General features: G+C 43.5%; 2 protein-coding genes across 3 annotated transcripts in view; one reads left to right on the plus strand and one right to left on the minus strand.

Moving 5' to 3' along the window:
• Mmd (monocyte to macrophage differentiation associated) overlaps positions 1 to 18,451 on the plus strand; it is a 25,052-nt gene extending 6,601 nt beyond the window's left edge. Inside the window, exons 2-7 of the mRNA XM_051195124.1 lie at positions 427 to 508; positions 2,634 to 2,794; positions 6,381 to 6,455; positions 7,936 to 8,037; positions 9,326 to 9,395; positions 16,549 to 18,451. Coding sequence (XP_051051081.1) covers positions 427 to 508; positions 2,634 to 2,794; positions 6,381 to 6,455; positions 7,936 to 8,037; positions 9,326 to 9,395; positions 16,549 to 16,749 — 691 coding nt within the window. The 3' untranslated portion in view covers positions 16,750 to 18,451. The remainder of the gene's footprint in view (positions 1 to 426; positions 509 to 2,633; positions 2,795 to 6,380; positions 6,456 to 7,935; positions 8,038 to 9,325; positions 9,396 to 16,548) is intronic.
• A 46,962-nt stretch (positions 18,452 to 65,413) lies between these two features.
• On the minus strand, positions 65,414 to 120,513 carry Hlf (HLF transcription factor, PAR bZIP family member). Of its 2 annotated transcripts, none has more exons than XM_051195508.1 (4): positions 120,265 to 120,513; positions 117,776 to 118,111; positions 74,587 to 74,807; positions 65,414 to 69,838 (listed from the first exon to the last, which is right to left on the minus strand). In XM_051195508.1, the coding sequence occupies exons 1-4, from the start codon at positions 120,377 to 120,379 to the stop codon at positions 69,620 to 69,622; spliced, it is 891 nt and encodes a 296-aa protein (XP_051051465.1). In that variant the 5' UTR covers positions 120,380 to 120,513; the 3' UTR covers positions 65,414 to 69,619. The 2 variants fall into 2 exon arrangements, with proteins under 2 accessions (XP_051051465.1, XP_051051541.1); XM_051195584.1 differs by having other exon boundaries at positions 65,414 to 69,835; positions 120,265 to 120,509.
• Between the last annotated feature and the right edge of the window lie 1,383 nt (positions 120,514 to 121,896).

Here is a 121,896-nt window from a genome sequence, read left to right on the forward strand (position 1 = left end):
AAAGCTTTGCATGTCCTGAGTGAGAAAGCAGAAACCTTTCAAATGCAGTGTGCACCCTTTTGTTTAATGACAATAACCAAAAGTGGGGGGGGTAGGGGCATAAATCTTTCCTTTAAGATTGAAAACTTGGTTATGCAGCACCCCTTTGATTTGGGGATGCACAGCTGAGTTTGATATGGTTTCTGTTTGCTTTTGCTTGGCACGAGGTTTATCTATTGAGCAAACTCAAGGGCTGTTTCAATCAAATAAACTAGATGTTTACTTTAGATTCAGTTCTGTGGGCCAAGTTGACACCTCTTTACTGGCTTTGGTTTTCTTGTTGATAACAGCAACCTTTCCATTTAGAGGAGGCTGAATGACCACTGCAGGCTTCCAGCATGGTCAGATCCTAATGTGTCTCACATGATGGCTTCTCTGTTTCCATAGTTTCATGAACCATCGGGCCCCAGCCAATGGCCGCTACAAACCAACTTGCTACGAACATGCTGCTAATTGCTACACACATGCAGTGAGTATAACTTCTCTGTCGTTGTCCTTTACACGGGGCTCTGGTGGGACAAAAGGCTCCTCTAGTAACTTCAACACAAGTGACTGGAACTACTCAGCCTTGTGACCTTGAGTACCTGAATGGCAATGCTGGGTTATGCCACCAGAATCTACAAGTTGTGAGCATGGAGAGTGCTCTGGACACTCACCTGGAGCCCATGTTCTCCTGGGCTGTGTGCCTCAATACATCTTCAAAGGAATAGGAGGAAGTTAAGTGCCCTAGTGAGGGGACAACAGAGAAGCTTGCTTATGGATGCTGTGGCACCTTGAACGAAATTAGCTCTGGGCTGATTTGGCAAGGGCAAGTCATTGTTGAAAAAGGAGAGGGTTTGTTATTGTTGGGTTGTAGTTTTCTTTGTTTTTCAAGACAGGGTTTCTTGTAGTTTTGGAGCCTGTGCTGGAACTCACTCTGTAGACCAGGCTGGCCTCAAACCCAGATATCCACCTGCCTCTGCCTCCCTGGGATTAAAGGTGTGCACTGCCACCTCTCAACCGTTGTTTGTGTTTTTTGTTTTGTTTCACCAAATGATTCTCTGAGACAGGGACAGGCTAAATCTTTCCACTTTCCTAGTGGCCGTATTTTCCTGTCAGTATACATTTCCTTTACCTTTGGTTTTACTGTTCTCTTTGGAATCTTCTTTCTGTGAGAACTTGAAAAATCATGACTGAGCTATTTTGAAAGCAAGAAGTAGGGAAGGTGATAAACGTGCTCCTTCGGTGATGAGTATTTAGACGAGGCTTAAGTTACAGATGGGGTTGGGCCAGTGCGGTGGTGTGGATGTTCAGGTGCACAGCCTACTTCAGAAATAACATTTGTGTAGGATGGGTCTGAATTCTCCTTACCTCTCCTCCACAAGTTGCAGAAGAAACGGTGCTTAAAGGGCAGTTTAGTAAAAACCAATAGAAACTCCATGCTAATATTTTACAACAGTGATCTAGATAAGTATATACATATTCAGGAGTATTATAGACCCATGATATTTCTAAAGACAGAAAGTACCTATGGCCACCATTTCTTAAGGGTGTGGATACATGCTAGCAATTTGAAGACCTAGTAAGTACTCTGCCAGTCTGTATCAAAGCACAACAATACAACAAACAAATATAAACAGAGAAGATACCTTCGCACAACACGACTAAATGAGGTGTAATCTCTAAGGATTTTTTTTTTCAGATAAGTTTTTCTTTATGAAAAAAATACTATTACTGTCCCTGCTCTTGTCTTGTACTGGACCACTGAAAACTGTCATCTGATGCTGAAATTGGGGTCTAGGGTATAAATATAACACAGAAGCTGACCGTTGTGACATCACTTAGGAGGTAGAGAAGGCAGAGCTCAAATTAGTCCTTACCTTCTTAGTGCTTGGAAAGGAAAAAGGGAGGATGAGAGGGGGAGGGAGAAAGGGAGGGAGGGAGGGCCCGTCAGAATGCTGAGATTATGGTTTCCTCAAACTTTGGGCTTCAGGGATGGATTATTCATCATGCACTATGTAAAACGATGAAAGCCCCCCAACCCTTTTGTTCTGCAGGCACTCTCAAATAGATAAAATGAACAAGTTCAAAGTAAAATCCAGGACATTTTAATTCAACAGTTGATTTGGGTGTGTGTGTGTGTGTGTGGTGTTTTATGTAATACAATATAGACTTAATTCACTCATGTATCCTTTACTTAAATAGTGGGATTGCAGACAGGGTGGAAAGTTTGGAAATCAGGACCTCTCTGGGGATTCCAGATTATACTTGATATTTGGATACTTTAAATACCTACTCTGTATCAGATTAGAGAGGAGAATGAAATATGCTCTTGTTTAATGAAATTAGGATAAAGAACAGCTATTTTGCAACAGTTGGGCAGTGTTGTGTCTTGTTTGTGCACCCATTGGTTGGCCCAGTTCCCTGAAGTAGGAACACCTGCTTCCAGCTCAACAACTACATCTACCTCTCCTTTTGATTATCCAAGGGAGACAAATGTTTCCTTAAAACTTAAGAGTTGGCAAACCTCTGTACTTTTTTTTTTTTTTTTTTTAAAGTGGAAGTCTTGTTTCTGTAGACACCAAGGTATTCATTTCTCTTTCCCTTCCTCCCAGTTCCTCATTGTTCCAGCCATTGTGGGCAGTGCCCTCCTCCATCGGCTGTCTGATGACTGCTGGGAAAAGATAACAGCATGGATTTACGGGGTGGGCCTCTGTGCCCTCTTCATCGTTTCCACAGTGTTTCACATAGTATCATGGAAAAAGAGCCACTTAAGGTACATGGGACAGTGCACTTGTGGTGTATATCAACGCAGTTGACTGAGCATGTTCTCAATTCCCAGGCTACTACAGTTTAGTCAGGAGGGTGAAGTGCAGACCTTTTCCTATCCTGTAAGATTTGGGCTGTCCCTTAACTCTAGACATTATCTTTGGGTTGGACAGAGTTTTGGACATCCAGCTGCCTTGTTTGTATCTAAGAAAGCAATAGCCTAGCTGGCTTTCTAGGTCTCTGCAGCTAAAATCCTAAGAGTTAGTTTCTAGTTCATGCATACCAGAAATGCAGGGCAGCCATAGCTGTGGCCTGACAAGGACATTGAACTTTGCACTCCAGTCCTCCTGGATTTAACCTTGAGTAAGTAATTCTACCTCACCCAAAGAGTCCCAGTTTCTTCATTATGAAACTGAAGATTATTATGCTGCCTCGTAAGGTTGTTGTGATACAATAAAGTGAATAAGGTAATAAATATGAAAGTAATTTGATAAATATAGAATGTAGGACAAGGTGACCAGGAGATACATGGTAGTGAAGATTAACTGCAGGGTACTTTCCAAGCCACATCATGGTCCTTGGGCTACCAATGAGAAGATGAGAGTATTCGTATCTGTCACTATTAGCCTGGAGGCCAGCACATGTGAAAGTGGGCGGCGCTTACCAAATAAAACAGTCAATGCTTGAGTAGTCAAACCCCAAAGAGGAAAACAATTTTCAGAAGAACACAAGGCTTGGAGCAGGTGACAGGTGATTCAGAGGAGCATGAAACTGAGCTGGGCACGGTGGCACATGCCTGTAGTCACTGTAGTCACAGCAAGAAGTGGGAAGATGAGAAGCCCAGGGCCAGCTTGAGCTATGTAAATGAGACTGGGCTTCAAATCAGAAATGTAAAAAAAAAAAAAAGACCGTCTCCCCTGACACAAACAATGGCACTCATACTTACAATTCCAGGACTTTCAGTGCATGAGGAATGCCATGAGCTTGCAGCCAGCCTGGAGTACATAGTGAGTTCCAATGAGCTACAGAGTGGGACTCTTGTCTCGACAAAACAAAGCAAACAACAAAACCCATTACTAGTCGGGAGGCAGGTTTGGGGAGAGGACTCTCACCCAGCCTTGTCCCTTTTTCAGCATGTCCTGTAAAATACTGCATGAAGCTTGCTCTCTACTACTGTTTCCTATAACGGGACAGTTCCCTAGGATTAAAAGCAAGCCACAGCGTTGAACCCCAAAGGCGCTGTGGGACAGACTCATAGAAGAGCCACAAAAGTACCTGTGCTGGCTTCCCAGGACACAGTCCCAGGACCCAGAGGCCTGTCTGCAGGCAGGGCACTTCATTATCTCCTTGGCACGGTCTCATGCTTGTGGTTGCCTCAGCTCACTTGGCTCTGATGTCTAGATTTCTGAATCAATAAAGAGTTGTAGATGCCTGCTTCAGTATTCGGGGCCTCCCTGGCAGAGGCTAGAGAAGAAGGTATAATAGAAACAAGACTCTCTTAAACCTTGAAAGAGCATTGCTAGAATCACAAACCACAAGTAGATTTTTGTTTTTGTTTTTTTTGCTCAGCATTCAATCACTCATTTTTAAATGCCCAACAAAGTCAGAATTAGGAGAGAGAAGGAAAGTGCCAACGTCCAAGTTTGTGCTGGGTACTCTACTGAGAACATAGCCTATATTTACCACATTGAGCGTTCTGTGTGCTCAGGCGCTCCCCTTGTGAGATAGCGTGAGTCAGAATGATGGCCAGTGGAGCTTTTCTGTCTCATGGAGAAGTGGTGTTGGGACTGACCCTAGGATCTCATGTATGCTAGGAAGTCCCGGCACATCCCCAGCCCTCTTTCTACTTTTTATTTTGAGAACACATCACATTTGAGACTCAGGATAGTCTTGAAATCTCCATGTATCCCAGATAGACCTTGACCTTAATATCATCCCGCTTCAGCCCTATGGTAGCTGAGGTCACAGACCTGTGTCACAAGGACTAGCTGCTGCTTTGAATATCTGCCCTAAGCATGTCTGGAAAGCAGAATTCGAAAGTCCTCAAGCCTTGCTAGGAATCAAAATCATCTCAGGAGTTCAAAACAAGAATGAAAATTCTTCACTTTCCTTCTCTACCCTATCTTCCCAGCCCTTTCAGAGTAGAATGTTGCATCCAATAGTCCATGACTACTTTTAGTACCGGGTGAGTCTTAGAGTTTGTAAAGTTTGATTGGACGTTTGCTTCATTAGCCCTGCAACTCGATTATCAGGCAGTAAACTGCAGCTTCCGTACCATGCTTCTTCACAAATAACAGTTTTTACTTACTCACTAACACATCCTTATCAATCTACTTTGCCCAACAGTGTATATAGTGAGGCTCTGCTGAGTGCTGAGTACCACAAAATGGTAGCTTTTACATCCTAGACACCACAAACAGACTCGAAGCAATGTTGTAGGGCCAGGCATGATAGCACAGGCCTGTAATCCCAGAACTTTGAGAGGGATAGGCAAGACGATCAAGAGTTCAGGCTCAGCCTTAGCTATATAAAAAGTTCCAGGCCAGCCTGGGCTACATGAGACCTTGTCTCAAAACAAAATAATACAAGACCATCCTCTGTATTTATATTTTTATTTATTAATTCAAATTTTAAAAGATTAATTGTATGTATGTGTGTGTCCATGTGTTAATGTATGCCGTGTGCGTGTGTGCTGACAGAGGCCATGTGAGGACATCAGAGTCCCTGAAGCTGGGGTTATAGGTGGCTGTGAGCTGCCTGACATGAGTGCTGGGAACCGAATGCAGGTCATTTGGAAGAGCAGATCCTGTGGAAGAGCAGTATGCACCCTTAACTGCTGAACCATCCCTCCAGCCCCCTGCATTTATCATTTTAAATGACCTCAGCAAAATATTGGGTCTTCATGACGTTTTATGAGTCGATCTCGGGGAGTCAGGTCTTTATATATACACTTCCTGGTTTTGACTCGGGGCTAATCTAGAAATGTGATGGCTACCCTTCCACAGCAAATCACCATATTTACGGTTGTTATTGCTGGCCCTAAATTACTGATTTTTCCCTTATTACCACTTACTGTCTACCCTGGCATGCTTGAAGTTAAAGATGTTGGGGGAAAAAAAAAACAAGAATGTGAAGCTACCAAAAACAAAAGACTTGAAAATGGGATAGGGACCTAGTAGAAGGAAGGGAGGGAAGTTGGGGCCCGTAAAAGATGGAGAAATGAGTATGACAGAGTGTGGTACATGTGTATGTGAAATTGTCAAAAAAAAAAAAAAAAAAAAAAAAAAACAAGTTTAGGGAAAGGATATGCCCTCACAGAATTTTCATCTTCCAAAAGAAGAGGAAAACGTCGGCAAAGACTCCTGTCACATGAGTGTCATGGGGCTGCGCTGTCTCATGCCTGTTGCATGTACAGCCTAAAAGTGTAAAGCTTTTACTGTGGCTCCCTGTCATTAAAAGGGAGAGCCATAGCTTTGAAGGGCGAGTTACGAGTGCCATGAAAAAAAGGAGCATGGAGATGGTGGCCTTGTAAGGTGATAGCCCTGTGTAAAAGCCTTGACAGATTTGCCTGACCTGTTGACTTCCCCCCACAGGACAGTGGAGCATTGTTTCCACATGTGCGATCGGATGGTCATCTATTTTTTCATTGCTGCTTCCTACACTCCATGGTGAGACAGACTCCGCGGGCTCTGGAAGAGCATCCTAAAGATTAGAAGTCCGCCTCCTTTCCTCGCTTCCTCCCCATCCTGCCCCGCAGCCCTCCTGCATGTACTCTGCCCCTCCCACCGTGCACACACACACTTGCACCCCCCACCGCCACCCAATTTGATTCACTTGGTTGCATCATTTGGGAGGACTGTCTGGCACAGAATCATTTCAGAGGTGCTGGGGACTGGCGTGTAGCTAGCAGCCTCTTGTTCCCCCTCCATCTTCTTTCCATCTACCTCTGCTGCTTTTCGGAATATTTGAAAATGAAGTTTGGCAAGTGGAAATGCTGTAAATACATACGAGGAAAAAAAGCAAGCTTCCTTTTGTAACTTATACTGTTTGTTTCTGCTCACCCAGTAGCTGGTGTATATCTGTACATTTCTCATTTCTTTTGCTAAGTAACTAACCAAACTAGTTGACCGCTTAAAATATCTAGTCTCCTGTGCAGTCCTCTTGACCTTACTGCCCCTCAGACACAGGTCAAATGCAGCCTCTTGTTGCTTTAAAAGCCAAAATTAGAGAAACTTTTACTTTCCCTCTATTAAGACCTGGCCCAGTTTTAAACATCCTGTTGAGCCGGCCACTGCTGTAGTCAGTAGAAGCAGCAGGCCTCTAGAATCTGGCTCATGCAGGCTCAGTCACTCAAAAGAAATATAATTATCTGTTAGAATAAAAAAGAAGTGCAAGGCCTCCCCGGTACCTTTCACTAAATTATAGGTCTGATTCATATAAGAGCAAGCATGCTTAAAAGCTTTTGTGCTGCAATTTAAGTAAATACATAACAAGAATTCAGTGTGAACTGAACTGTCACACGCAGAGTAGGGAATTTGTTCCCATATAGTCCTAGGTATGTCTGTAGTTAATTTTCCATTTGGGAATATTAACTTTATAGTTATAGCTAAACTGAACTCTTTTTTTTTTTTTCTTATTTATCCTTAATACACCAGGGCACATGATATTCTGGTATAATGAACTGTGACAAGACTCGTCCCATAGCACATGCTAGAGTTCTCCTCATGCTCTGTCTTGGCAGAGGTTGCTAAAGATGTGTGTATTAGGTTTCTACTGTGGGTATGTAATCCTGGTTCAGGGTTTTATTCTGGGTTCTCAATAAGCTTGGTAAGCATTCCAGAAGCTTGGTCAGAAATAAAACAGCTAGCAGCCTTTGCTTCAGTGGGCCCATCTAGGGAAAGTCAGGCTCAACAGGCATACTGGCATGACTGTTTTCAGCTGGTACTATTTTTAAATTGTGCTTTATTCCTAGTACTAAAAGTTGACCAACAGTCTTACCTTTGGATGATTAATTTCACCCAGACTTCCCAAATGCCTCTTTGCTGTGCTGCGGGGCTGTTATCCCATTGTTTACTGTTTGCTGTGACTAGGAGAGCATGGGCTCTGGATTCCTGTCATTTACCCCTTTGTTGTGATTTACATTTGTAGGTTAAATCTCCGTGAACTTGGACCCCTGGCATCTCATATGCGTTGGTTTATCTGGCTCATGGCAGCTGGAGGAACCATTTATGTATTTCTCTACCATGAAAAGTAAGAGAAAAATCACTTCCATTTGATTGCTTAACAGTTAACTGCCTAAATTATTCCTGTGTTACAATTCAGGTCCCTTTGTGCTTGTACCTCAAAATAGTAGAAATACATAAATAAATAGAAAATATATTGCTTTTAGTAAATCTTTACCTCCATTTGGTATTCACTATTGCTGATGAGTTGAAAGACAACACAACCAGTCATTTTAGAGCCATTGGGCTCATTTCTTTCTCATCCTGAGGCAAGCTACCCCATCCCATCTGTTTCATAGACATCTCACATGGAAAATAACCTTCTTCCAGTTTCCATGGAGATCAAGGATAACAGATTTTATGTGTCACAGAACAAAACGTACCTAGATAGAAATCTGGAGAATACTTAAGAAAAGAAGCTAACACTGGACACAGTCCCCCCCCCCCAACCAACCACTTACAGCTGTTGTCAAAAGTATGAGTGATATAAACAAAGGCATATTGAAATGTACCATTTGGGACGTTCTTAGTAAGAGCCAAAAGAAAGTGAACTTGGACTTGGCTGTGAGATTGTGTCTCCTGGAATGTCAGAAGCCATACCCACGAAGTTTACAAACACAGCCACCTAAACCATATCCAAATAAAGAATACCAAATAGACATATTGATGCTGAGCTTGTGGTAGTCACCTGACTCCAAGTACCCTTTAAATGTAATGAATGCTTAATGTATTACGTAGTGCATATCAATCCAAGGGGACATGTGCTTCTTGGGTTCCCACTCCCAGATGATGCCCTCCAGACAGCATAGCAAGTAAAGACAGCCCATTCATTCTTCCTTCACTGGAGTTAGAGATCTCAGATGGCCTGCAGCCTGATGGGGTGAGACTGGAAATATACCAGCAAAAGGAAGAGAAACAGAAAACACATCCTTTACTGTGGCTGCTACTCCAACCCTGAAGAAAGCTGTGTTTCTGCCCATTCTCACCATTTCTCGAAGGAACTGGTGGTGGGCCAACCCCAGCTGGGAAAGGGAAAAATAGTGTACTGGAGTAGATTACAACTAGCTTTGACGGTGTACCTGTTCTAGGCGGCCTGTGTCAGTTTCTTTCCTTTTCATCCTGGAAGAAATGTTCCCTCATTGTTACCTAGTTTGGTATGTTAGGGAGAAGCTCAGTGGTATCCTACTGGGAACTGAATTCTTTGAGTTAGTTTCAAAGCTTCTATTTTTCTTTCAAAGTGAAGAAAGGGGAGGCTGGCATGTGCATGATCTAAGCATCCCTGGAATGTGTATCGAACTCCTCTTGTGTCCCTGCAGGTATAAAGTGGTTGAACTTTTCTTCTATCTCACAATGGGATTTTCTCCAGCCTTGGTGGTGACATCAATGGTGAGACACAGCTTTATGATTTTAGTTACTTCCTTCTAAATTCCTGATAGGCTGAAGCAATGATGGATAGTTTTGTCTTTCAGATCTATGATGTGTCCATTAACTATAGAGAAACCTATGTGGATAATGCAGCTTGCCACCAGGTTGCACTAGGTACTACCCAAGGCTTAGCGAAGCTGTTTATGTTAGGCTTATTCTGTATTTGTTTGTTTTAGATGATGGGTCTAATTCCCCCAACCCCAACTAATTCATCACCCTTCTACCAGAGAAGAGTCTAGTCAAACTAGTTGACTATAAAGAAGTGGCTATTTCAGGTTACATAATGTAGGTTTTTGAGCCTGAATCTCTGGAAGAGGCTATTGGAGAGTTGTTATAGGAAAGAAAACCTGAATTCCCAACTCATAAAATCTGAAGATTTAGGATTGTGGTGGCCTACAGCTCTGGTCCCTACCCAGCTGAGGAAGAAAGATCACAAGTTTGAGATCAGAAAGTTCTTATTTCCAAATTTAAAATAGAAAAGAAAATGTGCACGATTTGCTTTAGCATCCTATTGGATGATTTTCAGTTCCCTTCACTCTTTCATTTAAGTAATATTCTCTCTCTCTCTAAGAAAGGAAAGTGGCCTTTGTTTCTGTTTGTTTACTTTTAACTTTAAAATAACTTGGGGGGGACTTAAAAGTATTATGTTATCTTTAGTGGACTCTTGCATGTAGTGTAGTTTAAAATGTCTTTTGAGTTGAATTACTGTTTAGAAATCTATGCACATCTCTCACCTTGAATCAAAAGTATACAATGCAATCTGATCTAGTGCTCCTGGATAGGGTGGTTGCTTCTGATAGCTGGTTCCTGTGTTCAACACCTGCCACTAGCCACTGTGTTAATTAGAGAAGGCCAGCTTGTTTGGTTTGAGCTCTTTTTTTTCTCTGTTGCTCTGAGTTAGGATTGTACTTAAGATGCCAATACTAAGTTTTTACATACAGTGTGAGAACATAATTCCACTCCCCAATGCCTGTCCTCCTCGGAAAAAATGCCTCTCAGAGCTGAAACCTGGTCCTGAATATTCCAGAAATAGGGCTTGTGAAAATGTCAAAAATTATATATAGGCTTGAGATGTGAGCTTGGTGATGTACCTGGCACCATTGCATCTATAAATACATATATCGATGTATATGTGTGCTGTGTGTGTATACATAGGTGTATGTAGTTCAGTCGGTAAAGGCACCAGAGAATAAAGAGAAGAGGGAATCAGCTGACTGAAATGAGAAAATGGGCCATGGCTGTTTTATCGTTAGAGGGTAATTCAGGACAGCCAGAGCCATATAAGCAAAGTGTATGTGGATTGGTTACTAATTATTAGAACAGAATTTCAAGTCAGTTCCCTCTGGCAGTCATAAAAGCAGGTTTATCCGGTATTTTTACCAGCCCAAATCTTTAATCAGCCCTTTCATAGGTGGTATAATAGCAAGTGACTAATGTTTATGAAAATGAAGCAGGATAATTCACACACTGCTGTCACAGAACTTGGGGTCCAACAGGCAGATACAGTTTCTGTTCAATAGGAGACCAATAAAATTTTATAATGTTCTTGATGGTGTGTTCAGGGGACGACTCAGGTTACTATGGGAACGTAAGAGCGAAGTACTAAAATAAGTGATAGGTACGCTGATTCAGAAAGACAAGTAGGATCCAGGAAGTGGTTGGAATGAGGCAGGTGTTACTAATAGAGGATACAGCACGCCTTGGGGAGAGTGCCACTGTCTTTAGAGACTTGGTAATTAGATAATTATCTAGACAGAGTCCAGATCAAAGGGTTATGTAAGAATGAACACTCCGAGCTGGTGAGTCGTGGATTTCAGATTTACTCCTTCTGCCATTGAGAGCTAGGTAGTGAATTAAAGCCACTGTTTTTTTTTAGCATCAAGCACAGACAATGTGGGACTGTGATGCTTGAAGGAAGACTGAGCTTTGTGTTCTACCCACCCCCCATTGTTTTCCTGTAGACTCCCAATAGCAACTAAAGGAGAGCCCAGAGAGCAGCAGTCTGCCCAGAAATCAGCTGTGAGACAGTTCATGGTGCAGGGACCTAGGGGGGAGAGCTGCTGAGAGACACCTTCAGAAATCTGCAAAGGAGTATGCTTGGCCAAGCATCAAGCTGGATTTGTGCAGGGCAGAATTCTGCCAGCCCTCACTGGGGATAGGCATTGGAAGGCAATGAGCAAAATGGTGATTCCAGAAGCACCCATTTCAGGAAGAGTCGCATCCCTACCATTCCAAGTGTTGAAACCACACTAGACATCAGACGTCTCCAGTTTTTGGGTGATCAGAGTCACTTTAGAGCCAGAGTTTCTGTGCACCCATGTCTTAATTGTTTTTTTTTATTTTAATCACTGACAAAGCAAAAAAACAAAAACAAACAAACAAACCAAAAAGCCACACCAAAAAATGAAGGGAGGGGGGATTTCTGGTTCATAATTTCAGAGGCTTTAGTCACTTGACTGTTGGTTGTGGGCAGGTGCATGGCCAGGCACGTTGTGCAGGGAACATGTGGTGAGTAGGGTGGCTCACCTCATGGCAGACAGAGACATGGCTAAGAAGGAGCCAGGGACAGTCTAAACCCTTAAGAGGCATTACCCCCAACCCCACCCCCAGCAACCTGCTTCCTCCAAGAAGGGCTTCACATTCTAATAGGTGAGTATCCAAATTCTTTTGATCACAATAGACGGCTAACATGCTAGACTATAAAATAATCTTTGATGCTAAAGAACTGAAACTGCCTCCCCCCCACACACACACATATATACACACACAAAAGACAGAGGACTCCCACATATTTAAAGACTGAACAACAAACTTCTATATAAACTCGAGGGTCTTTGAATTGACTCGTAATGAAAATGCAACCTGACAGTGTGTAGGCTGCAGCCCAAGCGGTGATGGGAAGGCGTGTGGTGCTTCAGATGCCTCTGTGAGTGTGCAGGTTAATTGACTTCACTTGACCGGGCCCAGGTACCTAGATGTTTGTCAGACATATACATGTCTTACTGATTCTTCACCTGGTCCTGCACAGAGTCGTTCTGGAAGCCTGGCTAGGATGATGAGGGAATGAAGAAAGAAGAGATACACATACAGAAAAGTCCAGATCAGGTGGGCTGTGTTTTTCCAATTCCCTAGCCTAAAAACCTCAGAGAGTTTATTATGTAGTTCGTGAGAAGGAGGACTTAGCTAGCCTCGGTAGGAGGTCTCAGTAGGGGAGCAGTCTCTGCAGTTATTTGTAAGGAAGAGGCCACAGTTGCTAGTTCTCGAGCATCCTATAGGGCATTCCTTGGTAAACACTAGTATTTGGACCAAAGTGATGCTTTGTCATCCCTCTGAGCTTCACCCAGAGAAAGGTTCTGCCAGTTGTCATGAGTCTGGGGCATTGGTGTCCACTACATGTCTGTGCTCATGTTAATAACACACACTCAGAGCTTCCTCAGCTCTCCATAGTTCTATTTCTTGGAAGAGCTCTGGGTAATAGTATTAAAAAAAGAAGAAAGTTTTAAATTAGTAGTGTAAGTATCTACCTTTAGATGGGAAGGGTCAGACAAGCCTACGGTAACTAACAGTGAAGAAATAATTGGAGAGCTGTGAACAGGGCTTGCTGGTATAAAGCTTACTTGGCATGTAGGAGGCCCCGGGTCGGTTCAATCCCTAGAGAGATCAACAACTGGAGAGAAAAATCAATGAAACCAAAAGCTCTTTCTCTGAAAGGGTTACAATCAGCAAGACTTAGGTAGAATGAACCAGAAGTAGAGTAAGCAGAAAATACCATTATGATGCATGAAATACAGAATATTACCATGGAACCTGCAGCTGCGAGAGGATGATGAGGGGGATATTGTGAGCAACTTGATATTAATAAATATTGCAACTTGGATGAATTGAACACATTTCTTGAATAGTTTTGCCAACAAGAGACTGAAGAAGAACCAAAGATCTGACTTACTACTTATAATAATATGTAAGGAAACCAAATGCATAGCTAGAAGCATCCTGCAAATAATAAATGAATAAACTTCCAAAGCCTGGTGGCTTTATTCATACATCCTAGCAAATTTTATACTTAGAACCAGAATAATAACACCTCTACACAAACATTCACAAATGGAGTTGAGCTCAGTAAGGGGGAATGTTTTTGTATTTTCAGTACCTGGGAGGTAAAAGAAAAAGATCAAAAGTTCAGGGCCAGCCAGAGGTATCAAACAAACAAAACTGGAATGGAGGGGACACTCCTAGTCCATTTTTAAGGCCAATCAAATCAAATGCATATTATAGGAACCCTGCTAACCAGTATTCAGGACACAGAAAAGCCTCCAGCAGAATTATCAGCAAATCTAGTTTCATGAGAATGTAGAAAGAATCATGACCAGGTTAGATCTCCTGTAGGAATGCAGTGTTGGTAGAAATCAACCATTGAAATTTGCCACATTGAGAGAATCAAGGAGAAAGATCAGTTAGCTCAACAGATGGAGGGAAAGTGTTTGACAAGTACTTAACCATAATTCTAAAAGTCTTCACAAACTTAGAAACGTCACATATCTGACAAAGGACACTAATGAAAATGCCACCAGCAGCAGATACTTTTTTTTTTTTTTTTTTTTTTTTGGTAAAAGACACTGATGGATAAGAAGGCAATAACCCTCACTACTTGTAGTCAGTTTGTAACGGATGCCCTGGTTATGCAGTAAGAGATGAGAGAGACAGAAGCATGCCAATGGCAAAGGACAGGAAACAGACTTATCTCTAAATGGCCATCATTGTATAGAATTAGGTATTTGCAGAAAAGTCCTAGATGTGAAGAATGTGTTTAGCAATGCAGTTGGATACAAGGTTACAAGAAACAATGGCATCTTCCTCCGGAAGCCTCACACCTGTTTGTGCCACTGCCATAGTGGTAGTGATCCCTGAGAAATTTTGGCACATTTTGTGAGTACTCAACACTTAAGGTCAATGAGATGCAGAAAATAGCCACCACTGCCCTTAAGGGTGTGGTGAGGAGGTAATGTTTTTGTGGTGATGAAGAAAGCAGACACTGGAGAGCTCAGTGAGGATGGAGTGGGACACATGATCACCATTCTCCAGAATCCAGGTCAGTACAAGATCCTAGGCAGGTTCCTGACTGACAGAAGGGTGGTAAGGATGGAAAGTACATTGAGGTTCTGACCAGTGGTCTACGCGAGTTCTGTGAGGACCTAGGACAGTTGAAGAAGATTGGAGCCCACAGAGGGCTGTGCCACATCTGTGGTATTCAGTTATCTGTAGTCAGCACACAAGACCGTGGCTTTGTCCAGGAAGAAAAGAGTATAGACCTTTTCCATGGATTTAGGAAGTAGTAGTATTTACATATGAACACAACTCTGGAAGAAGGGAAATGTTTTTAAGAAAAGTTGTAGAACATTTTGAGTGTCCATTTCAGGTCCTGCACAAACTGAATTTGAAGTATAGGCTTAGCTACTAAGCAGGAAGCATAAGGTTTCTTGGAAACAGAAGCTTCAAGAAACCTGGAACATCTTGTCATCCGTTTTAGATCAGGCACAAATTTTGTGAGCCACAGAAGACAACACTTGGCGGGCTCTAGAATTAGGTCTGCTCTGGTCTTTGAGTGTCTGATGAGGTAAATGTGTTTCAAGGAACTGTCTCTTAGCAGAATGTGTTAAAAACAACTTATTGGTATATTTGGTTTGGTCTCTAGCTTATCTGGACAAAGAGGACTGGAGTGTGTTAAAACCAGGCCAAACTCAGATCATGGTGTCTCTGAGAACAGAGTCGAGTGGTGACCGGTCTTTGTCAGGTTACTCTCTTATCTTAGTCTCCTTCCCTCCAATAACGGGGTGGTATTACATGAGTGGCACTTCCACTTGGGGTTCCTGCTCCCCTAGGAATCTGTGGCAGCCTTTATCATTCTAGATCAGTGCTCCTAATGTACATACAAAGACGGGTGTTAGTAGCTCTATAACCTGTATGAATTAATACATGTGTGTGGTAAATTGGCTTGGGGTTTTTTGTTGTTTTTTTTGTTTTGCTTTGTGGTTTTGGTGTTTTTGTTGTTGTTGTTGTTATTGTCATTGTTGTTTTGTTATTTTTGTTTTTAACATCTGGTTGAGGTCTCTTCTTACCCAACAGTAAAGAAAAGCTGGGCCTCCCCAATCTTTTAATCCTACAAAACCCAGAGGTTCAAGTGAACAGCTCATCATCACACCTGGCCTATGTCCTACCACCAGGCACTTAGCTCCCTCTAGGCTATTGTCATTGCTCCTGCCTAGGCCCACGTGCCTAGCAAGTGGCTAAACTGGAATTTCCTCTTGCTTTTGCCTGACTTGGCCCCTAGGACCTTGGGGTCACATGGATTTGTCCCAAAGCTGCTGCCATTAGCACCCAACTGTTTTAGGGCATCTACATTCTTACTCTGGTTTGGGTTTGGCTTTCTACTCCCCCTTCAGGGCCTCCTGCATTAACAATGCCTTTATCACCTCATCCATCCAAGTCAGTGGGCCTGGGTCTTTGAATCTCTCAAGAGAGCCTTTACAATTCTTGTTTTTGACCTCAAATACACAGGACTTTTCTTAAATACACCTGGAAGCACAAGGCAAATTAGGAAATTCCTCAGGCTGTGTGACATGTCCCATGTCAGGAGTACAGATGCCCTAAATTCATACATGCTGCAAAGATCTAAAACAGCAATCATTGTGGATGATACTAGAGAGGTCAAAGGCGTGCAACGAGCCTGGCTGAGATAAAAATTATAAACTAGCTTCTTGGGCCTGTGGCATATGGAAGGAAGCTTTCAAAGGGCAGTCTGGGAAGTGAGGATTATGCAGCCTTTGGAGGCACTTTATGGCCAGCTGTGATTACAATCTGCTTAGATATACAGTTAAATGAGCAGAATTGCTACTTTGTCCTGTGGAGCCTATAATGTGTCCAATGGTCAAATCCTGCCTGCAGCTCCAAAGGGTATTACAGGTCAGGTGAGGTGAGGCATTTTAGGGTTTCTGTATGTTTCCATATTAGGGTGTTGTTCATAGCATACTTCTTACTCCTTTGGGAGAATGAAGGTATCTCTTAGCCTTGTCTTATGGGACTAATATCAAACCTTTCCCTTTCCCTCTGTTGACAGAATAACACAGACGGACTTCAAGAGCTTGCCTGCGGGGGTTTGATTTACTGCTTGGGAGTTGTGTTCTTCAAGAGCGATGGCATCATTCCATTTGCCCATGCCATCTGGCACCTGTTTGTGGCCATAGCAGCTGCAGTACACTACTATGCCATTTGGAAGTACCTTTACCGAAGTCCCACGGACTTTATTCGGCATTTATGACCGATCTGTGCTATGTCTTCAAATCAGTATTATCTCAGTTGAGGCACTTGAGTGGGGGTAAGAGCTGAGTGTTGCACAGGGAAGAAGAATGAGCAACTTGCACTGACTTCCTTTAATTTTTTAAAATCTAATTACTGTGAAAGTATAAAAGCTGTGCCCTGGAGTTTTCCTCCTCACAACCAACAAATAAGGTAGTGAATTAATTCTTCATTCCATTCCATTATCATGAAGGACTCTGGGTAGACTTGGCCAACTGATGTTTACAAACCAGAATTTTGTATTTTTGTTTTACAGATTTTACTAGGTGATTTTTTCTAAATTACTAGGCCAGGCTTTCAAAGTCAGTGCAGTAACACAACTTCCTTTTTAAGAAAAACAAAAGTTGTTTCTATCGCTTTTCCCGTTCATTGTGTAAAGAATCATGGAAATGTAACACTACTTTTTACCATGTTTCATCTTGACATAACATGGTTATTTTTTAAAAAGAGGCTTTAGTTGTTTTGTAAATTTTTAAAAAGCTATTCCATTGATATGCACCCACACAGTTCCTCGGTCATGTGAAGTTTTGCAACAAGCAGTCAACATTCCACAAACAAACATACCTCTTCTGATGGTTTTATTAAGTATGGAAAATTTGCCAATTAAACAAACAAACAAACAAAAACCCTGCAGTTTTCCAAACCTTTCTGCCAATCTCTGACCCTGAATTCAGTGCTGCTGTGAGGTTGTAATACTTGACCTGGTGTGGTCCACCAGGGATGAGAAAGTATTTTGATACCATCAACTTTTTCAGATGATGTCACTTTCCTCTTGCCTTCACCATGTCTTCTCCAGGATCTCTTTCCACAGCGGAGGAGGATCCTGTGCATATTATAATAGTATTGTTGGGCTGGCTATCTGCCAGACACTTCTCATGAGCATTCTGAATTATGGTGAATTGTTGTACTGTCACTTTGGTGGCCAACAGTTCAGTCATCATGGTTAAGTCATTGAACTTTATTGTATCAGTTTGATAATTCATTTTAAATTATGGGACTAGATGCATAAATTCACATTTCTGCCTTTTCCTCTGCATTTCTCAATATACTTTTTCATACCATATATAAAACTTTGATTGACAGGTAGAAGCTTATATCAGTAGTCCATGGTTTTATGATGACTCAATGGAGTGGTATTTATATATTTAGTTTTCTCTCAATGTCTTATATTAAGATTGATGTATTACTTGCTTTGTTGTGTATCTTTCTTGGTGTTTAAAAGAAATGAAATCACCTTGCCTTTAGACCAGACATTAATATTACCTGTTTGTCTAGAAATAGGCTTGCTCAATGGAGCTGTCAGATTGAAGATACACTTTATTAATTGTAATTCTGTACCATTGTAATTTTAAAAGAAAGTTTATTTTGTGTGTATATTCAGGCTCTGGTTTTGGGTAAATTGTTGAGGGAGACAGAAGAATGGGATACTTGCTGGTGATTTCTTCAGTAAGCAAGGGTAACCAAGGATAATACCAGCCAGGCCACTCTATATGCATGATCCTGAACATTTAGCTGCCTGTTGTTTTACTGTGTATATTTTACTTTAAATGTATTAACTTTTGTGGATTCATTTAAAGTCTGCCCATAAGCAACACTGTCAAAACCACTAAAATGTATGTAAAAACTTGTGCTGTAGATTAGAATAAAGTTGTTACTTGGGTTGACTCCATTGTCTAGAGCATATGGTTGAAAGTCATGCTGGTATTTGAGAGCTGGAGCGTATCACACATTTGTAATTTGTGTAGTCGTCTTCCAAAACTCAGAATGTAGAGGAAAACAAAGTGGCTCGTTCATTTTTAACTTTCTAATCTGCCTGCTAAATACTGACTTGCCAGAGCTAACTCAAGCACCAATCAACGTGTTATCAGTTTGCCTGCTTGCCTGGTATGCTCATGCTCACATGAAAACTCAGCATTTAGGAAACTGAGCCAGGAGGATTTGAGGCCAGTTCCAGCTACATAGTGAGAGATCGTATCATATTACATACACACACACACTGTGTGTGTGTCCAAGATGACAATGGTCACTTGTAAAAGGCCAAGCCCCATGGCTTGATAACATCATCCCATACCTTACTGCAGGTCTCTCCATTATGATGCTATCTGTGCTATGGTCTAACTAGTCCCTGATTTATGCTCCTAACCCCCACCTAGCTCTGCTGAGCTCTTTGTCACTGAACTAAATCACTTGATGTGAAACTGCCCCTAATAGGTTGTATAAAGTTCAATTTCTCCTTTGTTGGGGTTTGGTCTGGAGACTTCATTGGGGATTTGTTCAAGGAGTTCTGAAAGAAAACTTCTCTGAAGAGGTCCTTCCAGCCTTCTCCCATCAACCATCTTAAGGCAGAGTACTGGAGTACTTGCTTTCTGTCTCTCCTTCCCCTCATTTTCAGGCTTAAATGAAACTCCCCTCCGGGTCTATAGGGAAGCCTTTCCTTTAAAGCTGCTGTCACTGTTCCCTCTTCAGTATATGTAACATCTCCTGTGTCATATTCTTCCTCCTACCTTAAGTCCTGAATGTTACGTTTGTAGGTATGACTTTGCCTAGGGCAACTTTTGCTTAGCTTATGTCATGCATTGTATGATCCAGATTAAAAGCTTTCAGGTGACCAGGGGCTAGGTTAGACAACACTAAACTATAACCCTAAGCACAACTCAAGTGTTAGGTACAATTCTTGACTTTTGTTTCTGGTGCTGGGGATCAAACTGAATACCTACATGTTAGACAAGTGTTTTATCACTGAGCTACTATACCCCCCTAGCCCCTCTCTGTATTTCAGGCAGTAAGAGAGGGTGATGACTTGGTTCTGACTGCTCCATCCTCTGTGGAGGAAAGGCTGGGGGTCAGCCCAGCTCCAAAACCTTGCTTTTGCCATGTACCACTGCCTTGCTAAAGTCAGGCAGAAATCAAAGAACTTGACCTGAACATTCACCAAGCATGGACATGGGAAAGAAAATAATTTCCATACAGTTGAGAGACTCAGTAAGCACCTGATGACCCTTCAATGGCACTTTGAAGTCATTTCCAGGAACTCTGTTCTTTAGCCCCAGGGTGCTATCACCCATGCCCATCTACCTGGTACTACCTCCTTAATGTCTCCTGTCTAAAGCTGTCCTGAAAGATTAGCTCTCTCTAATTCACCCATCTTTGATTTCTCTTCCCATCATTCCCTACAACCAGTCTTCACAGCAGCAATCTGTTCTTTCCTCACCCCTCCATTAAACATTCCCCACCAAGCCCCACAATGCTCTAGAAAACTCTAGTTAGCCCTCAGACTACTGCAGCCACACTTATTTGTTTCTCTGTCCCTGCTGAACCTTCTTGGAACAAGCAACCTCCACACTGCTACCAACATCATCTTCCTGAGAGAGGACCTGCACATGTCTACTGTGCTTCTGAACGGCTGCTGCTAGACTGTAGACTTCTATCCATTGCTTCTGCCTGAACCCTTCTCATCCAGACCCTGCCTCTCCCAATGAAGCCCTTGACACCAACCCTGCTGGTGATTTTCACAACCTCCCAACCCAACGCCTGTGTCTTCCTGCTTCAGCTAGGCATGAGTTGTGCTTACCTGGACCCCTTTTACCCTGCAACATGCTCGTTCCCAACTGCCAAAGGATGCTAAACTTGACCTTGCCATGGACACAGATACCTGGCATGGCTAAAAGGTCCTCCCATTTAACTCACCAACTTTGACATTCCTCTGACAGCCTATCATGTATTAATGGTGTTTGTTATCTCCTGGTCTGTCAGAACGAAGTCTTTCAGGAGAGAAGTGGGTCCCACCTACCTCTCTCTTCTCTGCCTCTAGTGTGGGCACTGGGCTCAAGGTGAAAGTGTGCTGGATGAAAGAGAAAGAAGAGTGGTTGGGGGAGACCAGGGGATTTACTGTTTTAGATCTCATCTCGGAGCTTGGCTTTTCTGGACCAGTTGGAACTGGACTTTTCTGCTTCAGAAAGCTCGTATAAGATACGAGGAAGTTGAGAAACTGGGGTGTACACACTAGACACTACCCTAGAGAGAGAAAAGTTCCACTTGCTTATTGAAGCGTTCATAAAACCCATCAACAGATTACAGATTAGAAAGTGGTCCTTGCCTACCTTATTTCCCTGTGGTCTCTCCTCCTTTTCTGACTTAATAAGAAAATGAACAGAATCAGCACTTGGTTCTGCAGCCCTGGAGCCTTAATGCAGATTATGCTAAAAAGCAATAACTTTAAAACACTGATATATATTTTATCCCCAAGTCATGCAAGTGTACAATTCTTGGAAAAATAAAAAAATGAAATCTCTGAGTTGACTCATCAGCATACACCTCCATATACTTCTTGTTAGTCTTGCCCCATGTTTACAGGACTTGGTTTTGGTTTCATGCAGCTGTCTGTCCCATACATGAAAACTGTAGGGCTGGAAAGATAATGCTTGGAGAGGCCTGTAACTCCGGCTTATGTGGAACCCAATGCCCTCAGCCTTCACGTGCATACAAACAGACAAGCAAATTAAAAATTGTAATAAAAACAAATCTTTTAAAATGCTTATATAGTTTTGCATTTTTCACACTTATCGTGTGCATTTAAAATTGTTATCTATCTCTCAGCTGGTGAGATAGGTCTAGCTATCTAGCTCAGCAGGTCAGGACATTTGCTGCCAACTTCAACTCCATTCCCAAGACCTGTGCGATGGAAGCAGAGAACCCAAAAGTTTTCCTTTGACTTCCATGTGTGTGCTGTGGCAGTTGTGCAACACACACACACACACACACACACACACACACACACACACACACACACTAACATTTCAAAGTATGTAAGATATATGTTGAAATACATCATTTTAATAGGCAGAATATTCATTTTGGTGTAATACCTGGCATTGAAGCTGAGATCTTATGCATGCTAAGCAAAAAACAGAATTTTCTGTGGCTCTACCATTTTCAAGAAATAAAAGTTTTGCTTAACCATGCAACTAGTTTTAGATTTTGTTTTTGTAGGGCTTGTTTTCAATATTTTATTATTACAAACAGTCCTGCAAGGAACCTAAAATTTGTTTTTGAGTTTAAAGGTAATAAGCAACTATGCTAATTTGATTATATGTTTAGATGCATGGCTGTGTAGTTAGTATGTATGTCTGTGTACCACAGGCATAGAGTGCCCAGGAAGCCAAAAGAGTGTTTAACAGTGAGCCTCTATGTGGGCACCAGGAATTGAACCTGGGTCCTCTGAAAGAGTAGACAGTGTTCTTAGCCACTGAGCCATCTCTCCAGCCTCTGTGTGATTCTTACAGGGAAATTGTTATTCTAGTTTTACCTAAGTTATATCATTCAACCAATTAAAAAATAGTATTAGATATTTTTTTCTTGTCCCCATTTTACACAGGTGGAAGTAACCACAGAGCATGAGTTTTTGCCCAGGGTAGGTGGTGATAGCCTGGGAGCCAAGAAGCCTAGAATCTGTTTTTGCCTGCTCAGCCTCTTGGTCAAAGTTATGCTGATAGGCTTATCCAGAGAAAGATAGTTCGCCCTACATCTCTCCATATTTTATGTTTGGTGTCTGAGTTACTGCCTCTGCTATATGCCAATTAAAGTGAGAATGGAAGAGGAAATGGCCCCGACCCCAAAGAAGCAACTTACCCCTCTTGATGAAACAAACTAAAGTTTCCCCATAGGATCTGGGCAGCATTTTTAGTTTAACCAGGCTAGGTTTACTGCTCTCAAGCCTCTCTGCTGCTCTTGCTGTTTTAAATAGATAGCACCAATATGTTCTTACATTCTGTGCTATTCCCACCTACATGCCTGCAGTGTCTCAGTGGTGGTATTTTCCAAGAAATGGTGCCACTGTGCACTCTAACTGCCTTGCATGGGGAGTGAAGCTATTCTCATCGGGGGCCTGCTTAGCCCAGCAAAATCCATTCTCGTTTTTCATAGCTCATGATCATAGCTCATGACTGACTTTCAGTATAGTCAAAAGGCTCTGAGTCGAAGTGGTCTGAGTAGGAAGGGGGCATTTGGGGAGCTCAGTTTTGGAACCTTGCTCCATGTCTAAACTCCATGTTGTTCTAGGTTGTTCTTAATATACCCAGTTGATGTCAGCCAATGAGAAGATCGGTCCCTATTTCCATCACATTCAGTTGGTTTTCTTAAAATTGCATTAGGATTTTCTGGATCCTGTAAGTGAATGACATAATCAGGTCAGCACAGCATCAGAGTGCCTGGAACAAATTGGCTGGATTATGCCAGGCAAATTTCACTGAGCCTCAGTTCCTATCTGTTAAAGGGGTCTATCTCCATCTCTCAGTTCAATCATGAGGAGGAAAACAGCTTCCTGGGATGTTGTTGGCACTAGATAAAATATTCAAGTGTTTTGCCATATGGTCAAGCTTTAGGAATGATGGCTATAATCTACCTGGGGAGAGTTTTTATGCACCAGCAGCCTTAAGGAACGCCTTTAAATGTTTATGTATTTTTTAACTCTTAAATATAACCATGGGGGCTGGAGTGATGGCTCATCGGTTAAGGGTAATAGCTGCACTTGCAGAGGGCCCAAGTTCAGGTCCCAGCACCCATGTCTGATGCCTCACAACTGCCTTTATCTCCACCTCCAGTGAATCTGACAGCCTCTTCTGGGCTCCATGGACACCCTCATGCATGCTTGTGCACACATAAAACTATTTTTTTAATGCCCTATCCTCTATAAAGATTCTGTGTGGCTTAAAAAAAATCAGTTCTTTAAATATTCAACATTTTTCCAGGCAAGAAATTGTGTGGAGGAACCTGGGTGAGCTATTTTGTACCCAGGTGATGGTGTGTGCTTAGTAACATATCAGGCCTTCAGTAAAATCTGTTGTTACTTAAGCCTGCCTCTTGGGACTCACAGATTAGTGATTTTTCTTTCTTGCCCTGCCCCTAGGAGTACCTTCCAACTACTGTACCATAGTGCCTTTACCTTGTTCTTTCCCAGTGACATGTCTCATTTTCACCACAAATGTTTATCAAGTTTCAACTATGTGCCAAAGGCTAGGATGCTAGAATAATAGTAAAAGCTGAAGCTCTAGCCTGATGCAAGCTACATCCTTCCTTACCTCACTCTGTAATCTTTATTGGGGGGGTCTTCATGAGCTTTTGCCCATCTGTTTGTTGACACCATATGAGTGGCCATTAGATGCAACAATATGTGTAGGCAGAGAGAAACGAAGGCTGATTTACCTAGATTTTCAGTGCAGGGACCTTACGTTTTGCTGTACATTTGTTTATCTACTAGGCTGAGTACAATTTCCAGTTTGCAAATAGCTCTGACTTTTGAGGGCACGCAAAACAGCCCACACTTTAAGGGAACCTGTGATGAACTCCACCTTCGAATGAGAAACCCTCACAAGCGAGCGAGTCACCCTCAACTTGAGCTGCACTTTGGCTTGGCAGGCTCATTGGAAGTAGGAGCTGATTTCCCAGGCAAGAGATGATGCCTGAGAAACACCTGCCTAGGAAGAGATCATGTCCTTGCTTCTGGAATGCCTATAGTCTCTCCATTATCCACACCAGTCCTTCTAAGTGTCATCCTTGTAGTCATGGCTGGGAATAGTGTACTAATTAAGGTGAATCTTTGCTATGTAAGAGTATGGTTTTTTCCGCCCGCCACCGCTGGTCTTGTCCTGCTGCTGCGCCGCCAGCCCCAAATAATACACAGAGACTCTGTATTTGATACAACACTGTTGGCCCGGTTACTTGTTTCTTATCGGCTAGCTCTGTCTTAAGTATTAACCCATTTCTGCTGATCTATGTATTTCTCTTACCGGGGAGTCGGCGGCATACTGCTTTCTTCAGACTCTCCATCTTGACTCCTCCTTCCTACTTCCTATTTCCTCCTTGTCTCCTAGTCCCTCCTATCTTCCTTTCCTATTGGCCAACAGTGCTTTATTATTAACCAGTATGAGAAACATATACAGAATGACATCTCCCATCATTGCTACATGGCTCATCCAGGGGAGGGCAGGAGAATGAATGAACAGCTATGATGCCATGTTTATATTGGGTATTATCGTCACAGGCTGTGATTAACTTGCCTAAGGAGTCAGAAGATTGCCCAGAAGAAACATCCTCTTAGCTGAGACTTGGAACGTGACTGAGGCATTGGCAAGGAGATGGGGGAGCAGTGTGAGTGTGCAGAGGCAGGGTAGGGGAGCAGCATGGGGTGCATTTGGGAGAGTGAACACTGCTGGGATGCCTGGAAGGGTGACAATAATAACAGCTAATATTGATTGAGCTCCCACTACGAGTCTGGCCTCTTCATGGTTTTTATCCACATTGATTCATCTGTTATGTTGAGGGCGAGGATGGTGATTTTGTAAGCATGTAAATTCTTTCCTAGCCAAGTAAATTTCTTTGTCTCAGTATTTCTGAGTCTCTTTACCTTTTATCTACCCCCTATGATCATGGACCTCTCTAAAACTATTATTAAAGGAAAACATGTTATGGTCCATCTGAGCTAATGCCTGTGTTAAAATTGTGACCAAAAAAAAAAAGGCATGGTAAAATACATTATGAATGGGTCATGGGTCCTTTGTCACTGGGAGTTATTGTGCTCTGCTCCTGACATGCATCACCAAGCTCTAAAGGTGTTTATGGAGGCTTCATCCAGGCATTGAATCCATTCAACTAAGAAAGCCCTCCCTATGTTACCACACATCTTTCCGGAGTATCGCATCACGTCTTTCCCGGGTATCGCTTCACAGGATAGCACTGTAGCCAAGAGGAAACAGTGTGGCAGATGGAGGTAACTTCTAGGAGTAATGCTGAGATGGGATGACAGAGGCACAGATTAGAGAAGGCCTGCTGGAGAAGAGGATTTGGGGCAAAAGGCCCTGGCCACCCTAAAGCTTGTTGGGAAATGCCTCCAGGCAGAGGCCACAGGAAGTACAAAAGGCTCAGCTGGGGACAGTGATTTGAGTACTGTGGAGGAGGGGGTGACAGAGCAATGACAAAGGCTCTGAACCAGGCATGGGTCAGGCTCTTCCTGACCGGTTCCTGACCTTCTGTGTCATTTTCATAAAAATTCCCTGCTGTGGAGGGCGGGTTGAACGCCTTGTCCCTCCTTGCCTGGCCTTGAGTGAGAATCTGCCTACCACTGAAGTTTCTTCTTAGTAATTTTCCATCTACCGAACCCCACCGCTCCTTCTGGGCTATAAATCTCCACTTGTCCTTGTTTTTAGAGTTCATCCTGAAAGCCTCACTGAAATGTCATGAATTATTTTTCCTTTAATGGTGGTTTTGGATGACAGGCTACATAGGACCGCATAAGGCCCAGTGGCATATGCATGGTATAATTGCTATTGGTGACATCTCTTGTATCATCTTCCACGTAGAAGGTAGTATAATTATCTCAGCATCTCTAATCAGAATACTAAATTGAGACCTGGCTACTAAATGGTGGAGGATATTTGGACAAAGACCTCAGGCTCAGCTCAGTTCCTGCTAAAATGCATGTGATTGACTAAGACCATCGACATCACAGAGCAGGAGAATAATATGAAGATAATAGTTGAAAAATGATCATCTTTTTTTAATTTGTGGGTGTGGTGTATGTGTGTGCACATGTTCATGAATGTACAAGTTCATATGCATTCCTGTGCAGAGGTCAGAGTTGACATCAGACATCTTCATCTATCATTCTGTACTTTGTTTTATTGAAACAGAACTAAACTCACTAAACTTGGACTTCATCAATTCAGCTAGACTGGCTGGCCAGTGACCCCCCAATAGACACTTGTCTCTACCTCCCAATGCTAAGGCTATAGTGGTATCCACCCGCACCTGGCATTTTATGAGGGTGCTGGGGAATCTGAACTCAAATCATCATGTTTGTGTAGCAAGTATTTCACAGTTTGAGGCATCTCCCCAGTCCCTGAAACTGATGATCTGAAAGATAAGTGTGAGCCAGTGTATTCCCAATAGCCACAAGAGTCTAATTTCTTGGGCGAGTGGGGAAAAGACTGGGGAAAGATTTGTCACACAGGAGGAGGAATCTGCGATGCCTGCTGAACTTCCTCCTTACTCTGCGCCTAGCTGCCCCACCCTACCTGTCCTCTGCTGCTCTGAATGACAGTATCTCTGTAGAGGGTGGTACCTCCCTGCTATAGGCTGATGTAGCTGCATTGCTGTGGGTGTCTCTCTGAGCGATAACATCCTACATCCAGCCATTCTTGTTTTTGCTTAGCGTTAAGGGCTTGAGTGTATCAGTGAGAGTGAAGAGGCTCCCTGAAGTCTTGCTTAGGTAATTGTAGTCTGGTGACCACTGAAGAGAAAACAGGGCCAGTAGCATGCTGAGGCTTGATTTCTTCCTGTCATGGGGAGAGGAGGTTATGCATCCAGCTTCAAGGTGGCTGCAGTGTAGTTATTTACAGAAAGTGACTAGCATAGGACCTGAAAATCAATATGTGCTACGTTCTATCACCACCTCCTTCTTACTTATTTATTTTCAATCAGGGATGCTCTGACAACTGTGAAATTGTCCTTGGCTAGGAATTAGAACAGACAGTGCAGATGGGTTGGTCACATATTTAGGTCCTTTTGTGGCATATTAGTGGCAGGCAGCCCTGGTCCTATATAGATGCTTCCTTAAGTGCATCAGTTGCTAGGACCTTACTGAGCCCCCAAGTCTCACCACCTCTACATTTGGAGACTTCTTTATACTTACCCTCTAAGAACCTATGTAAGGTCTGGGCATGGTGATGCATGCCTCAGCCCTGCTCTTCCTGGCATGACTACCTTTGTTTCTCATGTGCATTTCTGACCTCTCCTTCTGACTCTTCTTAACTGCTTCCTCCTGTTCTAAGAGCCCTTGAATCTTGTTTCCTGTGATCACCCACTATCCCTTGGTGATCTCATTGGCATCTGTGTAAATGGCTGAAGCCCCAAGCCAGCCCCTGATTTCCAAATCCCACAACCCTTTTATCTACTCTCTATTTCTATACAAATTTCCCAACACACCTACCTCAAAGTCAGTATTTTCAAGGTAAATAGATCATCTTTTCTCTTAAACTGGATTCTCCTGCTACATTTCCCATGCAAACCAACACTGTAAATATCTGTATAATGACCCAAGCCAGAGACTTGGAAATTATTCAGAACTTCTTCCTCTATTGTGTGTATGCTCTGCACTCCATGGTCTTGAGGCTCTGCTCAAACGTCTGCTTGGACTCTTACCTTCTCCCAGGCACTCCCTTGGCTATGGTCTCGCCCAACTCTTAGTTGGCATATTCTGATAGCTCCCACAGGTCTGCCGGCTAGCCGCTCTATTCCTTCAGTCTTATACCACTAACCCATTCTCTACCCTTTCCAGCCAAAATCTTCTTTCTAATGTGAGAATCTAATTCAGTCCTCTCAAGTGTTCTACTTCTCCTTAAAGATGAACCCGGGACAGGATCTGCCACTAGATTGCCTGCTAGGATTCATTTCTCTTTCCCCCTTTAAGCTGCTTGTTGTCTTTCCCATCCCAGCCTGTACACAGGATGGATCCTTTTCCCAGGATGCATTTCCTGCCCCCCCAACCTTACCTTTGTCCATCTCCATTGAAAATCCTTCAAGGCCAATTTCAAGGGTCACCCTTTTAAACATGATTGTCCCAGGATTGGAACCCACTCCTCCATCACAATCTCCTAGTATATTCTATTATGCCAGTCATGAATCACATTGTGTTTTACTTACCTGTCTCCATAATAAACCACAAGGTAAAGAAATTTCTCTGATCTTTGTAGTCCTGATCTCTGAGAAGTTCTTAGCATGTTAGAACTTGTTTCTAAAAAGAGTGAGTGAATGACTGGAAGAGGCCTAAACAAAGACTTACTGGTCAGCATATAAAAGGGAGCATTCACTGAAATTAATGCATGAAAATATCTGAAAAGACAAGAATCAAGGAGGCCAGACTGTCCTCTGAGCTATTAGCACATGTACTGATGTCTTCAATACTGACCGCAAATAAGGGAAAAGATCTTAATTCCAGGCGATCTTCGAACCACCACTACCTATGAAGAACATCCCTCCTTTTTTTTCCAGATTCAGCCTGAACAAAGCAAAATTAAGACTATAATAACCTTATTGCCTTTTAAAATTATCACAATGCTTAATTAGAAGGATTCATACTCTTTGCAATAAACGATAAACTGTTCTTTGAGTTGATTTTGTCTCCTTTAGCATGGATACGGAGAATTAGTTGTGTCCTCTGAGAACATTCTTCCATGATGCATCAGAGAAGATTGATAACACCTTACAAAAATGTGGTTAGAATTTCTTTCCCACCTCGTCCTGCAGCCATTTAGCCCCAAAATAAACACAGAGACATATTACGTATAAATTGTTTGGCCAATGGCTTATTTTTCTTACTGGATAGCTCTCTCTTAATTATTAACCCATTTCTACTAAACTATGTATTGCCCTGAAGCTGTGGCTTACCCATAATCTAGCATGTTACTCCTTCGGCAACATGGCATCCCTCTGGTTTCCTCTCCCAAGCCTTCTCCTGGCTGGTAGCCCCGCCTATACTTCCTGCCTGGCTACTGACCAATCAGTGTTTTATTCACCAACCAATAAGAGAAACACACACAGAAAGACATTCCTCTATCACCAGAGGACCGACCAGGGGACCAGAAAGAATGGGGACTCTAGAGAGCTAAGGTCTCTTGACAACCACGAAGGTCCTGTCATATTTAACGCCAGGGAAACTGAGATCTCTGAATTATAATAACCATGACCCAGGGGATTTTGGAAGGTGCAGTAAAGATAGTGTCTCCCAGCCTGCAACAACTCTCTTTGGAAATTTCTTGAGTACCTTCATGCCTGTCACCCTCGGCCCTCTTCAGTTTTTCTGGAGGCCACTGTCTGGCAAATGTCCTAAATCCTATGTTACAGCTGAGGGGGCAGAGCCTCTTAGGAGGCAATGACCCAACATCACACAGGGAGATGGAAAGCCAGCCCGGCCCCATGATCAGGCACGATAACTTTACAAAAGGCTGTTTTACCAAGTCCTCTATGAAGCATCCTGTGTTCTTTATTTAAGTCTGGGGTGAAATTAAATTTGGGTAAAAATAATAGAAATATAATTAAAGGATCTGGCAGGAGAATATAAAACCCTGGGGGAGAAAGTCATTCCATTGTGTCTTTCCCATTTCTTATTTTGTTAGCTGCTTGAATACGCATACAGTTTTCTTTCTTTCTCTCTCTCTACTTCTTTCTTTCTTTCTTTCTTTTTTAATTCCCAAATGTTCCCCTTCCTGTTCAAAGTTAACACCTAGAGCACTAAAGCCCAAACCTTTCAACACCTGGCTGCCTAGGGCCTGACCTCTCGTACAGAAGCTGACTAAGTTCACAACAACTCAGGTTTACACAGAAAATCTAGCCCAGAGAGATGATCACCCTATAACTATTTCAAGACACTCTCCCATGTCCAGCTGCATTGTGGCAGAGTAAACTCAAGACTTGAAGAATACTGTCTCCATCCAGCTTTCCCCACTCCGCCTGGGTGGTGTTGGGAAAGGCACTCAGAAGCATGTGTTGTCCGACCGCAGGTTAACCAACCTTTAGAAATGGTGACAATCAAATAATAAAGAGAAGTTGAAGACCGGGTTCAGTTATTTATACAGTGCTCTTAAATGTGAAGGATTACTACTGTTTCTCAGAATTCTTGGAGCCTAAACACGTAAGGCTGTTCAAGAACATAGGTAGTAGGTGTTGTGTAGTGCATGGCTTCTGAGACTGCCATACTGAACTCATCACCACCTACCATCCTGTATTTTATTCCTGCCTACTCCACTACCCACCTTGTTACCACCTTTGTTTTGCCTCTCTGTCTTTCCAACAAGCTTCTCTTCCAACTTCTATCCTGGGTTTGCTACTCAGACAATTCCAACTTATGCCATCTCTGGCTAGACTTTCTTCAGAAAACGGCTAGCATTTTCTTATTCTGGAATATTCCTAATTGTCAGCACCCTAGATCAGCAGTGAGAACCAAAGAAAGCAACAGCATAGGCACATGAAAGACAACAGAGAAGAAGGAGCCCCCGAGGCAGATGTAAGCTCTCTTGTGGACTGAGGAGAGACATGGTCTCTTTATGAGGAGGTTTGGAACTAGAGATGGCCAAGATGAAACACAAGACCTCATGGAAAGTTACAGTCCAAAGGGGGAGATTAGGAACAAGAAAAGATAAAATGGATAGTAAAGTAAATGATAAACAGTTTAGATGGAAGCAATGTAGGGTTAGGAACAGACAGAAGTCTTGGACTAGAGGGTAGTTAACTCAGATGGCGTGGTTAAGGTCAAGGAGTGTGGCTTGCATTCTGCAGGTAGCCATCCCATCAAATCTACTAGGGCCAAAGAAGCCCTGATAGCTGCTGGCAACCCTCCCAATAGTAAGGAAGTTAAAGGTAAAGCAAGATGTCAGTGACGATAACAAAATGCTATCGAGTTGGGTCCTTGAAGCTATGATTAAGACAATGACTTAATAAATCTTAAAGATCACCCACATTGAGACCTTCCCATTGGCTGAGTGAACAACTTTTTCAGGCCATTTTGATTGGGGTTTTTAGTCCCCAGCAGCCACAGACACTGTTGCTAAGTTAAGCCTCTCATGGGTTCCTCGGGTAGTTTACCAATCTCGTCACTTTCTGTTCTTGCTGCTAGAAGCTAAAAAGACCAAATTTGTCTTCTTACATTTCCAGGGATGCCATTAACAGTCTGAGGCACTTCTTAATGTACCTAGCATATCAATGACACTTGACAGATGTCTGACAGACTGAACTGAGTGAACAAGTCACAGGCCTGCTTAAAAAGGTGAAAAACTGAAGAAGGTCCTCATTTCCCCCAAGACATTCCAAAATAAGATTGCAAAGTCCTTTCTAGGTCACAGAAAGCTTTCGAATATCTTGTATAACTTAACCTTAACCTTGTACTACTCCAGGGAGCATCATTATCTTCACTTTGTAGATGAACTAACAGAATAAGAAAGGTTATGTTGGCAAGGTTAAGTCAACATGGCATTTAAGCAATGCTCAAAGATAGTCTGCCTCCCACACTTTGCCAGTCGCTGTAAATAAATGGGGTGGTGCAGTCGATATTTAAAGGCTCTAGATATGCCTTTAAAATGACCTATGTGCTTACTGACCTAGGGGAACAAGGCTGAGTGACTGGAAATGCATCTGGAATCTACAGAGCAGTGATGAGATTGCATATTTGTTTCCAGACACAGAGCCTGCTTCTCCTCTAGTCCCACCAATGCTGACTGCACACTCAACAAACTCATGGGACAGAAAGTTGTATAGTAGCCTGGGGGAATGACTCAGTGCTAGTCATGGAAGCAAGAGAATCTGCGTTCAGAGCCATAGAACCCCTGTAAAGCTGGATGCAGAGCTTATGTCTCTAGTATCAGTTCTCCTAAAGAGAGATGGGAGATGAAGACAAGAGATTCGAGCCAAGTTTGGGAGTCATTGTCCTGGCATTCTCAGCAACAAACAACAGACTCGTTCTCATCTCACATGAGCTGGAAGCTGAGGACCAACACTTCACCATGTTGTCCTCTGACCTCCACATTGGCATGCATGTGTCCACACTCACACACATGAACATGCACAAACATCATATATTAGGGCTCCCTAGAGGAATAGAACCAGTGGAATGAAGTTCATGTGTAACAATCGAATTGAGAACTGGGTGCCTGGTCATTGCTCACTCAGTTCCTAAGGCTGGGTAGTTTCTTAGCAGTCTCAACATGGTGCCAGAAGCCCAGAAGTTTCTGGAAGCCTATTGGCTTCCAAAGGAAGCTTGGAAATGCTGGTTCTATCAGCAAAGAGATAAACAGCAAGAGGACAGATTAACTCAGTAGTGAGGGATGGCCACCATAGGAAAAGGCAAGCTGTTCTTCCTTCTGTCATGCCCACATGCAGGTGGGTCATCTCCCATCAAACAGGGCAGTCAGGACACTCTAATATGTGACAAGTTGACAATAACACCAACCATAGTAATAAACACATATATAACACATACACACCACACACATGATTTTCAAAGAGGACCTCTACCCTCTAATACTAGCAAATTGCAAGTTTTTTTTTTTCATTTTGTAATTCACCTTTGTTTTTAAATTTTATTTTTATTTTTTTGGTATATTATAGATTTACTGTGATCATAATACAGAGTTCCCACATACCCCCATTCCCTGCTTGCCCTATTACTGATATCTTAGACATCAGGATGTATTTATTAATCATGGTTAATGCACCAAAATCAATAAACTGCTAGTAAGCAGAATTTATACCTTGTTCACATTTTCTTTTATTTTACATAATTGCCTTCATGTGATACCATGTTAGTCATCCTGTCTTATTTGACTTTTCTTGGCTCTAACAGTTTTTCAGTTTTGTTATTGTTGTTGCTGTTGCTGCTGCTGCTGGTGGTGGTGGTTGGTGATGGTGGTCCTGATGGTGGTGGTGGTGTGTTTGCGTGCACGCGCACGCACGCACGCGCGTGTGTGTGTGTGTGTGTGTGTGTGTGTGTGTGTGTGTCTGTTTTGGAAAGTGATGGTTGACTGTATTGTATAAGGTGTATTCATTTGGATTTGTTCAACATTTTTCTCACAGTCAACCAGTGGTTCTGGGTTTTTGATGGAGACTATAAAATTCCAACACAATATTTGTGTTCTGTGTTTTCAAGGGTACATTCTTCCCCTATAACCCATCACGGGTGAAGCTGACCTTCATCCCTGACTGAGGTAGTGTTTATCAGATGGCTTCTCTCTAAGTAGTCTCCCCCCCCCCCCGCCCTTTCCACATTAAGCCCTTAGGAAGGACATCACAGTGCTCAGCCCACAGTTAAGAAATAGGGAGATAGAATCCACATCCTTGAACATGGAATATGTTTTCCAGGCAGTTGGTTACTCTCCTTCATGTACTTGCTTCTATCATTTATTTCTATCCATATATAGCTGAGAGTTTTATTTTATTTTCTGAAATATGCTTCTTGATTTGCTCGGTTACTCAGAGTGCCCTGGCTTTGACCAGGGGCTCTTTGCTTTGACTGATTGAACTTTTAACCCACACAGATGTTCAGATGTCTCTGAGCAAAGCCAGGGCAGAAGAGGATTATTGTCACCTCAAACTCTTCCACATATTTTCCTGTCACTTTGGTCATGTTCCAGCCTATCTCTCCTGTCCTTTACCTGAGCAGTCAGGTTGACACTATCTGCTTATCTTCACTTCTGCTGTGACTGTGACACTACCCTGACATCCTAAACAAGAAAGGGCCCTAGGAAGTGAAACACACACAGAGGAACCCTAAGCACCTTTTAAAATCACTTCTGCTCCCCTCACATACATTGCTAAAGCGTCATAGTTCCAACTTAATAAGTAAGTGAGTTTTCAAATTCTCAGACTGAACTTGTGAATGAGTTAGGGAAGAATACAGCCTTGCTTCCTGGGCTATGGGAATGGTTTGAGTGTGTGGGAGTTGTGGGGCCACTGATAGACAGACATGACTACACAGCGTAGGTGTGTGTGTGTGTGTGTGTGTGTGTGTGTGTGTGTGCATGTGTGTGTACACCTGTGGGAGGCAGGGGCCTCATGAGAATAGCACACTAGTTGGGAATGATTACAGTAGTTCAGGTGTGAAACAGTGAATGTATATCTTAACAGCAGCTCCTGGGATGGGAAAAAATAGAGAGATATAAAGGAAGATGAATGTATAGAACACACAGAATCACCTGGAGTATTTATTAAAATATAAATCTCATGGTACTGTACCCAGAGATTTTAATTCAAGAGAACCAGCATGGGGCTCAAATGCTTTTATTTCTGATGCCTTTTCTTATGCTGCTGGGAGTGGCCATCAGGAGACTCTGGGGCTCTCCTTAATAGGACTTGGTGACCAATAGAATACATCAAGAGAAGCAGAGGGAAAAAAATCTATGAAGTTTCAGGCCCCTGCTCTTGACACCTAGGAAGATAAAGACAGCATAGAAGTTTGTTTGGGACAAAAGGACATGGACTGAGTTCAGGATATCCATAGCTTAAATTTCCTTTAGGACCCCTGGGAAATATATCTGTCGGGCAATTGGCTGTCTATGATCTTTAAACTCTGAAAAGAGACTGAAGTATAATTCATAACTCTAAAGTCACCAGGGTATCATTGGTCATCACAGGCAACTTGAGTGCAAGTGAAACTGCCCAGAGACACAGTGGCAAACAGGAAGAGAATGACTCTAAGGCCAGGCTCCCACAGTTAAAGAATCTTCACTTGTGCCTGGGAAGATGGCTCAGTGGGTAAAGGAGCTTGGTGTGCAAGTATAAGGATGGACAGTCTGAGGTCAATCCCCTGTATCCATGTAAGAGCCGAAGCACAGCCACACAGGCCTGGAACCTTAGTGTGGGAGGACGTAGACTGGTAGATCCTGGGAACTTGCTGGTCAGCCAGCCTTGCTATGTGGCAAGCTTTGGGTTCAGTGTCTCAAGAGAATAAGGCAGAGATCAATAGGGGAGGATACCCAGAGTCCTCCTCCATTCTCCACAGGAACCCACACACTACATACTTACACATGACACCTCCATTTTAATAAAGATCTTCAACATTCAAGAAAAATAAAATGTGTGAATTTATACTTGCTATTTTTAATGGGATGCCACTCATGTTTGATCATAGTGGCCCAGGATTAGTTAACCATTTTTCAGGGTTAGAAATCTAACCCACAGTTAACTATGCTTTGTCCATGACACCAAGTGAATTAAGCAAAACTTTTCTTTGTGATTTGGATCAGTAACAAAGGCATACACACCTCCCACCTCTCTCTCTCTCTCTCTCTCTCTCACACACACACACACACACACACACACATGCACACACACACACACATACATACACAGAGAGAGAGAGAAGAGAGAGAGAGATACACATCACATACATACATACCCGCACACCAATAAAGTAGAAAGTGAGTGAGGAAATTGAAGAAAACACTAGATGTCAAGTTCTAGCCTCCCATGAACTTGCACACATGCACAAATGTATACCCCCACGTGAACAACCACAAACATGCACATACACACATAAAAGCTAATCTGGGCTGTCACACATGGCATACAGTCCAGCAGATGGCTGGGCCTGGTTCTCACTCCACAGATGGTAGGCCCAACGCAGAGGGACAGACACAGCTCTTGTGTGTCCTCTTTTCTCTGTGGCCTTCTCCTACTCCAGTTTCCTTTGGGAGCCATGGCGCTTGCTCCCTTTGATTCACATACAATTATGCACCAAACAAAACTCTTTCCCACCTGAGTAAGAAGATCTCCCTGCTGTTGCTGTAATCTGAAGACACACCTAAGCATCTTACTTGCCTTATCTACTCCAGCGGCCTGGATCCCTAAGAGGTCTGGAAAAAGTCAAAATTAAATCAGTGAAGCTGGCCTGACATCCCTCCTCGTCATTCGTGTTTTCATTTCCCGAGATTTCTCATTTCTTCCCACACCCTGGTGCACTAATGAAATACATATTCTTTTTGGGTTGTTGCTGGGCACGCAGAGAAGCCCAAGTGCATTTCCTAATGGTTTATTTTCCAGCTGAGCTGAACAGAATCAAAGCCACAAACCACCAAGGAGGACCCAAGCTATCTAAAAGAACAAAGGAAGCCATTTAAAAGGGCTAAAAATAAAACCAAATCAGATACCACTGGGATTCTCTGCAGTGGTTTTATTAAAGGATGGGGAAGGATTGTTTCATATGCATATAAATGTATAGCCTCAACAAATTTTCTTATATTAAGTTGTATACCAAACAACCAGCTATTTTGGTACCATTGAAACAGTCTATACCTAAGGACAGAGGCGATGGTAAAGTGCTTGCTGTGCAAGCATGAGGAACTGAGTTTGGCACACACGTAAAAGCAGCAATGCATGTTCATAACCCCAGGTACAGAGGACAGAAACAAGTGGACCCCTAGAGCTCCCTGGCCAGCTAATTTAGTCCAATCTATGAGTTCTAGGCTTGATGAAAACCCTGTCTCAAAAGATAAGGTAGAGACTAGGAGCAAGTCGCTTAACATTGACCTCTAGTCTCCCCATATAACAAGCACCTGTGTGCATGCTCACATGTGTACACCACATACATGCATGCACACATAAGTGTACACATAGCACATACATATAAACAGTCCTAATTTTTGCCCTCCCTCCAGCCCCTATCACTCAGTCACCAAGAACCTACTAGGTGATTAACCAACTCACCTACATTCCTAGACATTCTTTGAGCATCTGCTGTACTTCTTTCCCTTGGTGAAACTCAAGATAACTGTGTCATCTGCTATGACCTAAATGTCTGTAGCCTGCCATTCATGTGTTAAACCCCTAGCCTTGATGATGATAGTGTTGAGAGGAAGGGGCCTCTTAAATCAGGAGTCCTTGTGAATGGGATTGAGACACCTACAGAAAGAAAGTGGAAAGAGATTGTCCTTCAGCTGACACCAAAGTCTTCCAGCACCGTGAGCTTCCATTTCCCAACCTCTAGACCTTGAGGGTTACATTTTTGTTGTTTATAAGTCACCTGGTTTATGGTATTTTGTGATAGCAGCCCAAGTGTTTCAACATGGCCCTCATCTCCCATGGTTCAAGATTAAATGGTGGGATTGGTATCTCCTTTGTCCCCAGCTGCTCCTTCCGGACAATCACTCCTGTTAAAAAACGAGTGAAACAATACCACATAGCCATTATATACACAACTTCTTCCAATCTGGGGCTGCCTTATGCCACCCCTTCCTTCCCCTCACTTGTCACTCTTTGGGTGAAGACTTTGGGACCTTAAGCATGATCTTTGTCTCCTGCAAGCACACACTCTGTTAGCTCCAAAAAAGGCCAGCTGCTTACCTAATTCCTGGGCATTCTGAACTCATGGACCTCCTCATTCCCACCCCAGCTCATCTGCTCACAATCATACCAGGTGTCACCCTCGTTGCAGATCCGCCATACCTTCCCAAACCATGGTTTTGCGGTTCTCATCTTCAGACCCTTCTTACCAGCAACCCCTCACCTTCAAAGAACCCTTCAGTCTGTTAGTTGAACTACCTGTTTATCCTTGGTCCACCACTCGTGAAGTTATCTGTATTTTATGCTGATCAGACAGGATGCAGCGGGACCAGCCTCCTCCTTGCCACTGTCTCTGTTTCGTCCTTCTCACTTTCATCACAAATTAACAGTCCCTCCTCTGCCCCGGTGCCTCTTTCTCTGAACTGGTTTCAACACAGACCCTAAGGATGTTGTTCTATTCACAGTGCAATGCACCCTCAATTAAGAGAGGACTGTGCTCTGAAGGTTTATAGGGATCTTGGAATTCCCAAAGCTTAATACTCCCCCGTCCCCAGAGAAATGCTGGCTCTGTCTTGACTTCCAGTCTAATTCACGAAGACTGCTGAAGGCACGCTGTTCTTGGAAACTTCCCGAGGGCCAAGAGCCTGTCTAATTCATCCCAAATATTTGGTTTTGTGGAGATAGGACTCAAACATCATACAATTCACCCACCACATCACAACTTTAAGGCATTTTCTTCCCCCTTCTAACAAATCGCCTGCCCTTCAGCAACCATTACCCCATCCTACACCACTCCATCATTAGGCAACCATTCATCTATTTTGATCTCTGTGGAGCTACCTATTCTGGACATGTTCTGAAATAGATTGGTATACTTTTTAAATACTTATTTTGTTGTGGGGGGGGTCACACACATGCCACAGAGCACTGTCAAAGTAAAAGTAGAGTTTGGCAGAGATGGTTCTCTCATTCTACCAAGTGGGTTCTGGGGATCAAATTCAGACTTGGCAATAGAAGCCTATCTCATAGATATTGAACTATCTCACTACCCAGAATAATTACTTTTGTTTGTTTTTTGTTTTCTCGTTTCTCCCATCCATGTTGTATCATGTACCTTCAGCAAAACTGAACCATGATTAAGGACATTTCAGTCAAGGTACTGTATGTAAATCAGTGGTCCCAGAAGATTACAATGGGATTGAAAAACCCCTGCCAACTACTGCATAATTTAGTGGTTCAACATGTTACTGGTGTGTTTGTAACAATACTGGTGTACATAGAGCTACTGTTACCATTTGTATGCAAGTACAACACATGCAATTAACAACCATACAATAATATTTGGTAGTGATGATTAAGTGTCCCTGTTCCTGTTTATGAACTTCTTGTGCTAAGCTTTTGTCATTGTTCTAGCGTGTACTCCTGCTCATTTGAAAAATGTTTGATGTTCTAGCGTGTACTCCTGCTCATTTGAAAAATGTTTGATGTAAAATAATATGCCCTGCTACACCAGCATGAGCCTTATACAGCTTGATAAGTCCCTTGATTACATAAAGGGGCCAGCACACCAGCTTCACCTGTACCGTGTAGGTTTGTTAAGTGCACTCTGTAATGTTTATGTAGTGATAAGATCACCCAACAATGCAGTGCTCTGAACACATCCCCAATGGCAACCCAAACACGACTTCATTCCTTTTTATTGCCAAATACTACTCTGTGTGTATGCTGTTTAGTCATTCACCCACTGGTGGACATTCACAGTGCTTCTGCTTTTTAGTTACATAAACCATCCTCCTCTGAACATTAGTATGTATGTTTTTCTGTAAGCTTAAATGTTCATTTCTCTGAGAGTGGACTTACTGGGTGATGTAGCAATCCTGTGTTCAGTTTTTGAATATGTGCCAAGTGGTTTTCCAAAATTATTATATCATTTTGTATTCTTGGTGGATTTGTCTTTGTGGTCTTTGAATGTGATTTCTTCCTATTTTCCAGCTTCTATTGTTTCCTATGAGAAGTTGATTTTTAGTATTTAGAGAGCCCTGCTTTCAGTGTTCTCTCTCATTTCTTTGATGCTTGACTAGGATGAGCCTGGGTGCAGGTCTTTGTGCATTTACATGTCTTGGTGCACACTGAGCTCCTGGATGTGTTGATTAATGCTTCTCATCAAATTCTGGGGCATTTTATCAATTACTTCTTCCAGTGTCTCCCATCCCTTCCTCTCCATCCTTCTGTTGTTCTCATTTCCTGTAGGTTGGTGTGTCTAATGGTTCCACATATGACTGGGGTTCTAGTTACTTTATTTGTTTCTTTTTATCTCACAGCATATTTAATCTCTGTAGGTCAGTCTATGGGTTCATTAATTCTTTCGTTTGCCAGCTCATATCCGCTATGGAGCCTCTCTCTGAAGTATTCATTTTGGTTCTCACTGTTTTCAGCAATAGATCTCATTTCTTTGTAAAATAAATTGTCTCTTTACTGAGATTATGCATTTGGTGAGATTTTCATCATGCCTTCACCTTCTCTGAGCAGGTTACCCTGCAGGCTTGGAACATCAAAGCAGCCACTTCAAATTTTTTGTATGTTAAGTGCAACATCTAGGCCCTCCCAAAGCAAATTTGGAGTGCCTACTTCTCATTGTTTTCCTTATGGGTAGGTCACATGTCTTTGCTTCTTTCAATGTCTCACAGCCATTTCTCGGAAAGTGGATACATTTGCTAATCCACTGTAGCAGCCCAGGTCCTTGGTTTCTCCAGAGTGATTGTTTCCTTGTCCATTGGTCTGTCTAGCAACTAGGCTAAAGCAATTCTGCAGGATGCGGGATATTTTATCTGCTGTGTGCAGACTTTAATATTGCTGCTTGGGTTTTGGGTTTTTTTTTTTCCACCTTCATTTTCTCTTTTAGCCAGGTGAAACTAACTAGCCAAATGCTATGTGTCCCATAACCCTTGGCCATATGATATAGAAGCTCTTACCACAAATCAGAGGGTCTTTTCTTCCACATGCAACCAAGAAGCCATTGTTTGGTGGGTGCCTCTAATTCCCTCTATGAGGGTATAACCTTGGACATGCACATGGTTTTCCAAGCTGTGAGGATGAATGACCACTTCTAAGTCTGGCTTTCTAGTACTATTCTTAACTCAGAGGAGCTTATTGTTTGGGCAGCCCTTTATAAGAAGGTGGCGTTAAGCCCTTGTGCCATCAAGTTTTTGTCCCATGTTGCTGAATCTATGGGTGCCAAGGAACATTTTAAACCTGTCTCATATCCTGGGCTGGCTGCTCCTAGTGGGTAAAACTTCTGTTTCTGACCCTTCAAGGTCACAGCTCATGAGTTTTACCAGTATTGGGGCTGTCCAGGAAGCCCCTGACCTGCCTATATAGACTAGGATTTCTACAGACTGAGGCTTTGTTTGGTTTTGGTGAGAAATGCACACTCTATCTCTCCAGGGGAGAAACCATAGCTTCAGACAGGGGAGAGGCTACACCTCATCAGCTTTGTAGTTCCAGGTTGCATGACTCAAATGCCACAGACTCTTACATTATTATTGAGATGTTATATGTTTCTAGAATGAATGTTCCACCTTTGCTGTATGGTATGGAGCAATGATTCTCAACCTTCCTAATGCTGTGATCCTTCAATATAGTTCCTCATGTTGTGCCGACCCCAACCATCAAACTGTAATTTTAATACTATTGTGGATCAGAATGCAAATACCTGATATGTGACCCCAAAGGGGTTGCAGCTCACAGGTTGAGAAACACTGCTTGTACACTTTCTGGATACTTTTAAGTAATGCATATGTTAAATAATTTTGTATATTTCCATTGTTCTTTTACTTTGGAGAACCTTTACCAACATCTATGTGGCTCATTCCAAAAGTACTGCTATTAATTCATTTTTATAAACAGACCACAGCATCTCTTCCTATACCATGAGAGTCAGGCACAGCTTCCAGTCTAACCTGTCTAGATTCAAGCCTCTCTTCTGCCACTTACTATCTATGCTGTCATGGATGAGCTATTAAGTGATTAGTAGTTACTTCACTTGTTACTGGATTGTTATGAGGATGAGTGAGCTAACCTATGAAAACAGTCTACCTTGGAGCTTAGAGTTAGGCTCTGCAGTATTGGCCATCTTGGAAACATCTGCATGGCTACAGATCACCACCAGGGGGCACCATGTGTAATGTTTAAGGACTCAAGGGTTTCTAAGCCATCTCAACAGCCACATTTGTAAAAGTCTTTCCAGACAACAGAAGGTAAACACTGAAATAATTTCCTAACTACCTATCAACATCTCTTTTCACACAAGAGATAGATGATCATGATCCTTCCCCAAATCACTGGGCAGATGCTCTCAAAATGGAAAGTTAGCATATGAACATGTTGTAAGGGGGCCTATCTTTTCAGTTCATGAGTTACTGTTCCCATGTACAAAGGTACTGTTGCCTGAACTGGGCAGAGTCAACAATTCCTTTAAGGAACAGTAACATACACTACATTGGTGTTCCCTTGGGTTTTTGGTTGTGGTGGTTGTTTTGGGTTTCTTTTCTTTCTTTTCTTTTTTTTTCAAAATAAACAGAAGCCAATCCTTAATCTTTCCCACCATTAATAATTTACTGAGTACTCGGAAATACATATTTCAGAAGGAGGAAACTGACAGGCTGTCCTCTGACGTACAGACACAAGGTCAGAAAGGGGTAAGATCCCTGCAGGCAGCCCCTGAGAGGGCAGGGTATCCAGATGTGAAGATGAAGGAAAAGATCAGTGAAGACTGTGAAGATGCCCATAAATGTGGGATGGCTGTTGAGGAAAAAGGCAAACAGCGGTATGCAAACATCGGCCAAAATAAATCATTTCTCTTTTATATCATTTTGTGAGGTGGGATGGACACACGACTCAGTAGCAGAGAACTAGTCTAGCATGGACACCACCCTCAAGCCAATCTCCAGTATGCCAAATAAAGGACACCATTAAAGTATTGCTTTCAGGTGTTTTTGTTGCAACAGTGAGATAAGTAACTACTATAGTAGTTCAGGCTGACCTAAAACATATCATCCTCCTGCCTCATCCACCTCAGTGCTGTGATTACAGGCATGTATCTTTGCATCCAGCTTGGGGTTTGCCTTTTAAAATTTGCCAAATTCCAGATGTTTGTTATCATATGTTCTACCACTGAGCCACACCTTTAGTCTTCCTTTACAAATCCTTCACATTTTCTTTTCACAACTCTCCTTTTAGATAGGTCATCACTCACATATATTAGCATGTTCTCTGCTTGCTTTAATTTATTTTCCTCACAGTTCTCTGACGATCCCTGTTTATCTTGATTAGTTTTTGTTTTTCTTTTCCCCAGATTTCATAAGCACAGTCGGTCTACTCTACAGCTCCCCTCTGCTGCAAGCTCATCAAGCGATCATGGTTATTGTATACTTTTCCACTCTACAACTTCTGTCTTGTTCTTTCCTTATGACTTCTGGCTCTGTGTTGATGGTCTAAGCTTCCTCCTGGGCAATTTCCACGGAACACCTCATTCTCTGAATACAGGTTGTACTCTTCATGCCTAACAAGTTTTGTTGTTATCTGGATAATTTACATGGTACAATATGATACCCAGGGAAGTCAGATGTGATCTCCTCTTGAGAGTTTGTTATTACTGCATAGTTGTTTGCTTATATAGTGATGATTCTGAATGAATTCTGGCTGGGTGGTGGCGGAGCATGCCTCTAATCCCAGCACTTGGGAGACAAAGGCAGGTGAATCTCTGTGAGTTTGAGGCCAGCCTGGTCTACAGAGAAAGTTCTAGAACAGCCAGGGCTGTTACACAGAAAAACCCTGCCTTGAAAAACAAAAAAAAAAAAAAAAAAAAAAAAAAAAAAGCAAACAAACAACAACAAAAATACATTAACAAAGCAAAACCAAATTCTGAGAATTCTCCATCCAAGCAGTTGGTGGTCAGCTAACTACTGAATAGAGACGATCTTAAGAGCTACTGGCTGGCTGCTTTGCTTTCCTAATCTTTAGCTTGAAACCTGATATCTGTCTCTGGGTTTTCATTATTCGTACTACAGACCACCCAAAACCTAACACAGAGAACTGTTGCTATTTGGCTATCTGAGAACTACCTGAAGATCTCTACCGCATAGTTTGTCTTTCAAATAAAAACTAGCACTAATTTTAGTGTCTAAAATGGATCTCACTATGACATTTTCATACACACACATATCATTGTACTTTGCTCATGTTCACCCTTCTAGTATCTTACCCTTCCCTCCTCCTCCACTCCCACTGATTGGTCTTCTTTTCCCTAAATAGCAGCATCTCTTCTGTTTCTATGTTAGATAGATGATAGATAAATGATAGATAGACAGATATATAGATAGATGTAGATAGAGATATGTGTATATATGTATATAGTTAAATCTAGATTTCGTATCTGAAAGAAAAACATATTTTGTCTTTCTGCCAGAGTAGAGAAAGCTCATCAAAAAGCTCACAGAGTGGTCCTTGGCAAATGCTTTCTTGGACTGCCAACCCCCAATTCATGACATAGAGACTTATTATTAATTATGAATGCTTGACTTTAGTTTAGGCTTATTTCTAGCTATTATTTTTAAGTTAAAATTAACCCATTTCTATTAATCTATGTGCTGGCCCACAGATCATTCACCTCATATATGTACTGTCCATACTGCTTTCCTGCTTCCTCTGTGGCTGGCTAGCCTCTGGCTAGCTGGCTAGCTACCTTTTTTTTTTCCTGCCAGCCCTGCCTATCCCTCCTCTGACTAGCTGTTGGTCATTCAGCATTTTATTAAACTAATCAGGTGCCTTAGGCAAACAAGATAAAACAGCAACACATCTTTACATAGTTAAACAAATTTAGCATAAAAAGTAACACATCTTTACATAATTAAACAATTATTCTGCAACACAAATACAACACATCTTTACATAGTTAAACAAATATTCTATTCCACAACACAGCTCCCTTTCTCTGTTCACACAGTTCAGGATCCCAGTCAGGAAATCATGCCACCTGGAGTAAGTAGGCCTTTCCACGTTCCACCTTACTTAACTCAACCAAGATAATCCCCCAACATGGGAGGGCCTAGGTTCTGCTCCAAATGATATGACAGACTTTGAAGGCTCCCCATGGAAAGCCTCACCCCCCCCCCCCGGAGCAGAAAGGGGATAGGATGGGGGTGGATGAGAACAGGGAAGGACAGGAGGGTTAGAGAACTGGGATTGACATGTGAAATAAACTTGTTTCAATTTTAAATTTAAAATATTATCAAAAAAAAAAAAAAACAAACAAAAACAAAAAGATAATCCCCAACAGGGATGCCTAGAGCCCTGTCTTAGGGTTTCTGTTGCTGTGAAGAGATGCCACGACTGTAGCAACTCTTACAAAGGAAAATATTTAATTGGGGCTGACTTACCGTTCAGAGGTTTAGTCCATTAGCATCACGGTGGGAAGTATGGGGGCATGCAGGCAGACAGGGTGCTGGAGAGGTAGCTGAGAGTTCTACATCCGGATCTGCAGGCAACAGGAAGTGAATTCCACAAGATTAGGCTTGAGCTTCTGAGACCTCTAGTGACTAATGACGCACTTCCTCTTACAAAGACACACCTACTCCAACAAGGCCACGCCTCCTAATAGTGCCATTCCCTGTGAGCCCATGGGGGCCATTTTTTTAATTAAACCACCATGAGGCCCATCTTCCAGGTGATTCTAAGTCCTGTCAAATTGACTGGTAATATAGCCATTAGAGTAAGTTAACATACCACAGAGCTCTCCGCAGCTCCTAACCTCATTCAGAGGGTTCTGATGTGCTCTGAGGCTGGCCAGTGTTTTTCATCACTACAGTCCCTAAATCAGTATAATAAGGATAAACAAGAGTGGGACAACACTGTGGGTGTGGAGAGTCCCAGCCTATGGACACCTACAGTTTATACATTTCCTGACAGTATCGTCATAGTTCCAATGGAGTACGGAGCATCTGCAATCACAAATGCAAGATGATGGAGAAATCACAGGCTACTGAGAAATACTACTTTTCAGAACTGATAACAGTATGGTGGGAATTAAGGTTCCAAGAGCACAGATTAGGGTCAAATTCTTTGGCAAGTTACTTGGTATCTCTAGGTTTCTGATTTTTAAGATAAAAGCACATCTCAGATTAGGATTTATAGGAGAGAAAAAGATGTGCAGGCAACACCTGACATCCAAGAGGTCCCCTGAGTTGCACATAGGAATTTTCATTTTCTTTCTCTGAGCCATTTCCAACATTTACTGCTAGGTGGCAGCAACGAACAGAACTGCTGTTTGCAAAGGCTTTTATTTTTCACCCTAGACGCTAGGTAATTCTTCCTCTCTGCCTGTGCTCAGGCTGGCATTTAAAGATCCAGCGCTGCACACAGACTTTGTGTGTCTTTTGATCCATCTGCTCCATGGAGAGCTGTGAAACTCAGAAATACCTATTCCTAGCCAGACATCCATAGGAGATTTTTAGATGATAAAACTTGGTGATAGCTAACCATGCAGCTGGGTATTCACAAGGAGCCAGACAACAGTTAATTAGTCATCTGTGTCTGTAAGCTTAACTCTGTTATACTCTGGGAAGGTTGCAAAGAGTCCAGAAATTCAAGTCCAGGTTGTGTGGGTTCAAGGGTCAGTACCAGCATTAGCTTGGACAAATGATTTGGTCTCTCCGAACCTCACTTTTGCAGCTTTGTTGTGACATGATAATTGTTTGGATAAACAAACAAACAAACCGAGACAATGTGAGGTACTTAGGAAGTGTTCGCTTCATACAAGTTCACTAGGTATTAGTGTCGATGCCTATTGGAGTGTGAGCTTTGGGGTCAGATGGATATTGACTTTTGACATCCTAGCTCTTTCACCTGGAAGCTGTGTGATCTAAAAATGTTAGGTTACCCCCTTTGTCTTCCTCGGGGCTTCTATTGCTGTGGTAATGGTGAAAAGCATCCTGGGAAGGAAAGGGTTTATTTCAGTTTACCGTTCCACATCACATTTCATCATGAAGGGAAGTCAGGACAGAAACTCAAACAGGGCAGAATCCTTAGAGGCAGGAACTGATGGAGAAGCCATGGAGGAGTGTTGCTTACTGGCTGGCTCTCTGTTGCTTGCTCAGCCTGCTTTCTTATACATCCTAGGATCACCTGCCCAGGGTGGCCCCACCCACATTGGGGTGGAACCTCCCACAGCAATCACTGATTAAGAAAAAGCTCAATAGACTTGCCTATACGCCAATCATATGAAAGCATTTTCTCAATTGAGTCCCTCTTCCCAGTTATGTATGGGTTTATGTTGAGCTGACAAATACCAACCAGCACACCCTCTGAGTGCCAATTTCCTTGTCAGTTGCAGAATATTGGGGAAATTACAGAGGTATATAGAATATATATTTTACTTGTTGTTTAATGTTGTTCTCCTTGACCCAGGATTTGAGCATACTTCTCCAAGGCTGAGGGGGGGGAGGGTCTATCTAAATATTAATTTCATTTATTGTCAGGATGAAAATGGAAGAAAAGCAGAGACAAAACAGGAAAAGAATAGAGGTAAGATTAGCATTTTATATTATATCACAGGATTCAGTAGATATGCTAGGGTTGGGTCACAAATTTCTTTCTTTTTTTATTTTGGTCTGGAGTATCTGAGCATCCAAGGCAAGAAAAGGAAATATGGTTGGTTAGATGACTCACAGTGCCAAGATACATGCAGAGGAGTTCTGGAGAAGAAATCTAGCTATTCCTAGTCCCGATACTTAAGACACAGTAGCAAATGGAGGATGCACAATGGTTGTCTAAAATGTTAGCTGTCCTCATCTTGGAGCACAGAGGGAAGAGTCAGCCTAAGAATAAAGGTGATAAAGAGGTAACTTTGGAGCTGAATTAGGCTGAGTATGATGTTTCTAGGAGCCTGGGGAGCCAGAAATGGGAAGGAGTCTTTCCATAGGACAAGTGCTGCAAGATCTGTATGATCCCCACACGTGAAGCATGGTAATTTAAAATACAGGGCCCATGCAGTGGAGATGTTTCCTTTCAGCCCAAAGGCACAGGAACTTGTGGTATGAGGACCTGGAGGGGAGGGAGGCCTGGGGAGCAGTGTCCAAACAGCTGCTTTGTTTTATAGGCTTTCCCGACTGGACATCTGGCATTTAATGGCAATCCTTAGTGGGAAGTTAGTTGTCTTTTTATTGTTTTGTAAAGTGTGTTTTCTTTTGTCCTGTTTTCCCCAGGACCCAGAACAGTCCCTCTTGAATGAAGAAAACAATGAGAGGAATTACAGAGGATGCTATCTTTCCATCCACAACTTTTAATCTGTTACAGACAATAGATACATAGTCACGTGGCAAAAGGAAGCTTGGAAATATGAGTGAAGAAGGGGGGATTCTGGCACTCAAATGGTTTTGGGGGAGGCACATCACCTTAACAGGACACCAACATCATTTTGTTCTTTGCTCTGTGGCATCTCAGAGAGGGGACTATCAGAGCTGGAATGACAACTTTTAGCTCCTCAGTTTATAGACGAAGACCAAAATCATGAGTGTCATAACATTCAGGTCACGTTGGCCACACAGGTAGCTTCTATTGGAGCAAGGACCAATGCCTCTGGACTCTCAGGCTTTGGAAGAACATGTTGTTCCAGAGCATGGGTTATGAGCAGTAGAAGAGATCTGAGGAAGAATTTTTGGTCTCATTCCCCAGGGCAATAAAGCACATATGAAATAACTGTAGGGAAACAGCCAGGGGCCTTTGCACAATGTAATGGCCATGTGTCTGCCTCCTGCTGTTGCACTGGCTCCAAGTCACTGGCTATAAACTCAATGGAGCCCTGACTGCTGCCCTGCTATGGGAGGTGTGCGTTATCTTAAGTAGACCAGTTGTCTACAAGTAAATGTGCAGTCACATTTTAACTATCCAGCAGATGGCAGGTGCTCTAGCAACACCTGTGACTCTGGCACCTCCTCCTGAGACTCCTGGTCTAATAAATAGGCAAGGGTAAGTGTAGCCATCATGATACAGGAGAACAATCTATTGGAACATGGGGGGAAAGTATTGGACCAGCCTGGAAAAGAGAGGGGATCATGAAAGTTCTGGTAAAGGAAAGCTATCTGAAAGCCTAAGGATGGAGTAGGCATTGAATTGGAGAAGGACCAGAGAATAGGAGATGCTGGTAATCACCAGATAAAGGTGTGGTGCATGGAACCAAAATACATGGAACCAAAATATGTGTTCAGAAAAATGAAAATAGTTTGTTTTCCCTGAGTGAGTAGTCTGTAGAGGGGATATTGACCACCAAGTCCCTAGGACTCATGTGATGAAATGTTTCAACTGGTACCTTAAAATAACCGAAGTTCATTCTCTTATAGTTCAAGGGACCAGAAATTCAAGATCCAAGTTCCAATGGGGGCTTCTTTACTCTCTGAAGTCTTTAGGAGAGAGAGGGTTCTTCCTGATCTCTTAGCTTCTGGTGGCTTTGAGCGAGCCTGGACAGCCACGGGTTGTCAATATGTCACTATCCCCTGTCTTCATCTTCTCATGATCAAGGCTGGACATTCCATGGACTGTCACTCTGTCACCAGCCTCTGTCTCCATCATCCCATGGATTCTCAAACCTGAACTCTTGAAACTTTGTCTGTAACCCTCCCCTCTTCCTATAGGGACAGCAGTCATTGGATTCTGGACTCACTCTAATTTAGTTTGACCTTCTCTTTAAAAGCTGCATATTCAGGACCTTATTTCTACATGAGATTAGATTCTGAGCTCCAGGGTAAATTCCAGAGGGAAAAACCATAGTTTTTATTCATTTTTAAAAGGGTCCCCAATGCAAAATATCTTCAATTATTGCCTAAAAATATTTGATCTGGGAAAGGAACAGGAATCATTGTTCATTTTAACCAGCACTCCATCACCAAGTTCTTAACCCCAAAGCCAATCTGAGCAAGGGCTGATAACACTTCCTAGAAGATGGTTGTCTGAGCCCCCTAGGACCCTTTGCCAAAATGTGCCCAGGAAACAGGTAGAGACAGGAAGCAAAAAATGGCTGGGGGATGTCTCTTTACTCCTCTCAAGGTCTCTCATCTGTAAAATTGGGCACAAATCATTTCCCAGCCCATCTTCAAAGATGCTGAAGGATAAAGTGCTCAGCATAAGCAACTGAGAATATGTTCCTCAGGCTGTAAAGACCTCACATTGAGGGGAAGGTATTTGTGTTGCTACTCGTCCCTGCATCATGGCTCTTTCTTCTTTTTCATTTTCCAATTTTAGTTCTTTGAACTCTCTCTCTCTCTCTCTCCATCATCTTCCCTTCTTCCTCTTCCTTCCCCTTCTTCTTTGTCTCTCGGAAGCAGAAAGAGTGTGGGATAAACTTCACAGCATCTGCTTCCTTCTACTATAGACAAGGGAGGCAGGGGTGAAGGGCCATTCAAGTGCTCCATCCCCTTGGGACTTTGCCCTAAACCAACTGGCTTCCAAGGATATGGAGGTGTTGCTTATAAGTGTTTGTGCCCAGGAGGTTGAAATGAGCTAATTAGTAATCTCAATTAGATTTGAATTCCTGAATACAACACTTGGAATTATTGCCTTGCTCCCAGGGACAGTGGAGTGAATAGTCACCCATTTCCTGGACTTTAGCACCCTTTGGGTTCTTCTGCCCAGGACAGACATAACCTGGTTACAATAGCCCAGGGTAGGAGCCTTATATCTTAGCTGTCATCTGTTCCCTAAGAACTGACTCTGGGACAAGTTCTTGGTACTGTTGTTCTCTTCCCTCTGCATCCTCAGTGGATGTGACATGTGCTGTCTAGCCAGGAATCACATCAGGGAGAAAGGATTTGAGGATCTGGATGTCTGAGTTCTGGGCATGAAAGAAAAGATATGGTGGCTTTGACCAAGTCACTTCTGGTTTGGGGTATTCAATTTTTACCAACTATAAAAAAATAAAAATATAATGTATTGGGTTGAGAAGATATCTCAGTTGGTAAAATGTTTGCTTTGCAAGTATGAGGACTTGCATTTGATCCACAGCACACATGCAAAAAAAATAAAAGTATGGCTGTGGTAGAATCCAGTGCTGGGAAGTGGAGGCAGGCAGGCTCAGGGGCTCACTGGCCAGCCAGCCTAACCTACATGGTGAGTTCAAGGCTAGTGAGAGGCCTTGTCTCAAAACAAGGCAAATAGCACTTAGGGAACAGCACCCAAGGTTCTCCTCTGCCCTCCACATGAACACATGTATATTTGTACTCCCACACACAGGAACGTGCACACATGGAAATCTTATGTTTATTTTTTGGCATTTTAATAATTTGACTTGATAGCAAAGAGAAATATCCTAACTATCATATTGTTCATGGGAGAACCTTGCCAATTTCCGTTACAAGACAATTTCAGTTACAAGACAATTTCAGTTATGTGACTCATGGTAACAACAATTTAGAAAGAACATGACCCAAGAAGGCAATTGAGCTCAATGATGTTGGGACAATAACTGTGAGTAAATAACCCATTTATGGGGAGATAGAGTCTTTATATACAAGATGGAATTATTTTTAAATAATATTTTTACTCACTCTTTGAGAATTTCATACAATGTATTTTGATCATATTCACCCCCAACTCCTCCCAGCTCCTACTTCTCCCTACCAACTTAACTTTTTGTCCTCTTCCTCTCTTTTCCTGTGCTTCCCTCTCCTCCCCTCCCCTCCCCTCCTCTCCTCCCCTCCCCTCTCTTCCACTCCCTCCTCTTCCCTCCCCTCCCCTCTCCTGTCCCCCCCCTTCCTCTCATCTTCCCTCATCTTTCTTTAAAATTCATCAGGTACAATTTGTGTTATCCAAATACTCAGGTATGAGGCCTTCCTTAAGGCATGGCTGACCTACCAGGGGTCACATCCTTTAAAGAAAACAGTCTCCCCCTCTCCTACCAGCTTTCAAATGCTAATAACTCCTCAGCCAGGGATGGGACTTGGTGACCACCTCCTCCAGGCTGGGTTTTTTTACTACCTTGAGGTTTCGTGCACTGCACTGTCTCAACCACTGTTGAGTTCCTATGTGCAATTGTCCTGTTGTGTCTGGAAGACATTCTTTTTTTGTAGTCATCTACCACCTCTGGTTCTTAAACCTTCCTGCCCCTTCTTTTGAGATAATCTCCAAGCCTTGGAGATGTGTGTCTAGATGTCTCATTCAGGGCTATGACTCCATATTCTCTTATTCTTTAGACCTTGGTCAATAGTGGGTCTCTGTGTTAGATGCCATCTACAGTGAGGAATATTCTTCCAATACAGCCTAGAATGACCTCAAATTTGACACCCCCTACCTCAGCCTTCTGAGAGATGGGGCCACAGGTATGCACCACCATGCCTGGAAGGAAATATTCTCTTATGTATGGGTTCTTCTGGAGGACAGGATCCATGGCCATCATCACTTTCCCTTAAAGTATCTGTGACCAACAGAGATTAATAACTAAGAACATTCCCTTGATTCTATGGGAATGTCATGCACCCAGCTGTCAAACAGCTTTTTATGGATTGCCTACTGCACATAAGGTCCTTGGGTATGGCCCAAGGCTGAAAAAGCAAATAAGACCCCTTTCAGACCTATAAAGAAAGGATTGCATAGGATGTAACATGTAATACAATGTGATGTAATAGTGATACCCTCGGTAGAGCAGCTATGACGCTCATGGGATGTCTGGAGAACATAGAACTCTTAGAAATGTTTGGAAAATCTATTCTTACCTCCAGAGGAGTTGTGAATTGTTAGAAAAAGGGGTCTGGGGGTTTTTGCTGCAGGGTCTCACTGCAGGAAGCCTACACCCTCAAGTTCATCTGTGGCCTTCTCGTGCCCAGCACTGTCTATCTGCTGGTCTGTCCACTGTCTCTTTCCTTCTGCTGCCTTCCACTGTTGATCTTTGATGGACATGGGCCACTTCTTTCCTTTCTGTCTGCATCTTCCTCAGACCTCTTCAGGGTCAGATGCTCCACAAGAAGGAGTTCAGGGTCTCTTGGCTCTTTTTTTTTTTTCCTGCCCCTTTCTGGTGGCCTCCCATGACCTATTCTGTGACCAGTATCCTAGGAATGTGGATGTCAGAGATGCTGGTACATGAGCATGTCTCACACCACATTACTCTAGTTCCTGTGGAGACATTAGCAGTCCCCACTGACCAGGTCATCCAGCAGAAAGCTCTGTTGTGGGGGAGGGGGTTCAGGCATATTTACACTGGCATATAGTAGGTCTGCAACAGAATGTACAGTAGGATTGAGCACCTATACTCTCACTGAACTCATTGGGTTCAGGCTTACCATCACCTCTGCCATGGACTGTTCCACTCAGCTTGCGTGCAAGCCTCCTTCTAATTCATTCACCATATGGCAGCCAGAGGGATCATTTTAAAATGTAAGCCAGAGCAAGTCTCCCCTCTGTTAAAGCTTTCCAAATATTTCCACTGCTTTTAGAATAAAACCCGAGGTAATACCATGCCCTGTAACCTCTCCCATGCATTGGCATCTGCCTTTTTCTCTGTCTCTGTGCTGGAATGCTCTACATCCCACCAAGCCCACCGATGTGTTCATCTCTGTATCAAGGTTCTTTACACTTGCTGCCTCTCCTCTTTCCTCAGATTTGGGCATGGTTTCTTCCTTTTATGAATCATGTATCAAATTTAAAAGTTTTTTTTTGTGAGAGTCTCTCCTGACTATCTTCCTCTTCCCCATCATCACAGCCCTTTAGCTCCTCTCTCTTTCTGTCTTTTCACAGTTTTCATTATAATCTGAAGCCATCCTGTTCATTCTCTTACCTGTTCTCCTTGCCATGGTCATTACCATTCACTGCTCCATCCCTGGCATCTAGAATACAGACTAACTGGCAAGAGATGATTAATAATACTTGTTGAATGGCTATGGTAAAAGACATGTGATACATCTGAGGCTCCCCAGTTCTTTAGCTGAAAATCAGAGAAAGGAGAAATGGCTGCATAGGTAATCATCTCTGACCTTTACAAAAGCCAAGCAGACACTGCAATTACAGTCACATGACTGTTAAAGAACTACAAAGTCAGGGGCTGGGGAGATGGTCCAGTTGGTAAAGTGCTTGTAACACAAACGTGAGGACCATATTCCAATTTAGAAGCACCCATTTAATGGTGGAAAGATGCTTATGGAAATGCTCAGCATCCTTAGTCATTAAGGCAATGCAAATCAAAGCCACTCTGAGATTCAATCTTACACTGATTAGAATGGCTAAGATCAAAAACACCAATGACAGCGTATGCTGGAGAGGATGTGGAGAAAAGGCAACACTCCTCCATTGCTATTGGGAGTGCAAATTTGTACAGCCTCTGTGGAAATCAGTATGGTGATTTCTCAGAAAATTAGGGATGAACATACCTCAAGACCCTGCAATACCACTTTTGGGCATATACCCAATGGAGGTGCACTCACACTACAAGGACATTTACTAAACTATGTTCATAGCAGCATTATTCCTAATAGCCAGAACTCGGAAACAATCCAGATGTTCCTCAACTGAAGAATGGATAAAGATGGTACATTTACTCAATGGAGTACTGTTCAGCAGTATGAAACAATGACATCCTAAAATTTGCAGACAAATGAACAGAACTAGAAAAAAAACATGCTGAATGAGGTAACCCAGAATGATAAAGACAAATATAATATGTACTCACTCTTAAGTGGATACCAGACATGAAGCAAATGCTCAGCCTACAATCCACAACCCCAGAGAAGCTAGAACTCTCAGAAACAGATGGAAGCAGATGCAGAAATCCACAACTAACCATTGGGCCAAGCTCCTGGAGTACAATCAAAGTGAGGGAGGAGCAATAATATGAACAAAGGAGTCAAGACCATGATGGGGAAACTCACAGAGTCAGCTCACCCAAGCTAATGAGAGATCACTGACTCTGGCCTGAAAAATGGAGAACCTGCATAGAGACTCCCTTAATATAGGTGACAATGGTGTGTCTGGGACAATAGATGAGGCCATTGCAGTGGGTCCAAGACCTAACTGTAATGCACAAACTGACTTAGTGGAACACATTCTATATGGAGATACCTTGTCCAGCCTAGACACAGGAGTGTGGGGGAATGGAGAGGTGCCTTGGTCCTGCCTCAACGAGATGTTGGGACAGACTTAGTAGACTTCCTAAGGGAAATCTTACCCTCTCTGAGGAACAGATGGGAGGTGAAGGAGGGAGGGTAAGTGGGGGGAGAGGAAGAAAAGAGGAAGGGGGAACTGGAATGTAAAAAATAAATTACTTAAAAAAAAAGGAAAAATCAAAACAAAAAAGCACCCATTTAAAAGCTGGGTGTGTGCCACACAGCTGAATTCTAGCCCCAGCAAACTGAGACTGGAAGATCCCTCAAACCTGCTGGCCAGCCAGTATAGCTACTTCAGCAAGCCCCAACTGGTTACTGAGAGACCTTATTTCAAAAAATAAAGTAGAGAGAAATTGAAGAAGATGTCCAGTGATGCCCTCTGGCCTCCACATATGTATGTACACACATGCACACGCGCGCGCGCACACACACACACACACACACACACACACACAAAGTCAGGTGGCTTAAGGATTGTGACTAAAATCATAGTTGTAGGCTGAATATGTATTTTTTGTCAAGATTTAGGAAAGAAAGTCAGGAGAAAGGAACTTTTAAAAATAGATAAGTCTCAGCAAAAGAATAGCCATTAATTGGTAAGTGGAATTTTTTACTACAAGGAGCTCAAAGGTGAAGTCTGTGGCTCAGACCTTGTTCCCACATGTATGTATATGTATATGTATATGTATATGTATATGTATATGTATATGTATATGTATATGTATATGTATATGTATATGTGTATACTTCTTATGCATCTGGTTCACTCTGAATATCTCCACCACACTCACAATTTATTTAATTACACATAGGCTCCATCCTATCTCTATTGTTAGTAGCCAGATAGTTCAACAGGTGAATAGTGACTGCAGGGACAAGTTCACTACTCATGCTAAGGGCATGTTCCCTGGTATCTCCTGAACTATTTAGTTCCCAATTAGATCAGTTGCTCAAACTCCCTCCTCTTTCTTAAGTAAGATTATGACTATGATGCCCATTACCCAGGATTTTGGAATGGGGTAGAAATTTTTCCCCTACCAGATCGATCCCATTAAAATATATGGTTCACATGACTCTTGTGGTCTTTTCTTAATCCACAATCTGTACAAGCAACTGAAAGTAATAAGCATAATTTAAGTGCTATGTCTTTCCTAATTAAAATCTACCCCAAAAGAGATTCCAGAGTTATTTTAGTCGATGTGACAGAGGAAGTTCCATTATACAAATCGAGGCTTCTAAGCCAAGTCCAAGGGGAGGTGTGCCATGCATGTGTGTATCACATGAATGAAGCATAAGTTTGGGGGTGCTACCAGGAATGCATAGTTGGCTCTGAGTGGGTCAAAGGATTTGAATTTCCAAAGGCAACTGCTGACAGAGCTAATGGAAGTTGCTTTTGAGGTTCCTGTGGCTGGTAAAGAGTTTTGGAGTCCGCCCTGGCCTTGTCTGGTGGTTCTGAAGAAACATACTTGAAAGGTTTTTCCATGAGGGAATGTTGTCTGAGCTCTCTCAGGAGAGGCCCCACATGCTTGGCGACCCTCCTTGGAAACACTGGTTGCCAGCGCAGCTGTATCAGTCTGGCTTCCCTAGAAAAGAAGGAAGGCAGTCAGCAAGCTCTCTGCTCACCCAAGGGCTTCCTTCCAGGGACAATCCACACAGGAAACCAATCGAGAGAGAAGGCAGATGACAGAGGAAGGAGGATAGAGAAAGGACAACTCAAAAAAGCAAGGGGTTTTTCAATGCTTAAGCTGCATTCTCTCTAAGGGTTTTGCTTTATCAAGGGCAACATATTATTTCCGTGTGGGAGGACAGTTGGCAGAAGTCTGAATATAATTTGGAGCATGCTTCTCATTTTCACAAAATTCTTCCCATCACCTGGCCATGAACCCTCACCATAACTCTGTGGACATCAATGTTTTAATAAATCTGCCGTCCCTTGAAGGCGAAAACAATGTTTCATAGATTAGTGTAGATAAATTGTTAAGGTGGTATTCTACTTAATTAGAGGTGTCAATTTGACATAGCCTATAGTCACCTAAGGCCAGAGTTTCAGCTGAGGGACTCTCCAGATCACATTGGCCTGTGGAGGATTCTGTTGATTGTTAATTGGTGTAGAAGAGCCCAGCCCACTATGGACATCACCATCTCCTAGGCATGTTGTCCTGGGCTGTATAAGAAAAGCTAATCAACAAGTGAGCCAGCAAGTAAATCTCCATGGTTTCTGCTATAAGTTCCTGCTTGAGTTCTGCCCTGACTTCCCTCAGTGATGGAGTGCAACCCAGAAGCATAAGCTAAATAAACCCTTTCTTCCCCTAAGTTCCTTTTGGCTAGAATTTTGTCACAACAATAGAAAGGAAACTAGAATAGTAAGAAAAAAAAAATGGTAGTGCATACTGTCATCTCCAGCATTTGAGAGGTGGAGGTAGGAATATCATGAATTCAAGGCTATCCAGGCCTTCATAGTGAAACCTTGTCTCAAAATGAAAAGATAAAAGGATTTCCTACTCAACAGGGAGAGGGTGGTGGTAGTGTGTTTGTAGTTCTGAGGAAGTTCAGAACAACTTAAGATTGTTTCTAGTGTAAAGAAAGAAAGGATGATGAGCAGGAAAACAAAGATGAAGAAATAGAAAAACCACTTACATCTGACTTAAAGAGAGTCCTTGGTCCACCAGCTCAGCCTCCAAGAAAGCTTCAAGTCAACAGGATAAGGGCTGGGAAGGGGTCCAGTTAAGTTGGCTTGAAGCCCTATATGCTAATATGTATAGATTTAGTTGATGTGTGTGTGTGTGGGGGGGAATCAAAGCTGAAAGAAATGAAAAACAACCGACTAAGTGATCAATAAGGTGACGTCAGGGTGCAGAGACCCCACTCCCAGAGGCCATGTCCAGGAAGAAACATGAATCTCCAGTGAACAAGATGAACCCTATGAACCCAGTCTCAAATATCCCAGAGATACAGACCTCAGGTCAACATGGAGACTGAAACTCTACCATTCGCTATCATTGGACTGATAAGCTACACCCGACTCCAATACACAACCTTTAGAAAGATGCTGAGGAGAGAAAAGTCATCAACATTTGTCCTTTGAATTTATCTTCAAAGATATTGTGTTGAGTGGAAGAGCCAGTTTAATTTAGAAAAGAAGAAGCTACCTTCAATTAGACAATTAAGTTTTGAGGGACTGAAATAAAGATGAAATCAATTATAGATATTTTGAAAAGATCTATTTACCTCCACAATTGAGTTGTTGCATCCAGTTCTTGACCTGTTTATCATAACTTTCTGGTGGCTGTACAAGCTATTTCCATGTGTGTTACCTTATATGAACTTTACATCAAATCAGAATAGATGTATTATTTTCACTTTCTAGGAGGAGGAGGAAGAGGAGGAGAGCATTGACAGTAGGAGCATTGACCAAGTTCAACAACATAAAGGAGCCATTTCAACAAAGTAGTGCTGGAACTCAGGCCCTTATAGTGGTTTCCAACTGGGTGGTTTCTGGTGAGAAATCCTGTTGTCACAATCAATAGTATTTAGTTGTTAAACATCAAGGATGTAGCTGAACATTCAATGATGCTCAAGGCAGTTCCCCCTAATAAACGTCAATAGTGTCAATGCCGAGAAACTGTCTACCATGTAACAAAAGGTTCTGAAGATGGAAAACGTCTCTGTCCTTCCACACTTATGAAAATAGACAAGGACCAGAAATTTAATACATTCCAAGCAATAACCTCCTTGCCAGAGACATCACCCTATTTGAGCTTTATTTCCAAAATTCTGTAGGCGTGTTTGAGGTCTTGCCAAAGAATGGATTTCTACAGCAGGGGAATGCCCCGCATTGTTTGGGAAGCAGCTAGCTTTTAACTTCCTCCCCTCTGTCTAGTGTAATTATTTTTAGTAATGATGCAACTTTTAAAAGGTAATGATATTGGCTAGAAGGCCATAATTTGGTACTTCTGACTGTCTTATTAAAAAATGGTAGTAAAATAAATATAAATCAGAAAAGAGAGTAGTTATAATGTTCTAAATTTTCATTAATTTTTGTTTATTGTTTTTAAGACAGTATCTCACTATTTATCAGAGGCTGGTTGGAGATTGTCATTATCCCTCTGCTTCAGACTCCAAGGGAGAAAAGATTATAGGCATGTACTACCAGATCTTCCTTATTAGTATAGTTTGTGTTTATGCAGTGTGTACATGTGTGTGTTAATATTTACATATGTGTGGTGCATATGCATGAACCTGTGTGTAGAAGCTAAAGGTCAACCTCCAGTACCATTCTTCAGGAACCATCTATCTTGTACCTGAGGCTTGCTGATTAGGCTGGCTAGCCATTGAGCCCCAGGGATCTTCCTGCCTGTTTTCCCAGTGCTGAGATTACAAATGCATATCTCCACACTTGCTTTTTATATGGGTACTGGGGAAGAACTTGGGTCCTAAAGCTTGAATGGCATGTACATTACTGACTTGGCATTCTCCCCAGCTTCTCATTGATATATTTTTAAAGGAAAAAAAAACTCACATGAGTATTGGCCTACTTCAAAAATATTTTTATTATAGATTTAATGTTTATGCCTTAACATAGGTAAATTTTTTACTGACTGATTGTCAAAATTTCACTTTTTCAGGGTAGCTTTTTTCACATCAAGTTTTGTGGAGTTTGTGTTTGTTTGTTGTTATTTTGGTTTTTTCCCCATATGTGGGCAATTCAACATTCAACAATCTAATTTCTATAATTTTCTTTCACATAAAGCAACAAGTTTACAAACAGGAATTTTCCAAAAAGAATTCAAATGTTCATGTGGGTCCAAGATCTGCAGTGATTCATTTAGAAAAATCCCATTTCCCAATAGATTCTTCCAAAGTACAACACTCCCAAAGTCTTTGTTTCCCTCTGGGGTCTAGTCTAGCAGTGTTCCAAATTCCTACAACTAAAATTTTCCACTAAAATACCTTCAGCGGAAATTTCATAGTCCTGATTGTATTTGGTAAATGTTTAGATAAATTTATTCTGAAAGAAGATAAAATAGTTGGACAATGAAGAATATTAACATTATTTCCTTCCAGAAATACTTCAAGCTAGGTATGGTGGCACACTCCTGTAATTCTAGCCTGTAGAGGCAGGGATATGAAGGGTTCAGTGTCATCCTGAGCTGCGTAAGTAGTTAAGAGCCAGTCTGGGATACATGAAATCTTATTTCAACAAGGCAGAACAAAACAAAATCACTTCTGAACAATTGACCTCTTACTACCTATACCTGGGCCTGACCCATCCTACCCCCAGTCTTTGGTGTGTACCTTGAGGAGGTGTTTCATTAGGGTTAGACTATCTGAGGCAAACAGACTTCAATAAATAACGGTGCTCCAAGATTCAAGTCTTCTCTATTTGTTGTATTTCTTGTGTGTGTATATGTTCATGTGGATACAGGTGTTCAAGTATGTATATGTCCATGGGTTTAGAGATCAGAGGCCAACTTCAGCTGTTGTTTCTTAATTGTAAACCGCTTTGTTTTGTTTTTGTTTTTGTTTGTTTGTTTTGTTTGTCTCATTGGCCTGGGACTTGTCAGGTAGGCTAGGCTGTCAGGACACCTGGGATTGCAAGTACACACCACCACATCCAGCTTTTTCCATTTCTATTTACTATTTATCTTATTTATTTTAAGTACATTCTAGGGGATTGAACTCAGGTCTTGCAAGGTAGACACTTTACTGACTAAACCATCCTCCCAATCTTTCATTGTGTTTCTCACTTAATCTTCATCAAAAGCCAAGAAGGGTTTGTTGTGTTTCCTTAAAAAATCTTTTCAAGTCAAATCTGTGAAAACACAGAAACACATTTGTAATAATATCACACAATGAGGTAGTTAGGGTCTGATTCACTCATAGCCCAGGCATCAAATCTTTGTCCTCAGAAAGGCTGGCATCTCTTGGGGAAGTGCCATACTATGGACCAATGTGCTTAATCCCTATTATAGGAGGTCAGTCATCACGAGAGAAGGACATAAGCAGCCTTTAGTGGAAATGGGTGGAATTCCAAGGAGGGGGCATCCATTGGCAGCATGGGAAACTAAGGGACATGTCCAACAAAGTGATTTCAATTTATAATGAAGAGTGAGCAGGATATAGATTGAGTGTATATATACTCCATCCTAAGAGAGAGTAGACAGAAGGGATAAAGGTCTTCCTGTGCTCATTTCTCCATCTGCAAAACAAGAATCAGGCCAACTTTGTACTTTGGGTCTAGTATGGGGAACCAACCAAAGGAAAGAGAGGGTACCGTATGAAACACTGTGGGCTAGAGAGCAGGGGCTGTTAGAAGGTGTGTTGTAACTGTGTGCAGCATTCTGCAAGTGCCTTTCTTCTCAAGAGCGTAGACTTCTCATTGAGAGAGTGAAGGGATTTGCTAAATGGAATATAGAAAGTGCGCCTTCAGATTCAAACTTTGTGTTGTGATACTAGGGAGTCAGTATTTGAAGATGGGAAATTATACTGACTTTTTCATGACTGGGTCTCAAAACCATGGTGTGTATATGAGGTCACTGTCACAGGGCCAGGAGGTCTTGACTGCCATCTGGCCTTTCCTCTTTGCCACCTTCTGCCTAGAGACATGAATGTCATCCTCATATCCCCTGCACACAGAAAGAGGGGAGGGTGGAAGCAGGGGGGAAGAGAGGAAAGGGAAAGGGGGAGATGAAAGACCATAAGATTGAGAAGGAGAAGGCCTCTCAGCACACAAATATCTCAGATCCAAGGCTCCCACCGGGAGCTGGGAGACCAAGGAATGGCTCATCTCCTTTCTGTACACCCACCTGTCTCCTCTTTCAAATTGCATCCCCCTATTTCTAAGTGCCATCTTCATTCAAACGACGGAAAAGCCTTTGGTCTTCTAAGAGTTCTTTCATGAGTCTCTTCCGTGTCTCCGCTCCTGCTCTGGTCTGTCTGTAGTTGTGGGAGAAGGCGACCTGAAAGAAGGGTCACAGGGCTCTACAGTGCTGCCGGCTCAAGAGGGAGGCAGCCGCAGACAGGGAGGGGCATTGCCAGGAAGCTTTGTCAAAGGAAACTCATTTTAACTACAAAGTTCTGAACACAAAAAACTGGGGAGAACTCCATTCCAGGTGAAGGAGATTCGTTTTGGAAAAGGCAGCCCTGTGGGGATGGATTTTCATCTCCTCTGCAAGTCAAAATCTTCCATTTCAGGGGGAATGGGTGGCAAAACCCTGGGGTGCAGGCTAGGAACTCAACTAACTACGGCTTCCGGCATTCCTTTTCTTGAATTTATTTGTGATGATTTAGTTATGACTGAGGACATCTGAGTGTGTGTGCAGAGGACTGAGAATGACATGTGCCTTCCCCCAGCCCACAGGGACTGAGGCTAGGTCAGGATGCACCCCCTCAGAAATTAAAGGATGTCAGCTGGCCTTGCCTCAGAGGTCTGTCCCACTTCTCAGACCTTGGGGAGAGGTTTGCCATCAGGAAATCTGTTTCTTTGTTCTGCCCTGAATACCTCCTGGGGTTCCTCAAAGGGCTGAGATGAAAACCAGGTGAGGGAGGGAAGGTTGTTCATCTTGCTCAGTGATTTTCAAACATGGTGGGACTCTCATCAGAGGGAAGGGAGAGAAAGCCACCTCCCTCCTCCCTCCCTGACTGCTGCTTCCTTGGAGAAGTTCATGGGAAGACCTTCTATTTCCCTCTTCCCTCTTGCTCCTTTCCAAGATGTAAGATCCTGACAAAAAGACAATAGATTTCTGGGGAATGAAACTGGACTGTCTCTGTGCCTTGTGACTCATTCTAGAAATCCACCCAATCTACTTCCAAGGAAACCTGCATGGTTTCCAATTGACTGGTGACTGTAGGTTCAACTATAGGGCACAGATGTCCTGTCTTTTACATCTGGGAATTCATTGTCAGTAGTGGTTTGTGGGTTCTCTATAGTGGTTTGGGAGCTGCACCCTGAGTGGAGAGGTTACAGAAGTGAAACAAAGCTATGTTGGCAAAAAAAAAAAAAAAAAAAAAAAAAAAAAAACACTCTGTTATTGTGAATATTCAAAATTGGGATGCCTTTGGGGATGATGGAGGTAGAAAAGTCCACAGTGCTTATATTAGTACTTCACCTTGGGGGTGGAAGGTGATGGTTGTTAGTAACTTTTCCGATTATGGTGATAACATATTCATGTAATAGCAACTTAAGCAGGAAGGGTTTATTATTATTCACAATTCCAGGGTTCGGTCTACCATGGTGGGACAGTCAAAGGAACTTGAGGCAGCTGGCCATCCATAGTCATGAAATGGAGAGTGATGAATGCTTGCTCAGCTCATAGTCCAGGATCCCATCCCATGGAATGATGCCATTATGGTGGGTGGGTGAGTCTTCCCAGCTCCACTAACCTAAGGTTACCCCTCAAAGATATGCCCAGAGATTCATCTCCCAGATAATTCTAGGCATCACAAGGTTGACAGTTGACATTAACCATAACAGAGGTGTATTGGTGACTTTTCTCATTGAGGTGAGCAGATAGAGTGCACACGCGCACGCACGCACACACACACACACACACACACACACACACACACACACACATCTTAACCATTGAGCAATTATTTTGCTCAATGGTTGCAAAGCATTTGGCCCTTGCTCACTTGGTCCTTGTGCTTGGCAAAACAAGATGGTGGTATGCCTGTGCAGCAGAGAGAGGAGTTCACCTTGATAGGAAGGAGAGGGTTTGTGGAAGGAGGGAGAGGGGTTGCAGAAGGAAGGTGAGATGGAAAAGTACTCCCACGCATCCATCCCAGTGACTTACATCTTCCCTCTAGATCCCAGCTTCCAGAGATTTTGAAACCTCTAAGAGTAGCTTCACCAGCTGGTAACCAAACATTCAAACTATGAGCCTGTGGTGGACATTACAGATTATGAATCATAAGAGATATATGGATATGACCGGACCATTAATCCACTTCCTGCCCTCTAATGCACTTAAGAGAGAAACCTTGCAAGTGAATCTAGCCTAAGGGACACCATGGCTAAATGGGCTCTTTGTTTCCTTATGCCTTTCCTGCTACTCATTTGATTTCCAAAGGCCAGATAGAGGACACTAAATCCTGAGCCAGTTCATTCAAGATGCTTCTTATCTATCATTTGAAATGTCCAAAGAAAAGGAGAGGGGACAGGACAGTATGGACAATATGGGGGAGCAACTCATACTTGCTGGATATTATATATCTGCCAAATGCTACACACACACACACACACACACACACACACACACACACACACACACACGGTATAATATAAATGATATTAAAATCATATTAATACTCCAATGTAGAAACATAAACTATAAAGTTACCAGCTAGGAAGAACTAGTTGTAAGAAATTGAAGCCCTCTCAATTAGCTCTTCAAAGGGTGGAGATGGAGAGGGAAATTATAGGGCTATTGATTTTAAGGAAATTTGAACAATGAGCCTCTGGAAAGGTCAAGACCTGGGAAGTCTGAGGACATAGAAGGAACACAAAAGTCTTAATAAGTCTGTCATTCACTACTGCATTGGTCTCTTTAGAGCTTCTCCATCATTTCAAGGAGCACTCTGCAGACTTGAGGGTGTACAGGGATTAGCTTGCTTTAACCAACTGTCAAACTGGTACACCTGGCCAAGGACAAAGGATTCCAAAGAACCAGTTGTACACAGGCAAAGTTTAAGGAGTATTTTTCTGTTCTGAAAATTGATCTGAGAAAGTACTTGATGAAGGCTCAAGCCGGATGTTGCTCTTACATGCTGTGTAGTTGGGTCTGGGATGGTTGTGTCTACATTGCACATGTAACAGACTTTTCCCCCCTCTTCATCCTTCCCTATAAATACATCTTCTTACATAACATTTACATTATAGTAGGAATAGGTGATTTATAGCATTAGTTGGAGGACATATATAGGTTTTGCAGATTTTGGTCACTGTTGAGGGTCTGCTGTGCTTGGTCTTATGTGGCAATTAGCTGGGGGCATTAAAAATATTCAGATTTCTGGGCCCCAACTCAAACCAGCTTCATAACTGATTGATCTGTGCCCTATAATATATTCCCGTGTAACTTTGTTTACCCAACAGGAGCACAGACCCAGACTAGCTTTTGTGATCTTCTTCTAGTCAACAGATCAGCAATCATTTCTGTAGCTTCTATGTCCATCACTTTGAGAATGCTTTATTTTTATTTTTGTTTTTAATTTTTTATTTTATGTGTATGGGTAAGTTTTTCCTGTGTAAATGTCTGCACCCTCAAAGGCCAGAAAAAAGGTATCAGATCTCTTGGAACTGGAATTATAGGTGGTTGTCAGCTGCCATTTGGATGCAGGAAATTGAACCTTGGATCCTCTGGAAAAGCAGCCATAGCTCTTAACCACTGAGCCATCTCTGTACCTCCTTATGCAAATTTCTTAACTTGCCTACACTGTCATCTCCTCTTCTATGACAACTGTTACATCATGGGTTATTTTGGAACTTAAATATTCCATGTGTACAGTGCAGTATTTGGTACATAAGTCATCCATATATGATGCTTCATTACTAATTATATATAGTATAATTATCATCTATGCAAATCTCTGTAAATGATCTATCAGTTATGGTGACAGAAACAAAATCAATTGCTAGCCGCTGTTCACACACACACAAAAAAAAGTACATGAAAAAAAGGAAAAAAAGTCAGTTTATTAAACATTTAGAAGAACAAATAAAGGTTTGGACTTGACAGCATAAGTACCACCAACATCATGGTGTACAGGTACACTACCCTCCAGCTAACTTGAACCTGTTTAACAGATGCAGTCTGTGTGGTGTTGCCAAAAGGATAATCGCTAATTATTAAGTCTGGTGAGGTGCTAAAATTTTTACAGATTTAATGTCTCCACTTAAATATCCATACATAAACACACATTACCTTGCATACATTTTTCGGCAAAAATGCATCGGCTATAGTTACTGAAATTTCAATCTGTCGAGCCCTATGTTTTGTCCATTTGTTAATGACACTGATTTTGCCAAACACGTGGGGTTGAATCTAGCTTCACCAGAGGGATGTACTCAGGAGTCCTCAGCAGGAAACAAGCAACTTCAGAACCAAAGCTGAAGGCATTTACCACAGGGAGGGCATCACACCTCAGCTCAGTCAGCTACAGGGAACCCACCTCAAAGTTAAATACTGGCCTATGGACAGGCCACATACAATCCAGTTGGCCACTGCCTGGGGATCTCATAATTAACTCTGACAAAGTTGGAGTTTTTCCTCAAAGGAACAAGGACAAAAATAGATGAACTCTTAGAAACATCAGAGTCCAACTTGCACAAGGGCAGTTGCTTCACCCTTGGGTGGGAGGGAAGTTGCCATCTACACCCTGCCTCCAAGCTCTTCCAAAAACAAGGCTGCGGACATTTTGAAGGTGTATTTAGAATTAATGTAAATTCCCACACTAAGCTAATGGGCTAGAAAGAACCTCAGGGTTCTCTAATATAGCTTCCCATTCACCCAGTGACTGATTCCATCACGATGTTCTCAGACACAGAGTCCTTGTGCTTTGAGAGATGGTTCCTTAGAGGCCCATTACATTTAGAGACAAAGGCTTAGCCCAGCCATGCCTGTGTGGTTCATGAATGGTCCAAAGTGCCACTTCCTCTAGAGTCAGAGATGATCATTTATAGCCCTCCTATCCTCTCAAGGTAGCATGAGCAGAGAGACACACTGATTCATTTTTGGTTTTGTTTTTTACTTTCTTTGATAATAGTTGAAAAATGAGATGGCATGGCCTGATAAGGAAGTGCTATGCTGCTCATTCCAAATTATGTCTAAATGGCTGACATGCTACAGTTTGGATGCATTTTTTTCATGGCCAAATAATCACTGAAAGATGCCTAGGTTGAAATGGTGAGAGTTGAAAACAGAATTTCCTAATGGCCGTGATCTGCTGCAATCATTTGACCCCGGGTCCTAGCTTCTCGGGACATTGAACAGCATTGCTTCATCTAGTTAATGTCTATGGACAGACAAAAGTCAGCCTGGGGAAGGAGGGGTGACAATGAACTACATATAAGGCACCTGTGGAGACTTCAAATTGTTGTTGTGGTTGTTTTGTTTTGTTTTTAATGAGGTAGGTTTCTAAAACCTTTCCTGGCATACAAAAGAATAACTTGTATTATGATCTTTTTATGTCTTCTGCAGAAAACATTTGTAATGTTCATTTGGTACAAACAATTCCAAGAAAGACCAGGTATGCTTTTCTGCCAGTTACCACTTAACAGTTCCATGAATCTGGATGGTCCACGATACAACACTTCAACACTTCTCTACTTAAGTTTAAATATACTCATCTTTGCTCTGATGAATACTGTCAATGAACAGTTCTGCAATTAGCTTCTTTATCTTCAAAAAGACCAATGCTTTGTCATCTCATGGCTATTACTGAATCATCTCTTATTTAGTTCCTTTTAAGATTGTCAAAGTATTTTTTTTTATTGGTAGTTGACTTGAAAAATGTATTGAAATCTCATACTCTCTCATCTCTCGATATTATCTATGGCTTGGAACAAAACAGGTACCTGGGAAGAAATCCTAAAAGTCTCATTTTCTAGAACTCTGACACTAGACAGAAGGGTAGCTGATGAATGGAAAGGGACCACCAGATCTGCAGAGAATTCAGAGGCAGAAAACTGGAAAACATCCATGGATGAAAGGGGATTTTAATCAAGCACAAAATGTGCCTTTGGAGAAACAGCAGATTCTCTCGACATTATACAAGTCAGTGAAACAAAAGAACAGCCATCTTTATAGTCAAAACATCTATCAAATTATAAGCCATACACATAGCACCGAGGAGGTCAACCTTACACTGCATGAGATGCACAAGCCAAAAGAGAACAAAATCGTTTAGGGCCCTGGCAACAACACTCCAATCCAGCAACTCAGAATTTTGAAGTGAACATTTATGTGGCAGATGCTTTTCCTAAAAAAACACTGTATCATCCAATAAATATTTGACTAAAACCCATTTTGTGCTTTTGGGTGACGTTAACTGACTTCCTTATGAGACCTAATAAGAAACAAGAAAGCGTTGGAGCAGGATTCGTCACAGCAAGCCTCAATATTGTCATAAAATTTTAATTTTAAGCAGAAAACATGCTGATGTGTCAGTAATAGGTTTAAAATATTAAAGACTTCAAAAACCCCCACGCACTCCTCTGAACAGCATTGAATATATATCTTTGCTATATAATTTTAAAACATGGAATAGTTTTCCTTTTTTTTCTCTTTTCTATATATAATATATGTCTTCCAAAATACATTGTCAGTATTTATATCTGAAAAATACTGTACAAAAAAAGAACTTCCTATAATTACTCTGTATAAACATTAAACAATTTAATAATCTCTCCTTTTGGTCTATAGTAAACATTTAAATTGATTGGATAAACCACAGTTTGTGACAACACCATCCCCTTCTGAGATACACCAGTGTCTTTTACATTCATTTTTCAGAAGTCCACTTGATAGGCGCACATATGTTCAAAAGCAAACAGAGGGTGAGAAACGCAGGCTCCAGAATCAGTAATTTGTGAGGCATTCAAAGAGGACACCACAGGGGGGGAGGGGGCTTTACAAAAACATCAACTTTTTAACTTAGTTAACTGAGTTCTAAAAACAGAAAACTATCCTCCCCAAAAAATACATATTACAAAAAGAAAGTGGGTGAACTGAATCTTAAGTAACTCAATCGTTTTGAGTATCAAGAGGGAAATGGAAAAAGTTTACAAGAAAAGTAGAAGTGGGCTGGGTGTGGGAGGAGGGAGACAGCAAAACGAAGCACATCCATGGCAAAGGCTTCTCTCCAAGATGCGTTATTTTTTGGCTTACATACCGATAAGTCAACCCCTCAGTCTTAGGCTTCCCGTTGCCCTCTGCTTCCCTGTCCTGAGAATATTCTGGTCATGCGCAAATGCATTACTTTAATTTTGATTTTTTTTTTGTTTGTTTTGTTTTTTTAAAAGACAATGAAATTCCTAGGTATGGAAATTTTCCTACGTCCACTAGTAGTAATACTCAGGCAGCATGCTCTATCGTACACTAGGATTATTGCTTTAGGTACAGACAGTGCAAAACACACTCTGTGTTCTATAATGGTACTTACTTATCTGGGGTTGGTAGAATTAAAAGGAAACTTAGTAGGTAGCAGTAAGTAAATACGGGAACTACTCAATCTAAACAGCACTTTAAATGTGAAGACAATCATCACCAAAACAGAAAGGAAAACCAGAAAAGATAGGAGAGAGAAAAAGGCGGGAGGGAGGGAGGAGGGAGAGAGCAGGCAACCTATGAAGGAATTCAGCTGCTGCGTAGTGCTAGGGTTTGTTGTGCACCTTTTTAGCGTGGTAACTCATGGTTGAAACAGAAACAAGAGCTTATGTTCTGGATAACTGAGATCCACCACTTTACCAGGGCCCTGCTTCCTAAAGCCACTCAGACCCTGGAAAAGTTAAATCTGCTGGAACATGAAGCCAGGAGGGAAAGGGACCGGAGTGGAGAAGGAAGGGGAGGAAACCCCACAGGGGTCTCCAGAGTCTAATAAAGACATGGCACCTTTCTTGTTCGGAACTAAAAGACAACAAGAGGACTACCTTTCAGTGGCAAGTGGGGAAGGAATACACACACGCACACATGCACACCGCTGACCACACACGGGACCCTAAGCTTGTGTACACATACACACAGATGCACACCGAAATATGAGTCAGTTGCGTTTATGCCTCTGGTAAAGTGCTGATGTCGGAAAGGTTGGTTTGGGTGTGGTGCTACCAGACAGGAAACAAGCTGTCCATCTATTCAAAAGCCAGCCCACAAAAATGCCATCCTACAGGGGCCCGTGCCTGGCCTCGTACTTGGCAAGTATGTTCTTGCATTTGCCCAGCTCCTTCCTTAAATCAGCCACCTCCTGGCGGAGGGCCGAGTTCTCCTTCTCCAGGAACGAGGCCCGGATTGCAATCTGGTTCTCCTTCAGCCGCCGGGCATCACGGGAGCGCTTGGCCGCCATGTTGTTCTTTCTGCGCCTCGCCCAGTACTTGTCATCCTGCTCATTAGTTACAGAAGGAAAAAGAAACAAGATATTAGGTTTCAGCCGCACATAACTGGGTGTCAGCCAGGGGTGTGCTGGGACACCAGCCTGGTTTTCTTAATTCCCGACTCCTTCCTTTGCAGCTTCTACATGTCTGAGGGCATGGTCCGCCAGCCATGGCCTCCCTCCGAGAGAAAGCACTGACCTGTCACGACAGGCTGTGCCCTGTGCAGTTGTGTACCCAGTACTGCAGCAGAGACCAGAGCTCAGCTGAAAGCTACAGGCTCACCACACACCCTAAATTCCATTCCAAATTTCTTCACTCTCTTGGCTGAAAGTTTTTCTTAAAAGAACTTTTTTTTTTCCTTCCATGAATACACATGTAGGCTTTTCTAAGTTGAGACCCTGTTACTGGAAGGCAATGTGGTGATTTCTCTCAATAATTCACATACATACATTTTTGTTCTTTTAACTAACTAACTAATTATCCCCTCCCCTTTATGATAGGATCTCGGCATAGCCCAGGCTGGTCTTGAACTCACTATGTAGCCAAGGATGGCTCGGAACTCATCCTCCTGCCATTGCCTCCTTAGCACCATCATGCCAAGCCTGTCTAAAATCTATCTTTAAAAATACACTGTTAGCAATGCCACCTCTATGATTTTATCTCATATTCTCCATGTATGCAGACACAGGTGCATTTTTTTTTTAATTATAGAGTTGTTTGCAAAAGCTGAAAATGAGAAAAACTAATCATCTATAGTAGAGTTGATAACTACATTATCAAAGAGTCACACAAAGGGTTACTCTACTGTTGTTAAAAATAAAGACGGGGTGGGGGTTTGGGAGGGTGGGGGGACTGCAAAGATGTGTGGTGCACTATGATGTGAATGGAAGCAAGAGCAATCTGCTGGAGAGCATGCATGTTTATCACAATTTGATTAAAATTACACTTTACTGATTGTGGGAGCCCCAGATGGATTTCTAGTGGCCAATATAGGTGCCTCTATAAGAGGGACCAAACCAGTGAGGCAACAGATAAAAGGAGGGTCTCCCACCCTTTTAGTTTACATCATGAGCTATGAGAACATCGCACAAGGGGCATGTATACTTGGCAATCAAAAACAGACATTTTAAAAAAATGTACTAGCTCTCATTACTCAATGTGCTCCTACCAATGGTTACCATTTAAACAATGTGCTCTAATTTCCTATTTAACTGCTTACTGGGCTTCAATTACCCTACCTGGGATTCCCAGATCTGCCGAGAAAGGAAAGTTCCCAGGAGGACTGGAGGATCTTTTGGACCTTCTTTAATTCATCCATGGGAGAGTACCAGAAGGAATGTTTTAACTCCTTTCATATCAATAACTTGCTACCGCCAATGCCTCTGTCATAGCAAAGGTGATGCTTTAGTTCACACCACCTAGACTAAATGGGTGAGACCAACCCATCCCCTCTCTCAGGATGCCAAGAGACAGTTGGCATTGGAGGAAGTCACTCACATTGGAGGCTCAAGACTGCAAAAGAAGTCCAGGATCAGTGGTCTGCCCCTACACCCATCCGTCCATTATCCTAAGCAGACATGTGCCCTTTGTGAAGACAGTTGGGTGAGATGGAAAGCGTGTGAAGGCACTTGCTGTCTGCTGGTTACAAGATTGACCTTTGTCCATAAAGTGTCTCTAGACTTTTATATTTCATAATGTGTCACAAGAGGAAAAAAGTGATCTTCATAATAGCTGGCATGAGAATTTGTCTTAGGGAGGAGGCAGCCCTTTGAGGAATACCTAGATGAACAAGTGTGGACAGGTATGCTGTGGCTGTCGGTTGAATTTGTTGTTTGTGCTTCTCAAAGCTGGTGGGAATGGCAAGAAGGGAGGATGGCTGGGAGGTCCTGAGAAAGCCAGTGACATCACATAGGTGAGGGGAACCAAAGGTATCTTCACAATAGTAAAGCAGTCAGCTTTGATGGAGGCTGTTTGTCTCACTTGGTTGTCATTCCACCCCTTTATAGTATCAGAAAGCCTACCACACTTGTCAATATGCCCAGGAGTATAGTTTCCAAGAACATTCCGATGAAGGGCTGAGTCAGAATAGATCAGAACCTACACACAAGGGAACATCAGTGCAAGAGGTGAGGCTGCCCATGAGAACAAGCCTTTGGGAAGCTGTAGAATAGATTTGGCACTCTGTGATAATGCTGACCACATCTGTAAGGAGCATGGAATAATCAACTGATCTTAGTGTAAGGATCAACTCCCCTTACTCTGTTCTTTCCAGACTTAACTCAGTTTTTGTTCATACCCCTTATCATGTGAAAGGTGTTCCAGACTCATTTGCCCATACATGCAGAGAGTCAGCAGAAATGTGGAACGGAGAATAAATCTCTTAAGCAGGAGGAAAGCAGAGAGCAGAGCTATTAAGAAAGGGTGGAGAAGATGAGAATGATGGAAGAAGGGATGCCCTGGCCTAGAAAAAAACAGCTTGCCTCCTTTCATCATTCTGAACAGAGAGAGGGAGGCAGGACTTCTAGAAGGAATGATAGGCACAAGGTCCCCTGTTCCATCCTGCCAGGAGCTGATGCTATCTCACTACCCGGTTACCTTCAGACAGAAGGGACCTACTCATGCCTCCCACTTCTAACAGACTAACATTCCCTTCTTCTCTACAGACTAGACTTTCTATGAGACTGAATACAGTGTTGAGGTTGGCTCCCCTAAACCTCTGAAAAATGTCTGTCAAGGGAATGAATGACCCTTAAGAGTGCTAAGAAATAGATGTGACTATGCGTTATCAGTTAGGAAGCCCCTGTATGTAATCATTCAGCTCTCCCTCCATATGTATGCTAACCCAACAGGCCAACTTCAAAGAAGAAAGCCAAGCCCTTGTGGAGAAAACCATTCTTGGTAGGCTCCACCCAACTCTATTGGTTTGCTTATCATCCAATGCTGAGGGACACACACACACACACACACACACACACACACACACACACACACATCCCAGCTCAGTCCTCTCTGCTAAAAGAACACCTCCCAGCTCTTCTCCCTGCTTCTCTAGACTGGTGCCTTGTGGCTTCACCTGCAATTGAAAAATACCCCTAAGGGCACATTGAAGGAGAAAGTTCCTGCCAGTTTCCTACCCATCATGTGGAAAGGGCGGGCCATGACAGTGGCAATACATATCATTCCAGCACAGATGGTTTTCAAGGTCTCTTTGCTGCCAAGAGTACACGGGCCATTAAGTAAGCTCACTCTTCAACATGCAAACTTGGAGCCTCTGTGAAGGTCTGACTAGAAGTTCAATCTACTACTCAGTAGTATCCTGTCAAACAACCTTCCAGTCAAGAAGTAGCCCCAGCTGAATAGGCTTCCTGATTTAGGTGAAGGGCTAAAACTCTGAAATACACAGAATTAGATGACTGGGAACTCATGACCCTGAAATGCATCCAATTGCAAGAAGGTACTTAACTCAGCTTGAACCTAATCCCATGGCCCCTTACAGTCTAACCATCAGAGCCCTGAGAAGTTTAGGTTTTCTGGGACTTTTCCTTTCTTGGTTTTGACTCGTAGGGTGACAGCTCTTGATTCATTATGCAAGGGCCCCTTGTCTGGGCTAACATGCTAACATGACCTTTCCAGAAGCAGTGTTATTCTAAAAGTAGAGTTCACCTCAGTTCCCCTTTCTGCTTCTCCATATCCTCCACTGTAAAGGGATAACTCTGGCCTTCAGCCCTGACACTTGCCCATTCTGCAGCAATTAAGGAGTTCTCAGATGTGGGCATAAGAATTGTCTTTGGATCTTCTTTGTACATCTACCTCCCGTGTTCTTTCCAGATACAAAAAGGTGGCAAGACTGGCCTGTATCAGTTCACACAATGTCCCAAACTCTTATTTCCCTAAGGAGTGTCTCTACATAGGAAGCATATTTAGGGTTGGACAATGGGGATGGGGTGTCAAAAAGGACTAACGACACTTGGTCCCAAAGACTTGCATACATATATAATCGTTTGTTGTTCTCATGTTTGGGAAGAAGTATGAACAGAAAAAGTACTATGAATCAGCTAATCATGAATAGTTCTATGCTGGTGTCATTTTAGGAATATCTCTTTCTAAGGTAAATGTGTCAGAATAAACAGGCAAGTCTGTTTCCCTGGATGAATGGCTCATCCCCTTCAACACAGTTGGGAAAACCCAGTCAGAACTAACTACTGAGATAACGTCAGGAGAACCTGGCATGGTGATACACAAAGGACAGCATCTCTGTCCACAGTATGCTATCCTGGTCACCCAGAGTCAGCAATATGGAGGGCGGAGTTCAGACTTGTTTAGTCTCTAAGACGCTCAGGGAAGTGGTAGTGTTCACTATCAATAAACAACGAACAAAGGAATATGTCTCAGAAGACTGAGGTCCAGTTTCCCTCGTCAAATCATTTCTTATTTTTCCTTTGCAACCTTGGAAGCTTTGGGCTCGACACACATGGGATCCCTTGTAAAGAGGAGCCAGTTTGCTTCCTTTGGGGATTTAATATCTCTCCAGCCTTTTACTGCTTCTCCTTATTTCTGATCAGTATCAAGACATGAAAGCATATTTCAGAAAACTCCTAGAGAGGACCTACTGTGCCAAGAAGTCACATGCCAACAAACACAATCAGAAGTCACAGGTCCTTCCTTTCCAAGTGTGTGCAGCCTTCCTGGAATCACCCCTTCACGTTCTCTTACTCCCGCTCTCCATCTACCCACAGCCTGATTACCAGTTCCAAATTACCTTCAAATCATCAGGAATGAAGACTTTGCGGGCTTTCTTAATCATGGGCTGTGGCTTCAGTTCTTCCTCGGAGAACTTGCGTTTGCGAGGGTCAAACATTTCCTGCCCCGGGATACTGGAGAGGGCAAGGTCTGCTGGGTCTGGTTCATACCCGACAGGGACTTGGATGGCATCAGGGTCAATGGGACTCGGTGTATTTCGGTTTGCTGGCAACAGCTGGCCTGGAACAACACAGGAGTTTTAATTTACATTGACTCTAAGCCGGCCCAGGACACAGCCACTTAGTGATTCACTAGGTGTGTTGAGGGTCTTTAACCAACTTACATCTGACCCTACTGTCATTTGTCCTTATTAGTCTTCACTGTGTTTCTGAGAACACAGCAGGCAGAACTAATTGACTCATATCTTATCAGGCAATTCAAAGGTACATGCCTACTTGTTCACAAATAGGATGAAGAAAGTTAAAAAAAAAAAGTACACATTTTTATTGTCCTATTACATTCATTGTGTTGGTTAGTTTTATGTCAACCTGATATAAGCTAGAGTCTTCTGGGGAGAGGAAACCTCAGTGGATGAAAACTCTCTACCAGATTGGCCTGGAGCAAAACTATGGTGCATTTTCTTAAGTGCACTATGGTTTGATGGCGAGGAGGACATAGCTCATTGTGAATGGTGCCACTCCCAAGCTACTGGTCCTGGGTGTTATAAGAAAGCAGGCTGAGCAAGCCTTAAGGGGCAAGCCAGTAAGCAGTACTCCTCTATGGGCTCTGCATCAACTCCTGCCTCTAGGGTCCTGCTCTGTTTGAGTTCCTGCCCTGACACCTTTCCATGACAGACTGTAATGTTGAAGGGTAAGCTAAATAAACACTTTCCTCTCCAAAACACCTCTTTAGCCTAACCAAGACAGAAATTGATACCAGAGGGTGGAATGTTGCTGTGACTGACCCGACCATGCTGTTTTGGAGAGCACTGTGGAAAGACTTTGGTACTTTGGGCTGGAAAAGACAATGGGTGCTCAGAGATCAGTGGGTTATTCTACTGGAGCTTGGAAGACAATGCTGTGTAGATTATGGAGGCCTGGCATATGAAGTTTCAGAGACTCTGTCAGGGTCATTTGATATTTTGAGTTTAAGAACCTGTAGTTCTTGTCCACTGAGGCTGAAGAATTAGCCGCTATTAACTAGAGATCAAGACCATAAAGTGAAACCTTTGCTTTAATAGGATAACTAATGTTGGCTACCTGGGCCTAGAAATTTGTGGTGATTAAGAAGAGACCAGCATCACTGCAGTGAAATCTTTTGAGAAATGTCTCCTCTAGAGTCAGCACAGAGAAGCTATGTTCCACAGGTGACCAATGTTGTGCTTCATGCTGGCAGTCAAACCTGGCCATGTGTATGTGTGAGTCTCCCTTGTGGTACTGGGTTCGAAGGCATGAAGGGGTCATGGAGACCAGCTGAGCCTCATCATCATGGAAAGCTAGGTGAGGCCGTTAGTGAATGTGCCCCTTCAGTAGAAATAGAAGCTCCAGGATTGAAGGGTTAATGGAGAGAAGCTGAGGCTTGCCACTCGGTGGCTAGATCAGTCCTCAAAGAGAGACTAGAAGAGGCTATTTGTGAAGGTGCAGCTGAGTTGCAGTGTAGACCCCAGAATTATGGAGAGGTCAATACCATGGGAAAAACACCATGGTGTTTCATCACAGCAATAGTAACTCTAGGACAATCATGGAGCATCGATACATGCCAGGCATGCTGGATGTTGGGATGGATAGTTACAGGGTTTTAGGAACACTTCAGGTGTTTCCCAGATAAAGTCACAGAGACAGACCTATCCTTAGCCAGTTAGGGTAGAGTGTAGTGGTAGAAGGATGGAAGTAAATCTCATGTGCATTCAGATATAGAAAACCATACATAACATAAATGAGGTTAGGGGGCGATCCTGGTGATGGCACCTGGTCCAGCTGCATCTTGGAATAGATAGTAATCAACAAGAAGGTACTCTAGCTACTAAGTTCATATGTTTTAGTATAAGTATGTATGGATTGTGTTATGTGTGTACTTGTCAGTGTCTGTGTGCAGACATATGGGTATGTATGCATGCATGTGAGGCAAGGAGTAGACGATGGGTGTCATTTCTCAATCATTCTCCACCTTTATTTTCCAAGATGGTGTCTCTCATTGAACTTGAAACTCATAAATTTAATTAGGCTAGCTGGCCAACGAGCCTTAGGGGTCTCTGCCCGTCTCCATCCCCTCTCCCTGTTGGGTTTATACATAGGTTCTAGGGATCTGACTCAGGCCCTCTTGGTTTTGTGATAGGCACTTTACCAACTGAGATATCTCCCAACACCTCTCTCTCTATTTCTCTCTCTCTCTCTTTCTCTTTCTCTCTCTCTGTGTGTGTGTGCATGTGCGTGCGTGTGTGTGTGTGTGTGTGTGTGTGTGTGTGTTCCTCCCTCCCTCTCTCTCCCCTTTCTTCCTTCCTTTTTATACTGGGGATCAAACTTAGGGCCTTGATCGCTGTAGGCTACTGCTGTACCACTGTGTTACAACCCCACCCCTCTGGTTTGTGTTTTTGAGAAGCTACAAATAGTCTTCAGTAGTTGGAACCCAGAACCAAAAGACAGAATAAGTTTAGGTAAAACTACAAGAAATGTGACCATAGGCAATGTGAGCTGTGGGGACATGACAAAATGACACTGAATGTCATTGGAGGACTTTGAGGAGTGAACAAATAGCTACCTTAGAAAAAGATTGGCCGTATAATGGACCAAAGGGGCACAGGTGGAAACGAGCCAGATTCAAGGCTGTTGCAATACACCAGGCACACTTTAACAGTGGCTTTAAAGATATTGAGGAGCATATTAAAAAAAAAAAAAAAAAGATCAGAAAGGGCATAATGGAGACAACCTAACTTCTACTTGAACCCTCCACAGCCTAAGCCACTGAACTACACAAACATCCATGGAACAATGGGTGGATTGTATTTCTTTGTCTAGCTGGTGAAAGTGAACTTAATAACAGACCAAATGTTTATGCTGGGAGTCCTGAAAGCTTAACTTCCGGTTTCATCCGAGTTTTACAATTGCTCCTTTCAAGCCCGAGGAAGAAATAAGAGGACACAGCTTGGCTGTGTTTGGCTCAGCTCCTCTTCTGCCTCATTGCCAAAGGGTAGCCCCTGTGAGTGAAGAAATCTTTAGGTTTCTTTAAGAACCCACCCCAGGGTGAAGCATGAAGTCCGTTGCTTCTATTGCAGTGAAGCTGAGCCCCTGCACGCCTGTTTCTGAAAAGGCCTGGAAGGGAGCTTGAAAACTAAATGACCCAGATGACCTTCTAGGTCCCTTCTCTGCTTTGAGCTTTCTTTGTGTACTGCTTGCCAAAAAGGAAGAGACAGCCCCTGAGGCGTTGGCAGATGATGGGGTTTTCTCATTAGCCAAGCTGCCTCATAGCTCTAGCTTCTAGGGACTGCAGAGCTCTATACTGGATGGTGATAATTTCATCTTGTGTCTCCTGACCTTACCTTTTTTTTTAAGTTAATTTTTTAAATTTTTATTTTATTAATTTGTTTTTTTACATTCCAATCCCAGTTCCCCCTCCCTCCTCTCCTCCTGCTCCTCCCTCTTCCCCCTCCTCCCATTTGCTCCTCAGAGAAGGTAAAGCCTCCCCTAGGAAATCTGCTAAGTCTGTCCCATCATCTCCTAGAGTCAGGACCAAGGAACTTTTCTACTCCCTACACCCCTGTGTCTAGGCTGGGCAAGGTATCTCTCCATACGGAATCGGTTCCACTAAGTCAGTTTGTGCATTAGTGTTAGATCTTGGTCCCACTGCCAGTGGCCTCATTTATTGTCCCAGTCACACCAGAGAAGCTAGGAACCTCTTCCAAAAACAGATGGAAGCAGATGCAGAAACCCACAACTAACCAATGGGCCAAGCTCCTGGAGTACAATCAAAGTGAGGGAGGAGCAGTAATATGAACAAAGGAATCAAGACCATGAAGGGGAAACCCACAGAGTCAGCTGACTTGAGCTAGTGGGAGATCACTGACTCAGGTCTGACAAATGGAGACCCTGCGTAATACCTAACTAGACTCCCTAACCTTGCTTTTAAAAGGAATCTCCTCTCCATCTTATAGGGATGTTATTTTTCATGAAGGAAATGTCTTTGAATTTAATAACAGTATTACCTAATTCCTATCACCAGGCCTCCACACACATCATAGGCATCTACTCTCTTCTCCTATCCTGTTTTTATTATATTCTAGTGTGTGTGTGGAGGGGGGGTAAAAGGACAATTTGCAGGAGTCAGTTCCCTTTTTCCATTATATGAGTCCTGGGGATTAAATTTATGTCATCCCTGAATTTAGATTGTTATTACCATCAGGCTTGGTGCCTTTACCTACTCAGCACCTTACCCACCTCTTTCCTGACCCACACCACCCCCACCCCTTTGCTCCTATTTGTTTCAAAGCAGGGTTTCTCTGTGTAGCCCTGGCTGTCCTGGACTCACTCTGTAGACCAGGCTGGTTTTGAACTCAGAGATCTTCTTGCCTCTGCCTTTGCTGGGATTAAAGTCATGCACCACCATGCCTAGCTTCAACTCATCTCTTAATGCTTTTCAAATAGAATTTCTCCATTATTTCCAACTCCTCCTTCAGATTCCAGATTTCTGTTTGTTATGTTATCTTCAATGTTTTTAAGCTTTACACACAGGAGCATGCATGTGTGTGAGTAGATACACACACACACACACACACACACACATACTCACACACACTGGAGCACATAGCTCTTCACATTTTAACTATTTCAAACCCATCCAATTCCTTGTTATGATATCTGCTTTCATGTTCATCTTTGAAGAGCAATTCTCTCTCTCTCTCTCCCTCTCTCTCTCTCTCTCTCTCTCTCTCTCTCTCTGGTTGGGCCTCTGAGACCCTGAACTCTCTACCTGCATCCAAGGTCATTCTAACAGTGACATTTCCCATTTAGACAGACTATTCTAGCATTCTATCTCTGTGGCCCTTTTCTATAGAGAAGCAGGTCAGCCTTTCCTGCAGAATGGGAAAATGTAAGTGAAGGACAACACAAGTAAATGGCTGCCCCAGTGTCAACAGAAAGTGCTAAGGACAAAGAGACAAAACCATCTTTTCTACTAAATTACCTCCTGCTGAGGTTCTTTTTCCCCTTTATGGGAAAACTCTCAAGAGTCATTAGGTCACAGAGAGAAAGGCTTTTGTTAGATTTCCCTACCCTTTATAGACTTTCCGATTTCTAATGTAAGAATTGTTGACACTGAGCAGAGCGTTACATTTTACTTGGAAATGATCAAAAATGTTCACAGCAAAACCTCAAATGCAGAAATGTGTCAAGAAAGTGAACGTGCAGTTTCCATGGCTCTTTTCTCTACAGCCCCTCTCAAAACTCCCCACCCCCAAACCTCCAAGATGAACACCTTGATACAAAGCTCTTATGCCTTGAATATTTAACATTTGAAAAACTTTAGGGATTGGTATTGGGGATCAAACCCAGGGCTTCCAACATGCTAAACAGACATGCTACAACTGGGCTATACCCCTATGCTACTATGCCTTGGCTTTTACACATTAAGTAGTATAACCCAAATGGAATTATATATCATATATATTGCTTTTTTAGTATTTTAAAACATAAAATATTAATACAACAATCAATATACGATGTATTGTTATGTAAGGCTCAAACCCAGGGGCTCTTGCATGTTAATAGTGTTGACATCCCAACCCCAGCTCCATCCCAAGTCTCTATTTTGTGTTAATGAGTCAGTGTTGCACCATAGTTTGAATATAGTAATTTATTCAATAATTTCCCAGCCATTTTTTTAAGAATAGGAGATCCCTAGAAACTGGGCAGCTCACACAAAGCCAAGTACATTTTTTTTTTTTGAATATTGTGATGAATGTACTTTCAAATTTTGCCCAAAATGTTATCCTATTCATACTTAGACATAAATGAGTCCAAATTTCATATAACTAAACATTCACTTAAAAAATGGTGACAGTTTGGTATGCACAAATTTTCACTTCTCAGATTACTAGCCATGCTCATCATCCCATATATTTACTGGGTGCCAACTTTTTCTCTGTACCCCTCATAGCTTTATCCAACCCCAACTGATACATCTACAACACAGCTCCTACACCTATGGCTACAACACAGCTCCTACACTTATGGCTCCGGGAACATGGAGGAGGAGGGGGCCGGAAGATTGGAGGAGTGAGAGGATCAGAATGTCTGCTATGAGACTATGTACTCTCTCTATGACAGGGAATACCAGCACAATGACACTACCAGGTGACATGCCAACATGGATAGTGGAAATCTTACAAGGCCCTACTTCTAGATGAAAAGCTATAGTAATTAATGGCTGCTGAGTGAGGGAGAGTATGTGTTCTCCAGGGACAAGCCACCAGCATTTTACCCAATCCAGTCCTAAGAGCTCAGTCTTAACCCCATGGAAGAACAACACTAAATAGACTTAGCGGGATGTGTGTGTGTGTGTGTGTGTGTGTGTGTGTGTGTGTGTGTGTATGAAATTAAATAATGAATTTGAGAGGGAGTTGGGAGCACAGGTAGAGTGGAGGAGGAAAGAGAGTAGTGGAAATGATAATGTAAACATAACATACATATATGAAATTCTCAGAAAGACTTAAAATGAAGTAGATTGTGTTTATTAATTTAAGAATACTTTTATTATGTTTTATTTTGTGAGCCTATGTGAATATTTTGTGGACTCATATGTGCACACAGAGTTGAGGTCAGGGGGCAATGTTAGGGAGCAAGTTTTTGCTTCTACCATGTGGGTCTTAGGTATCAAATTCAAGCCACCAGTCTCAGTGGCAAGTACCTATGTTTATTCAATTTTAAAATTAAACTTTATAGACTATCGATAGATTCTTCTCATCTGGTTTACATATAACAGCTTTCCCACACTGTTTATGATCCTACAGTTTTTCACTACTGAGAGATTTTCCATTGTCCGCTGTGTATCTTACATATGTACACAGTATGCCCATATATCTGTATATAACCCTGTACTTTTATTCAATACAACTGTAACTGGTTTATTTTGAGTCACCCAGAATTTCTTTTCCTGTACAATATAAAAAGGATGTTAACTAATGCTTCCCAAATGCCTGATTCCAATGACTGATGTTGGTAAGGCTTAACATTTGACAGGACAAGTTCTGTCCCCATTATTGTTCTTTGTAAAAAAAAAAAAAAAAAAAAAAAAAAGTCTCCAGTTGCTCCCCTGTATATATCCTTTTAGATGAGCTTCAGAATGCATTTGTTGTGTTTTATTTAAAATCTCCATTAGGCGTTTTGGGTGAAGATCACAAGGGAGCCATGCAGGAACACTTATCCTTATTATAGTGAATATCCCATTTTTATTGGATGGAATCTTAAAAAGCATGTATTATTTCAGTGTTTATTCATTTTTAAATGCTCTATAGCAAGCAGTTACTACTAGTTCCCTTATTTCTTAACTGGTTATTGCTGGTGTGTACAAAGGAACTGGCTTTAAGATGCCAGGCTCATATCCAGCCACTTTCCCCCTATCCTGCTTCTAACAATTTTCGCAAGTCTGACTTCTCTTAACGTTGTAGTGAATAATTTTACCAGCCACCTCTAGGATCAGTTACAGCTTGTTTTGAATGCTCATAATTCCCACTTGTTTCTTTTGAAGAGTTTTAATCTCACTGAATCAGCTTCACCTGGAGTATGAGGTGGAACGAGGCGAGATGGCTGATCCCACTGTTCAGACGTCAATGGAAAATGTTGCTGACCCCTCTCACCATTGAGCCTGATGGACCACAGTCTCACAGTTAGGGAGTTAGTTCCACCCTTATTGTATTGGCAGTTTTTTGTTTTTAAATCAGAAGTGAGAATGTTAAATTTTTTCAAATGTGCCACCCTCTTTAAAAAAAAAAAATGTTAAGATAACTGTGTGTGTTTCCCACCTGTATTTTCTATGTTCCAGCTTGATGTTTCTCTAAGGTTTGATTTGAATTATGAAAGTTCAACCCCCACCATGTAATCCTACAGTCTGCTGGGCACTGGGTTGTTCTGCTATAGGCCCTGTAATGACATTTCCAGAAAAGTCAAGAAATATTCTGGAGGAAAGGATAGAATAGAGGTGAACCCCAAAACTGGACTTCACTTCAGACACCACAGATACCAGCTGAAATCTTGTCATGCCTCCTCTTTAGTAAGAGTTTAGCAGCCCTATTCAAATAGCTGATTAGCTGGAAGCCATCAATGAAGGGTGATAGCAACAGCCTGTGTCCTTTCTGCATCAAAGTAATAAATAATCACTTTATTTATTACTTAGTTCCCAAGGCTAGTTATGACAATGGCAACCCCTCTGGTGTACTCTTCATTGAGGTAGCTAAGTAGACAGGCATTAGATTAAAGCAGCCATGTAAAAGGAGACAGAGATATATTGCTCAGTGTTTGCTACCCAAAAGCATGAGGAAGCTGAGGGAAATCATCCTCTATCAAGAAAGGCTGAGAGAAAAGGAAAGGTTATATTTACATTGGCCAACAGGATCCCTTTCCATCCAATGGGCAAAATGCCTTGTGATCCAAAGCCTGATCTCAGGTCTTTTTCTCATGCCTACTTCTCTCTCCAACACTAGTTTGGGTCTGTTTGCTTGTTATGATCTTGGCGATCCCAGATGGTCATAATAACATCTTTCATTCTCTTGGCACCTCCCAGATTTCAGGAGAAAACCACATTGGGTGTTCATAGCCTGACTGCTTCAATATAAAATGCCCCTGTTCCTGGAAATCCCTTTTTCTGGGATGTCTGAAGCCTATTGCCTTAGGGGAGGGACCATAATGACATTTAAGGATCAATAAGGAGAGTTTTCATAATGTACAGAGATTAAATAAAAACCTCATAAGCATATCCTAAAATGTGGATCTCCCCAGACCCTGAGTCCAGGTCAACTTGTTTCTGTTCTGACAGCAGGGTATGAAATTCCCTTTAATAAGCACGCTACAAGTGCAGGTTTGTCCCCATGGCCCAAGGTCCCATTCCTTTCCTGCCCATGACTTTTCCATGTGGTTTGCAATCCCAGACACAATCTATTTTCAAGCCTCTCTAATCTGGACCAGTCTCCTACCTTGCACTGGCCAAATGAATATGGGAAGAATGCTTTGGTGTTTCTGCAGCTGAGCCTAAAAGCACTGTGCAGGTTCCTGTCTCTTTATCAGTAGCACATGTGTCATCACCACACACATGTCTGGGCGAGCCTGCCTGAAGACGAATGGCACTGCAGAGGCCAGAGGATCAGCTCAATCACCTGCTGCTGCCTACATGCATGGGTCCAGCTAAGGTCAGAACAGCCACTGACTGACTCACAGCAAATGCAGATGAGGGAACAATAAATCCTCACTTGCGTTATGTTCCTGAATTTTTGCAACTGGTTAGCATTCTCATGACAGCAGATGACTGACCCAGGAACTGAGCTACTGTGCATGGGGGATGTTTATGGTTCCATTCACATTGAGCCAGAGGTTAAGTCAGTAATGCTGAACTGAGAAGTGAGACATGCTTGGGTTCTTTCTAATTCCACTTCTGCCACCTGTTTATTATGCATCGGGACACTTGTGAATAGAGGAACAGAATGAATTGCTCTGCCATGCCCCATCAAAGTCTTTGGGGAAAGGAATGATTGGTTTCATACACATACAGAGAGAGAGACAGACAGACAGACACAGGCAGATAGAGACACACAGAGATAGAGACACACAGAGATACAGACACACAGAGAGACAAAGAGACAGACACAAACACATAGAGAGTCAGAGAGCTACACAGTGATGAAGAGAGACAGAGTTGGAGAGAGGGGGAGAGAGATGGAGAGAGAGAGTTGGAGAATGAGAGAAAGAAAGAGTTGGAAAGAGACAGATATTTTTATAGTATCTTTCTGAGTTTTGATTTCCTTGGTCACAAAAGGAGGAGAGAGCATTGGCCATGAAGCCAGGGAGGGGAGAGAAACGTGTGAAAAGGAATGAGACAATGTATACAGGTAAAATGTTTAGCATAATATCTGGAAAGAACTTGCTGAGTGGTCTATATATAAAACCACAAATATAAAACAAAATGTAGCTTCTACAGTCACAGAGACTGACTCACACACAGATCCACCCATCCCTGTTTCTAAGCCAGCACCATCCCTCTCCAGAACCTCTGGAACCTCTGCCCCTCCTAGCTAGTCTCCATCCTTCCATCCATGCCCCAACCATGTGATCCAGCTGCCAGAAGACATTCTGCAAGCAGACACCCAGGCAGGTCTCCTCTGGTATAAAAGCTTCCGGAATCAGTCCACTGTCACATATGTGACAACACTGAAGACCCCTCTGCCACACTAGCCCTCCCTCTGCACTCACACACCCAAGTGCCCACTGCCTCAGGTCTGGGCGTTTGATATTGTCCCTACGCACGCACGACATTCTTCCCTCCATTGCCTTCCTGTTCCTTTGCATTATTTTTCCCTCCGGCTCCAGTGCCCTCTCCCACCCCCCCCCCAGCCTCTGACGTGCTTCCATCCCACCCTCTTAGTATTTATCCCCATCCGCATTATTATTTTTATAGCATTAGAACAGGGACTAATTTTGTTTTCTAAGGGGTATCTTTGCTTTTCAAAATCTGAAAAAATAAAAACTTTTAGTTTTAAGTGGACATGTCTTCTTGGGTGTGTTGTAGGAGGACTGCACTAAATGTTGCTGAGTAAGACCACCTAAGGAGCTAGAAAGTCAGAAGAGAAGAGAAAGAAGGAGGTGTGTGTGTGTGGGGGGGTGTCAAGGAGATGTCAAGAAATGGGATGGAGGAAGAAACCAACGAAGGGACACAAGAGTGAATGAAAGAAGAAATTCAGATCAAATAAAAAGAAAGGATGTGGAAAAGGGGGGAAAGGAGTTAAAGGCAGAGGAGGAAAGAAAAGAAAAAGACAGAGATGGAAAAGGTGTACCCCAGGGCTGGAGAGAAGTCTCTCCTCTCTGGGTAAGAACGCCTGCCCCACAGCATGAGAATGATTTCAGATCACAACATGTCAGGCACAAGGACAACAAAGCTGGGCATGGTCCTGAGGCTGCTATAACCACCGCACTGATGTAGGGACAGCAGGATCGGGGTGGGGATGGGGGTAGGGGGGATGGGGGTAGGGGGTGGTACCAGCTCACCGGCCTAGCTCAGGGGAATGAATGGACAATAATGCAGTAGTCCATATATATATATCACTGTGTGTGAAAGAAAAGGCTTAGCCTATGATTATATTGGAAAGGGTCCTTTGTTCGCTCAGGAACTAGAAGCCTGTCAAGACTTGGATGTTTTTAAGTGTCCTGAGCCTGGGATCCTGGGCACTCTGTGTCTCTCTGTGTCTGTTGTATCTCTGTATATATAATTTCTGTCTGTCTCTGTCTCTCTATCTCCACACACACACACACACACACACACACACACACACACACACACACACACACTTCAAGACCTCCTCAGACATGGTGCCAGGAAGTCTTCACTCTCAAGACTGCAGAATAAATACGAAGAATGACCCACTGTAAAGATGCCTTTGATCTCCAGGCTCTCATCCAACACCTCTATTCACTGAGTAACAGGCTGTCAGCAGAAACGAGGGTAAGCAGTAAATCTGCAGAGCCATCTGAGCCCTGGTGTGTAAACAGCAGGAGGGGAACTATGCTGTTCCATCTAGTGTGAAGATGGATGCCCAGTGTCCTGGGGGCAAGCAGGTGGTCTCCCTCCCCTGAGCATCATTGTTCCTAACGGAGGGGTAACCAGGTGGAACTCTTGCTTCCACCAGGCTTTTCAGAAAGAGCATGTTTAATCCTCATGTTATCTCTCTGAGGGAGGAATCAGTATCCATACTCGCTAGGTGTTTCTGGAAATAAAGGAACGGAAAGCAGAGGAACAAAATCAGTTCTGAAATGCTGTGTCATTTGCCAGGCATGCCCAGTAACAAAGTCAGGTTTGCCTCCTCTGCTTCACTCTGAAACAGACAAGAGACCACAGCTGGGGCCCCGAGGCCCAGTTCTGTCTCTAGGGCAAGCTAGGGATAGTGCTGCAACATGACAGGGCTAGGGATTCTCTGAACAGAACCACATTGAATCATCAGCCTGCCCTGCTCAGGGGATACTGTCTCGTGTCCTACAGAAGAAAAAGTGATGAGGCCATTTACATTGAGTCACCCAAGTCAATGGGAACTCAGCCACCAGCCAGCCAGCCCCTCCCCTAAAGGCATACTTTCTCCTCTACTTCGCCCTCCCTTTCATGGGCAGCAGAGGAAGAAAGAGGCCTCTTCAGATCCCACCTCCAGCCCAATGGGTCCTAGACAAGAGCTGGCAATCCAAAGACACAGGTACAGCCTCTGTCATGCACACAAGCCCTAGGAAAGTCGAGCCTCCATCCATGCTCCTGGCCTCTGTGTCGCAGCTCTGTCTCCTCTCTGCTCTGGTTCTAGAGTAGTGAGCCTGTGCAGACAGCAGAGAGCAGGGACCACGTTTGTCAAGACAACCACTGACCCGCTGGGCTAGCATGCCTGCCACTGTGGTCCTGTCTCCTCTGGAAGAGCATCACATACACCTTCTATATGTAAACAAGACGTTTGCTTACAGGTCACTTTGTGGGGAAGAGACTTTTATGTCTATACTCTATGATTAGCATGAAGATTAATGTGTGGTGTGGGTAGAATGCTATTCTGAGGCTCTCACTCATGTTTAGGACCCTTCTCTGCGGACCTATCCTAGAGGAGGGAGCATCGCTCATCAGAAATGCAAACAGATCAGGGCTTTCCCCTCACAGAGCTCTGATGCTTCTGGCCAGTCACTAAGCCCTAAGAGTTCTATTCCCTCAACTATGGACTGGGGAGGCAGATAATGTTGCTCACCTCCCTGGAACCATGGGACACAGAGAAAGAGGGGAAGGCCCTGTGTAGGTCTGGAGCCTGAACGTCTCACCTGGCATCCATTTCCTCCAGTCCTAGCCTTGCTAAGTCTGTTAGACACCAGCAAGTGTGACCCTGTGCCCAGGACAAGCACTTTGCCCTGGGGCGGTGTATCAGTACTCAGAGTAGCCCTGACTTGACTTGGCAGCTTCTACTTGGCAAGAGCTTGGCCTGGAGGATTAGCAAGGCCTCTCATTCCAAGGGTGTTTGTCATCAGGCCTCTTGCCAGAGCTGTCAGCAAAATCTGCCTTCTTGAACCCGCTGAGTGGTGGGACCAGAGCTCACAACCACAGCCTGGCAGAAGCCAGGCGGGTGGGGAGGGAACAGATGTTACAACTAGAGGTCAGAATGTGTGTGGCCCTGGGCCTTCCCATTTGTATCATCAAGAAGAGGACAACGGTGCACCCTTTTCCCTAGGCTGAGAACCTCTTGAGGTCCTGGGTGGGGGCATTCCAGAGTGGCAGAAGTCAGCTCTGTGGTTTCTCTGTTACTGTGACAGACCTTCAGGAGGCCACTGAGGAACTCACAGTGCTAGCAGTGCTGGGTACCAGCATGAGTTCCATTTGGGATCTTGCAGCCCTGAAGCACTAGAATTGGATGCAGTTGCCATGGATGGGATGGGAAGCAATGTCTGTCCACCCCGTTCCATCCCACACCTATTCCCTGTCCACAGTCCACCCCACCATTTGGAGTTGCACAGAAATGGGGTAGTTTCCTAGTTTCCTCTGCACTGGTGAGGAATGGATGGGTAGGATTGAGTTCTGGGGAATGAAAGATGAAATCAGGTAGCCAATTTCTAGCTGGCTCAACTGTTTGGCATAATAATGGTCCCTCTGAAAGGGAGCAGCAGCCCTATCCCTCTTCCCAAGGCTGGGGTGGTGACAGAGGTGTTGTAAGGAATGGCCATTCTAAGCTGCCTTTCAACAACCCCACATAGTAAAGGACAAGCCAAAGAGTCCAGTGGGGTGGGAAGAATGGAGATAGACTAGGGTCAACCCACTACAGAGCTCCCTGTGGTATGCAAGGTGACGATGGCCATCAATGCCACCATATCTCCACAGAGGAAGAGCGGAGGGCTTCTGCTCGCAACATGAACACCTAGACCTTTTTGGATATCAGCTGCCCTTCATCTATGACCTCATTCTGCCCTTCTGCCAACCATGTGAAATGGGTAGGACTAAATGGGTACATTTTTACAGGTAGAGAAATTGAGCCAGTAAGCAATCTACCTGACTCCCCCTAGGACAGGCGACCTCCTTATGGAGCTGGGAAATGAGCTGGCCCATACCTGCAGTCTATTTTCAGAAAGCGGCTCTTCCCGTTTTCAGCGGCAATACCCAGCACTAACATCAGCACTGCCTAGGTCCCCGGGGACTCTTTAATCGCTGGAGTTGGTGGAAATGTGCAGGCCTAGTCATTTGAAACCTGCAGTTTACAAAGTGCTGCCAGGGTTAGTTATTACACTGATGGTTTTCCTTTAGGCTACGTGCAGATTTTGGTTTGGATTTAGAAGGGGGCAGTGAGGGAGGAGACAAAGGAAGAGATTGTATTTGCTCTCGCAGCCCCTCGGAACCTAGGACCGAACCGCAAAGGGCCTGTGCTCTCTGCAGTGACACCCTTGCCCTCTCCCCAACCCCAGCTTAAACAAAAACAAGGATGGAAAACAGGGTTGTCTGAAACATCAACTTCTGGATAGCATGAATAGCATTCAGGTGTGTCTGTGGCATCTCAAGGAGAGCCACAAAGTTTTCCCTGCACGAGGCACCAAGTTTGGCACCCACAAGTAAACGTGCTCCTCCCCCCCCACCCCCACCAACCCTCCTTGTCTTGGTTTCTGTCCAAGTGCTCTGGCAACTCCCCTGCACTGAAGTTCACACAGAGTGCTAAATGAGCTACAGCCTGCCAGTCACTGCCTCCAGCCTCACTGTCATCTGCCTGGATGTGTTCAAGTCCGGATCACCTCCAGCTTCTGTTGACCTTCACCCTTCCTGCAGTGCTCCTTGTGCCCGGAAACTGGCTATTTCTCAATGCTGTCTGGCTTTAAACTTTAACCATCTACTCTCAGGCAAAAATGGAGAAATGAGCTGTGGTCTGGACTCCAAGGGCCTCTTCTCAGTTATGGGAACCTTGGGGCGACTCCCTGAGCCTCAGGATGCTCTGGCATGAAATAATGACATAAAAAGTAGGAAGAATAGTCAAGGCTCCCTCTGGGTGGAGTCATATAAGCATCCAGTATAATCTCTCCTTTGTGTTTTGGATCCCTGTCATGGGCTGGATGCAGGTCTATTCACATAGGACTTAGACAACCAAGCTGTATGTGTACCTGGCCGTTCTGCCATCTGCTACTCCAACAGAACATCTTTACCATGATCAAAGGCAGCCCATAATTTTCCAGTGCCTCTCAGTCCCAGCCCTTTGGTAGTGGAGAACCTCCATGGTGAGGCATATCGCCCCTGCCTCGTACAATTTGTTGCCTTGCCTTTGCCTTGTGTTTCACATCTCTCAAGCTCTTTGTCCTTCCACCTAACAAGCCCCGATCCCAGTCTGCCACCTCCTCTGAACTATGACAAAGTTAGCTGAAATGAGGGTGAACTGATCTCTCTTGGGTTACTATGTATGCTATTTTGCACTTAACATGTGCCAGTCTGGAGTTTCTATCATGTTAAGCGACTCTTGACTTTTAAGTAATTACCAGCCCCAGACTTCATTGCAAGTCTTTTCAGGCAAGACCATAGCTATGACTTACACATGAGAGTAACAAAGGCTTGCTGATAAAATAATATATACGTGTATGTGTGTGTGTGTGTGTGTGTGTGTGTGTGTGTGTTTGCTTGCTTGCTTTAAGTACTTTTGTTGGGTGCCTATTGTGGACTGGATTCTGAGAACATAAAAAGGAAATCTAAACTCTAGGAACACGCAGTCTGGCTGTGGAGACTGGTAAGTACACGGATGATTAGAGCTCAGTGTGTTAAGTGATTGAAAGAACTCTGTCCAAAGAGGCAAGGGTTATGGTCGAAAGGTTAGTTGTTAATCTATCTCTTTAGAGGGACTACAGGACATTAGGAACCACTTTTCAAAGGGAGCTGGCATCTATGCTAGACCAAGTCTGGAAACTGGCCAGAAAATAAAGAGATAAAGATCAAAGGAAAGGAACAGAACAAAAGAAGACTCCAGACACAGGAGTTGGGGAACAGCTGGAGCTCAGGGGCAAGGGGTGTGGACTGAGAGCAAAGACTAGTTAGAGATATTCAGATTGTTACCATCCAGGAGATGGGGGCCAGCTGGGGAGATAAGAACAACATGTGCAGGGCTCTTTTCTGGAAGATGGATGCAGCTATTGCGTGGTGGCAGAGTTAGAGGAGAATCAGAACAGGTGAGGGTCCACACACACTAGGGGCAGAAGATGGTATTGATGTGGGGTAAGTGTGCCTTGTAGCCAACTGGATGGGAAGAGGAGAAAGAGAGGTTGATACTAATGTGGACACCTGGGCAGGAGTTGTTATCATTCACCAGGGAAGGAACAGGCAGAGAGGACACATTCAGGGGAAGAGGCAGAGTCTGGTGGCCCAGTCTGCCTAGGGACATCTGATGGAGAAGCTGCAAGGACAGGTGCCTCAATTTTACGGGTAGATTTAGATGTCTGAAGAGCCCCGTTAACCAGTGACAGACATACCGATCTTGAGGCCTCTCCAGGAGGGAACACACAGCAACAAGAAAGTCAAAGAAAAGTTCCCAGGGAAGGAGCCTTAACTCTTTAGGGACAGGCAGAAGAGGGGACTTGGGGCAGTATACTTAGAAAAGGCTACCAGCTTTTTCACAAAACAGAAATGGGGCTGAGCAAAGAGAGAGCTTTCTCAGTGCACCGTTGGTCACTTGTGAGCAGTTACCATGCCTCCACACCGAGCAGCTACCAAAGCACCTCCAGGAAACAGTACAAGTGGAGTGTGGAGGTGCATACCTGCAAAAGCACTGGGAAGTGGAGACAAGAGGGTGGGTGGCAAGTTCAAGCCCGGTCTGGGCTAGTAGCCAGATTCTATCTTTTAAATAAACTAAGCCAACCAAACAGACAAACAATGCAACTGAGCAAATGAAGTCCATCACTGAAGGTTAAACAGTGTGTTGAAAGAGGCCATATTCAAAGTCAAGGCTAAATCCAAAGTCCTTCCTTTCTACACATCCACTCCCACACGCCCAAGACCATGAAAGACATAATTAACACACACAGCCAATGCCAGATGATTTCCTTCAAGCACCACTCACATGGCTCCTGCACGAGGCAGGAATGCTGGGGCTCTCACATATGTCGTGGGAAGTTAGGTGTCTGCCTCTCTGTGGGAAAGTTCAGAGAGGCGCTTGCTCATAAGAGCATCTTAATAGGCTGAAAAACCTAGTTTGATAAAGGTACATCTTTTCACTGTCTAGTAAATCTGTGGCCTAATGGTGCTATGCCATCTTTTTATGTGATTTTTATATCTAGGTCTAGAGATGCTATGGAAGAATGAAGAATGGCAAGGGAAATACCTGTAGAGACATCTCCTATGGTCTACTATCAGGGACATCTGTCCCATAGGCTGTGAAAACACCACAGGATAATGATCTATATATTTGTTGCTTATAATTCCGAAAGATTGTGTTGTTAGGTGGTGAGAGTTCTGGGGGTAGGGGTTGGTGGCTGGCTCAGTCAGGAATATGGATCTCAGAGAACAAAACAAATTAATTCCACAGGCTCAACTGTTGCCTAAACGAAATGAATTGCCTGTTTCCAAGATCTCAGGGTTCACAATCTCTAATGCACTTACTGCTGGGCAGGTTAGTTTCATGCTTGTATTCAATGCCCACATCTTCTTGTGCTAACTGGTATGTACCTGGTGCTTTCTTCAGAGCAGGGAGGACATCATGAAAAAGGTATAGCTCCATCATCAGGTCCCTGAGACAGTAGGAAAGGAAACACTACAGAGCCACGTATCTATTACAGATATCTCTAATCTGACAGTCATGGTGGATCCATCTGATTTTAATATTCAGATGGAAGGCAAGATTTGGAGGAAGGCCTACTTGGGCTTTCAAGTCTTTCATCAGAGAAAAACTGTTTACCAGCCATTGATACAGCAAGCAAGAAAAATGAGGGGGTGCCTTAGGTCTTTTCTTAATATGTCAATAAACAGGAAAGAGGGGTATGGGCAAATCCTCATACATATATCTAAGCATATAGTGGTTCAGCTTTGCCCTATAGCCATGCCACTCTATTATACATACATGAGAACAATATTCCACACCAGACAATTTCTTAGAAATGTGTTATTTCAGTTGAAGTTTCCCAGCTTGCACTAAGATTAGCCAAGTGAACCCATCTGGCTTCTGCATAATGTAGTCTGTGCAGAAATCTTCATGGGACAAAACCTGTTTTTTCTTTCACAGACACAAGGTGAGGTCTGTGCACTTCTTGGTAAATAGAAACTCAGCACTGAGTTGTCATGAAGCAGCTGAATCATCAACGACTGTGGCTCTCTTTCAGATCTCCTATCTGATGACCATCGGACCTGTGCACCAAAAAGAAGTCCCATCTTCGTCCTCTTCAAGATTTCCATGGACCAAGAACATCCTAGATCCTCCGATCCCCTTTGTCATTCCAGTGTGTTGACAGATAACACTCTATTTGGTATACACTTCCTACACAAAACCCCATATCAATCAAAATCAATCCTTATCTAACCATGGGAATGAGTTGACTGAAAAGAAAATCATTTGTAAGGATTTGCTAGACTCAGTGGTTACTTTACTACCAACTTGACAGGACCTGGAATCATCCAGGAATACGATCTTATTAAAGAATTGTCTAGATCAGGTTGGTCCATGTGCATGTCTATTGGGGGGTTGTTTTGATTGTTCATTGATATAGGAAGACCTACCCTGAAGGTGGGCAGCACACTTCTCTAGGCAGGGGATCCTGAACTATATAAGGCAGGATATTGCTAGATGAAGTAAGTAAACCATCAAGGATCAACATGTTTATTCTCTCTCTGCTCCTGGCTGCGGATATGAGGCCCAAGTTCCACCCTTGACTTCCCTGCAGTGATGGTCTAAACCTTGGAATTGTACGTGAAACAAACCCTTTATTCCTTGAAGTTGCTTTTGGACAGGTTTCTCACAACAGAAATGAAAGTAGAATGCTAGGAAAACCCTAGGGTCAGGAGGAAGCTTCCTCAGAATGGGAAAGAAAGAAGCCCAGCTTAGTGACTCATGCCTAGAACACCAGCCATTCTCATGCCTATGACACCAGCTATTCAGAAGTCTGAAGCAGGGGGATTAACACTCAAGACCAGGTTGAGCCACATACCAAGCTTAATGCCAGCCTGAGCAACTTGGCTAGGACCTTTCTCAGCAAAAAAAAAAAAAAAGAAAGAAAGAAAGAAAGAAAGAAAGAAAGAAAGAAAGAAAGAAAGAAAGGAAGAAAAAGTAAGGCTAAAATTCTACAGGTGATATATAGCTCAGTGACAACAGAAAGGGCTTGTCTGTCTGTCACGTGTGATGCACTGGGTTTAATCCCCCAGCACTGAAAAAGAAAAGGGAAAAGAAAAAAGAAGGAAGTGCCATTAAGTGAAGACAAATGGTCTCTGTTTTTGTCTGTCTGTCTGTCTGTCTGTCTGTCTGTCTGTCTCTCTCTCTCTCTCGTGTGTGTGTGTGTGTGTGTGTGTGTGTGAGAGAGAGAGAGAGAGAGAGAGAGAGAGAGAGAGAGAGAGAGAGAGAGTTAAGTGTGCACTGTAAGGGAGAAAGTGGGTGGGGGTGGGACTACATAGCAACTCAGCAACTCCCAGGAGAGAATGAGATAGGATAGCCTCAAAGAACCAGACCAAAGAACTGAAGGCTGGTGACGTTTGTCTGAAGCAGACTGCAGAGAAGGGCAGTAACTAGGGTGAGTCTTAGGTACCTGTGTCTTCTGTGTCTCTCAATGTTTTGAGTTCCCTAAGCAATAGAAACAAGAAACCTTGAATTTCCTGAAGCTGGCAAGCTTTGCACCAACCTGGAACACTTCATATTGCAATAAAAGCAAATAGTGCTAACTTTTAATATCTACAAACCAACTACTTCTAAGGAATCTGAGGCCATAACTTTTTCTTAAAAGCCTATGCAAAGAAAAAAAATGCAATGTGACTGAACAATTACAACACAGAGAGGAAAGTATCAAACAGAACCTAGGTGGCTTCTCTGGCTCTTGCTGCTTCAATATGTCACGTTTGTGAATACAGATTAATTAATGCCATGTCTATCTAAATGCAGATGTCCTACTTAATGGGAATTTCAGAAGAAATACATTGTTTTGTTCCTCCAACTCACAACAGCACTTGCTTTGTGGACCTCAACAGATATGACCAGGTAATTACCCTTACTCTCTACCCATGGATCATATTCCCCACCATGTTAGAGCTCCATCTATGAGGCTCTTAGGGACATTGAGGTCACATTAAAGTCCAGCACCCTTCCCAGCTCAATAAGAAGATCTGAAAACATGGCCTGGGTTCTCTGATTTGTCAACAAAAGAGGAAATCGTTTTCTTACATGCTTCTAGTGGGAGTATGAATTAGTTCCCTTCCTCTGGAGCCTACACATTTCGATCCAGCATTTCCACATCTAGGAATTAAATTTTAGGTCTACTACAAACATGAAGGATGGCATCTGTGGAAGAAACCAATATAAATGCCTAGGAACAACGATGAACCATAGAACACCCAGACAACAGCATCCCATGCAGCTGGCAGAGCTATATGTGCTAATATGGATAGTTCTCCAACAGATATTAAAAAGGCAAGTTGTGTAACAGCATGTGCCAGGTGCATATAAGTATATATACATATATTTTCATATCTCCAGATACACAGTATGCACCCCCACACATATATACGTATATGCTTACAAAAGGCAAAGGAACTCTCTGGAAGAGCATGCGAGAGACTGTTTCAAGCCAGTCTGTATTACTATACAGTCCTGACTTTAAGAATGATGCAGTTTTGTAATGGAATATTTAAGAATAAAAAAAAATGTCAAGAATTGCTACTGGTCACTCTCGTGTGGGGCCAAAGTTATGAGCTACTAAGTGGTCCAAGGAGCCTCTGCTTTGGGGGTTTGCAAACCAAAGCTTGGGTCCAACCACATTATACAATGATTTGCCAGAAGGTGGCGCCACAGAGGCAAGCACTGAGGTCTTTGAAACTTGTTACAGCCAATTTTTCATTAACCCAAATCTTTCTGTCAACCTAAAGTCTATTTTACTTAACGTGCCCAAAGCATTATGCACTACTGCGAATAACAAAGGCAGTTTACACTCATGGAGCTCATATGCATTTATGTTTTTCATGGAAATCCACAGGCTACTCCATGCTTTCCAATATGGAGAGATGCTTCCTGAAAAAGCAGGCAAGCTGGCTCCAGGTCCCTCTCCCTTACTGTTTCCCTTATAACTTTCTAGCTGGTTTGATAACTACCTCATTATCTTATTCCAGGGGTCAAATTTACAAAGTCTGGCTGCAATGAGCCACGTGGGGTATTTGTTCTCTTGAATTTGTCCAGACCTTTGGCCCAGAGCAGGTAAAAGCAGGACACAAGATAGTCCAGGGCAAAAGCCACAAACTTGCCTGCCTTTCCAAAGACAGTGACTCTCTAGAAGTAGGTGTGTTGCCACAGCAACTTCTAAATCATATCAATTATGCCGCCTCTAACCTCCCAACACCTTCTTTAAACACACCATGTTTAAGACACATGGTTGGTGCCCAGGGAGTGATGGCACAGGCCCCACACTGTGCCACAAACTTCTTCATTTGGGGAAGGAGATTCAGTCAGGTTGAGTATTAACCACCACATTATTTTGTTCCTTCCCTCTTTTCTGACCCACATCCTCCGTCCTATAACACTCTGATCGGTTCTTACCTGCGATTCGCTGGTGCAGATTTCCTATTTTCCCTACAAACGACTGGTACACTGTTAATGCCTGTTAGGGAAAACCTCATTAGGTCCTGTCAAACCCGTTAAGTCAGAGATCCTTCCTGCCTACTGATACCATTTTTGCTTATTCTCCAATATATTGAGCATCATCTCTGCTATCCCCTCTTCTACCCATGTGCAGAGATTATCATCCATATCTTCCTTCTACCTCTTATCACACTCCAGTCACAAGTATTTATCTCCTTTTGCAGCTCATAAGCTTTAGCAGTTCAAAGGATGACATCTTCCTTGTGTCTCAACCGTAGACACACAGCTCCATGCATGGTAAACAGTTGCCTCTGAATAAAAGTGAGGTCAAAAACGAACACAAGCAGCTCAAAATGAATCTCCATAGGCTCTAGCTTCCATTAATTTCTATTGTCACTAAACCGGGAAAATGATATGACGGCTGCATCTCTGATTTGAAGGTAATGCCTAAAACCCATATATGCACACATGCTTATGATAAAGGACCCTTTTTGCTCTTGCTTTTCAGATCCAAAAATCACATGGGGAGGGAGGCTTCCATCTGGAGAGAGGCAGTGAAACCCTGCTGAAGTAAGCTGTCACATTCCTTGAGTCCTCACCAGGCAGCCTGACATCTGGTCCACACTCGGGGAAAGGAGACCACATCGTCACAGGCAGAGCTATTTTTGCTTCCTAACTTGTTGAAGCCTCACTCGCTCCTACAACTTGCCTTACACACAGGAAGGGGAAGGAAACTAATATTTACCAAGTGAGGCTGCATGCCCTGAGCTGCCTCCCATAATCATCTCCGAAGTGGCTACTTCCTTCGTGTCTATCTGGAAAGAACCCAGGTGTGTCATGGGGAAATAGATGGACAGGAATACTGAAAAAGTGCTTCTGTCACCCTCCCATATCTCATTGACTGCTAAACCCACAACTCATGTGCAACACAGTCAGGTACTCATGACATATGGCATGTGTCCATATAAGAGAAACCTATTCGTGAAAGATGGAGGCTCTCTTGACTGTCTTCACATATCCTCTGCTGCACTGGGCAGTGTGAGTTGTGACTTGTCTGATTATGCTGGGAGCTGGGTACCAGCGGCCTCAGAGGCACAACATCATTCCTAACTCCTCCCTCGGCCATTCCTACATATTGCTTGACTGCCTAATTCTTCTTTCTGGGTACATCTCTGCAGATATTATGTCAGAAGGAACTGAGGTTTTGCAAATCATACAAAAGCACAGAATTCACTTTTAAACTAAATCTTCATGATTTAAACATAAACCTTGTGTTTTGCAAGCTGGTCTAGCTGTCCTTTAAAATTAGATTTCCTAGTTGCTGGCTGAAGAGAGCCTAGGACTTGAGAGATGCTGCAGATCAAAACATCTTTCTCTCTTCTGTCCCCTCCACATTCAGGATCTCAGGACCTAGTAGCCACCATGCCATACCATGGATACAGGTGCACTGATGGCCCCCAACATTCTGCTATCCCCTGCGGGCAAAAAGCCCTCTCCTGAACACTGGAAGAAGATGCAGTGACCAAACATAAAGCCTCAGTACCAGATGATGGCACTGTATCCTATCCCAGCCTTGCCAACAAACTGCTCTCTGTCCCATTCTGTTCGCTTTCTCTGGGTCTCATCTGTAAAGGACAGCAATAACAGTACAAATCTAATACTAACGATAGTAATACCCAGGGGTGGTTTGGGAGTTTGATGAGATAACACATATAAAACTGTATAGCCTGGTGCCCAAATTATCATAAGCACAGAAGAAGGGGTGGGTAACTAGGGAGCTGTTTCTTTTCTTCCTCCTGCTGGGTAGGTCGGAAATTTGGAGTAGAGAGTATATGGTTTCTTGCCAGAGTAAGGATTTCCCAGGAAGAAGGAAAGCTCCATCTTCCACCAATGGCACACATTGATGACTGGTTATTGTCTAGTGTAGCTGCCACACCCAATGGCCCTCCTGCTGCCATCCTGAGGTCACTGGGCAAAGCTCCTCCAGTCTGCACAGAGTCCCTCTATTAAGGTGGCTCTGCTTATTTACACATCTGCTTCTCTGGCTCGCTGAGAAGGGGTCTCTCCATATTGTTCAAGACACAGCCTTTCTGCACCCCAGGGTGGAGCTGGGAAGCAGCCCAGGTCAATCAGTCTCTTGCCCTCTGCCACAATATAAACAAAAGGAACGCAGAATTCCACAAACTAGGCAAAAAAATCAGGTGGATTCAGGGATAAGATGGAAGGGCAATTCTAGGAGATATTAAAACTTAAAAAACAGATGTGGGATCACTGCAGTTTGGTCTGAAAAAAAAATGAAACGTTTCTTTTGTGAGGACAAAGTTCTTAAGGCCTGACCTGAGTAGTTCTATTCACACATGACTATAACGGTGAGTGGATAGTGAATGTTAGTTATGCAGTCCTTCTATCTAAAGAACTCTGCTACCTCAACATGGCAGGTGAGAAGGCTCTTCATCCTCTCCGTAACATACGGATGAGCCGAGGCGTGGGAGATGTGGGAAGGACTAATTACTCCAGCTGCTGCCAGAGACTCACATTACATTCCATGCCCTGGCATGGACACATGGGATGGGACAGTAGGCTCAGAATGGATCCAGGAGAACTGAGGGCATCAGGAAGAAACAGCTAACCATTTCCCCTGGGGTGACACTGCAGTGGTAGCTGCAGCTAATGTGATGTGGTTTCTATTTGGCACTGGTCATTTCTGCTTCAGTGTCAACTGTTGGCTGGTGTGGGACTCACCATTTTGTAAAGCAGTCAAATCCCCCACACAAAGAAGCTGCAACTAGCATGTCTATAGAGAGGTGCTTGCCTTTATCTATTAATCAAAGAAATGTAACTCGATAGTGTGAGAGAGAGAGAGAGAGAGAGAGAGAGAGAGAGAGAGAGAGAGAGAGGAGGGGAGACTACATAATCTTTTTATGTGGGTAATAGGGGATTTGAACTCAGGTCCTTATGCTTGTAAAGCAAGCACTTTACCACCTAAGCCATTTCCTTAGTGGATAGTTGCTTTAAAAAGAAATGTACATCTTATTCCCTCAACCCCCTTGGACTCTGTCTTCTTACCCATTTACATCCCAGCTAAGAACTTGTTGGGTGGTTCTAAGAACTCTTAACAGGGTATCTGGGCGCATGCAGGTGGGCAGCTGACTTCCAGACATGTCTCTGTGATTAAAGGGTGGAGAACTGGAGTTTGCTATCACCCTGGATTTGCAAGCATCTAAATTCTCTGCTCTCATAGGTCTCTTCATTCTTGCCTGTTACACAATCAATCAGAAGACAATGACACACAAGAAAAGCAGATCATGAGAGTGTAAAGGATCCTATAGCCTAAGTACTTGACCTCCTCTGAGACCCACTGGCTAAGGTATACCTGGTGGCTCACTGTGCCATCAGGACCCATCATGTTGGGAAAAAAAATTCTGCCAGCACAAATATCTATTTAAAGCCATTTCTAACAAAAACAGGATCTTTGATGCATCATTCATTCATTCAACTAATGATTCCTGGCTACCAGTTCTGGTGGAAGACATGTGTTGAGGTGTTAGCCACAAAAACCTACACACAAAGGATTGGCAAGATCTCATTATGAAATATAGAGAGCTGCAGGAGCCTAGATCAGTTTCTACAAACCTTTCCTTAGGAAAAGGCAAAACCCTGCAAGCCTTGGGTTTAACACTGGTGAGAGGAGGGACCACAATCCTGACCTACAACCTTAATGATTGATTCTCTTAGTCCAGGCACAGTCTTAATAATTTTCCTATTGATACAATGTTCCAAAGATATACACTATTATTTGTGAAATGAAATTCCATTCTCCAAACTCCCCCTAAGTGGGGTAGAGGTTGATCATCTTTCCCTGGGTGGCAAGTAGTATTCATTTACCATGCCTAGCACATTGAGAATACAATCCACACATTCGCAGTGGAGAATTGACACTTGACGTTGTCAAGTGACTGACTCTACATCCTGTCCTGGAGATTTTGTCAACTAAACCCTACCTGTCCCTGATGGGTTTGAGGATGTACCTCAGTGGTAAAGTGCATGTTTAGAATGTTCGAAGACATGGTTCAATCTCCAGTCTCCTCCAAAAAGAAACTAAGACTTAATAAATATGACAGTCTCAGAGATGAAGAGAAGGGGGTGTGGCTCTGAGTAGATTTCTGAACTTGCACTCTTCCTCAGCACTTACACTTACAGACCTCTTGGAAGGTGCAAGGTGACTTCATCTCTCTGATAACCTAATGTAACCTCACCTGGAATGACTAATGTGACGGCCGGCCACAGAGTTGATTCTGTGAAGTGGCACTCACATCCTTTCCCACTGAGTTAACACAGCCAGCAGCCGTGTGTGAACCTGGCATTATTTTTAAAGCTAATTACCAACAGGTTTCCAGGCAGGTGGATGGGTCTCTGTCACCTGCCTTCTGTAAAGAAGGCAAAGGCCTCACCAGGAGCTGGTGGCAGGAAGCTGCAGCCTGGCTCTGAGAGGCTCTGTATCCTTTACAAGAGGAGGGGGCTTCCCAGTGGCTCCTTGGCCTTTGAAGTGGCAGCCGGGCACATGCATTTGCCCGGGAACGTTCTCTATGTTCCCGTCAGTTGCTGCTTGGCCACACACAGCACTGACAGAAAGTACAACCTTCCCAAGTTTCAAATGCTAGAGTGAAAGCAAAGCTTGGCCACTGAGAAATCCTTCTGTGGCTTCTGGGTAGGGGTGATGGCAAAGACAGAGTTTCTTCTCATGAGAGAGGTTCTGCTCACTACAGAACAGAGAGGCCCATACTATGCCAGAAAATTGTTTTCTTAACCATTCTGATCTTAAGGAGATTTAAAATTCCAAAAGCAGCTTCACTGTTCGGACTCAAGTTAGGCTTGAGGTCCCCACCTCACAAAAAAGGGAACAAGAAGCAAGAGAGGATGATTACCCACATTAGGCTTCCTTTCTTAAGACTCTTCATTTTTTGAAGTTAGGCATCTTGGTTTTACTGAAGGCAGGATAGTTAACACAGGTCCGGGAGAGTGTGGAGGTGGGGAAGGGTGCAGTATAGAGCAGACAGGGTGCTAAAGAAAAACCGGGGGGGGGGGGGGGGAGAAGGGAATGAAAGAGTTCTGTTTGTTTATTTTCATAGCATTTACCATTCCAAAGGCTTGCTGGAGTTCCTTCCTTCGCTGGCTGGCTAAGGCCCAACCTTAAGGAAGTCTCAGATCTTTTGGAATGAAAGATTTGGACAACAATGTTGTTTTATCTGGGAGAGGAGCTCCTTTGCCCCCGGAGTTGCAGAACTTAGCTTTTGATGTTATTACCCTGGCCTAGGTTTCTCCATCCCAGGCAGTGCTGGCTGTGTTTACTGATTTTGCAAGGTAGCCGGGGACAAAAGGGGGCTTCTTGTTCTCCAGCTGTCACTTCCTTTTTGCAGGATCATATCAATATCTAGGCACCCCGAAGATGTGAGGATGGGAAAAGTAAAACATATTCTAAAGGTCCTATCTCCTGACACACTCTTAAGAGAAAAACAACACTTCTCTAACTTACTCCCCAAATAGACCGCGCCAGGGATGTTCTGCCAGGAGTGATTCGAAAGTGTGCTCCGAAGTGAAATGTAAGCTTGGCCCCAGGCCCAGCTCTCTGTTGTATTTTGCACAGAGAGCTGCAGGCTGGCGGACCAAAGAAACACATTTCTCTCCACGTGACTGTAAAAACCAGGCAGCCCAAGCAGATTTCTTTGTGTTAATAAAATGGGATCTCTAGACTGTACATACACACTGACGGTCCTGGGAAAACATGAAGGACCACAAAGAAACCCATGGGCCTGGCTAGAAAGGGTGATGGATGCTGAACCCAGGGCACAAAGGTCTGGGAAATATAAAATGAGAACCCAGGGTGGAAGATGTGTCAGGTGCTCCAGGAAATACTGCTTAAGCTGTAAGGGCAACCCAAGGAACCCCATGAAACATGATGTGTGCATGCCCTCTCTTTCTTTGGGATCCACAGATCTAAGTCCTTAGTGGACACTTTCTCAAGGTTAGGAATACACCCAAGACTCAAGATATCTGTTGCCCAAACCACGATGTGGTGAGAGCTTGACTCCAGGTTACAGGGCTTATTCTGGCCTTGTGTGAGGTATGGCCAGTGTACATATGTCTGCTCTTCCACCCCATGGGGACTCAGGCAAAGGTGGCCAGCTTGCTATGAACTAGGACGAAAATGAGTGCCAATCAGAAGCATCCGAACAATCACACTGGGGAGATCAGGATCTTGAGGGGCCTGCACTGGCAAGGAGCACCTGCCCTATTGTCACTATGGCCTTAACTTCCACAAACCTCTGCCGGCATCCCACGCTGTCAGTCTACGTGTGTGGAGAGAGGAGGGTTACAGACCCAGGAGGAAGAGGGGGACGGCAGCCCCCACTGCTGTGCACTGGGCCTACTTTCAACATATTAGATTTCCAGTGGTAATGACTTTCAAATTCACAGCACCTGCAGTCAAGGTACATTTCCCAATTTGGAAAGTTGGTTGGAACAAAAGGTGGGGGTGAGGGTACATCAGCAGGGTCCCAGGGAATGTCTGGACCTCCCATGGATTGGGCTAGAGAAGTCAGGGCTTTCTATGACTAGTATAAACCTCTGGCTGAAGAGAATAAAGGATCATGGACAAAGTTCCCCTTGACCATCCCCCCACCCCCCAACCCCCACCCCGCTGCAAGTAGCAAGGTTCCAGGGCTTCAGAATCCTAGAGGAGGCAATCAGCCATAACCAACTAATTAACCAGCAAGAGCAACTGAGTTGAAGAGCTACTCACAGACCCAGGTGAGCCTTCACCTTAGTTAATCTGCAAACTGACTAATGGGGCTCAGGGTAATTGAAAGTTAATTGTATGCGGAGCTCAAGTGCAGTCACTGGAAAACAACAGGAAGCAGCAGGAACAAAGGAAGTCAGGGGCCACTCTCTGCTCTGAGAGGTCTTCTGTAGATTCTTCACTATGTTTAGCCTTCAGATCCTTCTCCCAACTTTGCTCAACACACTCCTGCACATACCCCCACAGCCACCAGGGTTCCAGGGATCACATAGTAAGAGCAACATAATACAAGGTAGGTGTAATAATTCCTTGGTGCCATTCATGGGCTTAAAGTGAGGAGGCTCAGAGACATTTGGCTAGCTATGAGAAACACATTGAGAGCTGCAAAAAGCACTCCTCACCCCCTCCACTGTTTAGGAAAAAAAAAAAACTGAAATGCTCAAACATCACCGGGAAAGCAGATCAACAGTATAAAAGCATAAATCACATTCCAAAGCTGGAGAGAAACAGACCTCAGACGCTCTGTTCCGTCAGCTTGGGTAACTGAGAGGCACCCTCAATTTTAAATAGACCGTCAAATTCTCCAGGACCATTGGATATGGAGGGTATGACTGGCTGCCTACCAAGGGCCTAGAGTTCAGGGAATTTGTAGCCATGACCTTGTGGCCAGAGGGAGGCAGGCAGGAGCTGTGGTCTGTGGTTGCCTTTTCTGGGCCAGGGGGCACCTTGCCTGGTCTTCACTGGAGTTTCCATCAAATTACATGGTTGAGTTTCCAACTTTCTTGACCTTGCAGCTCCTGTCTTGTGACTGTGGAACAGAACCAACAGACTTCCTTTCTTCCATTCTCTCTGATCACTTAACTACAGTGAGCCTCCTCTAGGGAAGAAAACAGAACCTGCCAGAGGCTTGGAAAAGCATTTTTTTTTCCAGGACACCGGAAACAACACTGGCCCAAGTCCTTGATCTGCTGCCCAGTGCAAGGAACCCATCCTAAAGGATCTTCCTACCTGCTCTGGCAACTAGTACTACCACACCTTAGCATGGCAGACATTGCTAATTAGTCCCAGAACTCTTTCTTTCCACTGATCCAGGCTGAGCCTCAGAATCTTTCAAGATGACATTTCTGGCTCTGAGATGAAACTTAACCATCATGAACAGCACTAGAAACCTGCATCCAGACACACCAGAGAGCAGCTAAAGCCCAGATGGAAAAGTTGCCATCAAAAGAGGTAGCTGATTGCCTTGGGGACATTCCCTCTCCACCTTGTATGCTATGGGGCTGATGATCCACTGCTGACATAACCAACTCTTGGAGCAATGATCCAGACAGATAACTGAGGATCGGAGTAGTTCTGGAATGTTGAAACAACCAGTGGTTTTTCATCCGGAATCAAGGTTGTTTTTAACCCCCTCTAATGTTTCCCCGCCTCAAATGGTATCAAGTGCCTGGCATTAAAGCTTTAGTTTTTAAACGCCATCCACTCTTATATGTGACAGGCTTTTGGTTCTCAATCCATTTCCTTGGCACCATGACTCTATTCGACTTTTAAAAAGAGCTTTTGTTTTTTTTGGGGTGGGGGGTGGGGTGGGGGGTGGGGGTTAGCTTCCGTATGTGACTATTGGTGTTACAGTTCAGAGGAGCCTTAGCACACAGACTCACAAAGCTAAAGGTAGCAACCACACTTGACAGACGAGAGTGCTAGGGCCTTGAGAGCAGTGGTCACCTATCCAAAAACACACACCCTCATCTTGCCAGAGTGGCTGCCAAGCCTAGATCGGCTGACTCCGAGTTCTTCCTTCTTCACGGTTACACTACCTTTGAAGTGGTTTTGCTACATGTTTCCCCCTTTGCCATTTTAAATCCAGTGGAAATAATAAAGCCAACCCAATTCGAATGTTGGATTGAGTTTTGTTTGGTCCATTTCCTAATTGGCTATCTTGTATCTGTGACACAGAGAAGACATGCACTGTTCTCATTTTGTAGACAGAGAAGTAAGGCATCAGGGAACTTGTTAACCACTAAATCTAGCAATCTGAAACGGATACTCCAATACATTTTAGAAACTTTTCTTAAACAATAGAATTGGACTTTGAATTAAAATGACAGTCATAACTCCCAGGTAGGCTCAGTCCTAGGCTGTTTCATGGATACTTAACCCTCCTGGAAACAGGTCACCATTTCTGGATGTGAAGAGCAGAGCTCAGAACTGGCTCAATATTTCATGGCTTCCTATAAGAGCTGGGATTTCAAATCCAATCTAATTTGGTGACGTAAGGGTCCACACAAGTTTGTGGATGTGCTCAAGACTGTGTCTCTCTTGGTAGCTTTATCAAAGCTTGTTATTTCTGCTTGATAATGAGTTCATCCTGATTGCCATGGTTTCTGGCCACTAATACATGCCCAGCTTATTTTTAAGCTGCCTGTAGTCAAGATGGAAGGGCTGATGGAGAATAAAAGAAAATGTATTTTGGCAAAACATTTCTAACATTCAAGCCTCCTAGGAAGAAATTAAATTCCAAGAACAGCTATCATGCTTTGGATGAATAAACTCTCAACACCAACACCACTTATATGAAATCCTTAGCATGCCCGTGGCTTAACCATATCATGGGAACTACAGAAGTGCATGGCTTGGTAGGTAAAGCACTTCCTCTTCAAGCATGGGGATCTGAGTTCAGATCCCCAGTAATTCCATAAAACAAATTCAGCTCCTCTTGGAATTGCAGGTTCCAGAAGCAGAGACAGGCCAAATTAACTATCTAAACTAACCAAACTGGGGAGCTCCAGGTTCAGGGGAGACCATGCTTCAATGAATAAAATAAAGAGAGATTGAGGAAGATACCTCAGTCAACCTCTAGTCTCCTCATGCATCCGTGTAACACACACACACATGCACACACACACACACTCATATGCATTCACATGCACATGCATATACATATACACATGCGTGCATGCACACGCACACACACACACACACACACACAGAGGGAGAGAGGGAGAGAGGTAAAAAGCCCATACGTATGTGGCAATGATTCCATATTGTGTTCTGCTAGTGTAAATTTAGGATTATATGTAATCTTTTATAAAAGGACAGACCTGAGATACTTGAGAGAATGAGAAGAAGTGATGAGGGTGTTTTATCTGGCATGAAACATCCTTCTTAAGAGGGGGACATTGTGTTAGGTATGATGCTACAGTAGTGTATAACACCGTTTGGGTTGCTGTACCTCCATTAGCTTTTCCCTGCCTTAGCCACATGAGTCCACCCATCATCTCACTCACACAGGTATGTTCATACGTAAGTGTCCACAGGTGATAAGAGGAAGAAGAGGAGAAGCAATAATCGTGGGACACAAACAAGAGTACTGGAAGTCACTATTTGTCATGGACATAAGAAGTGGCTTCCTATATGCTGCTTCACTGGCTCCTCCAGGAGTCTTGGAAGCAGCTATTTCTGATGGTGCAGGAAATAAAGGCAGGGGCTGTGTGCTGCTGGCAAACAGTAAAGCCAAGGGCAGAAGTTTAGCAATCACTTCTTAATAAAAAGGGGATGATTAAGAAGTGGCTCTGACAGATGAGTTTTCATTAGTAAAATTCAAGAAAAAAAAATTATCATTGGGAACTGTCTATGACATCCTCCCTGACAACAAATCAATGAAAAAAATCTATTTGGTTTTATGTACTTATACTGAATTTTAGTATAGAAGTATAAAACACTTCTATATCAAATGATACCGAAGGGGGCAGTGGGAGACAAAGGGCAACAATGTAAAGGGGACACAAACATGATTACAGAAACATCTGTGTCAGAGGTTCTTTGACCTCACTAATCCATACTCGTGGTTAAGAAGATCAATGGCGATACTCGTGGCTAAAGTCCTTAATGACTGTTTCCCGCTCAGGTAAGTCAAAAGTGCTCCCAAATTATGTTTTCATAATATCTTTCTTTATAAGGAGACACAGTGGGTAAAATGTTTGCTATGCAAGCATAAAGACCAGAGTTCGAGATCCCAGCACCTACATAAAAAGCCAGGTATGGTAATGGACAGACATAATCTTTGCATTGACAAAGTAGAGACAGGAAGACCCTGGTCCTCAGTGGCCAGCCAGTGAGTGCCACATTCAGTGAGAGAACAACAGAGGAAGACACCTGATACTAATCCCCAGCCTCTACATACACATATGTGTGTGTATATGCGCACACACAGACATGGATGCATGCACATACTACACACATACCAAAACAAAGAATGCAAATTCCAGTATCATTAATTCAAGATCGAATGATCATAAACTCTAAATCAATGCAGTGCTACCACCAGACAGGCTGAAAGTCAAAAAAAAAAAAAAAAAAAAAAAAAAAAAAAGAGAGAGAAACAGACACAAACAGGTGTGCAAATGTTCACACTAGTGACAGCACACCTTCAAACTTAGTATAAGGAATCTAATAATTGGATACTATTAGCGGGCCTTCTCTATTTGGGCATGTTTCATTCATGTGCTAAAAACAAAATGTATTTTTATACGGATCAAAACTTTAAAAAAAATTGTTCGTTTCCATGCATGCTACTGGCCATTTAAACCTGCTGTGGGTTCTGTGAAGAATTCGTCTACTTCCCTGAAAATGTAGGTCAGTTTTAAGAACTCAATTGTAACAAAATGAAACCTATGCAGTTGTTATGAAGTCGGCACTGCAGGGCTCTCATCCCCAGAAAGTCTACCCAGACTTTCTCTCTACCTTCTCCTCTTTCTTGTTTTTCTGCCTCTCCTGCTTTGCTCTTTCAAGGGCCTTTGGCCTTTTAAAAGCAATACTAGGACAGCAGAATGACTCACTGGGTAAAGGCACTTGCTAGGTCTAACATGAGTTTGATCGCAAGGCGTATGTGGTAAAAGGAAAGAAGTAAGTCATGAACGCTGTCCTCTGACCTCCACATGTAAACTGTGGCACATAGTAAGTACTCACGTGAGTGTGCACACACACTAAATAAGTTTTAGAACATATGATGAAAGTAAAGCAATGCTATTGTGATTGAACGAGAGAGCAGATCTTCCTTTGGTTCTTTGTTCTTTTGAGCAAAACGCAAGGTGTGTTCTTAAGCCCTTACCATAATGAATAATGAATTACATCTTCTGTGCCAGCATGTGGCTTTCTCTGCCCACATCCTTAACAGAGCTTGTATAATACCTAGGGGTATGGTGATCTCTGCCCTGGGTAAGCTGACTGCTGTGTACCTGGGAGATCTTGCTCATCTGGTTTCCCCCACTGATTCCCATTGGTCAGGGCCCTGTGGCATCCTTTCCCTCACTGGCAATCTTTCCTCTTTGTCGATGGATCATTCAGTTCAGCTCAAGAGGCATTCCATGTGCATGCTTAACCCCTTCCAACGAGAGGAGCAGGCCTCGGGCTGAGGAGCTAACTCAGCTGGTAAGGTGCTTATCTCACAGCGTGAGGATCTGGGTTCGATTCCAGGAATTCACAGACAAAGCCAGTGGTGTAATCCCAACATTGGGGAAGCAAAGACAGGGGGATGCCTGGGGAATCACTGGCCTGCCAGTCTTGCATAATTGTTGAGTTCAGGCCAACAAGAGCCTATGTCTCAAAGGAAGTGGACCATATTCAGAAGATTGACATCTGAGGTTGTCTTCTCCTACTCCCACATGTACACATGCACGCACACACACATGGAGTTTCAAAAAATATGGCAGCTCTAACAGACCACTAAGGACACCTCAGCCTGGGTTCCTCAGCAAAGACACTAGGGAAGACTGCTACCCAGAGCTAATTAGAAGAGCAAACAGCGCTTTTCCCCACACAGGAGCTCTGCCAAAGCACTTATTTCTGCCGATCCGTTTATGCAATTCCACTCTTTGCAAGAACATTCTGTCACAGATGATTTAGTGTTGTGGGTCCCAAGAGCATCTTTCTGTAGCACGCACTCATTGTTTTTTAGGAATTCAGGGTCTTCGGGGAAAGATTGGAGTGCCAAAGGGTTTCCATTAGCCACTAGCTATACCTCATCATAAAACCTGCAGATTCTTGCATCAATAATAAGCATTCCAGATTAAACTTTTTAAAAATAAAACTTTTAGGAACTTGGTGTGACCAGTCATTCTTTACTCGGGAGCGAACATGAGCCCGGGTAGATGGTGATTTCAGATGGTAATGGTATTTGTTGAAGTTGGAAAAGAAGGAAAATGAACATTTTAGGAAACTTCGTATATACAGTCACAGGGAAACAGAGGCAGGTGCTGTACAATTTCTTCTCTAGTAGACTCATCCCAGGGAGTGTCCGCCGTATGCAGCGGGAAGTGAAACTGCACAACAGCCTGTTCTTTCTTTATTTTTACTGAAGGGAACTGGTTTGGGTTGTGGTAAATTGTCCAGTCTCCTGTAATGCTAGCTTGATATGCGCACACTCTCGGGAGACCCAAAGAAGTCATTTCATGCTCGTATCATTCCGCAGCAGCTCTTTTCCATCCCATCACCTCCCACCATGTCTTCTCTAGCAGTACCCGCCCTCATACAAATGAACGCTATAAGCATGAGGCACAGTTCATTCTGGTTTCGGGGAAGACGGAAGCCACAAATACAAGGTCAGATAACAAGCATTCAGCAGTGCCATGATGATTCCTTTGTTTCTCAAGTAACACTAATAACCTGGCCAGAAACTTGGGTGAGTATTTTTTTGCTTGGGATTACTGTTGCAGTTAATCCTTATGATCAAGGACTGCTTGTACTACTGAGGCATTCACTCCTTCCACACTTACATGTATAAACCTACACACATACACATACACGCGAAAGCATGTGCGCGCACACACACACACACAAAATATGCTCATAAAAATTGCTTCAATATACTTGTTTGAAAACCTAGTAAGCCATATAAAATAGAGGCATTTAAAAGCAATGAACACTAATGGGCTGAGTTTATTAAAATCTATTTTTTACTCCTTTGAGGCCAGCTCTGCTTTTGGACATTTAAATTCTAAACCATTCAAATCCCTCCAACTATTTTCTTCCCCCAATCACCAAAATTATGGGCTTCACAAGTGAAACTTAAACCCTGTGTTTTGAAATTACTTCATCTAGATCAATTAGAACATCGTGTTTTTTAAAAAGCTGTTTGATGTTGGAGGGAGAGTTTATTTTCAAAATAATAAAAAAAAAAAAATAAGGAAATCCTAGTTCGCCAGAGGAAACTATTGTCAAGTGTCTAAAAATGTTTCAAATCTAACCTTGAACCCAAATAGAAATGTTCACACACTGTTTCCCTGTTCAGAAACCTCCAATGGCTCCCCACAGCCTCCGGACACACAGTTCAGGCTCTGAAGCCTGCTATGTATGAGGTTGCCTTGGCTACCAACCACCCATTCTTTACTGCCTCTTGCAGACAAACATTCAGCATCAGCAACACTCAATCTGTACCTTGTTGCCCAAGCATACTGTGGGCTTCATGCCTCTACAGCTCTGTGCCTCACTCTCCCCTCCCCAACCTAGATCTCCCACATCTTTTGGGGTCCTGGCACTGGGTCCAGCTCTTCTAGGAAGCCAGGCCTTCCTGTGAGGTCTGTCAACTAGGGCTGGCACTGATCCCTTCCATAGTTTCAAATGTTATGTGTGTCTTCCTCATTAACATGCAGCCCTCCTTTTTTCAATAGACACTTGAGGTCTCAACAAACTCTCCATTGGCACCAAAGCACGGTTTGTCCTGGCACGTATCTGTGTGCTGCAAGTTTGAACTTCCCTCTGAAATGACCACCCCTCCCTAGAGACAAGCAACCAGATCCTGCCTCATCTGTCTTTCCCCCAGGAGCACAACGGAAACAAAGCAAAACCTAATGCTATTTCTGGGTCTGTCCATCCTGGCATCTTACAGCCTTCCCTTTTCCAGTCCCATCCCCATATCATTGGAGGAAAAGGCAGAGGAGCTGACTTGTGGGAAATGTGGTGTCTGCTGGGGCCCTTTTTGGAAAAGGAAAGTTCAGGAAGTTTGGGCAGCCGGGGTGGGGGATATTACCTTCTGAAATGTTAACCAACAGTTTTGCTGGTCAGGAGTACCAGCTAACCACTCATTTTCCAACATCTTAAAAAGCCTTGCTTCCCTTTCTCCTAGGGTCAAGTGCAGCTATTAAAACTTACTATAAAAAAGCGGGCTGTGGCACTAGAAGATCTCCTAGCAAATACTTCACGAGATAAATCTAAGCAAGAACTTCTTCAAGCTGCATTTTGTTTGCTTGCTTCAGTTTTTTCAAACCTGTAAGTGAGGAGAAATGAGTAAAGGGCACAGTTATCCATGGCTGACCACCTGAATAAAAAACCCAGAGGCTAGGGAGGGTCAGGTAAGACAAACTGGAGAAGCAGAAGAGAAATCCAGAGTCCTTGACTTGAACTCTGCTCACAGTCTCCGGCTCAATCCCCTAAGAGAATGACACTCACTGGAGATTGGGAGGCGCTGCTCACAGGGCTGTGTACCAGGGTCTGGGCTTCTGCTCTACCATGCATTGTCTCCTATGACCTTCACAACCCTATGAAAGAGATCCTACGATTACTCCAGAATTCCAGACAGGAACACAGAAGCTCACATCACTTAAATGACTTACCTGAGATCAGCTGGGAGCCTGGAAGTGGCTGCATCTGACTGATACTTGGCTCTATTTATTGGAGCCCATGCTCTACAAGCCACTGCCACCTTGCCTGTGGTTATCCATGTCTCAGACCCAGAACATCCCAAGGCATATGATATGTGGGGAGCCACCAGGCCATTAGGTCTTAAGAAATTAAGGTTTATGGCAAAATAATGGTTTAGGTGAAGATATTTGCAGGGGCCGGGGAGGGGGGAGTATGTGTGTCAAACACAAAACACAAGGAATGAACATCACAGGACCAAACACTGTACCACCTGTCCCTCTCTGTCTTTTGGATGTTCTCAATGCGTTTTTTTTCCATCTTAATACTTCCTCTATCTTCCTTCTCCCCTTCATTTTCACTGCTAAGACATAAAAAATGATTCCTGGGTAAAAGTGATTAGTGCACATTGGAAGAGAGGTGCCGGAGTCACATAATAAATCATCGTTGTCTCCTCACCCTCTGGCCTTCTGCATTAGGATGTCATCAAGGCTTTCTCCCGACTCCCCCCACCACCACCATCGCTCCCTTTCCTCCACCTAAATCTGTCTTTCTAGTGCTCTTTTTCTAGTCTGGTAGGCATAGTGCTGAACTGGAAACACTCTGCCAAGACCCTTGGCAGCAGCTGGCCTCCAGGAATCCTGCCCGTAGCCACGGTGCAGAAAAGACAGAGGAGGCAGGGCCTCTGAGAGGCAGGCCACAGGGACAGGCTTAGGGGCTGGCTTGGATGCTGGACAGAACAGGTTTCTCTGGCCTATCAATGGCCCTCCCTTTGGAGCTCAGCTTTCTCATGCTAGGGTCGGGATTATCATTGCTCACTGGCACTTGCTGTAGTTCTCCTGGGAGGAGAAGCAAGAGGGAGGAGGGAAAAAGAAAAAAGACAAGTCAGTACACCACCCAAAGTTGGGCAAGCTCCACAGGGCATGGCCACGTGCCTGGAGCACACGGTCCTGCAGGCAGGCAGCCAGGGTGTCCAGGGCTCCCGTGAGACCCAGGGGAGGGGGTAGGTGCTGGGTTGCTTCCCACAGACAGAATAGGAACTGCTAACCTAGAGACGATACTGCTAGGCTAACATCAGAAGTAATTCACTCTAACCCAGGAGGGAGAGAAAGGTCACACCAGGTGCAAGAATGATCATTGGGCATGTGGAGGGAGAAAGAAAGAAAGAAAAAAAAAAGCATGTCCTATTTTTGCAGAGGGAAGAGGACTAAATGAACACATCCCTAAATGGAGAACGGGGACAGGGAACCCAGCCATTCCTTTTCCTGCCACTGCTCTCACACGGGTACTTTTTACTGAGCTTCCCTGTGCCGGGCACATCACTGCATTTTGCCATGCTTTATCTTGTTTAAGCCTGATAAAACTCCATGGGGAGAAGATTATTTATAGCCTCCATTCTATTTCCACATAAACTGGGGCTTAGAGAGGTTAAGCAGCAGACACAAAATGACCTGGCAAGCTAAGGGTGAGTCTAGGATAAAACCTCAACCTCCAGTACCAAAGCCTACATTCCTACCACCAAGCTCTCTTGCTTTCCATCCCCCTTCCCAAATATCTCTTGCCCCAGGCAAAGGATTACTATTCTGTCCAAGTCAGCAACGTGGACATGAGAACAGATAAGCCTGCCTCTTCCAGGTCATGGTGGACAAGAAGTCATTTTAAGAGACTACATTCTGAACAAATGGGACTTCTTGTCTCCCTTTCAGAATTCTCTTAATCCAAATGAAGCAGAAACTGCCAAGATTCTTAAGGTGGTATACACAACACCATCACTCACAGTTCCCCCAGCCAGCAAGCAGATGGACATACACTGGGTAGGAAAATATATGATCTATAGGTCCTTAAAGTAATCTTCATCCATTTTCCTCCGTGGGACTCCCCATAATCTTAGAACCACCTTCCCCGAGCTCCCCACATAATCACACAAATTTCATAGCTGGGATTTCCCTTCAATGTCAGAAGTCCTACATCAAGGACAACAAGCAGAAAGAAGACACCAACTGCCTGCTGCAAAGCTACAGCACATGTCCCCATCCCCTTCTCTCAATGCCATTCACTCAGAGTCCTCCTCTTCCCACACGTGACCACACAGAAGGATTTTTCACTTTTCTGTGTACCCGGCATTTATGGTACCCTGGGCTCAGGACTGAAAAGAAAACCTCCTTAATTCTCTACTCAGCCTGAGCCTTAAAGCTGCAAGACACCCAAAGCTATTAAAAAAGAAAAAAATAAAAAGGTTTCAAATCCATCTTTATAAGCACAGGTTTAAAAATAACTCTGCCTTTGTCTGCTATAGATGACTGTCCCTAAAGGGACAGCTGTCCTTAAAGCAGGCACTCAATTCTCAGGGCAAACAGATTCTTATTTTTCCAAGTACCCAGCATATAAACTTCAGGAGCTGCCCCCACCACCACTGATACCATTTGATGTGCAAATAACAAAGCCTATCCTGCTGGGCTTCTAACAGCCAGGATGATGCATACAGATACCCTGAAGATAACCACACCCAAGACCCATCCAGTCTCCCCTTCAAGAACAGGACAAACCATAGCATCATCACCACTACCACAGTTTTCAATGTGTCTCTGGAATAGGTCTTCAGGAAACATTTTGTTTCTTCAGATATTGAGTCATTCCTTGATCAGACACCTGCATGGGGGAATTGGATCAGGATGAATAACATAGGGAAAGGGTCTGGGGAGCGGTCATGATGAAGTTTTCAACTGTGCTCAGTTTGTCATTCAAAATACCCTCGAGCTAGCTCTATCTCATCCTACATGATTTGTCAGTCTGGCTTCACTACCTTTCACCCAGACAGGTAGCACTATTGACACAATGCCATTGGGCATAACTCAAAAGTTGCATACTAAGCAAGCAGTTGAAGGCAAATGTTTGAACAGTGCTGCACTATTTCCTGGCTATCCTGATGACTTCATTTTATCCCTTACAAGTGCAGAACACTCTTATTAATATACATATTTCTTTCTTCTTGGCAACCCAGAGTCTCAATCTTCCCAAAAGTTTTGCCATAGAGTATTATGGGAGATAAAAAGGATTCATTTTTATGCTAGTAGCTTAAGTCTAAATTTTGTGCCTAAGTTGAAGGTCCAGGTCATTAATTTCCAGCTAGGAGTGATTTTATTCCCAGGGGACTTTTGGAGGTGACTGAAGACATTTTTACTTGCCACAGCTGGAGGGTGGGTGCCACTGGCATCTAAAGGAGAGAGTAAGTGTATCCCTTAATATCCTATAATCCACAAGGCTTATAGCACATACTTGCCCTCAAGGGACAGTGCCAAAGTTGAGAAATCTCAGTTGAGTCTGAAATCACACAGTTCCCAGAATGCTCAGGGCTACATCTGCACTCTTCCGTTCTGAGGACTTATTTTCCTCAAGATTCACTTGGTACTTCTATTCTGGTTACTCCTCTGAGCTATGGAGAATAATCAAGAACTTTGTCCTTCTTCTGGTTGACCTAACAAATCCATCAAACCCATGTCCCCTAGAATTTCATTTCTCAGTATAATCTGCATCACGAGCAACATTGTATGGATGGCAGAATGTGATTTGAAAAAGAGTTTTGATTTTTTTTTTTCTTGTTACAGCTATCACTGGGATTTCAATTCAAAGAATAAAATCATTTTGAAATGTAATGCCACTACTTTTTAAAGGATATTTAAATGGAGGGGTTATTTCCAGGTCTCTTGGTGTGTTTCTTCTTAACTTAATAAGGTGATACCCACAGACACTTGGGAACTCCTTGCTATACGCAACAACTCTGACTGGGAAATCCCCATCACCTGAGTCATGGACCATTGTTGCCTCTAAGCTCTGAGAAATTACTTGAGCCTCAATTTCTAAGACCCCAATATCTCACTCTCAGTAGGAATACCCTAGACAATACACACTGGGCAAAATCTCCTGATATGCCTCTCCAATGAAAGGGCATGTACTGTATCTAGTGACTTTAGGAAGGCATTTCAGGTGACACTGACATAGCAGTAAAAGTTAGCAACAACCACAACCACTTGAATTAACAAACCACCCAACGCTAGCCATCTGACCTTGGTGCATTGCCTATAAATTCCAAAAGAGCCCCATCAAATTGAAATTATACCTTTCTATTAAAGGGGGAAACTGAGGATCCAAGAGGTTATGCCATTACTAAGTTTACTCAGATATGCAACAGAGTGTGGAAAGTGCCAATGTCCACTCTCTGGGACTCTGCTCTCTCCCTGTGACACATCATCATATCCGGCATGGAAGGGCTATGTATTTTGCTAGCTGCCTCTCCCAGTGAAGAAATTGAAGACACTGGCACTATGCTTTCTTCATAGAAAGCCATCTAATAAACATCGAGGGGGTAGGTAATACAGCCTCTGAAGATAGCTGTGGGTTAAGACTTCATTATCAACCAAAGTGGATTTGGGAGATGGGGTAAAATATATTTGAAACCCAGAGATATATGAAAGGGTGAACTTGAACTCTGGGACTAACGCATAAAAGTAGGTGTGATCTTTCCTCCTTCCCTTCCATTGAAACCCTGCTCTGTGTGTGACAGAAACTTCTTCTGCCCGAGTCAAGGACACAGAGTTCAGCCACAAATGCTAACACAAGTCTCTCATTGTCCTGTTCTCTGTCTTTCCCTGCAGCTAAGGCCTTCCGTTCAGTGACCTTCCTGTCAATTTTATCAGTCTGAATCTTTGTTCCTGGTACCTGTGCATAAAATGACCTTTCTTCCTTCTTGTGTGCTGCTGTAGTATGCGTGTACGTTAAAGGTATGGATCCCAGGCTGCCTCGGCCCATGCTTAACCCTGTTCATTTGGCAATGGGCTTTAAAGCCTAGTTCTTGCCAGGCAATGCTTTTGTGTCATTGTAAAACCTCTTTTATTGTTCATTTGTGTCCATGTGTGAGGCTGTTTAAGTGGAGGGGTGTAGGTGTACATGTGGGTGCCTGTGTGTTTGATTTGATTTGGCTGGCTGCCCAGTAACCTCAGCAATCCTCTTGTATCCACCTCCCCAGCACTAGGATTACAAAAGTGCCACCAAGCCTGGCTTTTTACATGGGCACTCGGGGTCAAATTCTGGTCCTCACACAAGTACATATTGACTGGAGCTTCACTCCCTGGCCCTGTCACAAGCCCCTGATAAAGGTGGAATGAACATGAGAAACAGATGACAGTGAAAGTAATATAAAGGCAGATTGGCTCATAGGCATACAGAGTGCTAGGAAAAAAGAGGCTTAGCCTCAGTGGATAGGAGAGCCTGCTTGTATTTGGATTCTAGGTCTTAGCCAATGACAAGAGGAAGTGGATGAAGAAAACTGTCCCACACCTCTACTGGTATTGACCTCTTTAGGCCAGAGACCTAGCCTTCAGGGGTCTACCCAAATTATCCAGCAAGATCCTATTATCTTTGTGATTGGGGATCAGGGGATGTGGGCAGGAGCTAGGGTGGATATTTACACGAACCCATTAGCCCAGTCATTAATTCCAGTCTGGAGTATCATAAACTGTAGCCTTTGAACCAACTACTCAGAATTCTCCTGGGAGTTGGCTAAAATGAACACTCTGGGTTCATACCGTGGGCCTGAAAGCGCTAGCTTTCTAAGGGAAGGTCCATAGAGTCCGAATTTAACCAACTGACTCTGCAGGTGGGAGCTGCACATGCTCACTGAAGGAGGAAGGCTGTTCAAAACAGAAAGAGGAGAGGGCTCCTCTCTAGGAAGGTCTCCTACTCATGCAGACCTCTCTCCCCTGACCCCCACCTCTAAAGGGTGAACTGTCCAGAATTTACCTGGTCTGATAGGGTTCTGCAAACAGTTTGGAGATGGGATGCCAGGGTGGAGGGGTGCAGAGGCCCGGCTGCTGAGGTCCATGACCGACGGTGCAGTGGAGGAAGCCGGTTGCAACCCAGAAGGGTGAGGGCTGTGGTCATGCTGCGATGGGCTGGGGGGGATGCCATTTTCTGACAGAAATTCCTCCAGGTCCATGTATTCCAACTGGAAAGTATCTCCGTCATAGGGAAGGGTTTTGTCCCATAAGGTGGGTCCCAAGAAGGCCGACTGGGGGACCGTCGGGCTGTTGCTCTCATCATCCAGCTTCTTTCCTTTGTCTTTATCTTTGCTAAATGCTGAAGAAGAAGGAGAAAGTGAGCTTTATTTTAAAAACAGAAAAGAAAAGGGGTCATTCTCTCACCAGCCTTCCTGCCATCAGTTACAAAACTACTTCTCGGGAGCACTGAGCCCTCTGCATGCTGTCTTTTGTGAATCTAGAGTTTCAACATCTTCCTATTTACTTTGGAAAGAAAGCATCGGTCTGTAGAACGGGGCTACAGACTGATTTGGAATAAAAACAAGAGAATACTTCTCGGTGTGTTATTTGAAGGGATAAGTCATTGAAATCTATGTTAGGAAAATAATACCCAAGATTATATACAATTGACATGATTTTTTTTTTAAAGTAGATCACCAATAAACCTGGTATGATTTTATCTTTCACAAATTTATTACAGTAAGAACTTGAGGTCATTCAGATTTATAGGCCAGAGTAGTCACCACACTTTTAGTCTTAGTAAAGCAGAGCCCACCCCCCATATCCTTAATTCTATGTATCTAGTTCTTACATGACCCCTTTCCATGTAATTGCTCAATAAACTTGCAAGACTTCAACTATTCCCTTTTACAAGGACGATAAGGAGGCTCCTGTCTTAGGCCAGGGGGCCTGTAGGGCATGGGTGCAGGGTGGGGATGGTGGTGTTGAGAAGAACTTTCAAACTCATCCATCTATTTGAAAAGCCACTGGGACATACACAAGACCAGCTAATTAGCTTTAAACGGTGGTTTCTTCTTTCTTTCCCCCAAACATTTAAATATTACCTAATTTACCAAAAGAAGCATACATTTATGCATCCCGTCCGAAGCAGGGCTACTGCAAAGGTGCTGTATTCTACACTAGGATAGAAGAATGCAGCTGTTTTCTGCCTGGAAATTCATCTCCCCAAGATTTGGTCTTTACCAAGCTCTTTTCATTTTGCCAATATCCAGGAGTGGGCGGAATCTAGGATTACAGAATTGCTTCTGAGTTTTTTATTCCTCAGAGATATACAGCCCCTCTGCCACTCATTCTAATCTCCAAATCCTCCACAGTCTCATTAGCGAATTGGACTTAAAACATCCACCGCAAAAGCCTACCACATCCGCTTTCTCCCAAAAGCTACTTCTTAAGGCGCTGGAGGGTACGGGGTTGGGGTGGGTGGGTGGGGATGGGGGGGTCTGTACGCGCAATCAAGCACCAGCAACTCTTGCAATGCAACAGGCATTCTCTTCCAGAGAAAATTATTCAAACACCCGAAGCTATTTGCAGCCAAATAATCTTTCAAGACTTTATTAAGGAGCCACATGATTTGCTTTTGTCATTCTGATACCACCAAAGGCAAGGAAACTGCATCCGCTCAAAGCACAAATCCGTGCAGCATTTCTGGTTTCCCCGCCCGGTCTCACAAGCATGACCCCTACCCCACCCTATCCCTGTCTCCCCAACTCCAGCCATGGTTGCCTAGGGAAGATTTGAGACTTACCAAGAAAGGGCTCAAGCCAGAGGAGGCTCCTGCACGCGGTTACACGTGAGCCTGCTCAGCTCTCCCCTCCCACCGGGAAGAGTGCACCGGGAAAGTGTCAGCGCTGGAGGCGTGCACCGCTTCCCGCCGACAGACCACTCCCCCCACCCCCACCCCGCTTTGTGAATTGCCCTTCTGCGGGAGAACAAGCCTCTCCGCTCACGCCGCGTGAGTTCATGATACAAAACAGTAGCGGAAACAGTAACACAATCCAAATATCCAGGCTGCTGAGTGAAACGACCCCCCCTCCCCGCTTTACTCGAACCCCCTGCTCTAAGTGTTTTACACACACACACACACACACACACACACACACACACACACACACACACACACACACTTCCATTTCTCTTTCTTAGTTAAAGAGACAAGGCTCTCCCGCGGAAGCTCATGCCCTGTCACTCTAGACAGCGATCCAGACCTGTCAAGTTCACCTGTCACCTGCGCTGCAGAAGGACAGACCTAGTCAGTGCCGGCCAGGTCCCCAGCGCTATCTCAAATGCTGACCCGAAGGGATCCCCTTTGCATTGAGGAGAAAGAGTGAGGAATGAACCCCCCAATTTCACTAAAGCCAGGCGACGGGAAGAAAGATGCGGGTGCCAGACCAAGCAGGGGATCCCTGGGAGTGTTGTCCCTTCCCTGAGCCCTGATGCCCAGGCAACGCTCACCGTCTTCAGGATGAAGGGGGAGCTTCAGCGGGTTCTCCAGCAGGGACCTGAGCACGCCGTAGGGAGGCGGGATAAAGGTGGGGTTCAGGGGGAGCTGTCGGGACATTTTCTCCATCGTGATGCACTCAATTGTCTTTTAAAAAGGCCAATCGCCGCCCCAAAATGTTGATGAGTTTTTCCCCCTCCGTCCTTTGCCAACCAAAAGTACTCGCTCTCAAAACAGTTGCAGGCAGGGAAGAAAAAAAAATTACTTCTGTCTTTGTAAACACACCAGCATACAAATATCAATAATAACAATAGTAGTAGTAATAATAATAAAAACTTTCTGGTTCTCAAAGCTGACAGTCCCGGAAAAGCTCACTCAGCACCGCCGGCTCCTGTGCGGGACGCTCTCACCTGCCTACCTCCAACCACTGAGCCTTGCAAAATGTTCAAAATTGCAAGAAAAAAAAAAAAAAAGAAGAAGAAGAAAGAAAAAAAAAAAAGAAAAAGAAAAGAAAAAATGTAGATGGCTGTAGATGAGCAGGATGCAAAGCGCGGGCCGCGGACCCTCGCGCGAGCACCCGAGGCGGTGCCGTCCCGCCCCACCCCCCTCCCCGCCGCGGCCGCTGCTCCCCGCGCTCAGCGGCCCCGCAGCGCCGGGCTCAGCACATCAGGCAGTCCATGTGCCGCTGCTCTGACAAGAGTGACGTCAGGGCCCGCACCGCGCGCGGATAGGCGTGCAGGGGTGGAGCACCAGTCATCCCCGCCCACTATCCCCGCCCTGCCAGGGCTGCGTGTGTAGCATCGCCGCACGCTCTGATTTTCTGAACCTTGCAGTGACGGTGGGCTGCTAAAAGCGCAGGTGCCGGATTTCCTGGTTCACTTACTGCGCTGTGCTCTGAATAACCCCACTCTTCCCTACCCAGTTTCCTTTTGCGCGCTCGCTCTGTTTTGTTTTGTTTTTGTTTTGTTCCAGACTAAGCAGAGCAAAGAAGAATTCGCATCAGTGGATTTCAACGTGAGAATTGGTGATTAAAAAAAAAAGACAAAACAAAAACAACAACAACAACAACAGCAAAACCCAACCAACAACAAAAGGTGGCCAATGGCATTCCAGATTAAAATTAGACCCCCATGTGGTGATGTCCTGGCAATCGCTGGTTTTTAAAGCTCCTCCAGAGGCTAAGTTTAGGAAATGTCCATTCGAATACTTAAAGTAGAGGGCTTCTAAGTATTTCTCCTGCCCCCCCCCCACACCCTGGCGAGCTTTGTGCCATCTTTTTAGCCCAACTCCATATCCAACCTAAAATAACTACTTTCCTGAATTCTAAACAGGGTGCAAACGTAGAATGGAGACAGGAGAGGCAGACTGAGCCGAAGTGAACCATCTCCCACGCTGTCAGAGGGAATTAATGAGATAAGACATTTGCTTGCAAGGAAGGACGGCATGAGAGACTTACACACTAAATGAGATTTTAGGAGTATTTACAAGACCTAGCACAGCTGTGACTGGGCACAGCTGCAATTGTCTGAATTCCAATGAACATGTTTATAAACTATTTGTTAAAAGGTAAAGGGGTCTTGTCATTTGTGACTGCTGCCTTTTGAAAGCTGGTAGAGTGGCCAGTTTTTTTTTTTTTTTTTTTCTTT

Source organism: Phodopus roborovskii, unplaced genomic scaffold (genome assembly GCF_943737965.1).
Source record: "Phodopus roborovskii unplaced genomic scaffold, PHOROB, whole genome shotgun sequence".
Lineage (NCBI taxonomy): Eukaryota > Metazoa > Chordata > Mammalia > Rodentia > Cricetidae > Phodopus > Phodopus roborovskii.

Bases quoted from the DNA above. Each gene is read 5' to 3' on its own strand.
- Hlf (XM_051195508.1), bottom strand. From the start codon at position 120,379: ATGGAGAAAATGTCCCGACAGCTCCCCCTGAACCCCACCTTTATCCCG. The intron at 118,112-120,264 runs GTGAGCGTTGCC...CTTCTTCTTCAG, and splicing joins CCCCCTTCATCCTGAAGACG to CATTTAGCAAAGATAAAGAC. The intron at 69,839-74,586 runs GTAATTTGGAAC...GTAACTAATGAG, and splicing joins TCATTCCTGATGATTTGAAG to CAGGATGACAAGTACTGGGC.